Below are 136,751 nucleotides of genomic sequence, written 5' to 3'. Positions count from 1 at the left end.
ATGATCAATGAGGTGGGTTGAGTGACTAAGCCTGTATTTTGAGTCAGACCCTGTTCTAGTTGTGTTTTAGGGAGTTAAGGAAAAACAGAATGCGTCGTGCTATTTAGTCATTTACAGAATACTTGACAAGCACATGAGGGCTCAAGTGCCAGATTCTCTACAATTAGCAGCTGATGCTGCCAACAGAGTCTTCATGTGACTATGCAGAGCATTTTCAATAGGGTTTTCTGTAGGAGTGAAGAATGGTGCTCACAGCAATCACACATTTCCATTGCAGAATCCCATGCACAGGATTTATGCCTACCCTCTTTGTCCTATATAGACCTATAAATGCCATTATTCCCCAATAGGGAATGCAGGCTACCATGTGAAATGCACTGGCCTTACAGTCAGAAAGATGCTAACTCAAAATCTCTGGATTACTGATTGTATTGACAAAATTAATCAAATTAGGCCAAAAATATGGTGTAATTACTTAGTTTTTTAGTGACTAAGCTGACCACTTATTTTGAATCCCTATGGCACAGTTCTATGAAAATAAGAAAACCGAACAAAAACAAAAAGGAAACACTTTTACATGAAATATATTATGGACAGGCCATCCCTGTGAAAGTGCAAAAATAAAAAGTCAAAGAAAGCATTTAAAACAGAATTGTTATTAAGATTTTGGGTTATGATATTGTGAGTTAATAATTTGTGTTCTAAATAGTATGAAAGTCATTACTAATATTGGGATACTTAATTCACCTAATAAAAGTTTGTACACTCTGAATGATTAAAAATTCAGCAGTAGGGCTGAAAGTATAGCTCAGTGGGTGAGAGTTTGCCAAGCTTGTGCAAGGCCCTGAGTTCAATCCCAAGCAAAACACACCCACACCCACACACACACACACCAATGATTTGAAAAGAAACACATAATACTTTACATCAAAAAATTATTCTAGCTAGAAAACAAGTTGGCCTGATCTTTTAACATTTTATCTAGCAATTTATATTAGCAGTTTTCCACATTACTTCTCAAAGCTAAATAAATCGCATTTGGTAAAGAATCTGTATCTAATGGCTGGGTCATTGAAAGATTGTGTTCTTGTCTTATTACCAAAATCAAAGGTCAGCTTTTCACTTTAATTATGTATGCAACTTATCATTTTAAGGGAAATAATACTGTTGTTTTAAAAATATTCACTATGAAGTAAGAATTTGAAAATTGCAGAAAACTAAATATAAAATAAGCAGTCCAACCAGATACAGTGGTGCATATCTATTATCCTGTGATTTGGGAGGCTAAGGCAGGAGGACCTCAAGTTCAAGGTCAGCCTCTGCAACTTAGTGAGACCCTGTCTTAAAAACAACAACAACAATAAAAAAAAAATTAAAGGGCTAGGGATATAGCTCAGTAGTAAAGTACCTCTAGATTCAATCCTAGTACAAAGCAGGAAGGAAGAAAAGAAAAAATGAAGGAAGAATAGAAGGAAGGAAGGAAGGAAGGAAGGAAGGAAGGAAGGAAGGAAGGAAGGAAGGAAGGAAGGAAGGGGGAGGGAGGGAGGGAGTGCTTAGAGTGAGTAACTCTCTGGGAAGACTTTGATCTCCTTTGCCAGAGGAGTTTAAAATAATTCTTGCTATTTCTAAGATAGTTGTTAGTTTCACATTAAAAAAAATGCTTTTTCATCTCTGGGTTTGAATTTTCTGTGAATTTGTTCTGAAATGCCTCTTATTTGCTGTATATTGATCTTGCTTTTGAAAACAAAAGATTGATTTAAATGTGTATTTAACACCTTCACTGAAGTAGCATTTAATTGAACAAGTCACAGTTTTCTTTAATAATTTAACCATTAGATTCAAAAGATCTCAAATGGTATTAATCTTGTTCCAAACTAATAATTTTATTCAACGATTATCATAGTAATTGTATAATTTGTGAAAGTATTAGCCATTTATGTTTTTCTCTACTTTATTCAAAAACTTACTCATGTCATTTAACACCACTCTATTATATCTTACATTATATTAATTTTATTTTGACAATGTGAGTTTTAAATATAAGAGCATGCATAACTTATTAGAACAAATTGAAAAATAAAATAAAATTTAAAAAAAAACTCAGAGCATGAGCACATCAGAAAGGAAAAAAAAGAATGCATAACTATATATAATGCTTATATGAAAGGATAATGGTATGTGTTTGCCTCACAAAAGTCTTCAGACCTTTGAGAAGGTGTCAAATCCTTCTTGTTATACTTAGCTTTGAGAAATTAGATATCTACAGTCTCATCCTGCCCTCTAGTGTCAAATATTCTCAAATTACAAAATATTGCTGTCTAACAGGAAGAAAAATGAAATTCTCTTTTTCTGTAATGAAAAGATTCCAACAAGTAGGGAAGATGTCCAAAAAAACATTTCAAAGCATTTTATAGCTAGAGCAACACTAGATGGGTATTTATGGTAGACTATATAATTAAAACAACAGTTCATTTACAGTGAAAATAGGTACCTCATAAAATATTGCAAAGGCAAACAATAGTTAACTATTAAAACATGGTGTAAACAAAGACACAAATTAAAATGGCATCATATTTTTCAATGTATATGACAGCTGGTAGCTTCTAGCAGATAATTCTTCCAGGCAACTAGGAGTTAAGGGCATCTGATCAATTAAAGGGTATGTGGGAGGGGTACCCAGTCTCAAAGAAAGACTGATACAGGTAAACAAAACCTGTAAAAGTGCTGCATCTGAATATTTTATTCTGGAGTTTTGAGTCCATTAAGCAAGACAAGTGTTGCCACATGAAGGAGAGGACAAATAATGTTGGGCAAAAGTGAACTATTGTAAGGGATTTGTTTTACTTAGTGTCTGGGTCATATAATCTAAAGCATGTTTTAAAAGTATGCTTTATTCTGGTTGAGCTAGGTAGGATTAAGGTAAGGAAGCAAGTACAAAGAAATTTTCTGGAGAAATATTTTAATGTCTTATTATAATGTATTTTTGACGTTAATGTCCACATTTTAATCATAGTCCCTTATATGTGATATTCTTAAAATTAATTTCTAAAGGCACCTGTGGTTTTCCAGAAAATAAAAATACTACAGTCAGAAGACTTTCTTCTATTTGGATTAATTATATGGATGCACAAAACAAGAATTCAATTGTGTATTAGATTAATTCGTATATTTTAAGTATCTAATAATATCTAATAGCAATATTGGGTTTGTTATATTTTAAGGGAAGTTGAGGCAGAATACTAATAATGTTTATGACTGGCATTTTTTCAGAAATATGTTATATGATTTAGGTATTTTCTTTATTTAATCCTGTGAAAATTGTATTTTCACTTTTCAGGTGAGGGAACAGAATCTTAGAGCTTTTGACACAATTGGAAACTGGTAGAACTGACGCTTGTTTGTAAAGCATTGAGTTACTAAACCTCTCCTTTACAACATGCTCATATCCCATTACTTAAAAAAATATTTAAGGTGGCAAACTATTTCAGATACTTTAGAAGAAAATTATATAGACAATAAACCAGATAATAAGATTGTTTGGGCTTCCTGTACATAATTCCACATTGACAAAAGGAAAGTAGTCAGTATTAGCAAATCAGAAAACAGCACGATGATATTAAAATATCAACACTCACTTGACTAGTTTTCTATTTCGTATTGTGATTTCTTATACTATTCACACATGAACACAAAGATAAAGTTCAAAATATTTAGGGAAATAGCACAAGAAATAGAGGTCATTTTTCAAAATAAAATTCTTTTAGAGCTGGGCAACTTGGGAGTCTGAGGCAAGAGGATCATAAGGTTGAGGCTAGCTCCTGCAATTTAGTGAGACCCTGTTCCAAAAAAATAAAATAAAATAAAATAAAAAGGACTTGGGATGTAGCTCAGTGGTAAGACACCCCTAATTTCAATTCCCAGTTAAAAAAATATTTTAGAGACATGGAACACATTTAAATATTTTTAAATGAATTTTGCATAGGTTCATTAGAAAAATAAAAAGAACCATTCACTGATTTTTTTTTTTAGAGAGAGAGAGAGAGAGAGAGAATTTTAATATTTATTTTTTAGTTATTGTCAGACACAACATCTTTGTTTGTATGTGTTGCTGAGGATTGAACCAGGGCCGCACACATGCCAGGCGAGCATGCTACCACTTGAGCCACATCCCCAGCCCCCATTCACTGATTTTTACCCTTGTTAATTTTTTTTTATATTAAAAATGTTACTATTACCTGTTAGGCAATTATCTCAACAATAAATATATAAGTTTTAATTCTCTAAGTGTATATATTTTTTTTAACATTTTCTACTTTGGGCTGGGGATGTGGCTCAAGTGGTAATGCGCTTGCCTGGCATGTGCTGGGTTTGATCCTCAGCACCACATAAAAATAAAATAAAGATGTTGTGTCCACCGGAATCTGAAAAATAAATATTAAAAAAAATTCTCTCTCTCTCTTGAAAAAATAATTGCCAAATTTCCTTCTTTAACTTTTAATTGCCTAGATTATTTGAGTAATGGTTCTTATAGCTCAAAGAGACTATTCTAAAATTTTTAACCATTAAGCATTTAGTAACTTGTAATAGCAAGGGTTACCATTTCATGGAATGCCTGAGATGTAGTGGATAGCATTCTAAGCACTTTGCACCTGTGCTGCTGTTTTTATTTTCTCAGTCATTTTGCAGACAAAACAGTGAATATTTAAAAGATATCAAAGTGCATTCTCCGGTATTGCTGCAGTCTGGCTGGGCACAAAATCACGAGCCACTCAAGCAGGAACAAACTTTATTTCCAAAACTCCCGCGAATGCCATGCACAGGGCCTTCTCCCAGGACACACTACACCAACAGGAAGTCCCTCCTCCGGAATTCCCTCCTACCGCACTTCCCCAACCAATGGAAACTCTCTGGGAGTCCTGGAGAGCTCAAAAGTAGCAGGCCAAGGCGCACAGCAGGGGTCTAATCTCCAATTGAATGCACATCTTAACATAATCATTATCATCTCAATGGCTTGCTGGTGTCACCTTTCAACCAAAAATGCCATCCATGTGTCATTCCTACTTGGCTATGGCTCTCAGCACTGTATAACTAATTAAAACAATTTACAACATAATAAAAAGGTATACTGTTACTGCTCAAAAAACAAAAAATATAAAAGCCTATGTTATGGTTTGGATATTTAGCATCCCCCAAAAGCTCCTATGTGAGACAATGTGAGAACATTTAGAGGTGAAATAATTGCATGATAAGATCAGTAACACAATCAATGGATTAATCCATTCATGTAGATTAACTGCAGGGTAACTGAATTCAGGCAGATAGGAGGAGGCTGGAGGAGGTAGGTTGCTGGGCGCATACCTTTGGTATTGATATTTTGTCTCTGAGGTGCAGAGCTCTCTTTCTGCTTCTTGTCATGTCCTGAGCTGCTCCACACCCTTCTGCCATAGTGTTCTGCCTTACCTTGGGCCCAGAACTATGCAGTCAGCCTTCTGTGGACTGAAACCTCTGAAACTGTGAGCCAAACAAACTTGTCCTCCTTTAATGGTTCTTGACAGTTTCTTGCGTCACAGAGACAAAAATAAAAGCTAACTAAAACAGCTTGTATGCTCAAATTCAAGTTGATTTGAATCCAGATCCAGTATACTTTGTACATCTAATCTGGTGTTTGACTTTTTTCTCCCATTCTTCATTTGTGTCTGACAGTTTTTGGCAGGTAGTAGAAATGAGAGAAGCTGTGATGACTGGATTTTGAAGATTTTTCTCCCTAATTAAATGTCTGTATGTGTATAGCTTGTGAAAAAGTGAACAAAATAAACAGTTAAAAGTTTTGTAACTTATATTTAGCTTTACAATTATAAAGACTTTCTCATTGAACAGTGGCAGATATTTTCAGTAAAAAAAAATGTAATTGTTTATTTCTTCATCTCTGGAGTAGCAATTTCTTGGCAAAATGGATGATTTAGGTAGCTCACAGCTGTTCATATTTTGAAACTCTTTGGACATTTCCCTAGAGTGATTTACAAATTTTGTAGAACATTCTGTTGAGAGTGGGGATAATGTTAAAAATAAAATACTATTGGAAGGTCAAAGTTCTTAGCTTTCTGATTGAAGAACTTGACTAAGAAGAGGGAAGTAGGAGTTTCCTCTGGCTTCTAACTTGAGAGCTCCTGTCACTTAGAAGGAGATTTCAATATAACTGTATTACAGACTTTGCAAAAATACAGATTAAAATTGGATTGTAAGGGTCCCACGAAACGTCAGAGAAAGAGACCACCAAGTGACCACTCATGCAATTGGCAGAAGGGGGATTTATTGAACCAGCATGCTGGGGCTCCGTGCTCACTCAAGAAGGGAAAGCAGCCCAGAGCCCCGAGCAGGGGCTGAGCACTGCTTAAGTACACTTTTTGGGGAGGGCGGAGGGCTTTGTATACATCAGAACAAATCATCATGAGGCGCGGGAAAATTGAACAACAACTCCTAAACATGATTAGTTCATTCATTGGTGGGAACAGGTCAGGCTGGAGTGATAGGTCATTCCTAAGGAGGGGGTTACATTTAAACTGATTGGTCCAGGCCCTGCAATGCCTACGTGCGACCACACAGAGCCCTTATTAAACAACCAAATAGTCAGGGGAAATATTTACTGGGCAGTTCCATGCATTGTCTTAACAGCTACAGAAATTTCAGGTGGGCAGGTAGCATAGAAACCTAACAATACCTAATCCTTTACATTTTAACTCAGACCTTGCAGCTTAGAAACTTTACAACACCCGGTCTTTTACCCTTTAACTTTTATGCTTTAACTTCAATTTCTTTTACCCTTACAGGATTACAACCTCCAAGACATTGAGGCTCATAGCTGACTTGGTGATAATTAACAATTAATGAAGAACAATAATCCCTCATTAATGTTGGAAGAAATTGGCTAAATTTGTCTTCAAGTTCAGTTTGTTTAAAACTTATTAGGACAGGAGCTGGGGTTGTAGCTCAGCGGTAGAGTGCTTGCCTAACATGAGGCACTGGGATCAATTCTCAGCACCACATATAAATAAATAAGATAAAGGTCCATTGACAACTACAAATACACACACACACACACACAAAGTTATTAGGACAAATTATGGATCAAAATAAAATAGTTTCTACTAGAAAAGCCTGATTTACATTAATTTATTTTTAATTAAACTTGTTTAGTTTTTTAAAGAATGATTTAAAAATAGAAAGAGCTCTTTTAAATTTGTTTAAAAAGTTTTCATGAGCCTGAAAGGCTTTGATCAATTGGTGTAAATCAGCTGCACAGGAATTATTTTCTCCAGAATATATAATGTGGAGGTAGACATATTCACTGCTTCAGAAAATGCTTTTTGGTAGTAAACAAAGCCCCAATATTAAGGCATTTGGAATCTGTCAAAGTGAATTAAATAGTATCATGGGAGCTTCTCACATAATCTTTTGATGTTTGGGAATTAATTAGGGTCTAAAAAGAAAAATCACAAGTATAAACATTTTAGAGATGGCAAGCTGTATCACCCTAGGCTGCTTTTGAATATATACTGCTTAATGACTCCCTTACTCTAGGATGTGGAAAATCAACATTGTCCATTACAGAACATTTGGGGAATCGCCAAATATTGATATTAGATGCTTTAAAATAACATTCTCATAGAATTGTACAATATTCAAACTGTAAGGGGTTTTGTTTGTAGGCAATCTAGTCTAATACATGCATTCTAATATGAGTAAATGTGGGGACAGGAAAATTAGAACAATTTTATCCACCAAGTTAATCTCAGTATTTGTACAAGAAACAACTATCTCTTAGTTCACACTACAGAACTTTCCCCCAAAGCCTGAGGTGAAGTAAAGGCATTCAATACCTCTATATTTGATTAATTTTGTCTTTCAGCAAAGCACTCCATAAATATAATTGAAACACCAACTGGTATTAAAGCATTTCTCACAATGGCTTAGGACTATTAGCTAATGGAATTCTAACAATAGATTCTAACAGCTATTCCTTATACTTTAGAGTTCCTCATGGAATCATCTGTGGCTTCCTTCTATTCTTGCCATTGAGATGTAGAATTTATTTTTATTTCTACTTCTGTATATGAATTATTCCTCTATGTTCTTTTCCATTCTTTTAGGAATTTTCTCTTTGTTGTTAGTATTTGAAATTTGTGTGTGTGTGTGTGTGTGTGTGTGTGTTTATGATGGGGTGTGCTGTGGGGGAGTTCCTTTGCTGGCTATGATGACCATTTTAGTAAATGGAACAAATCAGTATCCTTTCCTTTTCTACCACTTTTCTTCTATTTTATCTCTTCTATTTTCCAAGAACTTTTGTAACTTCAGGGTGTGCTACTGAATTGATTGCCCACCTTTTTTTTTTCCATCTCTATGGCTTTTTTCATTCTTAGACGTTTTTAAAATTTTGTTTCACTACTGTATGTTAAAAAATGGCTTATTGTATCTGAAATACCAAGTTTCTTCATAATGTAGTTTTATTGATGTCTTATTTGGCTTTGAATACTAATTATAAAGATTATACTTATTAGGAAAATATTCATTTTTTATGTCTTTCAATAACATATGTGAATTTTCTCTATGGATTTTTTCTCTGAATATTTTAGAAATCATATTTTATGGGATTTATTTATTGTTAGGTAATTTATTGTTAGGTACCTTTGAGTTCTTTCTATTGTGACTGCAAAATATTTTCTATTTTTAAATTATATATAAACTGCTTTTGATTTCATAGGTTTTTTATATACAGCAATCTTGCTGAACACCAGAATTATTTTTATTTTTCTTTTATTAGTGCATTATAGTTATAAATAATAGTTGAGTTCATTTTGACAAAATCACACATGCATGAAATTTAATTTACTCCATTTCAGTCCCTGGTGCCAACCCTTTCTCTCTCTTGCTCCTTCTCCCTGGTCTCCTTCCTTTACTTTATGGGTCTTTCTCTCACTTATTTATTTTAGATTGGTGTTCCATGACATATATATTTATATATACAAAAGGTAGAACTTCTTGTGATTTTGTCCCCTTTCCTGTCCCTCCTCCCTCTCTTGCCATCCCCTTCATCTACTCTGCTGATCTATTCAATATCTTTATGATATCTGCTCCCACTTTCCTTATTTTGTGCTAGTTTCTGAATATGAGAGAAAACATTTAACCATTAATTTTATGAGTCTGGCTTATTTTGCTTAACATGTTTCTAGTTCCATTCTTTTGCAGGCAAATGTCATTGTTTTATTCTTCTTTATGGCTAAGAAGCCATTGCATGTGTTTATACACACGTGTGCACACAAACACAAACACACTTGTTACATTCATATGTATATAATTTATATATATAATATATGTTACATTTTTAATCAGTTTATCTATTGATAGGCATCTGAGTTGGTTATATAGCTTAGCTATATATTGCACTGCAATAATCATTAATATGACTGTATCACTATAGTATGCTCATTTACTTTGAACAAATAGCCAGGAGTGGGGTAGCTCGGTAGTATGGTTATTCCATTCCTAGTTTTTAAAGAAATCTCCATACTACTTTCCTGAGTAGTTGTATCAATTTCCAGTTCCATGAGTAACATATTAGTGTACCCTTTCCCCATGTCCTTGCCAGCATTTATTATTATTTGTATTGTTGATAATTGCTATTCTAACTAGAGTAAGATAAATTCTTTGTGTAGTTTTGATTTACACTTGTCCGATTGTTGAATCTTTCTTTCATGTTTGTTGGACATTTGCATTTCTTTTTTTTTGAGAGATGTCTGTTAAATTCTTTTGCCCGTTTATTTATTGGTTGATTTGGAATCTGAGGTGTTAAGTTTTTTGAGTTCTTTATATGTTCTAGATATTAATCCAGTCAATGGAATAGCTGGCAAAGATTTTCTCTAATTCTGTAGGCTCCCTTTTCATGCTCTTAATTTTTTTCCATTGCTGCACAGAAGTTTTTAATTTGATAGCATCCCACTTATTGATACTTGGTTTTATTTCTTGAGCTTTAGGTGTTTTGTCAGGGAAGTCAGTGCCTTCACCAATATTTTTGAGTGTTGACCCTTCATTTGTTTTTCTAGTAGTTTTTAAATTTATGATTTAATTCTTTAGTCTTCAATTAATGTTGATTTGACTTTTGTGCAGGTATGAATAGGTTACTAGTTTTATTCTTCTACATATAGATATTCAGTTTTTTCAGAACCATTTTTTAAAGAGGCATCTTTTTTTTCCCAATATATATTGTTGGCACCTTTTTCCAGTGTCAGATAACTGTATGTGGGTTTGTCTCTGTGTCTTGTATTCTATTCTACTGATTTTCATGTCTGTTTTGATGCCAATACCATGCTGGTTTTGGTAGTGTAATTTGAGATCAGGTATTGTGATGCCTCCAGCATTGCTCTTCTTGCTCAGTATTGCCTTGGCTATTCTGGGCCTTGTATTCTTCCAAATGAATTTTAGGACTGTTTTTTCTAGTTCTACCAAGAATGCCATTGGTATTTTGATGGGGATTTTTTGGAATCTATATAGCATTTTTTTTTTGTAATATGGCCATTATGACAATATAAATTATTCCTATCCAAGAATATGAGAGGTGTTTGAATCTTCTCTGGTCTCCTTCATTTTATTTTCTTCAGTGTTATCTAATTTTCATTGTAGAGATCTTGCACCTCTTTAATTAGATTAATTCCTGAGGTTCTTGTTCTGTTCTGTTTTGCTTTTTTGCCTTCAGATTACTGTAAGTGAAATAGATTTTGTGATTTCTTTCTCAGCAGAATCACTGTTGGAGGATAGAAAAACTATTGATTTACAAGTGTTGATCTTGTATTCTACTATTTTAATGAATTCACTATCTCTAACCAGTTTGGGGGGTCTTCTAGATATAGGATCACACCATTAACAGACAGATATAATTTTACTTATTTTCTCTTCATGACTGTTTAGTTTCCTTGTCTTGCCTGATTGTTTCAAAGACTGTGTTGAATAGGAGTGGAGAGAGTGGATATCTTTGTCTAGTTCATGATTTTAGAGAAAAAGCTTTCAGTTTTTCTTCATTCAGTTTGATATTAGCTTTGGGTTTGTCATATCTAGCCTTTAAAATGTTGAGATAAGTTCCTTCTATCACTACTTTCTCCAGGGTTTTTAACATGAAGAGGTTCTGGATTTCATCAAAGGCTTTTCTATATTGGTTGGAATGATCATATGATTCTTGTTCTTAATTCTATTTATGTTTTGAATTACCTTTATTGATTTGCATATGTTGAACAAAGCTTTGCAGCCCACTTGATAAGGCTACATTATATTCCTGATGTATTTTTTTAATATGGTTTACTAATATTTTATAAAGGATTTTTACATCTATGCCCATTGGGCTTATTGGTTTGTAGTTTTCTTGATGTATCTTTGTCTGTTTTTGGTATCAGAGTTACACTAACTTCATAGGATGTACTTGGGAATGTTCTCTTCATTTCTATTTTATGGAATAATTTGAGTGGTACTAGATTTAGTTTAACTTTAAAGGTCTGGTAGAACTCAGCTGAGAAACGCTCTGGTCCTGAACTTTTCTGTTGTTTTGATTCCGTTACTTGATATTGGCCTGTTTAGGTTTTCTCTGTCTTCCTGGTTTAATTTAGGCAGATTGTTAGAGTCTGTAAACAAGTCAAGGTGGTGCCTGGCATTTTGCAGAGGGAGTGGTTTGTGAAGTAATGCCAGCAAGCCATTAAGTGTGGAGATTCCTTATTGGTTGACTGCTGTATCTAGTTTATGTTAATTAAGAAAAGCTGTGTGTAATGTATATATACCCCTCCGGTCCTACAATAAATGGCTCCTACTCCTGCTGTATCAATCTATACAAGTTGCTCGTCACCCCCCCCCCCCCGGTTATTTTGCTGCAGCAGATTGTATGTGCTTAGAAATTAGTGATAGGGGTGCATTGAAATCACCCCTAGAAATTGGTTGATTTCTACTAGAATTTGCAGTTTCTTGGAGTATAATTTTCAAAGTAATTTCTAATAATCCTTTGGATCTCAGAAGTGTCTGTGGTGATATCTCCTTTTTTCAATCTCTCATTTTGTTGATTTGGGTCTTCTCTCTCTTTCTTTCAGTTATTTTGGCCAAGGGTTTATCATTCTTATTTATCTCTTCAAAGAACATTGATTTTTTTTGTATTGATTTTTAATTCTCAATTTTATTCATTTGGCTATGATTTTAATTATTTCCTGTCTTCTATTGATTTTTCTTAAACAAAAGTCTTGTGTTGGAGCATTAGATTATTTATTTGGAAACTCTGATTTTTTTTTTCAAATGTAGATACTCAATGCTATCAATTTTCCTCTTAGAACTGCCTTCATACCTCCTGTCTCAGAGATTTTGATATGTCATATTTCTGTTTTCATTTATTTGTAAGAATTTCTTCATTTTTTATTTCATTTATTCTATGATTCATTCCTCATTTAAAAGACTATTATTCAATATCCCTGTGTTTATGTGGATCATATAATTTTATTGCTGTTGATTTCTAGTTTCATTTCATTATGAACTCACAGGATTGAAGGAATAATATCAGTTTTTGGTATTTGGTCAGATCATATTGTGATCTAAAATGTAGTATATTTGGAAAAATTTCTATGAGCTGCTGAGAAAGTCAATTCAGCTGTTTTAGGGTAAAATGTTGTATTGATGTCTACTAGAACCATTTGATTTATAGTATTACTTAGGTCAGAAATATCCTTATTACTTTTATGTTTAAAAATGACCTCTCTATTGACAATGCTGGCTATTACCCAACATTATAGTATTGAGGTCTATCTGGGACTTAATGTCAAGAATAATTTTTTTAAAAATATAATATAGACAGGGTCTTGCTAAGTTGTTTAGGGCCTCACAAAGTTACTGGGTCTGGATTTGAATTTGCAATCCTCCTGCCTCAGCCTCCTGAGCCACTGGGATTACAGGAGTGCACCACTGTATCTGGCTGAGATATAGAAATCTTGACTGGCAATTGTTTTCTTTTAGAAATCAAAATATCTTATTGCAGGCCATTCTTGATTTTAGGGTCTGGATTGAGAAGTCACAAATGAGCCTCATTGATTTGACTTCAAATGTGTCCTGGTGATTTTTTCTTGTAGCTTTTAATATTTGGTTTTTATTTTCTATGTCAGGCATTTTTTTAATATCTTGGAGAGGTTCTTTTTTATCTTGTCTATCTAGAGTTGTATATGCTTCCTGTATGTGAACATCTATATTGTTTGTAAAGTAAGAAAATTTCTGCTATTATCTCACTGAAGATATTCTTAATATCTTTAGCATGCATTTCCATGTATCCTTCTATCTCAGTGACTCTTGGATTTGATCTCTTGATGCTGTCCTAGAGTTATTATATGTTCTGATTATTGTTTTTTATTTTATTTTTTCTCACATTGCATATTGAATATTCAAATTCCTATATCCTGTCTTCATAGCCTGAACTTCTGTCTTCAAGGTCTGGAATCCTATTTTCTACATGACCTAATCTGTTGCTGATACTTTCAAGTGAATTTTGAATTAGATTCATTAAGTCTTTCATGATCAGGAATTCTGAATGGTTTCTTTTCAATATCTCTATTTCTTTCTTAAGTAGGTCTTTCATCTCCTGTATTTGATCTCTTAATTTTCTCTTTGTATCTTTTCTTAGTTCACTGAACATTGAAGTAATTAGTTCTTCATAATCCATCTCTGAAATTTCATTCACTTTCACATCTCTAGATTCCTTTGTTGATGGATCGTGGATTTTGAGAGTACATTAATTTGCCTGTGTTCTCATATTTAAGAGGTCTTGAATTTGCACATCGCTGAAATGTATTCCTCTCCCTATTTTATACACATGTTTTTTTTGTGTGTAGTTATCTTCTCTTATTCTAGGGATTTCTCTTTGTTTTTGATACATGAGTAGATGTCCTGAATGGAACCTTGGGTTCTCCTGTGGTTGTTCCTACTTGGGTCCTGGTGGTTGGCTAGGGTTTGTGTCTCTCCAGTTCTATTTGTTGAAGTATTGAGGCTTCCAGTGGGGCTTGTTCGTGTGTGGAGTGAGCTTCTCTCATGTTTGGCTTAATTGTGCATGTTGCTCAGCAGCAGGATATCTGCTCTGTGAACTTGAAATGTTCAAATCACTTTCCACCCCCACCCCACCCCTGCCAGAGGAAGAGGGAGCCAAGAATAGCAATAATGTTAGAAACAGGTGTAAAGCCTTAAGATAAATGTTTGGTAGCTACTTTGACATCTATAACACTAAATGCTGCCTTTAAGAAATGGAGAGGTCAGCATTTTTAACAGTAAAAAACCTGAACTAGATCATGCATTAGACAACCAGAGTCTACTGTGTTGTTCACTGTATTAATAATAATAAAAAAAAATTCCTTGCTCTAAAAAAGCTCTGGATAATTTTAGCTAAGGCAATACTTATGTGGTGTGAGTAACTCAAAGCTTGGGCCTGACAAGAGCAAGGTGTCCTGTTCTGCGTAGCAGAAGGCAGAAAGCCAATCATGGTGTGTCCAAACTATAGTCCCTAAGCAAGCACTGACTGCCAAGAGTTGGAAAACCCAAGTACAAATGCTAATTTTACATAAGCATGATAGAGCAGGAAAAGTTCACTAGAAAATAAATAATCCTTCTAAATAGTCTGCAAATATTGTGTCACTTTCTTGCTTCTTTGGTCATGAAGGTGATCCAGATTAACTACAATAGTTAGGACTAGAAGTCATTTATATAATATACAATTGTATGATATTTATTTAGATACATTTGTTTATATTTATATGATTATATGTTAAATGACTGATGTAATACAAATGTAGCAGAGTAAACAGAATATATAGAAATTGTTAGGGGTAGTATTAATATATAATATTTCTATGACAAGTAAGAAATCATAATATATGGATATAATGAAATGGAGATTATTAGCTAATTGCAATTTAAAGAAGTAAAAGCAGAATGGAACTCTGGCAACAACTTTTTGATTTGTTTTGTTTTGTTTTAGGACTCTGTGTCTTTTCTTTGTGATAAAGCACACTATATTCGATTCCCAGCACCACAGAACAAAACAAAAACCCTGAAAACCACCAAATATTTTTAAAATAATAAAAAATTTCACAACAGTCAAGTTTATTGGTCAGGATAATAAATTTTAATTCTTATAATGAAAAAAATAAAATCATTTGAGCAATTAATTTTCAGCATGACCACTTAATTCTGACTACAGAGAACAAAGTAAGAAGATGCACATATGTGCTGTATAATGTAATTCTGTATAAAATTCACAGTTAGATGCATTTAATGATACAAAATAAAGGAAGACAATATCATGGTGGAAATTCTTATTTAAAATAAGTAAAAACAATATTCACATGCATTAAACACTGCAAACTATCTCAGTGTATGCTTTCTTGTTTAAGTAATAAACTAATGAATTGTCATTGCTATAAAAAAGAATGAGTTAAATCACCAACATGCTGTTTATATGTCCCTGGTGGTAACTATCCACTTGACCTAACAACACTTCTGTTATTTAACTATTGCTATCCAGGGACAAATGACAGCAAAGCATATTTCATGAGAAATTTTGATTTCCCGAAGTTTCAAATTCTATAGCAAAGACCCAGTTCATGACAATTATTTATGTACCAAACATTGAAAATAATGATATAAAATTTTCCTTCAACCAAACAAGTTGATATTATTCTGTGTTGATATTTTGTACATTGTATGTTAGAACTTTTCACATTTCTATCTTGAAACACAGTGACTCTGAAGATGGCATCAGCCAAACCCTGACTTTAGATGAAAATCCTGGAGAGTATCACATTTTAAAATACAAAATCAGCTTATAAGCTTAGTGATTAAATATATTGAAGTAGTTTTATTAGGTAAATTCAAAAGTATATATCAAAATTGTGGAGGTGAGATTGTGGTGTTAAGATATGGGATAGTGGAGAAATATACTAAATTTATACGAAATTAACTCAGTGCTGATGGGATAGGATAGAGTAGAGAGTAAAAAGGATGGAGTTTGGATGAACTTGATGGGAAAGGAAAGAAGTGGATTTGGAGAGGATTTGTGGTTTGGTATATGAGGAAAAATAAAAACTTTAAATTGAATTAAAATTTTCAGTGTGGAGGAAGAGAGAGAATGATAATTCAATAGCTTTAGGAAAAGTAATGAAACCAAACAGACAGAGTGTTTTGTTATTTCTAGATGACAGGTTCAAGTGCCCACGAGAGACTTCATGGAAAGCTATAGAAGGTGAATATACAGGAGGCTTTTGAGTGCCAAAGGGAGCATGCTCATTACAGTAGGAAAGACACAATAGGATTGGGGCTATAACTCCACAGAAATGTTAATAAAAACCCCGAGTGCATAGGACTTAGATTTTCTTCTTTGCCAATAATTTTCCTGCCACAAAAATAGCCTTTTTTGAGCATTAGTTATTGGTTGCACTGTGTGCAAAGCCTAATGACTAAATACAGGTTTCAAATTCTCGCTATTTTTGGTGAGAGAAAAGTTTATCAAGTTATAAGATTAGGAAGTACATACAAAAAATTCCTGTGTTAGTCATTAGAACTTTCCTTTTCCATAAATTTTTTTCATGTGAAGTGTATTTAACACATGATTATTCAACTATTTTACTGATAGAATGGGTCACAGACAAAAGAAACTTTAAGCCAATCAAAATCAGGCAGGCACATTATGCAGTGTACTGTTCTTTTTTCAAAGACAGCTTGGCTCACTATTGATGGAGGTACTATAGGTACAAAAGGTGAATAAAGCTATGCCAACGGATGGAAGCACAGGACAGAATTGTATTATTATTGGTGATTTCTCAATGCTCAGTTGAGTGATCTTTATTAGAATCAGGTGTTTTTAACTCATTTTATATGTGAAACCCAAAAGTTGCTTGTTCTTTAATAACTGCATTTCTGAATCTGGTCATAGACTATAAAAGATATCACTCATACATGATTGCTACAAATAAGTGCAAACATATTCTCAAATAGATGGTCACTAAACTGGGGGAAAAACTGAGTTTATGTGATTAGTAGTATGATAATTTGTAGTTAAATGAGGAATAGTTAGGGCTCAAGTTATAGAATAAATTCACATTAGCTAGTTAATAAATTGTACCTAGAATAAGCAATTCAACCAGATTAGAAGAGGAATTCTGATACAAAATGGATTAATAGCAGGTATAAGACTAGGAAATTACTTAATTAACAGGTTCATTAACAATATGTTAGCAAAGGGGAAAATAGAAGCCATAGTGAAATGCTTTGTATAAAATATTTAGTAGAATTAATGCTTTCATAGAATAATATTTATATATTTTTAACAAAAACTTCTTCAAATAGTATTTTTACTGGCTGCTTCTTTCTTTTTCTTTTTGTTTTAATTAGTCCTTCTTTTGATATTCTTTGGATGAAACCTGCAAAAGGAAAAACAACACATTTATGAATGATAAGGAACAAAATTTCTTCTAATATTGAACATAAAAATGTGATTAGTTTAGCTAGGCACACCTGTAATCCCAGCAATTCTGAGGAATGAGGATCCAAGTTTGAGGCTAGCCTGTAAAATTAGTGAAACCCTATCTCAAAATTAAAAAAAAAAAAAAATTTAAAAAGCTCAGAATGTAGCTCAGTTGTAGAGGACCCTGAGTTCAGTTCCTAGTAATTTAAAAAGAAAATAAAAGGTGATCAGATTAAAAGAAAGTGATTTTGCATACATATATGAAGACATGAATGGTGTGAATATACTTTGTGTACAACTAGAGATATGAAAAATTTTGCTCTATATGTGTAATACAAGTTGTAATGCATTCTGCTATCATATATAGCAAATTAGAATAAAAAATTTTTAAAAAAGTGTTAGCAAAAACGGATAACCATGTCCTTCACAAAGGATTCCATGCTCAACTTATTTAGCAGAGTAGAAATGTGGCTGTAAACGATTGGTGGAATTATGGATGATTCTTATCTTTTTTATATTTTCATAGTTTCTACTCCATTATAAACATCATTTTATATTCAGAAAAAATAGTATATATGTTAAAACTTTGTACTTTGCCAAAAAGCTTAAAGGAATTTTGGTATAATTCTTTAAAATAAATTCTTAGTACATAAGAAATTGACAAAGAAAATGAATAAAGTTAATGAATTTGTCTTAATTGCTTATTTTTCAATGATGACACATCAAGAGGAATTATGGTTAATGTATCATGTGACATTATCTAAATTTAGTTGAGAAGAGAATATTTATTAACTAAATCACCATAATTTGTTTTGTAAAATAAGGGGAACTAATTTCATATTTTGATAGATTAAAATTCATTTATAATTTCAATACAGTTGCTATTCTAAATACAATTGAAAGAATATTTTCTTACCTTTTTTACATGACCTAATACATGCTCTTTTAGAAGTAAAATTATTTTCATTTCCACCACATCCACTGTACTTAAATGGGCGGCATTTCCCAATGACTGAATTAAAGTAGTATCTCTTTTCACTGGCTTGACACAGTCCTCTGTCTGCTGGGGTGAGACACCATGAGGGACCATGAAATTCTAAAAACATTAAGAAAACATGGTAAGTATTTTGTATGTAATAGAGAATATTACATATGGTTTATAAATTATTTCTTTGTGGCATGTCTATATAAAGTGATAATCTTAATGAATAAATGTAATACATTAATAAAATTTATGATTTTAAGTTGCTAAAAATGCCTAACTGACTGCAGATATACATAATACTGAGGTCTTTCTCCAATGAATATTTGCTGAAGAGAAGTGTGTGACATATTTGGTGAATGGACAAAGTAGCCTTGCATGGTCAAAGTACTGGGCATAACCCAAACAACCACTATTTAATAACTTCTAAAATTTTTAAAATATGTGTGTAGTTATACATATATAAAACTATGAACATTTATATACACTTTGGTCATTTATGTTCAACTCAGAAAACAATTTTGATTAGCAAAGTCTCACTTGCCTCATTTACTGTATGACTCAAACACTGAAGCTGGAGAAAAGTTTTTTCTCTTAACTAAAAGCATTCTGAACATGGTAATGAAATAACAATTTCAAGTACAGCCATTTAGGTGTAGTAAATTTTACACTTCAAGGAAGGAGCCCAGAAGAGATGTTTGTCTCAATGACAACATTTTTCTCATGAATGGAAGCATCGGTTCTGAATAAGCTAAATGTATTTGAAAAGGAAGCAACATTGCTTCAATGATTAAAATATAACACAAGTTTATACCAGACAGTCAGGGTGATCTGTCAATGGGACTAATTAGTTTCAAAAACAGAAGAAAAAATGCAACTAGGGTAATGATAATAATAATTTAAAAAACCCACTCACTTCTGTAAAGCAATGAAGAGAATTAGTTTTAGCTTAATATGGTGTTTAGCTTCTTTGGGAATGTCTATCAGTAAATGGAAGCTGGCACTCTATATTAAACCAGCTAAACTGCTTGATATAAATAAGGCAGTGCATAGGTAAGTTGCCTAGTGGTGGTGAATCAATGTTAGAAAACTTTAGTGCCTTTGCCAAATGATGACATGTGATACAGCACATGTAGATGAAGATTTGCCATATGTCCATCATTGTCAGAAAACTGAACTTTGGGGAAGTAGTAACCAAGAAGATACATAGTTTGTGTTTAAAACAAGAAGCAGTCCTTTGGCAAATGAACCCCAGATGAATAGACTGTAAAAGCAGAGGAGTAAAATGAAGCAAAGTGAGCAAAAAAAAAAAAGAAAAGAAAAAGAAATCTGAATTCAATAAATACATTTTTTGTCATTTCTTGATTTCTAAATATTTAGTAGATTAGAGTGTTTTGATATAATAATTCAGGAAATAGAGAAAGAATTTGGAAAATACGTAAATGAGTAAATACTATGGGAAGAAAATATGCAAAAAAGTTTTAGAATGACAATATTTTTGAATGAAATTCAAGAACTATAATCCAATTTTCTTATTCAGGTCATTGACTAGGTATATAAATACCATTTTTGTTTATTTATTTATGGTACTCAGTTATACAGATTAATGGATTTCATTGTGGCATATTTGTGCATCCACATAACATAATTTGACCAATTTCATTTTCCAGTACTTCCCCTTGTCCTAACCTTCTTCACCTGACCCTTTTCCTGTACCCTGCAACTCTCTCTTCTGGTTTCATGAGACCCTTTTTCTCCTTTTTTTTTTTCTCTCAAGCATCCATATATGAGAGAAAACTAAAAACTCTTTACTTTCCAAATATGGCTTATTTTGCTTAACATGATGCTTTTCAGTTCCATTCATTTCCCTGAAAATAACATAAATTTGTTCTTCTTTATAGCTGAATAAAACTCTTGTATATATATGCAATTTCTTCACCCCTCAACTCTTGACAGACATTTAGGCCAGTTCCATAACTTGACTATTGTGAAGTTCACTGCTATAAACGTGTAAATGTGTATCTCTACAGTATGTTGACTTTCATTTTTTTGAGTATATACCAAATAAATAAACACTGCTTTTAAAAGAAACTTCTAGGATTAGTAGAATGAAAACATTCTTCATAATCCTGTAGTCTAGACTTATTCAAAATACATTATCTGTTATTTTAAATTATTGGACATCACATGTATCATCTTAAGTCAAAGTTAAGATGCACTTGGTGAAAATATGTTCTAAGTGTTCTATAAAATATTGACATTTCCTGTCATTAAGAATGGTTTATGTGAGAGAATTCTACCAGTCTGGGAGAGGTATGCTGTAATCAGGTCTAACTATCACATAAACTATTCCAGTGGACTATCAAATTTTCATATTATAGAATATAAAGTGGTTATCAAAAGTTAGCATTCAATGCCATCACCTACATTAAGAAAGAAAGCAAAGAGAGTAGAAGCAATTTCCATAATTAGATAAACATAGGAAATTGCTATTCTTGTTATTTTTTTTAGCAAGCACTCAGGTGGCTTATATGATTAAAATAATATGACTTATACATCAGTTTCACTTTAGCATTTTGTACATAAAATGTATCAGCCCACAGTAAGTTGCAGATAACATATGTGAATGTGCTTGTAAATTTGTTAAGAATATGCTTATCAACAAATATTATTAGCAGCAATACCTTCCTTAAAGTCCCTTATTTCAAGATAAAGAAAAATTTCTGGGAGAACACACCTTCTTCTTTCCCTCAATACAACAATGTGTAGTAAATAAATTGACCCCCCAAAAAAATCAAGGTAGGTTCCCAACTGTGGGCATGCTATCCTAGTACATATGGGCATGGACCTTAGGCTGGTGGTACTGCAAAAGGAGACTGCTATCAGAGAATAAGAGCCAGGAACACTAGTTGATAACTATAACTAGAAGAGACTGTTTCAGCAGTGGTGAATCCATGGAGGACATGTTGCAGGTATAGTGGGGACATTTATCATGGCTTCTGTTTTTTTTTTTTTAACCATTCAGCAATCTAACAATGTTTAGTAATGACTAAACCTACTGAGAAGTCAGAGGGAAAGTATTCCCCATAATACAGCACAGGGCAGGAGGAAGGCAGGCTTGTGGTTTGGGAACAATTGATTAACGGTATAGATACCATCAGAGAAAATTTCCCTACCAGTTAAAGTATCCAAGGTACCAGATACTTTTTGTGATTTCTGACTCTGAGAGTGTCCAGCTGTTGGCTCTAACAGCCCGGATCTGTTAGATCTGTGTGCAGATGTGCATTGCTCCTCTTGGAGGATGCCAGCCACTACCAACACAAAGACCCTAACAAAGGTACTTGGCTTGCTCTATTTGATTTCCATCACTGCATACACAGATAATCAAACACAACACAGTTTTGACTAAGTCAATAATTTAACCTTAGAATCTAAATTTCTAAGACTAGACATAAGAATATTTCCATAGTGGTTTAGAATTTGAAATTAATCACTGAGGATAATGTTTTAAAAGTTCAATACAATTATCATCCATTTGGGAGTTTTTATAAGGTAAATAATCTTCAGAACATGAATTATAACTGAAATGTATTTAAGATACATTTTAACTCTGACCCACTATCATTGGGTTAATATGGAATAAACCACAGTAGAATTAAAATAAGGAAGTGGATAATTTCTTAAGAACATCCTAGCCTCAGGAATTTTGAGTCCTTTGTTAGAATTTAGTTAAGTCTCCAAAGGTAAGGAAATTGAATTTTTTGCACCCTTCAAGGAGATAAGCTTGACTATTTTCAGTTAACAAAGTATTCTAGAAGTAATAAATCACCTATTCAAAACTCAGACTTTTATAAAATCTACAATAAAAGAAAATGTACAAGGATTGAAGTAATTGTGTAATGTGATTTCTTTGATATAGATCAAAATTATTCACAGAAATTTAAGATAAAATATGAAGCCATTAACCTCACCATTATTCATTTTCAAAAGATAATTTAGTAACCAAATGCATTCTGTCTTGATCCTACCATTATTATTAAGTTGAATAACTTCTGTGTAGAGGATTTTGATAGGTTTCAGAATTCAGATTTACCCCACATTTTTTTTTCCTGTCAGCAATAAGAGTGATCCAGTATGTTAGCTAAAATGTAAGGTGGTGTATCAGATTCAGTTTCACAGGTAAAGTGGTTTATGTAAATTTACTTTGAATTTTGTACAGGAAGCATTGAATCTTATATTCACTCTGAATGTTTATTGTAGGGTCTTATTTTTTTCCATTTTACATGCTCTTTAAGGTTTTATTTTTAAAGAATTGAATATTTTCATTCTTTTATGATTTTTCCCATATAATTTTTCAATAAAGAGAAAAATAAATTTAAACAATTATTATAAATTGCCTTTTTAAATTTTCAAATAATATAATAGTACAACAAATATAAAACAAAAGTTCCTTGTAATTTGATTCTTGCACTTCAACCATACTCAATGTTTGGGTAAACATTTTCTCCAAAATGTTTGCATATGCAAAACTATATTAATACACTATTTTACATCTCATTATTCTACGTGACAATATTTTGTGGATATGTTTACATATTTTATCTGTGCACAGTATTTCATGTTATGAATGGATTGAAGTTTATTTAGTCAATTCATTTCTCATGGATATATATAGATTATTTCTATTAATCTTTTATTTTCAGTTCCAGACAATAGCTCATGAATGTCTCTGTACTGGGCCAGATGCTTTTGGAGGATATATTTCTAAAAGTGCAATAGTATAAAAATTACGTTCAGCTTATAATCTGGCAAGTGTTGCTGAAATTTTCAATAAAATTTTACAGAAGTTTATATGCCTATGATGATGTTTAAAAGTATATAAACATTATTTAATGAAACAAAGACCTCACTTCTATGCCTTTATTAACTATGCACCACTTTTTATTTCCTCCCCACACCAATGAAAATAGAAGTGTACTAAATGGAACAGGTAATTGTTTACAGTTCTCTGAGGTTTGACAAAGGATCACTTACACAGAATCTAAGGTGACATTAAATTTAAAATGCATTATTTTATTTACAATTTACAAATAAACAAAAAAACACACTGTAATACATGATTGATTCAAAGCTTCATCATAATTACAACCATGTTAACATGTTGAAAAATATGCACCTTAGAAAGAATAAAATGACTTAGTTTTGTGTCAACACACCAAACACACACACATAAACACACACACACACATATAAAGCCACACATAAATGAGAATGAAAAATGTTATATGTTTTTCATGAAGCATAAAACTGAGATGGTGTCCCTCAATGGGAAAAATAATCATTCCAGAGTTTTAATAGGTAATGATCTTAGATGTTACAATTCTGCAAAATAAATTAATTTATGTTAATTTAGAATAGATTGATTTACTTTATATTGCTGGGGTTCCTTCAGCAACATCTTCTCATCTTTTACTTTACTTCATGGTGAGTTTAGTAAAAAAAAAAAAAGTAGAAGAGAGAATAAAATGAAATATTCTAGAATACTGACATTTTCTGTAATGTGAATATGGCCAATTTAGATAGATAGATGGATAGATAGATAGATAGTCCGAATTTACATTATTTGAGTTACATAATAAAGATAAGGCCTTAGAGGGAGTCCAGTGTCGCCAAATGGTAAATGAAAGGCTGGAGATCTGTACAAATCTGTTTCTGAGTAGGAATAAATAGTAAATCTGCCATTCTCTCTGTGCTAAAGAAAATAACTTATCACCATTCATTAGGCCAGCGATGTTAAACTGGCAGGAATTTAATTCCATATTATGCTCAAAAGAGGTCAGGAATTGAGAAACCAGTCACTTCAGGGATTATTTTTGTTTTCTGTGTGTGCTGCACCACGTAACTGAGGGTGAAATATAGAAGGTGACAGGGAATCTAAATTCAAAAGGTCACAGGGACTAAATTGTAAGAAATCTTGCACAGACAGGAAAGTCTCCACAGATGAAAAATGAAAAGAGAAATTGAGTAGAAAATTGCTAGGGTAGATTTCTTTTCCTAGATACTGCCTAATCCATGAACAGAGTTCACAAAGTCATGATCACTCAGGGATTTTTCTAAACAAACCATAAAAAGAGAAAACAATACTGAAATGATGAATTATCAAACAACTTTGAATATAATTTTTTCTAGGACAAGTATGTGTTAAATACATTAAAAATTTTGTGATATACAAAATTAAAAAAAAAACTCTGTAAGATTTTAGCAAAATGTGAAAATTAATGATCATTTTGTTCTTTGATTGTCTTTTAAGGAAGAATGGGATTTTAATAAGCAGAGGCGATACAGGGGTATATGAGTGAAAGAAAGTAATACCACAACGGTTGAAATTGTTTGTAGTTGTTTCAGATATGATGCAAACTCTAGGCTACTTCGCAAACAAAATAAATAGAAGAGGATAAGACTGGAAAAGTTGATCTGACTATATTAAGAAGGTCCTTTAATGTTAATATATTTGGACTTTATGAAATAAACCTTAATGAACCATTGAAATTATGGAATGATGAAAGTTCTGATCTTGCTTAATGAACACACTCATCTAGGCATGTGTTGGTTGAATCTAGTAACTTTCAATAGAGAAGACTATAAAGTGACCCTTGCTATTTTATCAGAAGGAGTAAAATAAAGCACCAGTCTCAATGTAGTTATAAAGAGAGCAACAAATAAGTCAAGTGTTTCTACACTGGGTGACTTAAAAGATGGATTATTTTTATAATATTATGAAACATCTTTATAAAATAAAGTATAATTGTTTCATAATTTATTATTTTATTGTGTCTTTCTTTCATTTTGGCTTTACTTAGAAAAATCCCTAAAGAAAGATAGAATTAACTATACCACAAATTAGCCAGGATCTTGGCAAAAAAAAAAAAAAAAAAAAAAAAAAAAAAAAAAATCCAAGATGGATCACTCAAGAGGTTCTGAGAAGACACAATTTTAATTTTGGCATTACTCAAAGAATGGGTAATATTTCTGTGACTCTAATCTCTTTTAACAGCTGTACAGTTAAATCATTTATTGATTTAAATCCTTCATCTATTCAACAGTTACACCTGTAGAGAACAAAACCACCTTGTACTTATTATTCTATGATTCCAGTCTTCATTATAATTTCTATGATGTAGAAGATGCACAACTCTTGTTGAACTGAACTGAAATTAGTATGCAGATGTGTAATTCAGGTCACAAAGTTGGAAAGACAAGTTTTACAAGTCTTCTAATCAGAAATGAAATCTAAATATGCAAAAATAAACTTGTATTTTTAATTTTGTTTGATGTTTATAAGTGGTATATGTTATTTCAGATAATAATACTTTGAAATATATTAAGATACTTCAGTTGGAGATTAAAGATTTTTTATATTAAAATTATAAATAACATTTTCAAGTAATACTGCTTCATTATGTTATTTCTTTTTCTGCTATAAACCTGAGATGGAACTAGGTCATGATTATCATTATCAATATCATCAAAGACAACCTCAAAAATTAATACTTCTAAGTTCCTTTTTTGTGTGAAACATGGGATTGAAATGTTTGTATTATTAAAATATTTACAAATATCCACTTATAACCAATGAGGAATTTGAGCCTGAGAGAAGTTTTATGATTTTTTTTTAAGGTCACAGAGCAAGTGGAGAAATAAGAACTGGAATTTAAAAACACATCTTTGTCTATAAAGTAAGTGTTCTTAACCACTTTATGTTATTCAGAGAACTAATCTGAAAATTAAAAAAAATAACTCAACAAACATGTTTTAATATTTTTTTTCAGCTAAAGAGAAAGCTGGCATAATTTCTGACTCATATCTGATCTGCAAATTGTCTCTTCACTGAAGAGTCCACAGTGTCCTAGATGTGTCTTATCCATAGTCACATGCCTGGATTGGAGGTTATCAAGTTTGAACAGGAGAAAGATAAACAATTAAAATAGATCTCCAAACAAGGAGGTGGGGAACAAGTCTTGGGGACGACTGCACTGAACCAGTTGGAGTGTTCCAGTGTTTGAAGGCAAGAACTTTATATGGCATGTTCAATCTGGACTAACTCTAGATAACAGACCAAAAGTTCCAGGCTTTTATGACCTCTTTGATCATATCTCCACCAGTCAGACTGATCCATTTTATGGCATTAGCTATGAATGAAAGCTAGAAACACCACTCCATGGTGTCCCTATAAAATGTAAAGTTGGGATTTTCCGAACGAACAGGTTTTATATCAGTGCTTCTCAAATTCACTCCTGCATTCAAGTAGAAAAATGGCATTCAGAGAATTACACACAACAGAGTCACATGAACTTTTCTAAACTATTCCTATCTCATTCATAACCTGCCCTGTTGCCACCAATACTATACTAAATTTATATTACAATGAGGATCTCTCTCTCTCTCTCTCTCTCTCTCTCTCTCTCTCACTCACTTTTTGGCAGAACATTTCTTATCAAATTAGTAGTAGTAATTTATTTTCTAGTAGTTTGGATTGTATTACTCTGTAAATAAAGTTTGGTTAATAAATAATAATAATAGTTGTATAATAGTTTATAACTTTAGGAGTTTACACTTTAGAAGCTGTAAAGTTCTTTCTTCTTTTCTTGTTTAAAAGTATATTCAGGTTGAGAAACTCTTTTCTGGAGGACTCTTATGACTGGGACAAAAACATATCTTTGGTTGGACTCAAGATGGTCCAGGAAGAAAGAGGTTAGAAAGACAGGCAGTGGTTACCTAGGGTGATAGCATTTGGATGGCTTCAATTTTGGCAGAGATGAAGTGCTACATTTTTGGGTTTTTTTTACCAGCCCTCCTGCCAGGAAGCATAAGTCCTGATGGATGCTCTCCAAAGGATTTTCTATTTTTGGGAAAGTTGTCTTGCCAGATTCAGCAGGAGGCACCAGATTTACTATCTACATATTGAGATTATGAGGGATGTTTTTATGCTTCTTGGTTTGAGAACGAATGCATTTGAAAAGCAGGATCCTCCTTTGGAATTGTAGGTGGGTTGTGGTGAAATGGGGTTTTTCTGAATTGTCCGCATGCTCATGATTGCTAGGGTATACAGATGAACGTGTAACTCTTTGGGGGTGTTTTCTTCCCAGAGAGTTTCCATGGTTGTGCATTCCTCTACAGGTAATCAATCACATCTTCACAAGACAAGGCCAAGTATGTGGGGATATTCTGTTGTAGATCTGTGAATCAACTCTATCAGTGCTGGTATTTGGCTTTTGATTAGGTCCTTTATCAGCATAATCTTCTTCCAGAAGGCCAATGATAATCAAAAACAATTTTAATGTATTTTTATATGTGAATATATTTATATGCTTTTATTTTCTTTCTATGCCATTTTTCCCCACACATATATGATATCTGGCCACTAGATCATACATTGAATACAGTCAGGTCAGAGAGGGAGTTTCAAGTAGCCAACATGATCTTCAAAATGACATCCACTCATTCTCCCTGGACTTGGTGGCTGGCATGGAGCAATGTGGCCCTGGATGAAGTATGTAGGTGTTCCTTTCCCCAGTCAGGGAGCAAGTGCCAGAGACTGGGTTGGCAGCAGGCTTTTGCAGTCTACCCAAAGATGATTTTTTCCAAAATATCATAAAGTTGATGTAGTCCCAAGGCAGCTGTTAAGAGTTGATGCATAGAAGCAAAGGGGGCTGTGAGTATTGGGAAAATAACTCACTTTTTCCATGAATGGTCAGGTCCACCCCAAAGGCCCAGAACGGATATGAATACTTGAGAATATTAGTTGTTCTTTGCTAGTTAGTAATTTACCAGTAAGATAGTGAGAGGACTATATTAACTATGCATGCAAATGTTAAAACTTTATTAATGGCATGCTATCATAGATACTATATAAATATTAATAAATGTCAAAAGCCCAAATATTAACATATTCATAAAATGCTATCCAATGCTAATAAGGACATGGATACATAAATGCAGAAGGTGATCAGAAAGACTTGGTAAGTATGATCAGCTTTCTTCCAACCATCATTTGTTCTTTCTTTTGTAACTGTGGATCACAAAATTAATAAACAAAAAAAAATGTAAGTTATCTGTTATGTGCTTAACACTGGGTTAAATGCTGGGGGGAGGGGTAGGCTATAAAATATATTATACATCATCTTTTCCTTCACAAAACTTGTAATATAGTCAATGAGGCAAAGCAAACACAACATCAAATAATACAAGCATTTAAAAGAACCACACTAGGAAACCAGAGGAAAGATGAAGAAGGCTTCTTTCTTTTTAAAGGTAGTGAAATTCAGCATAGATAAGAAGATGAGGAGGGCCAGTGAGTGTTAGGTGAGAGATACCACATAGAATATCACATGGACTGAAAAGTGGAAGACCATTTGTGTTTAATGATAATGAATAGACAGAAATTTCAATGGACAATTTTTATATTTAAGGGAGAAAATCTGGACTGGGTAGAGAGCTAATAGATAATACCGACAAATTTAAGCCAAGTATATAAGGTTAAATGAACACAGGAAGAATGCATCTGTAAAATTTTTTTCTTGTTTCTTTTGCTTTTTCTATAATGAAGCAAAAATATATAAACTTTATAATAGCCTTATCATAAAATCAAGGATGTGCAGAACAAAAAGAGTGATGTCCAAAAGATCATACATAATTCATCTTATATATTACTCTCTCTCCATATATATGTATACATAAATACATTTAATTGACTTATATCCGGTATCTGATTTTCTTACATATTATGCTCACATATAATATATCTCCATTACATATGAGCTTCGTGATAACTGTTTCTCTCATGTCTATATGACCTGGTTTGCCTGAGCCAGTATTATTTCATGGTTATTTTGGGGGCATATCACATCCCATTAAAATATACATATTTTAAATAATAAAACATTTCATAGATTTATCAAAATGACAGTTCAGCTTTGCTGCCAAAGCATGTATATTTAAAATAACCACATAACTTAAACTTTTTAGCATTCCCTTTTACTGTCCCTATTTTCCCAGTTTAGATTTATGTTGTTTGAGTAAACTAAGTAGAGTTTGGAGCAGATTCACAATCTGAACAAAATAGATCAGACTGAAAATGGAAAAAACAGAAATGAATGTCTCACTAGAAAAAGCAATAGAATTTAATGAATGATTACAAGAAAAAAAGTGATCAAATTAAATTTTCAAGTGTTCAAACTGGAATAATAGAAGTAAAAGCAATGGCAGAACTTGGAATATGTGGAAAGTTGGAAATATTAAAAAGGTGAACAAAAATGATACAAATACTCTGCTTTTGCTTTTGAAATCCCATGATATTTTTGCATGCCACTGATCTCAACTTGTTTTTAATTAACACATCTGAACTGGTTATTTCCATACATAGATTTATTTAGTTGTAGTGTGAAATCTTTTTTAAAAGTTAGTTGTGATTTTGAGACTGTATTTCTTGAGGTGTTAACCTGAATAATTAGAGATTTTTTTAAGTGTTTGAAATATCTATTTCTCCTACAGATGGGAACTTACAGAGTTGTTTTTACAGATGAGAAACCAAGGTCTGGGGAATTAAGTGTGTTTCTCTGAAATACAAGGGAGATAATAATACTTGGTAATAGTATTATTGTAATAGTTGACAAAGTATCAGGCATTGTCCTGAGAGATCTGTACATTGACCATTACTATGCCCATTTTACAGTGGGAAGGTAAGACTCCAAGTGGTTAGAGAAATATCTTAGGGCCACACAGCTATTAAGTGCAAGAGTAGGGATTAGAATATATATATATATATATATATATATATACACACACACATATATATATATATATTTGTAGATGAACATAAAACCTTTATTTATTTATTTTTATGTGGTATTGAGAATCAAAACCAGTGATTCACACATGCTAGGTAAGCGCTCTACCACTGAGCCACAACCCCAGACCTAGAACCCATATCTTCGAGCTGTAATATCATATGGTCAATCACAGGGACAAAGTGAAGAAGAACAAGTTGTGATATGTTTTCATTCAGAAGATTATGCATAAACTTCACTCATCTAGAGAAACTGCTTTAGAAATATTTCTCTCACACATATAGAGACACATTTGTTGTAGCTAAATATCCTCTTAATTCTGCTGATTAAATCAAATAATGCTCTCACTTGTACTCCAGGATATGCTTACAATCTTTCTTTTTCTTTTTGTACTGGGGATTGAATGTAGGGATGCTTTGCCACTGACCTACATCCCCAGCCATTTTTATTTTATTTATTTATTTATTTACTTGGAGACAGGGTCTTGCTAAATTGCCCAGGGAGGCCCTGGGTTTGGATCCTACTGCCTTAGCCTCCTGAGTTGCAGGGACTATACACATGCGCCACCACATTCCGTTTACAAATCATTTAAAAAATGGTCTCTAAGGAAGAATAAGGCACAGTCTTCAAAATGACCCATATAGTCTGGTAGCAAAATGGTGGAATAACTTGTAAGTAGAGGTGAAATGTAAAAATTAAAAAAAATTTGAAATATATAAATAAAAAAAATTAAACCTCAACTGTGCTTAACCTTGAGTTGAGCGATTACTTAAAAAATATATACTCAAACCAACATACAACAGTCTAGTAGTTACGAATAAGTAGAAATTTAAAAATAGTTTACCAAGCCATTTTCTAGTAACAATAAACACTAAACAAAATTTCTGAAACACTTTTCTAGTATCATGAAGAGAAACATTTGAAATTATAATTGCAAATATCCCACTTAAATGATTGATGATAATTACATTTTAGAATATTTAAATACTGTAAGGATTGTTATTTAATGGAAATATTTTTTAAAGAATGCTGTTTATGTTGTATAATTCCTTCACACTGAGTTGAAACTTGTAAGTTTTACATCTTTTCAAAAGAAACTGATACAAAGATCCTTACACATTTGTTAAAAACCTTAAATAACAAGGTTTCACCTAAGCCAAGAACTGAATTTCCTTAAATTATCATCTAATGTATTAAGATTATTGCAAGCAGTGATGAATGTAATTTTTTTTTTTGAGCTGAGAAATTAGGAGATCTTTATAGATGTCAGCACACCCCTTGGATGAAGCAGAGGAGGGATTATCTTGGTTTTGAATGGAGAGGAGGGATATCCCCACACTGCCTTCTGCATCCTGCACAAGGAAGCTCAGGGATCTTGCAGTCTTAGGAAGAATGCAGCCCTGACTTCATTGCTAAGCTCCCCATGCCAAGCCACCCTTACTATATAAAACTCTCAAAGTAGTTATTTTAATATTATTTCATGTTTTAGGTTAGGAAGATTGCAAAACAAAAGACAAAGAAAAGAATATGTCTTATGCTTCTAGAAAAAGAGGAAAAAGTATCATTACTATGATAAACAATAGAATATAGATTTTTTGAGGCAAATATATATAATCAAAATTTTAGAAGTTTTCTAAACAAATGAAGGAAGAATTTGCCTTAATTTTAAAGGCAATTACTATGAAAACATTTTAAATGCCTACTATTTTAAATAAAATCCTTATTTATAGTTTCTTTTCAATTTGTGCTTTCATTTTTTACTTCTTTCTTAGTTAATAATTTATTTTATAACCACTTATTTATTTATTACACTTCAATATGCTTCTTCATGAACATAGAATGGACACCTATCAGAGTATTTAAAGCCTGTTTAAATTACCTTCTCACCCCTTTCTTCATTTCCACTTTTTTTTCTTGGTAGTACATTTGCAAAAAAAATCATGAATTTTATACTTCATTAAACATGGAGGCAAAAGAAAACTATTTCCTAAACTACTCTACTTATTTTAATGATGACTGATTTAATATCTCCCCTTTAATTGGTGTTGGACTCAAACAGAAAATACTGAAGTATTGAAAAACTATTTCATATATTTATAGACCTATTGTATCACATGTATCTTTAAGCCTGTTAATTTTGTCATTATAAACTGTCACATCTTTTAAAACAATAAAATTTAAAATTCCTTTGAACATGTAATATTTAAGTGTCTAAAACAAAACATTTTTGAAAGATATAGAGCTGGTAGAAATAAACCATGCAAGAAACCACTTATTTTTACAGATAAAAAAATAAAGAAACATGAAGATACTCATTATAAGGAAAGCAATATTTAAAAAATAAAAAATAGGTCAATTTGGTGTTAAGGGCACTTCCCTGATTATAACATCAAAAATTCTGAAAACAGTTTGAATTTAGCACATCTTTCAACTCCCAGAGAACGTTTTCATTCCTTTTATGGCCTCTTATGTGTTAAGCAACTCCTGACTACCTATGATTTAAAGAATTTGCTAACCTGTGAGACAACCATTCTTTCTTGAAGATCTCACAACACAAACAAACATTTTGCAGGGAGATAGCTATGCTTTAGACTTCAAATAAATAAATGTCCTCATTAATCAGGAGGACAGGGAAGGGTGGGGATGCGGGTGTCGATTTGGAGGTCTAGATTGGGCAGGACTAAAGGGTGAGAAGTGTATAGACACAACCTGACTTAAGAGTATTTCAGGTTTTGAGAACATATGCAATGTTTCATCTTAGATCTGGAGTCTCCTTACACTTACCAATCATTCTTAAGCATGTTTCAAATTCTCTGTGACTCCCAAGGTGTGGTTCTCAGACTAAAGCAATAGTCACAGGTGATTGGGTAGCTGTGGGTCTAATCTGGATGTTGACAGACCTCATTCCAGACAACTCTCAAGCAACCTTTGCAGTGCTTTAAATTCATCTGGGCAGAAATTTTGTTTTCCTACTAATTTTTTTTTGTTATAAATAAATGATATTTTGATTGTGAATCCCATCTGATTCAAACACATGACCAGGGTAGTTAACTCCTGGACCAAACTCTTATTTATTTTTATACTAAGGTTATAATCTTAATAGCCACAGAAATACCTGCATCTCATGTGAAGTTTAGATTTGACATACTCAGAGGGACTGCTTCTAAGTGTAATCCCCAATTTCTGAATGAACTTGTGATTTTTAAAATTTAGGTAGAGCTTTATACTGTTAATTTTCTGCTTTTTAAGGGTGCTTCTAACTGTCCAGATATTTGTGTTTTCTGTTGTTTTCCAGTACTCTCACTATTTTCTGAGCTCTGTGTTTTGAGGGAACATTTCATTTATCCTTTTAAAAAATCTAATAAATATATGAACAGGGTAGAATCCAAATGGGAATCCTGAAGAAGTCCAAAAGAAGTTTCTGTCCAGAGTGACATGCCTTTTGGGGATGGTTACTAAAACACATTTTGTAATGTGCTCTCTGACTAATAACAGAGAACTTGCCCAGGGTCAATGCTCAATTTAGACCACTTTTGACATGCCACTTTCAATTCAATGATTTATCATCATATAGTAAAGCTAATCCCTAGTACTATCTTATACCATAAAATTGGCACCAAATTAAATATCATATGAAAGTTTCCATGTGGTACATAAAAGCCTACTTCAAAGCATACTTTAAAAGAGATTAGGAAAATTATCACTTTTATAGGATTAAAAGTCTTACACACTTAGAATCTTACTATTTTAACATGCCCATTATTAAATTAAAAAGTAGGATTTATGGACCAAACACAGAGCAGGCCCAGCGGCCTGCTGAGGGGCAGAGCCGCCCCCCACCCCCCTCGCCTGCCAGGTAGGGGAAGGGTGACCACAGACAGAAAAGGCCCAGTGGCCCAGGGCGGGACAGAGCTTCCAATCACTCCTGCAAGGTAGGCGGGCCTGCGACCCACCGGCAGAAGAGGAGCAGCCGCCTGATGAGAGGCTGAGCCGCCCCCTCCCCCTGCGCCGGCATAGTAGAGGGAACTGGGACCAAACACAGAGCAGGCCCAGCGGCCTGCTGAGGGGCAGAGCCGCCCCCCATCCCCCTCGCCTGCCAGGTAGGGGAAGGGTGACCACCGACAGAAAAGGCCCAGTGGCCCGCGGCGGGACAGAGCTTCCAATCACTCCTGCAAGGTAGGCGGGCCTGCGACCCACCGGCAGAAGAGGAGCAGCGGCCTGCTGAGAGGCAGAGCAGCCCCCTCCCCCCCGCGCCTGCAAGGTAGTCGGAACTGAGACCACCATCAGAACAGGTCAGACCTGCAACCGAGAGACAGAACAGGCCCAGTGGCCTGAGGAAGGGTAGAGCCACCCCCCCCCACGCCTGCAAAGTAGGCGGACCTGCGACCCACTGGCAGTACAGCCCCAGAGGCCTGCAGAGGGGCAGTGCCGCTGCCTGCGCCTGCAAAGTAGGCAGAACTGCGACCACCGACAGAACAAGCCTAGCGGCCCGCAGAGGGACAGAGCCGCCGCCCGCGCCTGCAAGGACGGCAGACCTGCTACCGACTGGCAGAGCAGGCCCAGCGGCCTGCCGGCGTGGTAGGCACATTGCCCCAATTGGCGGAGGGGCAGAGCCGCCGCCCGCGCCTGCGAGGGAGACTTTGCAACTATACAAGACCAATATAAATATATAGGGGGAAAATTCAATAGCACAACAGTTTCACCAAGAAGAAAGGAACGCGAACAGTATGAAGAGACAAGGAAAGAAAGGACCACAAGCATTGCAGGTCAACTCAACTTTAGAAGAGGTAATAGCTGCAGCTGATGGAATGTCAGATAAAGAATTCAGGATATACATGGTTCAGATGATCTGGAGTCTCAAGGAAGACATCAGACAGCAAAATCAGACAATGAAAGATCACTTCAACAATGAATTACATAAACAAATCCAAGACGCAAAAGATCAACTATACAGGGAAATAGAGGTTATAAAAAACAAACAAACAGAAATCCTAGAAATGCAGGAAGCAATAAGCCAACTTAAAAACTCAATTGAGAATACTACCAGCAGAGTAGAACACTTAGAAGACAGAACATCAGACAATGAAGATAAAGTATTTCAACTTGAAAAGAACATAGACAGCTCAGCAAGACTGTTAAGAAACCATGAGCAGAACATCCAAGAAATATGGGATAACATCAAGAGACCAAATTTAAGAGTCATTGGGATACAGGAAGGAACAGAGTTTCAAACCAAAGGAATGAGCAATCTATTCAATGAAATAATTCGAGAAAACTTCCCAGACTTGAAGAATGAGACAGAACCCCAAATCCTAGAAGCCTACAGGACGCCGAATGTGCAAAATCATAAGAGACCCACACCTAGACACATTATAATGAAGATGCCCAACATACAGAATAAGGAGAGAATTTTAAAAGCTACAAGAGAAAGGAAGCAGATCACATTTAGGGGTAAGCCAATCAGGATAACAGCTGATCTTTCAACACAGACTCTGAAAGCTAGAAGATCCTGGAATAACATATTTCAAACACTGAAAGAAAATGGGTTCCAACCAAGAATTGTGTTTCCAGCGAAATTAAGCTTCATGATGGAAGATGAAATTAAAACCTTCCACGATAAACAAAAGTTAAAAGAATTTGCAGCTAGAAAACCATCTCTTCAAAACATCCTTGGCAAAACATTACAGGAAGAGGAAATGGAAAATAACAATGAAAACCAACAGTGGGAGGTAGGACACTAAAGGGGGGAAAATAATCAAAGTGGAAAACAAACCATGTTTAGTAACATAAATAAACAAATATGGCTGGAAGAACAACCCATATCTCAATAATAACCCTAAATGTTAATGGCTTAAACTCACCAATCAAGAGACACAGGCTAGTAGAATGGATCACAAAACAAGACCCAACAATATGCTGCCTACAGGAGACGCATTTGATAGGAAAAGACATACATAGGCTGAAGGTGAAAGGTTGGGAAAAATCATATCACTCATATGGACTTCGGAAACAAGCAGGAGTATCCATACTCATATCAAATAAAATAGATTTTAAGCCAAAGTTAATCAAAAGGGATAAAGAGGGACACTATATACTGCTCAAGGGAACCATACACCAACAAGACATAACAATCATAAATATATATGCCCCAAACAATGGTGCAGCTATGTTCATCAAACAAACTCTTCTCAAGTTCAAGAGTCTAATAGACCACCATACAATAATCATGGGAGACTTCAACACACCTCTCTCACCACTGGACAGATCTTCCAAACAAAAGTTGAATAAGGAAACTATAGAACTCAATAACACAATTAATAACCTAGACTTAATTGACATATATAGAATATACCACCCAACATCAAACAGTTACACTTTTTTCTCAGCAGCACATGGATCCTTCTCAAAAATAGATCATATATTATGTCACAGGGAAACTCTTAGACAATACAAAGGAGTAGAGATAATACCATGCATCCTATCTGATCATAATGGAATGGAACTGAAAATCAACGATAAAAGAAGGAAGGAAAAAGAATATATCACTTGGAGAATGAACAATAGGTTACTGAATGATCAATGGGTTATAGAAGACATCAAGGAGGAAATTAAAAAATTCTTAGAGATTAATGAAAACACAGACACAACATATCGGAATCTATGGGACACATTGAAAGCAGTTCTAAGAGGAAAATTCATTGCTTGGAGTTCATTCCTTAAAAAAAGAAAAAACCAACAAATAAATGATCTCATACTTCATCTCAAAATCCTAGAAAAAGAAGAGCAAAACAACAGCAAAAGAAGTAGAAGGCAAGAAATAATTAAAATCAGAGCTGAAATCAATGAAATCGAAACAAAAGAAACAATTGAAAAAATTGACAAAACTAAAAGTTGGTTCTTTGAAAAAATAAACAAAATCGACAGACCCTTAGCCATGCTAGCGAAGAGAAGAAGAGAGAGAACTCAAATCACTAACATACGGGATGAAAGAGGCAATATCACAACAGACACTTCAGAAATACAGAAGATAATCAAAAATTATTTTGAATCCTTATACTCCAATAAATTAGAAGATAGTGAAGGCATAGATAAATTTCTTAAGTCATATGATCTGCCCAGATTGAGTCAGGAGGATATAGACAACCTAAACAGACCAATATCAATTGAGGAAATAGAAGAAACCATCAAAAGACTACCAACTAAGAAAAGCCCAGGACCGGATGGGTATACAGCAGAGTTTTACAAAACCTTTAAAGAGGAACTAATACCAATACTTTTCAAGCTACTTCGGGAAATAGAAAAAGAGGGAGAACTTCCAAATTCATTCTACGAGGCCAACATCACCCTGATACCTAAACCAGACAAAGACACTTCAAAGAAAGAAAACTACAGACCAATATCTCTAATGAACCTAGATGCAAAAATCCTCAATAAAATTCTGGCCACTCGGATACAAAGGCACATCAAAAAAATTGTGCACCATGATCAAGTAGGATTCATCCCTGGGATGCAAGGCTGGTTCAATATAAGGAAATCAATAAATGTTATTCACCACATCAATAGACTTAAAAATAAGAACCATATGATCATCTCGATAGATGCGGAAAAAGCATTCGACAAAGTACAGCATCCCTTTATGTTCAAAACTCTAGAAAAACTAGGGATAACAGGAACATACCTCAATATTGTAAAGGCAATCTATGCTAAGCCTCAGGCTAGCATCATTCTGAATGGAGAAAAATTGAAGGCATTCCCTCTAAAATCTGGAACAAGACAGGGATGCCCTCTCTCACCACTTCTGTTCAACATAGTTCTCGAAACACTGGCCAGAGCAATTAGACAGACGAAAGAAATTTAAGGCATAAAAATAGGAAAAGAAGAACTTAAATTATCACTATTTGCAGATGACATGATTCTATACCTAGCAGACCCAAAAGGCTCTACAAAGAAACTATTAGAGCTAATAAATGAATTCAGCAAAGTGGCAGGATATAAAATCAACACGCATAAATCAAAGGCATTCCTGTATATCAGCGACAAATCCTCTGAAATGGAAATGAGGACAACCACTCCATTCACAATATCTTCAAAAAAAATAAAATACTTGGGAATCAACCTAACAAAAGGGGTGAAAGACTTATACAATGAAAACTACAGAACCCTAAAGAGAGAAATAGAAGAAGATCTTAGAAGATGGAAAAATATACCCTGTTCATGGATAGGCAGAACTAACATCATCAAAATGGCGATATTACCAAAAGTTCTCTATAGGTTTAATGCAATGCCAATCAAAATCCCAACGGCATTTCTTGTAGAAATAGAGAAAGCAATCATGAAATTCATATGGAAAAATAAAAGACCCAGAATAGCAAAAACAATGCTAAGCAGGAAGTGTGAATCAGGCGGTATAGCGATACCAGACTTCAAACTATATTACAGAGCAATAGTAACAAAAACAGCATGGTACTGGTACCAAAACAGGCGGGTGGACCAATGTTACAGAATAGAGGACACAGAAACCAATCCACAAAACTACAACTATCTTATATTTGATAAAGGGGCTAAAAGCATGCAATGGAGGAAGGATAGCATCTTCAACAAATGGTGCTGGGAAAACTGGAAATCCATATGCAACAAAATGAAACTGAATCCCTTTCTCTCGCCATGCACAAAAGTTAATTCAAAATGGATCAAGGAGCTTGATATCAAATCAGAGACGCGCCGTCTGATAGAAGAAAAAGTTGGCTACGATCTACAGTCGGTGGGGTCGGGCTCCAAATTCCTCAATAGGACACCCATAGCACAAAAGTTAATAACTAGAATCAACAAATGGGACTTACTCAAACTAAAAAGTTTTTTCTCAGCAAAAGATACAATAAGAGAGGTAAATAGAGAGCCTACATCCTGGGAACAAATCTTTACTCCTTACACTTCAGATAGAGCCCTAATATCCAGAGTATACAAAGAGCTCAAAAAATTAGACAATAAGAGAACAAACAACCCAATCAACAAATGGGCCAAGGACCTGAACAGACACTTCTCAGAGGAGGACATACAGTCAATCAACAAGTACATGAAAAAATGCTCACCATCTCTAGCAGTCAGAGAAATGCAAATCAAAACCACCCTAAGATACCATCTCACTCCAGTTAGATTGGCAGCCATTATGAAGTCAAACAACAACAAGTGCTGGCGAGGATGTGGGGAAAAGGGTACACTTGTACATTGCTGGTGGGACTGCAAATTGGTGCAGCCAATTTGGAAAGCAGTATGGAGATTTCTTGGAAAGCTGGGAATGGAGCCACCATTTGACCCAGCTATTCCCCTTCTCGGTCTATTCCCTAAAGACCTAAAAAGAGCATGCTACAGGGACACTGCTACATCGATGTTCATAGCAGCACAATTCACAATAGCTAGACTGTGGAACCAACCTAGATGCCCTTCAATGGATGAATGGATAAAAAAAATGTGGCATTTATACACAATGAAGTATTACTCTGCATTAAAAAATGACAAAATCATAGAATTTACAGGGAAATGGATGGCATTAGAGCAGATTATGCTAAGTGAAGCTAGCCAATCCCTAAAAAACAAATGTCAAATGTCTTCTTTGATATAAGGAGAGTAACTAAGAACAGAGTAGGGTCGAAGAGCATGAGAAGAAGATTAACATTAAACAGGGATGAGAGGTGGAAGGGAAAGGGAGAGAGAAGGGAAAATGCATGGAAATGGAAGGAGACCCTCAGAGTTATACAAAAGTTCATACAAGAGGAAGTGAGGGGAAGGGGAAAAATAATACAAGGGGGACAAACGAATGTCAGTAAAGCGGGCAGAGAGAGAAGAGGGGAGGGGAGGGGAGGGGAAGGGAGGGGGGATAGTAGAGGATAGGAAAGACAGCAGAATACAACAGACACTAGTATGGCAATATGTAAATCAATGGATGTGTAACTGATGTGATTCTGCAATCTGTATATGGGGTAAAAATGGGAGCTCATAACCCACTTGAATCAAATTGTGAAATATGATATATCAAGAACTATGTAATGTTTTGAACAGCCAACAATAAAAAATTAAAAAAAAAAAAAAGTAGGATTTATTTTTTTAACAAAGAATACTTCTAATACACAATCCATTTTGACTATTACTATTTTGGTATTTTTCTGAAATAAAAAAATGAGACTCTTACCCCAAAGGCTGGGAATTTTGGTAGGTTGGGAAGTCACAGAGATATTGTTTATAGCATCAAGCTGCTTTCTATAATCATCCACCTGGAAATCATTCACTGGAAAAAGTACAGCCCAATATGAGAATATTGTAATATTTTTGTATTTGTACACATAAAGCAAAGCACAATTTTACTCACACTGTTATGTTAAATTAACAAATACTGAATAGGGAATGTAACATAAGGTAATGTTTCCATGTTCTTAGTTAAAAAAAAAAGTATAACAGTTAATGTGTAAGTCATCTCCTTAATAATCAGTAGATAAAACTTATTGATTTAAGGTGGCTGTTTCAAATTTACTATTTGCTTCTAAATTCTGATAATAATAAAGCATTTCACTAGGCCTACAATTATGCCAAAATTATACTATACTATTCTGTGTAAGGAAAATTAAATAATGTCATAAAGATAATATGAGATAAATGGAAACAATTTAAATGTCTTAATTCTCTATGCTTTGTTTAAAAAACAAAATCAATAATGAACTTCTTTCAGATCTAATCATTACAAGACTCTCTTCATTTACATGGCTAAAACAAACCCTAGATAAATCTGAATGTCTTCTATGATGCCTTATTTTTAAAGGGTGCCTATGGATGGTTTAAAATGAGATGGAAATGAACTTACAAACATCCTCACAGGTGTTCCTGCATTCTTCCAAGGATTCAAAGTTGTTTGGATTGCCCAGGCACCCACCGTACTTGAAACGCTCACATTGCTTTGACTGATTGCTATAAAAATACCTGGTAATATAACCTCTACAGATTCCAGCATCTTCCTCCAAAAAGCAGAAATCTGGCTTTTCTAGAAATTATAAAAAAATATCAGAAAGTAGTATTTTTTGGTAAATAATTTAGTTATATCCACTAAATTTATTAATAACTAACTGGTATTTAAAGAGTAAACTTGAAGAATAATAAGTACAAATCTGACTTTTCTGGAAACATTATATAATGTGCAAATTATTCAACATATCTATTGTGGTATTTAGAATAATCATTACACAACCATGTCACACACAGTTTTTAAATTAGCTTTTCAATCTCTACATTTCTCACAATAAATCAATAGAGAATTAACTAGTTTTTTTTCATGAATTCAGTGAATAAACTATGTGGGGTTATTTTATCATGTGCTGTCCTTGTTTTGGAATTACAAATTAGGATGGTAAATTTTGGTTTAATTATTTATATTTAACTTTGTGCATCAATATTTAGGAAAGATCTATGAATCTTTCATATTATTGAGGTGTAGGGTATCATTAGGGAATGCAGTACCATGTATTGCTTCATTAAGAATGGCTTAAATTTTAAAATTTGGAAAAGAAGATTTGAAGGGTACGGAAGCTTTCATGGTTATTCTTAGAAGTTCCTGAATTCTTAGGCTGAAATTGATATCTGTGGTAGGTATGACATCCTCCATTGCTGCAACTTTTCTTTTCTTCAAGCACTGGAATGATTCCAACAGTGCAGAGGCAGAAAGGAAATACATGTTCAGGGATTGAAGAGGCTTTTGCAAAATCTAATACCACTTCTTTGATAGTGTTCCAACCAGGCTAAACACAGCTGTCACAAAAGTTGTGATACAATGATCTACATTGCAAGCTCTTTGTACGTGCATACTCTGTAAAGAGAATCTAGCTGATTCTCAAATGTATTATAATCACCAAGCTCATTGGGCTTGAATATTTTGGACAAAGCTCCAGTTTCTCCACTTTTTCTTGTAACTCCAGTATTATAGTGGCTAAATGTTGCTTTTATTTCTTACAGTAACTTGTTCTTCTAGCTCAGGGAACCAATGCCCACCAGTATTATAGTATGAAAAAAGTAATTATTTTGTAATGTAAATGATATCTACAGCAGTTGCAGATCTGGAGAAGCAGCAATCCCCTATTAAAAAGTTGTTCTTTTAACATAAAATTTCCTATTTTAGTATAACTTAAAGCTATCATCTATGAATTCTAAATGTACCAATTTGAAGTCAATTTATGTTTATCACCTCTTTTTTTAAGAGTGAATCTTAGTATGATTTCCCTATTTTCTCCTGTTTTTCACAAGTATTTCTTTAAATGGACAGTTAAATTTGCATGTACTTAATACGTGCAACATGATGCCTTAAAGCATATATACATGCTGAAAATTAACATGCATGATTTCCCATGGTTATCATTTCTGTACTAAGAACACCTAATACCCATTTTACTAGCATTCCTGGAGATTATAATATGTGGTCACTAACCATAGCCACCATGCTGCATGATAGGTCTTTTCAAAGTTTTCTCCTATCCAACTGTAATTATGTGTTTTTTGACTAACATCTTCCCAATAACTCTTCCCCAATCACCTTGACCTCTACTGGTAACCACGACTGTACTCTGTTTTTAGGTCAGCATTTTAAAGTACCATATATGAGTGAGAAAACATAGTGTTTGTTTCTCTGTGTCTGGCTTATTTAATTGATATTCTTCAAGCCCATCTATGTTGTGGCAAATGACAGGATTTTATTCTTTTCTATGATTGAATAATATTGCATTTTTTAGAACATACCATGTTTTCTTTGTCTGTTTATCTGTGTATGACCATTTAGGTTCATTCTGTATCTTGGCTTGTTGTGAATAGTGCATCAGTGAGCACGGGGGTGTAGCCATCTATTCAACATATACATTTCATTTACCTTTATGTATGCCCAATAGTGGGACTTCTGAATTATGTGTTATTTTTATCTTTAATTTTAAACTTTTGAGGACTCTCCATGATGTTTGCCATAGTACCATACAAATTCACATTCCTGATAACAGTGTTATCTTTGTCTTTTTGATAATATCCTTTCTCATAGGAGCAAGGTAAAAACTCACTGTGGTTTGATTCGCATTTCCTTCATTATGCCTGCTGTTGATCTTTTTTTTTTTCCACATAATATACCTGTTTTTTGAAGTGAATGATATTATGACTTACAGTTAAGTGAAATATATGGGGGAAGGAAATACAAACAATTCTTTAATTTTTAAAAAAAAATATTTAGTTTTTAGTTGTATTTGGACACAATACCTTTATTTATTTATTTTTATATGTGGTGCTGAGGATCGAACCCAGAGCCTCGCATGTGCCAGGCGAGTGCTCTACCACTAAGCCACAATTCTTTTAATTTTTATAGTACTTTTTTATAAGGGAAAGGAAAGAGTACATTCAACTACTATTATTTTGATTTGTTTTAATCGGTATGTACTTATAAAATTTTATATAGCCTTAACAAGGATATAAAAGTTTTATGTTTAAGAGAAGTGCATAAAATATTGATTATAAAGAACAAAATATTAAATATAATTTATGCTGATATACAATTCACAAATTCTGCATCTGAAAGTTCTTATTGTTCATATGTGGCCCAATTGGAAGACATGAATTTATTTTAGTGCACAGTTGAAAATGCATACATGTAAAATGATTCTTCTTAGGCCTACAAATTAAAATATGATTATAAAGCAAGAAATTAGTTTCCCATGTCCGTAGATAAAAGAAGTACCATTCTTTCAAATTTGCATATACTTGTTTGCTATAACTTGAACTTAAAATTGTGTGTCACAGAAAGTACATTCCAAGCTATATACAAATTTTCATAAGCATAGAATTTCTAATGTGAACTTTTGTTTGGGCCTGCATATTTGGAAATTGCTTTCTAACAAACTTTTTCCAAGGCACTGAATGAATGTCTACTGTCTTTGCAACTATTTCAATGTTACGGAATCTTCAATTTCAAGTTGATTGAGGTCTTCCTTATATATTTGTTTTAGCATTTAATCATTTTTAATGTTCATGTAAATAGAGTTTTATTATCTAGTTTCCATGCTTCTTATTAATCAAGAATAATTAGCTTCTGAATTATTAAAGACATTATATAGAAAATTTTATACTAAAAAATTTACCTGCATATACTTTTTCTAATTTTGTTTTTGGGAAAAGTCAATGTTTCAATGTTGGTATTTCTTTTCATGAAAATAAACCAGGCACAGAAAAATAAGCACAACATGATCTCACTCATACTATGGAATACTAAAAAGTTGATATCATAGAAGTTGGAAAATATTTCGTAAATAAAACTCCCTTTCTAAATATACTGTGTTCTTTGAAATTACAGACAGTTAAAACTTCATTTACTTGAATTGATGGTCATTACTTCCCTACAAGTAGCAATTTTTAGAAATTATAAATAAATGCATATTCATGTTGCCTATAAAATTTTGCCATTGAATTTATACAGTTGGATTCAAATTTTGGTCAGTGAGTTATGTCTAAAGAATATCAATAAGTTATAAATTTTCAATTCTTTCCTCCACAATTAAATAAAAAAATGAACTTTAAATTTTGTATTTTTTCACATTCTGAGTTAATAACTTCTTCTCATTGTTTAAATGTAAAAAGCCATAAATAGTAACTGGAATAAATCAGTTTCTAAACCTTTATGAAGAGGGAATTGCTTTTTTTCCATCTGTTTATAATGTTGTTTCTTGTCCTGCTATGATATATTCACTAAAAATACTCAGTTCTTATAAATAATCATAAATAAATATTTAAAAAAAACCACAAAATCAAAGATGTTCATGCACAGAAAATAATGCTGACAAAGGTAATTATTAGTTGCTACATAGCACCACTGTTTTTTGCATATAAACCTATTAACAACTCAGAGACAAGCATCCATTCAGGTAGAGATTGAATGAAATTTGCTAAAGTCACACAATGCTGAGATTCACATGGAATAGGAGAGTAAATACCTAAACTGGAAAGGCAATTTACTGGAGAAGCAATACTTAAACTCATTATTGGAAGATGTTAAAATAGCATGTGTGGCTCTGGATTCTGAGTAATCTAACTCTAAATACCATGATGCTTTAGAATAAGAACAAATACAATGTTTGGAACCTCTTCCACCAAATATCATGTAAATTATTTCTTATTTTTCATCAGATCCATGGAAACAGAACACCATTTCAAACATCATATAAATGTATGATCAACCTTGTATCAGAGAAACCTAAGAACTGAATATCTAAATGCCTTTTGCACAAATTCTATTAACATGTATGTAAATGAATGTTCACCTTTTTTAAATGTCTTCTTTGATATCTTCTTTGGATAACCTGCAATAAAAACAATACATGTGTATCAATTGCAAGAGTTTATAATGTAATATTGTGACTTTGAATTTAACAAACTAGGATAATATATTCATTACCACTTACGTTATCCTTGTACAGAATACCTTAAGAATTAAAATTCTTTTCATTTCCTTCAAAGATTATTTTTACAATTATTGTAACCACAAATCCACCACATTTAAGAAATATACTTTAACAAATAAATAAAGACATAAAATTATACATAGTAATGGGTTTCCATGTGCTGTTTAGATACATGCATATGAGGTTTGAAGGAAGTTAAACATATCTTCTAAAAAAAATCATATCTTTAGAATGAAAACTTTAAATTTTTTTTCTTCTAGTTTTGTGAAACATATAGCACTTAGTGTCATCTATTGTCACCCTAGTGTGCAATAGCATATTAGAACTGCTTGCTCCTATTTAACTGTAACTTAAGACCCACTGATCAACCTCTCCCAGGATACCCTCCTCTACTTTGCTAGTGTCCCCTGCCTCTGGCAACACCTTTCTACTCTGAACTTCTATGATATCAACTTCTTAGTATTGCATATGTGAGAGATCATGTGGTGCTTGTCTTTCTGTGTCTGTCTTATTTCACTTAACACAGTGATCTCCAGTTCCATCCATGTTGCTGAAAATGACAAGGATTTCATCTTTTTTGTTTTTGTGTTTTGGAGGGGGTGGGGGAGTGGGTCACATGTGCTTCATTTTAACAGTTTCTTTCATTGTCCACTGATATTTTCTTCTGTGGACTTAAACTTTCTTACTTTATATATTATATTTTTCAGGTTTAGAATTTCCATTTAGTTTTTTTTTTTATATTTTTCAGTTTTTCCCATATTATGTTCATGCTTTCTTCAAATTCTATAACGTATTTGTAATAGCTATTTGAATATTCTTAGCTGCTACCTTTGTCACCTTTATTGTTTCTACCTATTTCATCGAGTCATTATTTTCTCCTAGTTATGGATCACAATTTGCATGTTTTGTTAAACATTTAACATTATTTGCAAGGACAGATGATAATTTTTTTAAACTATCATACTACTGATGAATGGATTTTATTGTCTTCATTTAAAGAATGTTGAAGTTTCTTTTGGTGGTTAGTTAAGTCACTTGAGGATCAGCTGGATGCCTCAGGTTTGTCTTGAAGATTTGCTGGGGCAAATCCAAAGTACTCTTCATTCTAGGTAGAATTTAGTTCTATTACAAAATTAAATTCTATATAGTTTTCAGTTATGGGGGGCTTCTGGAATTGTTCTATTAATATATCTATGATAATTATTTCCTCAAACTCATCAGATTTTTATTAAATAAGTGCAGAATTTTATTAAGAGACAAACTCAGAGGGAATTCTATCCAGATTTCTGAGTTTTATTTTCCCTCTGTGCAAATTCATTGTCTTCCATATATTGTTACTAAAGCTACATCTTCCCCAGCCTCCTAATCCCCAGTCTCCATCTTCTTCAGTCAAAGTATCTACAGTGCTGCTTTTGGGTTCCCTCCCCTTAACAGTGGTCTAGAATGATTTCATGCAGAAAGCAGGGCAGTCTGTGAGGCTCATCTCATGTATTTCCTTTCTCTCAGTGATTATAATCCTGTACTACCTTTTGATTAATGTTTAGAAACAGTTGCCTTGTATATTTTATGCAGTTTTTTTAAAGTTCTTTATGTTGGAAATGAATACCCAGCTCTACTTAATCCATCAAGGCTCAAGATAGAACTCTTTCCTTAGGTGTTTTTTTTTTTAAGTCTAGCAGCATTTTTTCTATACACCAGCTATATCCCAAATATTATCCTACTGTATAAAAAACACAGGGGTTCATACAACAATATTAAGTGGATTCTGAAGAGATAATGAATGAATGATGACAAGAGATTTACACTTATTTGTGTGCTTGTCCATTATGATGTTTTAAAAGATTAGAAGATGGGATGTTACTAATGACAAATGATTATATTTGATAATTTGTAAGTAAAAAATCTTCTGCACAATGTTGAATAATAAGACTTCTGAATTAGAAAAAAAAAAGGAAAAAGATGTGAGTGTCAGATAAAAGATCGGTTGATGAAAATAAATAGGCTCCAAGATAAAAAAGAATTAAAAAGAAATGGTCCAACCAGGCCTCTAACCAAGGTATCTGATGACCAAGAATGATTTTCAAATCAACACAGGATACTTGGCCCCAGCACTTACAAGAGAAAACAGTGTATAGAAATCTGTTATAGCTGAAAAAGGACCTAGCAATCACAAATCCCAATGGTACCACTGAGGACCACTGAGCTGCCTGATCTGTGCTAGTGACATTCCTATGGCGTCTATGGTGAGAGAATGTACAGCTGCTGCTTTGCACAAAACAAGGTATCTAGTGTTACTAACTGAAGATGCTGCCTCTCTCTATATATAGCATAACTGTTCTGGCAAATACGAAGAACATGCCATGGGGGAGCATTGTGGTAGAAGCTGGGGAAATAAAACACTCTGATTCTTCTGTATTTCAATTATCTTGCTATTCTGAATAATAAACTGAGATGAAAACATTCCAACTGTTTTTTTTTTCCTATTAACCAGTATTTTCTAGTTAGTACCTTGATAGTCTTAAACTGAATTTTCAGGTTCATTGTCAAAAGAGAAAACAGCTGTAAGATCATTGTGTACAACTAAGTCAGTATATATATATATATATATATATATATATATATATATATATATATAAATTCTTTGATAAAGTTAAAATAATATTCCATTACTTTTTTCTGAGATTATCAACTCTATGATTAGACTCAATAGTCACCAAGATTCTTGGGTCAGAAACCTACCAACTGCACATTTTTCTTTGCACTCTTCCAGACTTTCAAATCGATTCTGATTTCCTTCACAGCCCCCGTATACAAATTCTTCACATTGCTGAGTGAGAATATTGAAAAAAAATCTCTTCATCATCGCTTTGCATGGCCCATCATCCGCCTTCAATGCACAAAATGAATGCATCAATTTCAGTGGTGGCAACACAGTACCTAGAAGGTAAAAATGGAAAAATAAATAAATAAATAAATAAAACATGCAATGTAAAAAAAACATGTACTCCTCCACCAAAGCCATAATAATATTCTCTCTTTTCTTTTCATTTCTTTTTTTAATATGTTCCTATTTTAGAGAAAGTATGACAACAATAAAGCAGGCTCATTGGAAAAACATGACAAGTTATTTAGTTATCCAAAAGGTAAAGTTAATAAATAAGCCCACTAAATGAGATTCACCTTATCAATTGTTAAAGTTTATTTTTCATCAACTATTAAAGAAAATATAGTATATCTTTTCTAGACTCTTGATAATTATAATTAGTTAAATATTTACCAGTTGATAGACATGGAATTCAACAGTGACAATAAGGCAACTTAACTAAGAGAATGTGTTCACTCACTGGAATAGAGACCTCTGCTTTTGACTCAGGTTTTAGAGACAAATGCTAATGGGCAATTTTTTGAGTTTCTCTTCCTAATCCATACGTGTGTCACTTTTTACACATGAAACATCTTAATAAAAATGTTTAGTAATGTTGCAAAAGTTCAAACAAATCTTTCTGTTTTAAATGAAATGAAGAAATTTCTTGACCTTGAATTATAATTTTGATTCCTAAATATTTACTTATATTAGTCACAGAAAAAATTCCTATTATGGGAAGGATATTCACAAAAAAGAAAACAATGAAAGTTTTAAAATTAGATTTTTTTTATCAAGTTCAGTAATATTAATAAACACCTAGTTCTGTTTACAGAATTTTCCAGTGAGATAGCTTTAAAATTATAGTTGGTTGGGGATGGGTTGGGGATCTGGTGGTCAAATCATAAAAATTTTAGTTAGTCAGGAGGAGTGAATTCAGGAGCTCAATTGAACAGCGTGGTCATTCTAGCTAATAATGTAGTTTCTTATTGAAAAATGCTGAAAGTGGATGTAAAGTGTTCTCACCACAAAAAAAAATTGGTAACTATGTGAGGTAAGGCATGGGTTAATGAGCTAGATTTAATCCTTACATACTGCACATATAATGAGCTAGATTTAATCCTTCCACATTGCACATATACTTTAAACGTTATGTTTTTCAAGAATTTTTGTAGTTGTAGATAGACAGCATGGCTTTACTTTTATTTGTTTATTTTTATGTGGTGCTGAGGATTGAACCCAGTGCCTCACACGTGAAAGGCAAGTGCTCTGCCACTGAACTACAGCCCCAACCCTGAAACATCATGTTATACACAGAAAATACATATCATCTCATTTATCATTTTTAAAAACTGAAAAGAAATTAAAAAACAAATAAATAAAACTGTGATTGGTGCAACCGAATAATGACCAAAGAATGCTATAGAGTACTTTTCAGATATTGTCTATGTATTGAGTGTATGTACACACACACACACACACACACACACACAATTTCTATCAAAATTTTGTATTGTTGTGCTGTTTGATATATGTGACAATGATTATTCATGGACATGTAAATTTTCTCTCAACTACCAATACAACCTTGAAAACTTTTGATCACTATTTTGATCTATTTGATAACTGAATTGGCATTTTGTCTTCATATAAAATAAATTGAACAGGAATGATAGAATAATAAATTTTTCAGACACCAAATTTGATAAGATAGAACTAATATATGACAGAGGATTGTTATGACAGAGAAAAACTTTCAGCACCAAACACGATTGTTGTGGACTCCCTTATTAATAAGCTATAATATTGTTCAAACCTTTAACTAAATTTGATTTCTGTGTATTTGAGCATTTGCATTTCAGCTTTTCTGGGTTTCTGTTCAATTGGCCGAAAGAGTTTTGTGTTTGTGCTTTTTTTTTTTTTTTTTTTTTTTTGCTACTACAGGGGTGCTTAACCACTGAGTCGCAAATAGCCATTTTTACATTTATTATTATCATTTTTTAAATTTTGAGACAGTCTTGCTTCAGCCTCTTTCTTCAGCCTCTCAAGTCACAGATCACAGTAATAAGTCACCATACTCAGTGGCCAATATAGTTTTTGATTTTTTTTTACTTATAGCATGGTGTCATCAAATTTAATCAATACACATAGTATTTGCAAATAATTCCATCATAATGAATTAACCATTCATTAATGTATACAAGTTTTAATTTCATTTGCTTTTTTCTATTTCTTTATCTAATATTTTATGCTGATAAACTTGTCTGATAAATCAATATTGTCTCCCAAAGGTTTCTATGGCATATTAAGAGTTTCTGAGCAGGCAGGAAACTGAGGCAGGAGGATTGCAAGTTCAAGGCCAGCCTTGGCAACTTAAGAAGACCTTGCCTCAAAATAAAGAATAGAAGAAGCTAGGTATATATCTCACTGATAAAGCAACCCTGGGTTCAATCCCTAGTAACACACACACACACACACACACACACTTTCTGATACCTAATGCTGTGCACTAAAATTCATACTTCTCATTTTCTTTAAATACTTTGCCTATGATATACACAGGTAAACACATAATACCCACATTTCCAAATATATTCAGGAAAAACATTCTTATTACTCAAAGATTTAAATGAGATTCATTTGCATTAATAGTTACACTGCTTTCTCTCAATATTGTTGATAGTCTTTATCATCCAGCTAAATCTTTTATAGCTCTCATCTGGAATCACCTGCCCCAGATTCAGCCTGCTATTCAATAACTTCACCACAAGAGTGTGTCAGCGTACCACAAAGTAAAAGATTGCAAACCAAAGTGTCCTTATGTAGTTATTGTAACAACAATAGCTAGTATTACTGAGTAATTACTCAGCACAAAGAGGTACACACAAAAAGATATTATAATACAAAGATTTTTAAATAATTATATCATTTGATGATCCCACGTTTCTGAGATTGACATTATCTTCATTTTACAAATTATAAAATAACATTACATAAATTAAGCATATTTCTCAAAGTCACACTATAAGTGATGGATGTAGCATTAACTCCCAAGCAGTTTTACAGCAGATATCTCACTCATTCTTAATATCTGTGTGATATTGTCACATACCTCTATGACTGATTTATGGCATAGATTTAATTATAGATTTTTTGCTCAATAATTTACACTTTTCTTAAATTTATAAAAATAAAAATAGTTTCAATAATGAAAGGTAATAACTCCATAGCAAATGGCTAAAGAAACACTATCAACCTTAATTGACTGTATTTTATTAATATCATTCCTCTTATTATTCCTCACTGCCATGCACAGTTTAAGGCATTTCTTACAGAAGTTTTGTATTAGAATACCTTTTCATGCATTGACCTTGTGACCTATACTTAAGCACAGCATCCCTAAAATGGAGGAGTATTTCTGTGTGTTGTCTGACACACAGTGCTTCACCACTCCACTTGAAAGAGATGGCAGTCTTCCCTGTTTTCCATTGCTTACTCAGATAAATCTTTTGAATGTTAATAATCCTTTGCTGATCATGTATCTGTTAGGCATTGTGGCATCTCAGCAAGTGAACAGTAGATTGGATAGCAGCAACCCCTCTCATGGAGTATGTAAACCTTGTAGACTTACATAAATATTTGGGAGATTCAGAGTGCTTTGCAAGTCTGTAACTGGATACCTACCTGAGGGAATTAAGGCTAGCTTTCCTGAGAGTTGAAATTGAGACCTGAAGAAAATGTCTATCAGTCGGGATTATCTGCTTCTGATCAGAAGGGGCAATATCATAGTAATTGAATCCGGGGTAGCCACACAAATAAAATTATGGTTTGCATTCAACCATTTTTGTAGTTGATTCCAGGTATTTTGTGTTCCACAGTTGAGAATGTGTCCTGGGATGTTGGATCAAAGGCTCAGTAAACTATTTGGTGCCTGAGGAAATGTCATGTACTGTCTGTTAGAACTCTCATCCTTGGGTCACTCCTCTGGGAATCTAGAGCTCTCAGGTAACAGAGGCCACCTGCCATTTGGCTCTCTGACTAAAGAATTCAACTTCTATGAAAAGGAACAATACAGATAGGTTCTCTTTGCCAGGAAAGTGTGCCAGATGCCTTTATGCTGTTTCCAACCATGTGGAAGTAAGTTATGACAACACTTATTTACAATTTGGAACACTGGAATTCAGAGGGTTTAAATAACTTTTAATTTCACAAAGGTATGAATGGAAAACCACCTCTGTGAGCACAGGCCTGCTCAGTTCTGATTCTGCTGAAACATATCTGCCTTTCTCTAAATGTGTTCTGCTAATCTTGTGTCTCCTAGTCCAAAGGCTTAAAAAAATCAGTACTTTTATTTATTATGGTGTTTTCTTATCAAGAAGTTTATTCTACATCCTCATACCTGCTGTTTGGGCTGATTTTTTTTAAGTCTACAGTTGACTGTGAGAGAGGTAGAAAAATTCTGTATATTTTTCTGTAATTGATAGTACCTTATTTCAATGAAACAATATATTTCTATAAAGTGATGGTATGATCTTGGCATCATGTGACAAGTTGTATCTCCAAATTTGAACTCATTCAGATGTGGTATCATGGTGTTGCAAGATCAATGAAAAATAAAACAGAAAAAAAAAACAAACAAAAAACAAAACTAAGACTATGTAACAAGTAAGCCAGGAGGTCTTCAAGTCTATGCTATAATCAAAATCATTTCCTTTCCATCTAGGTCAGCAAGCTACCTTATAGTGACTTTAAGATTTGACTTAATTATTGACGGGCTAATTCTAGTTTCCTGGATGACTGTGGCATCAGAAACAATTTCCTGCCTGACTGTGGCAGTTCCTACATAACTGGCATAAATTTTCTCAGTCCTTCGAGGGAGACTGGACAGAGAGAACACTGGGACCCATTCTCTTTGTACCTCCCAAGATGAGCTTGCCTGTCTTTATCTTGTTGGGATATTGTCCTCAACATCCCTTGTCCCCCTAACTTTCAGCATGTCATTACTTATCTCATTCCCATTTGAGAAAAGAGTTAAATAAAGGACTAAAAATCATCTCATAAGGTCCACATTCCTATTGTCCAAAGAACAGAATGGTTTTTATTTTCTTGGATCTCTAGGAAATTTTTATAACTCTGTATTTCCAAGCCAAGTTCTCAGATCACCAAGTTTGGATGAGTTGCTTTCTCTTTGTATCAAGAGCAGCAGCTTCTGCATGCTCTTTCGCTCTGTGCACTATGTTATACTGAAATGGCCTGTCTACCCTCCAGGCTCCCCTCTGAAACTGTGAGATTCTTAAGTATCTGGCTTCAATCATTACTGTTTGCTTTGAACCAACCCATTTCAGGCACACACACACACACACACACACACACACACAATGTATTCATACATCTTTGTTAAAAGGGAATACACTGAAAATCATCAACTTAAAGTGGTTAGAGATGTGAAATTGAAATATGTATTTATGGAAATGTCTATCACAAACTACCAAATAAATGATAGAGGCTATCACAATGTTAATATTCTCTATTACCAATAGTTTGAGATGTCTGTCAATAATTTACTAATTTGCTACAAAATATAACTTTTTACATAAAGTATAAATCTAGATAACAAATGCTATGCAGCCTTTTCCTTGTTCTATTTTTCATTATAAGTATGTTCATTTTTATACTCAGAGCTTTTTGGGATTGGAACTAACTTCCATTACAAGATCCTGTGGAACTCTGCCTGACTAGATTCTTACATTAGCTTCATTTCTGAAATTCTCTTTTTGGAAATATGGGCAATAAGGAGAGAATGGCTGAAATCTCCAGTATCTGTAGTTTCCTTTTCCATCCCACACTACTTTCTCCCAGCTAAACGGTGGCATCGTGTTTCTTCAGCACTTTGCTCCCTGCAATATTTCAGAGAGACTTCAGTGTTTAATATTATAGCCCAAAGACTTTCTTGCTTTGGTAATTTGATTTAGGACTGAGTTTAAAAAATAATCATAAAACATATAAGAGGTGTCCAAAGGGAAATAAGACTTAAAAAAAAATTCCCTACATGAAGGGAAAAAAAAAAAAAACTTGAGAAGTTTGACCAACTAAACAAGATAAATGTTTGTAACATTTTACCTGTGATATTTGTATGTTCTTCATCTTCCTCAGGAACAGCATTAAGAGGCATAGGGGCAAGACTAAGCAGCAGACATACAGAAGCCCAAAACACGTGTTCTTTCTTCATTGCATAAATCATCTCTGAAATACAAAAATCAAACATACCTAGTAAATACAGAGCTGATGTGAGCCCATCTCTAACCTTGCTCTAATGCAAATTTCTGTAACTTTAAATACATACACGTATACATCTCTACGACTCATGTATGCCATGAATCATATTTAAAATGTGTAGGATACATTTAAATTTACTGAAAAAAAAACATTATTAGTAAATAAAGTTAATAATATTCAAGTATACAGGTCACATTTCAACATTGAAAATACAATTTCAAGGGGCAATGACTAAGAGCCATAGGTAACTGCTAATCTGTACAGCTGTGTGTATTAAGATCCATTTCATGTGAAATCATACTTTCCATAGTTCTTACAGCTATTCTTATTTTTCTTGAATTTTTCTGTTATGTTCTTAATGCAATTTTCAGTTGATAGTTCTTTCTCCCTTTGCTCTGATCCCTCTTTTAAAGAGGAAACACATTTTCAGAAATTCCAACTTTGTTTCCTTTGCAACATATTTGTTTATAACTCATTTCCTAACCAGGTTTTCTATGAGCTGCCAGACAGACAGAACTGTAGACCCCCCAAAACGATTAACATTTCAGCCAGTCCACTTTGCCTGTTCATCCTCCCCAATTTAGACTGATCTGTTTTAAGAGTCTCACAGAAAAGTGACTATAAGTAGTGAGCTAACCTTCTTACCCTTAAACGGAAACAGATTTCAGCAGGAGAGTGAGGCTTTTCCTGTTCCAGAATGATTTAAAGGTCCAGAGCAAAATAATAATGGGAAAATACAAGCAGCTCTTAAAAACAAAATGAATTCTCCTTTGAAACTAAAGGTGAAAGGAAATGTGTACTGTTCATGCAGCAGAAAAAGAGGAAAGAGGTAACACGTGCACATGTTCAGCCACTGACGCCTGCAGAGTCAGGAAGGAAAGCAGTAAACACAAGGACAGGGTCAGATATTCCACCCAAGCCAATTTAGAGACTTCTCTGGGTTTGTCGTAGTCACAGACACAGTATGCACCATTATGTGAAGGAAAGGTATACCATTGAATTTAAGCAGTCTTAAATAAAAGAGTAATAAATTCAATTTTACTTTAAGCTTCCTTAAACAATCACTGTGAAATGTATTATTTATTTTCTCATGACACATGGGAAAGTTTAGCATATATCTGATGTTTAGTCAGTGGCAGGATTATATATCTTGTCATAGCACATTAAGTGAATTCACAAAATATGTATGCTTGCATACATATACACACACATATATAATATATGCACATGTGATTGTGAAGGCTCTTTCTACTAAACTGCTCGGTATCATCTTATTTTTTATCATCTTATCTTTGAAGACATTTTTCAGTTTTTCTATTTCCATTTGATTCTATGATATGCAATCCTGCTATACCTTGAGTATAACATGAAGCTTTTTTTTTTTTTTCCATTACATGGCTCGAATTAGGTAGAGGTTGAGTGCTTGGTGAAGAATTCAAGAATTAGGACTCCAAATCTATGAAGTTAGTATCTCTAAAAAAGGAAGCCTAACGTCTTCACCAAGTTTAGTCATTAAGTTTTTGGTTTCAAAGATCCAAAGTAAACTTGGACAAATTTAAGTCAAAGGTAATTAGACTTTGTTCTAGAAAATGGGACCCATCTGGGACTAGAGGGTAGGTATATGTTGCATGACAGAAACAACCAGACTTAAGACACTACTGCTATCTCCTCTTGCTGCTAAACGATTTGCAAGGTTTTATTCTCCCACTGCAGCACAACTTTTTCTACAAAGTTGGAAATGTGGTCATTTACCATTTTTGAAATTTTAAACCACAAAGTTTCATCCATCCAAATAGTGTGAATACTCTTTATATCCACTAGGGTCAAACAATTCATAGTTTCAATTTGTAAAAAGTGCCACACTTTACCCTAATACATTTGAAGTGAAGCACTCGGGAGAACTTCATGGATTTAATGGGCCCTAAATAAAATTTAGTGGACCCTTAACCAGTCAGGAATATGGAACAAGAAAATGTAATACCTTGGCAAGTGTGTATGGAATTATGTTTTAGGGGTGGAGTGAATGAGCATAGTTCCCTGAAGGAGGGGATTGTTGCTTCCAGAAGGAAGAGTGTCAACAGGCAAAGCACTGTCTATATACTACAGCACATTATAGCTAAAATAATTGTGAGGATGATAATATAAACAATTTTGTTGAGCACAGGATCTATTGACAAAGAGTTTTAAAAATGGAGGTTTATGGTTGCAGAGTAAATATTTTGAGGATATGTCTTTACATGTAAAGAAATAATTTATCTAAAATTCAATTGAAAATGAGTTTTTTTCCTTTTAATAGACTTTTTTAAAAAAAAAAAAAACATTTACAGAAAATTGGACAAAGTTGGGTGGGAAGCTGGAAGATAGGCATTTGCTTTTTTATAACATTGGATCCAGGTGAGACAAGCTAGGAAAGGTATGTGAAATGCTTTTAACTAATAATCAGTACAACAGTTTCCTAGGTCTATCTGTCTAGTAGAGTTGATGTATAATAATACTAGATTTCAGTCTAAATCATTTCTAAGTGGGCTTCTGTTGGGCAACCATTTGATTGAAACAAAAGGGGTCTAGATGTCACATTTGGTAAAAAATGTTCTCTCTTCAAAGTCCTTGTATGCTTGTTCTCAATACTTTTGAAGGGGGAATATTAATTGTTTCCACTATCAACTTATGTATTACTATTATTATTTTATAATCACATTTACAAATGTGATCATCTATGCCATTTCTGTTACAGCATACTCATACTAACAGCAGAACTGTTTTATGTTTTTCTTCCACTAGTGTGCCAGCTTCAGTGTTTCTCAATGAATCCTGGACCACTGCCTTTTCTTTCACCACTGATAATTGCTCCACATTTCCCACTAAACTCTAGGCCAATATTCAACTGCCAGTTGGTGTCAGGTCCAGGACGCTATCCAACTCAGCAGTGTTTTTCTATTGACCTCATATCTTTGTTTTATTTTCTTTTGTTCAAATTAATTACCTTGAGCACTGTAGGGCTCTTTAGAGGATGTTCAAAACTCTGAATAAGTCTAAACAAAATGTGGTAGCGCCACATAGTTTCTCCCAGAACCTTTTATTCTTAGCATTTTCTTTGTAGTCACTTCTAATGCACAATGAAATCCAGATGCCTTGGTGAACTAAACGTCTTTTCTTCTACTATAAAGGAGCACACACCTTGGCTGGAGTTTCTACTTGACCAATGGTTTTCTCTAGAGGCAGTTGCTAGGCAAACTCAAATGTGGTTTCCTTCTCAGATTTCACTCCCTTGGACTACAAGGTGGTTGAAGGCCCAGTGAGCTCAAGATCAACCAGTTTCATCTTTCATTCTCCAAGGTATTCCATTACTATTACATTTTCCCAGCATGTTTAAACCCTGCTATGATATATCCCACACCAACATTTCATTTTAAATTCCTGGTATTATCTAACACAGTTTGCCTGCTTTAGATTTACAAAATAATAATAATAATAAAAAAAACTTGTAAAGAGAGTACAGAGACTTCATAAACCTGACATCATTATCATCATCATCATAATCATCATCAGCATCCTCATCATCACTTTGGACTGGGGATTAAACCCAGAGGCAATTAAACACTGAGCCATATCTCTAGTCCTTTAAAAAATTTATTTTATTCCCTGACATTCTTAACATCTTTCATTAATATGGTGCATTTGTCACCATTAGCATACCCAATGTTAATCCATTTTATTAATTGAAGTCCTTACTTGAAGCAGGTCTCCTTAGTTTCCACTATTCCTTTTTCTGTTCTAGCATCCCATCCAGAATACCACATTACTTTTAATTGTCATCTCTTCTAAGGAATCGCTGGCTGTGGCAGTTTCTCAGACTTTTCCTTGTTTTAAACGTTCTTGGCAATTCTGAAGAATGCAGAATTGGCATTTTGTAGGATGCGCCTACAAATTTGTCTGATATTTTTCTCATAATGAAACTATGATTGTAAGTTTGGGGGAAGAAGATCATAGAGTTAATATGTTATTTTTATGACATCAAGGGGCAGTGTTCCAACATGACTTTTGACTGTTGATACTGACTTTAATCACTTGGTTTGGGCAGTGCTTGTTAGTTTTCTCCAGTGTGAAGATATTTCTGACTCTCTCCTGTCCATATTATTCTCTGGAAAGAAATCACTACATACATCACACTTCAGGAGTAGGGAGTTATGTTCTCTCTCCTTGAGATCAGAGTATGTATTAAAATTGTCTGAGATTCTTCTGGAGCAGGTATTTGTTCTCTTCCACTTGTTAAATTATTAAAAGCTTTATTTTTATCTGTATGAATTAATAGATATTTGCTTTATATTTTATATCATCATCAAATACAATTTATATTCTTTTTCAAGTTGTCCCCCAGCTTTGGCCAATATGAAAGAGCATTGATCTGGCTCCTATACTTATTTGCCATAGCTTCATTAATGTGGGTTTTCAAATTTTTTAGTGTCTCTTTATTTTCTATTGCTATAAGATACTCTGGGCTCATATTGTTAGTTTCTGTCCCAGTCATAGAGGCAACCATTTATCTAAAGAGACCTAATTCCTATCATTGGAGATTGATGCTAAAAAAAAAAAAAAAAAAAAAAAAGTCTGTGCACTTGGTATGTTCATTGTTACTGGGGTGTCACTTCTTTTAGGCCCTCTCTTGGACAGTAAAAGAAATACCTTTGTATACCGCATTAGGTAGAAGGCGACGCTATTTTTAAATATATCTATGTCCTCTTCTGTGGCTGGATTTTTCACTAACATAAGGGCCTCAAGTTGCATCCACATTGCTGCAACAGCAGGATTTTCTTCATTATTAAAGCTGAATAATATTCCATTGTTTATGTAGTAGATGTTTTCTCCATTCATCTGTTGAGGAATACTTGAGTCGTTTTTGTCTTGGCTATTTTGAATAATGCCGTAATGAAAATTGGAATGCAGATATGATTCTAATATCAACTGTTTTTAGTATGTTCCCAGAAGTTGGATTGATAGATCATCTAATAATTCTACTTTCATTTTTAAATAACTTTTAAATCAGTTTTCATTGGTGCATTATAATTATACATAATAATGGGATTCATTGTGGCTTGCACATAATTAAATCCATCTCATTGTATATTATTTTCCTGTTCCTCCCCTCTTCCCTCCCTTGATCTGCTAGCTCTACTTCTGTTATTGCTGTTATTATTTTAATTAATGCATTATGTGTGTGTGAGAGAGAGAGAGAGAGAGAGTGTGTGTGTATGTGTTTGCTGGATGTGTTGTGGTGTATGGACGTAGAATAATTTGGTAGATTTAAATCTGTGATAGTTCCAAATGCTCTTCCCTCCTCCCTGCTTTTACTCTTTTGGCCTCCCTTCTATGTTTGTAACATCCCATTCTTATGTTTTGTTTTGTTTTTTGGTACTGGGGATTGAACTCAGGGGCACTCGATCACTGAGCCACATTCCCAGCCCTATTTTGTATTTTATTTAGAGACAGGGTCTCATTGAATTGCTTAGCACCTTGCTGTCTGCTGAGGTTGGCTTTGAACTTGCAATCCTCCTGCCTCAGCCTCCAGAGCCGCTGGTATTACAGGCATGCACCCACTGCGCCCAGCTGACATCTTTTTTTATTCCTTTCTTTTCTTTAACTTCCACTTATAAGAGAAAACATTTGACCTTTGACTTTCTAAGTCTTGTTTACTTCACTTAGCATGATGTTCTTTACTTTCATCTCACCAGCAAATGACATAATTTCTTTCTTCTTTATGGCTGAGTAAAACTACATTGTCTTCATCTAGTAAGTCATCTATTGATGGGCATCTGAGCTGGTTGCAGTTTGACTGTTGTGAATTCTACTGCTCCAAACATTGGTCTGCATGTATCACTATAGTATGTAGTATAGTATTTCAGTTTTTTTGAATAAATATCCAGGGGTGAGATACCTGGTTCATATGTTTTCTCTATTCCTTTTGGGAATCTCCATACTGCTTTCTAGAGTTGTATTAATTTGTGGTCCTACCCACAGTATATAAACGTACCTTTTCTCACACATCTTTACCAGCAGTCTTGATGATTGCCATTCTCTATGTAATGAGATGAAATCCATGTGGTTTTGATTTTATTTCCCTAAAGACTAAAGTCATTGATCATTCTTTTCACATATTTCTTGAACTTTTGCATTTCTTCTTTTGAATATCTATTTAGATATTTTTCCCATTTATTTATTTGGGTTATTTATTGTATTTTGTTGTCATTTTTTTTTTTGTTCTTTGTATGTTCTGGATATTAATTCCCTATTGGAAGAGTAGCTGGAAAAGGTTTTATTCTTTTGGTAGGCTCTCTCTCATGTTCTTGTTTCATTTTTTTGATGAGCTTCCACACCATTTTTCATAGCTGCTTCATCATTTTATATTTTCACTTAAAGTGTGCTAGGGCTCCAATTTCTCCATATCCTCATTAACCCACCTCATCTTTTGATCTTTTATGATAGTCATACAAACAAGTATAAGGCAGCACCTCACTATTGCTTTGATTTTCATTTCCCTGATAATTAATGTTATGGAGCATATTATCATATACCTGTTATCCATTTGTATGTTTTCTATTTTTATTGATTGTTCAAAACATTACAATGATCTTGACATATCATATATCATACATTTGATTCAAATGGGGTATGAATTCTTATTTTTACCATGTGTACAGATTGCAGGACCAATGTGATCCTGCAATCTGTATGTTTTCTTTGGAGGAATACATGTTCAATTTCTTTATACAATCTTCAATTTATTTATTATTGCTATTGAGTTGAAGGAGTTTCTTATGTATTTTGGAATTAATCCCTTATCAGGCATATAATCTAAAATATGCTCTCACTCTTTTATTTCTCAGCCATGAGGTTAATGATATTGCTCTGGCACACACCCTTGCAGTGATGTGCTACATTTCCCAAATCAATCTGGCCAACTGATCATGGACTGAAGCCTCTAAAACTCTCTGCTTATGATAATGACAACAAAGTTTGAGTAGGTATCAACAAATTCAGTGTTTTTGAGCACCAGACTTACTGCCAGAGACCTCTGAGCAAGATAAAAATCTTATTGCACCTCAGATATGAGAATACCATGGAATCAATGATAGTATTTGAATGCCAAATATCAAGCAAATAAAAGATATATATATATATATATATATATATATATATACACACACACATATATATTATAGAATCTCATAGAAACAGATCAGCAACAACTATATTTCCTGAGAGGATTAAAATATATCCTTTCAACTAATGCTTTGCACTGTGAGCTCAAACCTTCAAACCTGCTATTTATTAAATACCACGTTTGATTTCAAGGTCAGCCAGGTTATTTAGTCTTAGGATATATATATCATATATATATATATATATATAAAAGTTTATATATATATATATATATATATATATATATATATATATATATAAACTTTTACTAAGATATAGTTATATTTATTGTGATGCATGCATATTTGACATAAAAACAGACAAACATTAAAATTCTTTTATGGCAAAAACACATTGGTCCTAGCCCTCTTCATCTTCTTCATCCCATTACTTCTTCTTAGAGACAGTTAATCAAATTTGTACGTTTTCTTCCAGCATTTTTATATGCTTTCAAGTACATGTATACTTTTATATATTACACATAAAATTAGGATGATGAGCATTATGTAAGTTTCTATAAAAACTTTCAAGAGATAAGATCTTATAAGATCTGTAAGATCTCCTTTTTTTTTTTTCCTTCAGTAAGTTTTATTATACAAGAAACACTCAGAAATCAGGAGAAAACTTAATGTAACTTAGTGTATAATAAGTTATTCCAAATGAGGATGAAGATTCAACATCTTTTATAGCACTCAGAATTCTCCTGAAGAAATTCAGTGTCATTTCTCTTTCTTTTTTTTTTTTTTTTTTTTTTTTTTGTAATTGGTGATTTGGCCTAGGGACACTCAAATGCAGAGCCACATCCTCAGCCTTTTTTTTTTTTTTTACATTTTATTTAGAGACAGGGTCTTGCTAAGTTACTTAGGGCCTCACTAAGTTGCTAAGGCTGACTTTGAACTCATTATCCTTCTGCTCCACTCTCCAGAGCCCCTGGGTTTACAGGTATGCACCACTGTGCCTTGTCCATTTATTTCTGTTTTTATAGATAGCAGAGTTAAATGTAAAAGAAGACCTATACATGTCTGAGTTATGAAGGGATGTGGATTCAGTCTAGTAAAAATGCACATACAGACCTAAATGAACAGAAATATATCCCTTGTTCATGGATAAGAAGATTTAACATTAAGATGGCAGAATGCCACAATTTGATCCGCAGTTAGTGAAATCCCTTTTAAATCCCCAGCAGTTTTTGTTTTGCTTTTAAAGAAATTGACATGATAAAATTAAAATTCATGTGGAAATTCAAGAGATCAAGGATAATTAAGATAGTCTTCCAAACAAATGAAAGACTCACCTTGATTTCAGAACTTAACTAAAAGCTACAGTCATTAAGACAGTATGACAATGATATAGGATGCACATCTACATTAATGGAAAAGAATTGAGAGTCAATAAAAAAAAACCATATGCTTATGGTCATCTGAACTTTGACAAGGAGGGGGTCAAGACTATTCCAGGGCAGGGGGAAAAATAATCTTTGCCACAGATGATGCTGAGATACTTGAATAGGCTCATGTAAAAGGATGAGATCAGACCCCTCCCATTACCATATACAAAATTAACTCAAAATAGATCAATGACCTAAATTCAAGAATAAAACTTGTAATATGTTTCAAAAACATAGAAAACAATCTTTGTGATCTTGTGTTAGGCTAAGTCTTTTAAACATGACACCAAAAGCAAAATAGCAAAGGAAAAAAAAACAATTGGATTCAATCAAGTTTAGAAACATTTCCTACAAAATAATTTCTCTAGAAAGAAAAAAACAGAGGCTGAAGAAAAGCAAAGATAATTGAAAATGATATATCTGATCTACAATATATGATGAAAATATAGTCAAATGTTTCAATCAAAAATTAACAGTGAATAGAAAATATTTGAGATAAATCTCTCTATAATAATAACATTTACAGACTTTTATTTCTTGTCGTTATTTCCTAAGGAATCTGTATAAGAACTGATTACATAGCATTTATATCATGTTAGATGCTATAAATAATATAGAGCTTATTTAAAGTACATGGAAGGAGATATAGAGATTATATGCAAACACTATGCCATTTTATATGAGGGATTTGAGCATTTATAGATTTTGGTATCCTAAGAGGTCCTGGAACTAATCCCTCACATATATACAGATATTATTATATATGTGGAATTCTTATTACAACTCAATGGTATTTAAAGATACGTAGCCCAATTTTAAAAATGGGGAAATGGTATGAACAGACATTTCCTTATAGAAGATATTCAAATAAACTATAAAAATATATAAAGATGCTTGACATAATTAGTAGGGAAGTCAAAATCAAAATTATGAGAACCCACTTCACACACACTACAATGTCTGTGATCAAAAAATCACATAACAAGCTTTGGAAAAGATTCCACTTTTAAGTAGTGAAATGATATTATGTGTCCACATCAAAACATGCACACAAAAGTTCAGGACAATAATATTCATTAGCCAAAAAATGAAATCAATCCAAATATCCTGCTGATAATTAATAAGTAAAATGGGCTATATCCATACCATGAAATACTAAGGAGTTATGTCCTGATGATACAACATGGATGAATCCAGTGAATATTATGTAAGTGAAAAAAACTAGTAATTTATGAGGTGTCAATGATAAGCAAATCTTGTTTATTTATTGCTGAGGGATGATGGTATTGGGTGAGAGAAGCAGAGCGAATGTTATTTCATCTAGTTTCTTTTCGTGGGTTTAAAAAATGTTCTCAACTTGGATGGTATTTCACATTGAGAGATTGGATAATGTTCCCAAACCCTGTAATTATACTGCTAAAACCATTAAATTGAACTCTTTAAATGGGTGAATTATATGTTTTACATGAATTATATCTCAAAAAAGCCATTTAAAAAGTAACAAAAAAGGAAAGAAAGAATATATGTTCCCCCCTCTAATAGCTTGTCTTCTCATTCTATTGATTATGGATTGCTTCCTTTGTAAAAAATTTTGGTGTAAGTAGTTTCTCTTCTCTATTTTTGCTTTTGTAGCACATGCTTTTTAATCTTACATCTAAGAAACCATTGTCAGGATCAAGGTCAAGAAGATTTTTCTTTAATTTTTTTTCCATAAATTCTTCAGTTTCACTTACTTTCTATAATAACCAAATTCATAGAAGCACAGAGTACAATAGTGGTTCCAGAGTCTGCAGTTTGGGGAAAAAATAGAAGTTTTTCAATGGCTACAAAATTACAGTTAGGCAAGAGGAATAAATTCTAGAGATCTGCTGTACAAGTGATCACTATAAACAACAGTGTTTAATATTTCAAAATGTAAGGTTATATATCAAATTAATTATTCTCACAATAAACAGAACAGAAACTAGGGGACACACACACACACACACACACACACACCTTTGAGAGGTGTTGGATGTCTATTACCTTGATTGGGGTGAATGGTTATCTTGGGTTTTTCCATGTATTCAAACTCATTGTTATGGTTTGTATATAAAATGTCTCATAAAGATTCAAGTGTTGAAGTCTGGTCCTCAATGCAGCAATATTCAAAGGTGGGGATTTGGCAAGTAATTGGATCATGAGGGTTCTCACCTCATCAATGGCTTAATCTATTGAGGGATTCATAGCTAAATGAACTATAAGGAGTTGGTATGAAGTGTAGGACATGGAACTTATTTGGAAGGGGTGGGTCCTTGGGGTTGGTCCTTGGGAGTACCCTTAGGGGTGATACCTTATCCTGAACCCTTTTCTCTTTCTCTGTTTCCTGGCAGCCATGAGGTGAGCAGCTTTCCACTGCCACATCCTTCTTCCATAATGTTCTGCCTCATCTCAGTCCCAAAACAGTGGAGCTGGTCAACCATGGACTGAAACCCTGAAACTGTGAGCTAAAATAAAATTTTCCCCAGTTTAGTCTTTTTGCTCAGGTATTTTGTCACAGCAATGAGAAACTAACACACTCACCAAAATATTTATATTAAATATGGGCAATTATTTATACATCACTTAGATCTCAATAATATTATTTCAAAACACAACAAATTATATAAATAAATCTACATGGAAACATATTCATCTATATTAAGCAAAGCATGACTTCTTATGTATATCTCTAACTCTATTCTATAACCACATAAATCATTCTAACCTACCTTTTTGATTAATCTATAAATTCCTACTTCAACAGTGAGAAAACAGACTATCAGTATCAACTCAGCCACTTAATTGTTCATTTCTCATACATATGTATGCCAGTATTAGAATTATTAATCCATATCTTCATAAGAAAAAATTTTGTTAATAGCAGTGCAGTGTTTATGTGCAGTTCCTTTTCCCTTTCCATTTGCATATTCCACTCATTTCTAAATTATTTGAGCTACACTAACCCCCATAACTACTTCAGTAAGGTAGTTTCATACATTTGTAATATAGTATGATTTTCTTGTCACAGTGTGTATTCTTCCTGGTTGTCCTGATCCAGGAATGCACAATGTCATTGATTCATCTATGTAGTATCATAGAATAGCTGACTATATAAAATTCCTCGACTTCCCCCATTCACACATCCTTTTCTCTAATCTCTGGTGATCTTTTTATTTTATCTATAGTTTTGCCTTTTTCAGAATGTCAAAGAATTGTAAGCACATAGTATGAAGTCTATTCAGATGGTGTTCTAGTATCAGTGATATTCATTTGAGGATTTTCGATATCTTTCTATACCTTTACAGCTCTTTATTATTTTTATACTACTAAGTAATATTCCATTGTGTTATTTTACCACAGTTTGCTTACTTATATATAGATGGCCATCTTGGATTCTTCCAGTTTTTCTTAATTATGACTAAAACTTCTATAAATACGTGTTTAGTGTGTATGTGTGGACATAAGTTTTCAAATCAGTCAGACCAATATCTAGGAGAGTGATTGTTAGATCATATGTTAAAACTATGCTTACCTTTATAAGAAATTGATGAACTGCCTTTCAAAATAGCAAAGCCATTTTGTATTTTCATCTGCAATAAGAGGACTTTGTTACCTACATCATTGCCAGTGTTTGGGCTGCTGATTTCTTAAGGTTTAGCTATTCTAATAGGTTTCTTCTTCTACTTGATTATTGTTTCAAGTCCCAATTCCCTGATAATAGTGATAAACATCTTTTCATGTGCTTATTTGCCACCTTATATCTTCTTTGTTCAGGTGTCTGTTCAAATCTCTTTTACATTTGTAAACTGTATGTCTTCTTATTGTTGAATTTCAAGAATTCTTTTACTCTTTTGGATATATTCCTTTTATCAGATATGAGGTTTGCAAATTTTTTATGGGGGGAGTCACATATTATATTGTTTTCAGTGACTGTCAGGATGCAACACTCAGTATACTTGGTTTTGTGGGATTTTTGTCTTTTTATTTATTTATTTTTTCTGGTTGTGCATCACATCACACTAGTCTACTTGGAAATTCACTGATTTCGAAAAACATTTACTAGATGTCACAAATAGTTCTATATCTCAGAGTCCATCTGTTAGAAAGTACAATTGCAATATTTTCCTTTATGTTTCTTGACTTAACATTTACGTTTTTCTGCAGATGCATAAAATTTTTACTTTATTTTTTTCATTTGGTTTATATTGCTCTGTCCAGGAAACTATAGCATCATTTTAAAACTATGGTTTATCAATTTAAATTATTTTTTCCCAAATTTTGTAACTCTTAAACAATCTAATCTGTATTATTTTAAGTTTCTCAGTATGGATGCTGCTTTAATGCTGCTTATGAACCCAACACTGATGATCAATCAGTGGCTGGTCTTGTTCAGAACAACAGTATTCTCAGTTAAAGATCTCATAAGTGCAAAAGTTTTTAAAAACTTTGTCAAATATCATTTGTTACACCTGATTTATCAAAATTTGTCAAAAATGCTTCAGGAATTTATTTATGTTTATCAACTGCAAAGAACTGATCTATTACAAGGAAAGTTTAACAGATGAGAGTTGACTTAGTATCTTTAAAAACTGAAGGAAATATAAGAAATTTTTTCATAACCTTTAAAATTAAGTATAATTATCATACTACCATAATTAATGCTTAGTCTGATTACCTCTTTCTGATGTATTGACTTCAGAATTTCTTGGTAAAGTCCCTTTAAATTTTTATTTGCCTCAGAAGTTACTTGAACCAGACTAGATTATATAACTGTGCTAGTGAGTAGTTGCATGTGATACCAGGAGAGGTTTGAAAATACAGGCAAAGCCTGGTTTCTTGAGGAATTTATACTCTAACTTTCTGAAGGATATTCCTACAGAACCACAAAACATAAAACATACCATATGATATGTGCTCTTATAAAACCCAAGATATATGTAGAGACACCAGAAAACAATACTATAAATGGAATAACAGCATAATTCAGAGGATCAGATTGAAGCTATGAATAGGGAATTATCGGTAAAACTACACAGTATGGAACAGTATGAAAGACTTTTGAGTTAAATATTGATTAAATCAAGTAACCAAGCTGATAAAATATATGAAGGACAGAGAATTCAAGGTTATCCTGAGTTTGTGCTAGTTATACAATAAGGAACATTTGAATAAGTCCTATTTGGTGTGCATATTAGGGATACATTTACTTCTGGACACATTACATAGTTATAGCTTTTCCACGAGGACCTATCTGAGGGCCATTAGAGACATAATGGGAGCTTGGAGATGTTTTGCTGTATCATCATTGTCATCATCATGAGGCAGAATCATTTCACAATGGGAAAGGTGGACAGCTTATTGAATAATACGTCATTCCCAGTTACCTGTTGAAGTTTATTTCCTATCATTCTTTTTACCTTTGGCTTTATGGACACAAAACTTTGGCTCCATTGGAGCTGCTGATTCTTAAATAAACCAAACTCATGCTAGATTTAGTATTTTGAAATGGCTACTTCCTGTTCTGGAAACACTCTTCTACAAAATAATGGAATGGCAGACTCTGTCTTTCATTCAGGACTCTGGTCAGATATTCCCTTCTCCCCAAAATTTCCAAAAGATCTTTAAGTACAATATTTAAAAGGAAAACCATCCCAAGTTTCTCTGTCACTATCTTCATAATCTGCTTTTTTTAGATTCTTTGTCATTTCATGAGTGAGTTGTAGGAGTACTTTATATCTTACATATTATAGATATAAATTCCTAGTCAAATAAACATATATATATATATATATATATATATATATATATATATATATATATGTATATATATATATATATACACACACACACACACACACACATACACACACACATTTGTAAATATATAAGATATATACATTCATACACATGTAATATTTCCACATCAGTAGGAAACTATCATTCTACTACATTCTGTCTCTATGAACTGCCTGAAAATTTCATATAAATAAAATTATAAATTTTTTATGACTTCTTTCACTTAGCCTATATTTTCAAGTTTCACTAAAGTTGTGATATATATATATATATTCATTTCTTTTTACTGCTGAAAATATTGTTATATTGATATGCCACAATATTTTTGTCCATTCCTCAGTTAATGAAAATTGTGCTGTTACCACTTAGTGGATATTATGAATGATGCTTGCATAGATTTTGGTGTGAACATATGTTTATATTTCTCTTGGGTATTAAGAGTAGAATTGTTGGATTAATGGTATATGTGTCCCTTTTTCATTACTGTAATGAGATTACTAAGGCAAAATAAATTTACAAGGAAAATATTTTTGTTTGTTTAGTTTTTTCCTCACATATTTGATCTTGGAAAGTCCAAGAGCAGGCAGTCTCATTCACTTGGTCTTTGGTGAGGGCCTAGTGATTGATTGCATCCTGTTAGGAGCTCATGCAGCAGTGAAAGACTATGTTGCCAAATAAAGCCAGAGGGTATTTCAGGAGTTGGTCTTAGTCACAACAACTTGCTCTCACAAAAGCTCAGGATCCCATGAGAGCTATCTTAATCTATTTCACCTGGTTCTTCTAATTACCAGGGACCTTCTACTGGATGACCTCTTAGAGGTTCCATATAATCTATCCCAACCATTACCCTAGGGACCAAGCTCTCAACACATGAAGTCTTTGGAGACAAGCCACATACAAATCATTGCACACTATAAATCTACATTTAACAATCTTATGAACTGTCAGACTGTTTTCCAAAGCTGCACCATGGTGCATTCTTATCAATAATGTCTTTCTTTATTTCTTTCTTTCCCTCTTCCCTCTCTCCCTTCCTTCCTTCCCTCCCTCCCTCCCTCCCTCCTTCCTTCCTTCCTTCCTTCCTTCCTTCCTTCCTTCCTTCCTTCCTTCCTTCCTTCCTTCTATTCTTGGTACTAGGGATCGAACCTGGAGCACTTTACCACAGAGCAACATCTTCAGCTATTTTTATTTTGAGACAGAGCATCACTAAGTTGTCCAGGCTGGCCTAACACTTGAGATGCTCCTCCCTCAGCCTCCCCAGTTACTGGTATTAAAAATGTATGCCACAGAGTTCAACTCTTGCTTTATTTTTTAAATAAAATTACCACTACTCATATATTTGCTTACATTTTTAGCTTCCACCACTAAAATGTTTTCTATTCTTATATGCATGTAGCTTTATTATTCCTGTCAGTTTTACCAAAAAGTAAGGAAATAAGAAACAAGTAAGGGAATAAAGCTATCAATAATTTTTTTCAATTTTATTCTTTTATGTTTGTATCTATTCCAATTTTCTCAATGTATGAAATATTTAAATTAAAAATTTAAATATTTGTGAACGTAATTTTGAAAGAAAACAGTACCCAAATGTAGTACACTTAATATATGTGTAAAAGTTTACTTGAGTGATACATTTTTTTTTTTCAAGTCAAATAAGGAAAATAATGATTGTTGAAATTCAAGCAATAGAGATATGGTAAGTATGTGGAGAGATTACTAAGGAAAGGTATGCTTAGAAGAGAGGCAGTCGGTCAAAAGAAATGCATTATTTGCTTCATCAGAATTTATGCTCTGAATTTGCTTAATGAGAAAGAAAAAAAATGGCCTTTAATAAAACTAAGCAAGGAGCTGAAAATGGAAAGGAAAAAGGAAGACTTTGATATTTTTCACTTGTTCATATGAGCTCTTTTATGGGAAGGCAACTCATACCAAAATATACTCCTATCCTAAAAGAAACAGGATACACATCTTAGAAAACTGACACTCAGAAACAGAGTGTAAATTCACTAAATAGGACTAGAGATTAATGTTTGAACCCACATCTCTATGACTTCAGAGTTCATGCTCAGTTTCCCATACAAGGCTACCTTCACAGAAATTGGCTCAACTTTTCCTTCAGTTGCCTACAGGGTAATTGTGGTTTGCTGGTACATCACTGCACTGGAGATGGCTATCACCCATGTGGAAATCAAGTGCCATTGCCTCAGTCCAAGTAATCTCCCAAGCTGTGTTCCAAGTAGCCTCTTTCTTTCTCCTTTTCTATCTTCTTTCTCCCTTTTCTCTCCCTCTTTGTTTTCTTTCCCTTTTTATGTTTGTCTATTGATTTAGAGGAGTGGTCTGGAGTACAGGCAGAATTGTGTTACACTCCAAATTTATATTAAAGTCCTAATCTCCAGGAGCTTAGAAAGTGGCTATATTTGGAAGAAATAACTTCAGAGAGCTAATTATGAATACTTCAAGTGACTGAAGGTGGAAACAGATGCACAAACAGAGGAAAGGATCATCTATAAATCGAGAGGGCTCAGGAGAAATCAACCCTACTGATCCCTTGATCTCAACTTCTAACTTCCATAATTTAGGAAATAAATTCTGTTGGTTGTTTTATCTGTATGTGGTACCTGTCTTGCAGCTCTAACAAACTAATACAAGCTAACCACATAGAACTTCAGATGATCAGTTCTGTGACTTATTAGTTATACAAATTTGATGAAGTATGTTTCTCTCTCTCTCTCTCTCTCCTCTCTCTCTCTCTCTGTCACTATTTATTCATCTATAAAATGAATATTTATGAGATTCTACCTCACAGTGTTTTGTGAGCATTAAAGGAAAATGAATTAGAAAGATAACTAACTCAATAAATATTAGCAACAATTTAATAAATGCTAGCATAATTTTATAAGTAATTCTTATTTCCTTGTGTTTTATTTGTTTGTTTTGTGCTGAAAATTAAACTCAGAACCTCATGCATGCTAAACACCTGCTTTACGACTAGGCTACATCTCCAGCTCCCATGTAGTTCTTGATACCATTTTGGGTACACTGTAAATGCAGAAGATCATAGTTAATTTAATGATGAGAATATCACCTCAAACTCTTAGAAGGACTAAAAAATATGAAAAATAACACTGATTTAGAAAGAATTTACAGCCAAATTGAGATTTATTTTCCTTTTAAATTAACCAATTTAATTTAATTGATGTAATCCAGGATCTTGTTCTGCCTCTAGAGTTTGCCACTTAAACATTATATTTATATTTATAATATAAATATGCACAATAAGGAGTCTGAAAATTGATTTTTTTGTTAAAAATATTTCTTAGTAGACTTTTAAGTCATGATCCTGAATGGAGAACATGCAAAATCTCAAGTATGGGAATCAAGAATTGGCAGACTATAAAGGAATAAGGTGAAACAATATACATCCCAATGTAAAATGAATGTTCTTCTAAGGGTTCAAATCCATTGGAATGAAAATATTTTGGAATTTTGCTTTAGTGCCTAGAAGAGAAAAACTCAAAGGGAATGGCAATGGATATTTATGTGAATGAGAATTTATGGGATGGTCCAAAGAGCAAGAAAGTCATATAGACTGAAAAAGACCAGCAGTATATTGATATTATGGTATGTTGGAATTAATCTAACCATTATATTTATGGTCCATTATTTTGGGAAAGGCACAACACAACTGATAAGCAGTTATAGATTTATCATTATTTCTGGGATACATATGTTATTTTGTCATCTTTGAATTTATTTAGAAAAATCACATATGTATTATAAACATGGTACTAATATACTTTAAATTTTCTGTTTCAGATTATCTTTATTTATTATATACTTTTAAACATAAAATTTTATGATTAATCTCAGTGTTCAATAAGTACTTTGCTTATGTCTAAAAGAAAGAAATTTTATTGTTGGCTGTTTTGTTGTGGTCTACCAATAAAAGACAGAAAAAGAAAAGGAAAAAAAAAAACTAAAAACAAATCAACAATGATGAAAAACATAACATGAAGAATCCTTCCATTTTCTCCTCAGCAGTTCTATACTATGATCCTGGTTGTGTTTATTACTTCCATCTACTCAATTTGGCAGGTCTCCAGGGGGCTATGCTTCTGCCCAGGAAAACTCAGCAGTCTGTCTTTACTGTTAACCTCTGTACCTTTTTTTCCCTGTATTCATTTTTCATTTTGGGTGAGTTTGTGGTACATGAATATCAAGGAATATGAATGAAGAAAATGACTGTGGTATGGAGAGAAAGATAGCAAAGTAAGTGGTAATTCTCATAATTTCTTACTCTCTTTTAATGGTTTTGAAAATACTTTGTAGAAATAGTATTTTTAACTGAAAATTCAAAAATATGCACAATAAGGAGTCTGAAAATTGATTTTTTTGTTAAAAATATTTCTTAGTAGACTTATAAGTCATGATCCTGAATGGAGAACATGCAAAATCTCAAGAAGAGATCTGAGAGCCAGATTTTTCTCAGGAAAAGAGTATATTCTTAAAAAAAATACATTGTGGGAATGCAAATGTTTGTGTAGTTTCCCAGGAGAGGTCTGAGACTGTAACTGCACATTTACCACATACCAGTCTAACAAGTCAGCACAGAGAGCCTTATTTATCTCTGTCAGCGTTCCCCCTGGATCCCACATTCCTTGGGCCTAGAGTCAGCACCATAAGCATTATTTTGGCATCAAGCTTATTTATCCAAGATAAATTAAGATAAAATTGTAAATTTAATTTTAATTGATAAAATTAAGATAAAATTGTAGTTCTGGAAATATGGTATAAATGTCACATTTATTTTAAAAATGATACTGGGAGTATAAAAATATATCATCACAAAACATTATACATTTTTTTATAAGGATTTACTGTGTTTTTCAGAGTGGATTCTTATCTGCTAGGCTACTGCGTCATGACAATAAAACAGTGTAACCAAATGGGCAGGGATATTGAATTTATTTGAGAGGTACACACTCTATTTTTTTATAATGTTTAAGTGGCAAACTCTAGAGGCAGAACAAGATCCTGGATTACATCAACCCAGAGCATCCTTAATTAATTAAAAAAAAATAAGATTTATGGAGTAGAGGCCAAAGTCCAATTTAGGAAAATATAGTTAGCAAATATATTACTTATATCACTCAATACTTTTTTCTCTTGAAATATTACTTTAATTGTGGCTTAAAACAGATAGTTAGGCAATATCACCAAGGGAAATACAGAATAAAAATCAGTTTCTCTTATCACTAATCTTAAAAGTACAATTGATTAAGTGATAGAAGTTTTATTGAGATTATTAATATAAGCTTAAATTTAGTGAGTTTCTTAACTTAATCTCTATACTCCATAGTGATTATATTTTTTACTGTAAAAGTAGTTCTACACAAACTTTTCGTCTACATGTATATAGAGAATTGAGTTTGAGCCCAAATCTTAACATTAGTGAAGCATGTAGGTCATAAAACTAAGAAAACATGGAATTTGCCTCTTGCACCTGGGAATAGGGTACAGAAGTTCACCTAGTAGTCCAAGACTGAACGAATAAACTAGAACATGACTCTGCAAAGGAATGTCTAAACAAGGAACTTGAAAATCTGTGAAGTATCATATTTTTTCTCCCACAAACTTAGAAGAAATAGAAACCATTTATACACACATTAGAATAATCTTGGCTGAAAACAACAGTTGTAAAGAGCAAATTCTATTTTATTTGAGATCACTTTTAAGCACATAATTATATACTCTTGAATTTTCTGGGATCAATTTTCATATTGTATATTAATGCCTTATTTGGGTTTTCTCTCCAGATGCCTTTCATACCATTTGGTAGGTAAATTACAGTTAGTCAATATATTTATAATAATTGTAATGCAAATGGCAGTTTCCATTAGTTTTATTATTATTTAGTTTTTCTCCTTTGTTTCCTGTAGTTATGTTAAGGAAATTTTATCTTATCCTAATTTTATAAAGGAAAGAGACAGTGTGGTTCAAAATTGCAAAATAAATTCTCCAAAAAGAAAAGAACCTTGAAAATGGCAGTGGAGGTATATCTCACTGAAGCAAAAGCCTTTAATTCTTATCCTATACTAACTATATCTGTGAAAAAAATTAAGTATTAGTGTAGTTTATATTTACACATTGACGGAATTAGTATGATTTGTTTTGATAAAAATGGCAAGTAAGAATTGGAAAAAGGCACCAAAGCCTTGATAAAGAAAGTTATCATTTTACAATGGACTCATTCCAACCCATGTTGCAGGAACAGTGTTTGGAACTCTGGACATACAGTATTATGGAAGAAGTTTATGTTGATAAGTAAGTTGGTAAAAAAAAATTAATAAAATCCCCACATACTTAAGGTAGGCAAACCTATGTAAAATATTCCAGATTAGAGGTTCACAAGAATGCTGAATCAGACCCTGTTGAAGGTGGATTTCCTTTGCTATCATCTCCAAACCAACCAGCAGAAGGACACAAGGGACCTTGTGTAGAAAGCACACAGAAGCTGTCTTGTTCTACTGAGACTGCTATAACAAAATATCACAGACTGGGTGGCTTAAACAACTGATTTTTTTTTCTCATACTCTAAAGGCTAGTAAATCTTATATCAAAGTGCTGGCCAATTTGGTTTCCTGTAAAGGTTTTCTTCCTAGATTGCAAATGGTTGTCATCTTCTCAATAAGTCATCCCATGCCCTCTCCTTTGCATGTGCATGGAAAGAGAAAGCTCTTTTCTCTCTTCCATTTTTAATAAAACCATTAATTCCACTGGATTTAGACCACAATCTATCATCTCATTTAACCCGGTTACCTTCTGAAAGTCTTATCTCCAAACACAGTTACACTGTGAATTAGGGTTATAATGTACAAATGTCAAGGAAGATAATTCAATTCAGAACTGGAATCTTCCTGGTCTTTCATTTGTAAATGTGTCTCAAACAATATCCCTCTAACTTTCCAGGATCATGCCCTCATTGACTGTCATGAATGAAATGGAAATACTGCTACTGTGTCACATCTCAGCTCAAATGATGTCTCCTTAAAGTACTTCTTTGGAGACCAGAGACAAAATTGCTCTATGGTTAGATTCTATTACCTTTTATGCTTTTAAAAAATCACTGCACTTGTAGTATGCTGAGCATCATAAGCCAATCCCCCAAAACCAAAGGCTGAATGTTTTCTCTGATATGCAGATGCTAATTCACAGTAAGGGTTATGAGGGTTAGGAAAGAATAGAGTTTCTTTGAATTAGGTCAAGGAGACTGAGGGAGGGGAGTAGGAAAGAGGGGCATGGAGATATGGTGGTAGGAAGGATAGTAGAATGAAACAGACATTATTACCCTATGTACATATATGACTATATGACCGGACATGTACAACCAGAAGAATGAAAAAATCTACTCCATTTATGTATCATATGTCAAAACACATTCTCCTATCATGTATAACTAATTAGAACAAATTTTTAAAAGTCATCACTGCACGTATTCCTATCACATTATGTAACTATTTGTATACCCTCTGTCTTTTTTTTAAATCAACTATATGATTTTTACATGCAGAATTTGTATCTGTTTTCTCTGGTACATAATAAACTTAATGAATACTTGTGAAAAAAATCAATGAATTAAAGGATCAGTTAAAAATTTTTCTACAGAAAGTAAAAAGTCACTGGCAACATATTTTCAAAAATATATAAGTTAAAATTATCTTAAACTGTATGAATAAATGAGAACATATGGATCTTGGTTATAAATTAATCCTCTATTAGAGAAGATAATAATTATTCAACTAAATATTTATTCCTTTCCTCTGCCCTCACTGCCTATATTCTGCGTTCATAAAGTCTGATTATTGTCATTCGTACTGAATGGACAATAAAAGAGTCACACCAACATCTGGCCACAGCTGATTTGCCAAAGGGGCAATATCTATACAGAGTCAGCTCAACTGCTGGTCTATAGAGAGAACAGTTACACAGACACCCACAGAGGGCTGAATAGTGAGAGTATTTTAGAGAGGCTGTCACAATTTGAAAGTGTCATGATACATACATTAAAGTATGGAGAATTTCTTTTTATATTTATTATAAAATGTGTCAATAGCAGCATAATAAATGCATTTATAGGGTTTTTTTCTATGTGTATTTTGCAACCATTTTAGTATATATAATTTTCAGAGCATTTTACATTTAAAAATCTATAATTGGGGCTGGGGATGTGGCTCAAGTGGTAGCCCGCTCGCCTGGCATGCGTGCGGCCCTGGTTCGATCCTCAGCACCACATACAAAGATGGTGTGTCCCCTGAAAACTAAAAAAAATAAATAAATATTTAAATTCTCTCTCTCTCTCTCTCTCTCTCTCTCTCTCTCTCTCTCTCTAAAAAAAAAATCTATGGTATATTCCCCTTGTGATATAATTTCTATGATTCTATTATGCTTATAAATCTGAAGTCAATCATAAGTTTTATTTTTTTCCAATCTCTGCAATGGGAAGAAATTAAAAATTCTTCCCGATGCAGTTATCTAGAACTTGTCTATTTTGTTTGTGTTTCATGCCACTTAGAAAAAAAAGTAGTTAACTTTTTACTGGTATATATATATATATATATATATATATATATATATATATATATGTAAATTTATATATATTTATATCTATATATATAAATCTAAAGTAAGAATTCTATTTAATATTGTTGAAATGGCATTCTTTATAGTTTAGTAATATGTTACTGTTTACCTATTACTAATTCTAGTACACTTAAATATGTATCTTAGTCCAAAAGTAGAGATGAAAATTGAAAGGATAAAGATTTTCTTACTACTTTTTAAAAAATAAATTAAATTTCAAAGATGCTTTATTATATTTATTTCTAAGCTATATATGTAACTATTATTTTAATATATTCAAAATTAAAGCAGTGTTCTTAAATTGTAAGAGTAATACATGCTTCTTTCCAAGTACCATAAAATATAAAGCATAATAAAGGAAAATATAGAAGATCTATCAATGTATCCATTCAGAAATAATTGCTTTTCCCTGATTTTTTATGCATGTGAATATCTTTATGTATTAACAAGTGTATGTGTTTAATATACTTATATGAACATGCTTGAATGAGCACAGCACTCTGCTCTTGCAACAGGATGACACTGATCTCTTTCCAAACTGACCTGCATAACCTCATTTAATGGCTTAGTATTTTTGCTGGATAATTACAAATTAATTTTTCCAATCTCGTATTACTGGGCAATTAAATGATTTCTATTTTTGCAATTACAAACATTAATGTAATAAACATATTTGTATTTTAATTTTTCACCATTTTCTTAATTGCTTTTTGCGGGAAATTCACAGTAGAATAGTATTGGGCCTAAGGTTTATAGCTAAGATTATTAATATGTATTGAAAATTACCTTTCAGAGATGTAATGCCAATATACACTTTTTCATGAGCATATAAAGTGTTTATTTCTTTTTACTTTTGCCTCATGGTTGGTATGTCTATTCTTTTAAAATTTATCAATCGTTCATCTGGCTTTCAACAAACGTTAAGTAGCTACTATTGTGGAGAATACTATGTGAGCAGATTACAGGAAGATTTTTACAAAGCAGGAGGGTGCAATATGAAGACTGACAATACTACAGTTTTGTATTTGCTCTTGTATGTTTCTTTTTTTTCTTTGAATATAACTTAAGAATAAAGAAAATAAGATAGAGCAAATAAACACAGTGATGCTTTTTCATATGTAAGGCAAGCCAACATGATAAAATTAAATGAAAGGAATTTAAAAGAACCAAGTATGATGATCACTTTTTTTTTAAGGAAAACTTTCAAATATCTGCAAGATTTGAGTTTTTCTGTCTGTATCCTAATATACCCTACTTGTGTACATAATGAGTAAAGATAATATGTGTAAATCATATAGCAGATAATGAATAACATAAGTGGGTTTTTTTTTCTCAGCAAAGTTTCACCCATGTCTGAGAACTCCAACATCTGTGATTTTTTACAGAAGAAGAAAATGCTTCCAGATAAAGTTTGATGAGAGAAGAGAGAAAATTTCAAAAAATTGCCCCATTTGAATAAGTGAGATTTATCTCATGTCAGGTGATGAGATAAAGGATATACAATGGAGAGGGGTGAGGCATAGTGAAAACAAAGTCAAGTTCATCTTCAAATTAAATAAGCATACTTTGTTCATTAGATTTATTCAGAGAATTCTGATATCTTTAACATCACCTAGCACCATTCACTAGCATCCTCATTTATGACCCTTAACTATTTGAGTTTAGTTTGACAATAAACAGAAAGTGTTTGGTGCAGACCCTTCTCTCTAAAATATTTCACAATTAAATGAAAAAACTCAGCCTTTTCAATAAATCATATTATACTGCCATCAAAATTAGAGGTTGAACTACATGAGCAGTATAAGAGAAATACTGCTTTTAATAACATAAACTTGAAGGGATTCATATCTGGATGACAGATCCTAAAGTAAAATCTTTGAAATCATGAAAGAAAATTTGATAAATACAAATGTGAGTGAAGTATGTGGAAAAAAATTTTGAATAGAATAAATTGAATATTTTTTGAGCAAAAATAAACTTTTAATGAATAATTGCGGGAATTTCAGGGACAGGATCAAATAATGACATTCTCAGGGCATGGTGGCACATGCCTATAATCCCAGCGGCTTGGGAGGCTGAGTCAGGAGGATCAAGAGTTCAAAGCCAGCCTCAGCAATGGCAAGGCACTTAGCAAATCAGGGAGACCTTGTCTCTAAATAAAATACAAAATAGGGCTGGGGATGTGGCTCAGAAGATGCTTCAGATTCTGAAACATGATAAGGCATTTTAGGTAGAGAATAGAATCAAGAACTAGCACAGTTTCTGAAGAGATTCTAGGCACTGAACCTGAAAGATAAAACACATTGCTTTAGAAAGGCGATGAATTCAAAATAAATTGAGTTGAAAGTATTTGTGAGACTTCCAGTGCACCCATAAAATAAGGAGCCCAATATGTAGACATGAAGTTCAGGATAGATGTCGCTATTGGATATAAAACTATGAAGATCAGTATATAAATGATGATTGACTAGGTAGAGATGAGATTTGTTTGTTTAACAAGTTTTGCATAGATATGGAGGCAGACAGTTTTCCAAATGCTTTTATAAATAGTAATTATGTAACACAGTGAGTCTACTAAGTGACTCTGAAGATTAGTAAAGAAAATTCTAGAAGTGAATTCTGAAGAACAAGTCTGAGGAAAATAGGTTGAAGAAAACTTACAGGAAATGGCAAGAGAGGTTGCAAGAAACCTGAGAGGATGTAGTGCCACAGATACACAGGGCTTGAATATTTTCAGGAATAGTCACAATTCACAATCTTCAAGCATAGAAATCTCTAGAAGACAAGGGCTAAACTATATGCATCCCCTTGAAAAAGGTGCATTAGAGTGATGTGGCAGTAGCAGCCCAGGTGGGGAAGGAACAGGAATCAAATGCTGTGAAGATAGCCATTTAGGACACTGTTATAGATCTATGCTGAAAAACAAGGGCCAGTATTTGAAGGAAAACTTCCTGGGGAGAATATGGTTTTCTTTGTTGTTGTTTTTGCTGTCTGGGGATGAAAGATGGGTCCTTGTGCACACTAGGCAAGTGCTGTACACTGAACTACATCCCCAGCCCAGGGAACAGTGTTTTATGGCTCTGCCATTTGAGAGCAGAGACAAAAGCTAAACGAAAAATATAATGAATAGAGGATGAAATCCTAAGTACAAGTGAAGAAGATTGAACTTTGACCTGGAAAAATGTACGAGGCATGAAGTGAGAGGTTTTCTTGGTGAGGGTTAGGGTATACAAATAAATTTGCAATATGTGATATGTGTGTGCTTAAGCGACAAGCGAGTTTTGAGGTACAGATTGAAAGTTGGAGATTTTCTTGCTGAGATTCATTTTTCTGTATGAATAAAGAATGAAATTGTCTTCTCAAAATAACAAGTAATAGATTTTTAAAATCTGAACATTTGATTTTTGTCTTGACAAAATAAAATATGGGGTATTAATAATTTCTCATTAAATCATTTCTGAACTGTTGGAATCCCAAATCATCAATTGATAGTAATCTCTGCTCTCAGAATTCAATAGTTCTTCCTTCTAGATATAGATATTAGACATTTGAATGATTCATTGTTGGATTATAACAATTGAACAGAGATAATGATAAAAGGACAAAAATGGACAGGATTTTAAGATCTGAGAAAACTTAAATGGTTCATAATTTAATCAGTGAGTGAAAATTTTCCCTACATGGATATGTATTTTGTTTAGAATTATGTATGATCCTTTAACCTAGTAAAATCACACTGATAAATAATTATAAAGCTATGCAACATGCATTCACATTTATTTAAGCAGAGAAAATTATATTTTTAAGCCATGTGTAAAGTCATCAGGGCAACATAAATTCTGAAAGCTGTACACAAAAATGAATGTGTACTTTCAGATCAATGAAAACGATCTTCATAGAGGAAAAGTGGTCTTCATAGAGAAAAAAAAGATAGATTTATAAGGCACTGTATTAGTTATGTGAAGTCGTAGATACATTTTGGACAGTTTTCTTCAACTTTTTAAAATGTCTTGGTCATCTTGTGTTTTGGTTTATGAAGCACCCAAATTCAACTCAGGCAAGAATAGTTTGTGCCCCCTAAGGAATAAATCTTTAATCTACATTAATCATTATCCATTTCTCGGAAGTTGGTTTAGATATTTCTACATGGTAAATCTGTGGTCAATGAGATGTGAAGAGAAATATGCAATCTTCCAGGGTTCTAGATTAGGCCCCTTTGAGAATGATCTTTGATGTAAGTGTGGCTACAGGGGACATGGTTTCTCTTTTGACTTGTTCTGTCTCATGTTATGCCTGTGACTGAAGTGGCCATCATGTAACATTGAGCAAGGCTGCCCTAAAGTAAAACAGATTTGCTATGAATGATGGAAAGAAGAAGATGGAAAGAACCTGAATTCTATATGAGTTAACCACTCTTGAAGCATTCTAGTTCTGTATGTTATATAAAGTGGGATAATAAGTGCCACATTATTTAAGCTGTGTGTCCTGTAGTTTTCTTTATTTTTTTCCTACCAGCAGTCAAATGTAACCTTACAATTATCTTGTTTGCTTTTAAGAACAAGCTATTAAATAACTTGCTAAATATATATATATATATATACATATATATATATATATATATATTTTTTTTTTTTTAATTTGAAGGTGCTTGAAGGAATGAGAAAATTAGTACTACAAACCCCTGGCCAGAGTTCATTTTTCTTGTCTTTAAATTTGTTTTGACATTAAAATATTGCCAAATACTGATTTAAAAAAATTTTCAGGTTAATTTTTGAAAGTTCGACTAAAGATAAAATACGGGAAACATGAAGCAAAAATCTGCAACTGATAAGTAAATTAATATTAGAAACATAGTGTTATTTACAAATAAAATAAAAAACAAATTCCCAAACTAACTGCAGACTTTATTGATCATTTACATATACCAAAAAATTGGTTAGTCAAGTAGGAAAACTGCTTTTGGATCTGACTTTTTTTTTTTTAACAAGAAGTCATAATTTTCTGGAGAATTGCTTAATGTAAAATTTCCTAGGAATGAAAACACAACAGTTTATATTTTAAATTATGATCATCTCACTGATTAAAAAAAAGCTTATCCTCTCTTTCTTTTAGATATACAAGTAGTTGTCAAGTTTGGTTTTATAAAGCAAGGAAGTTTCTCATAAGAATGAATATGTTAAAAGTTGTTCAGTATGAATATACAACTTCTTGTTATTCATAATATAAGACTAGAAATAAACATAATCTCTTTGAAGGAAACAACAATATCAGGCAGAGTGAATATCTTGATGTTATAGTAAAATGGCATACAGCATGAATCAACAATTTTTTTTTTAATCAAAAACTAAAACAAAGGCAGGTCATGCAGTTATATACTACTAGAGCTGAAAGAAAAGATAAAGATAAGTGTCAGAAATATCCTGGTATTTTTAATGAGGAAACTGATACTCAGAGATTAATTTTCTTTTCAAAGTCTTGCATTTGCATACTGGCAGAGCTTCAACTCAAAACTCCAAAGTTAGGCAACTGCAAGCTTCACAAACATCTTTCTTCCCGACTCCTCATAAGGAATTTCAGATTACCTACAATCTAGAAATGAGCATTTAGTCAAACCATAACTAGGGGATTTTAATTTTCTGTTTTGGGGGCCAATGTTCTACTAGTAAATATCTAAGTCACAAAACTTATCGATTACAACATTCATTTTTATTATTTTGGGGATGCATATTTTTGATGAAGAAAAAATAAATTTTCATATATAGTAGTAGGGAACATTGATTCTTTTGGCCAGTTTAAAAGAGATGAGTGATAGCCCTGCATGTGGAGAAGGAAAATAGAAGTAGTAAAGGAGGTAGGTGTGTCGTGGGTGTGTCAGGTGTAAAGAGAATGAGAAGAACTGAGGAAATGTAAACTTGTAAACATGTTTTTTAAAATTTGTGACTGAGGTCTGAAGAGACATACTATCCATGGTTTACTACTAAAACACAATGAACATGAAATAAAATAAAAACACGTGATAAAGGAAATAAAGCTAAACTTTCTTTATGGTAATGAATACTATTTTATTATACCTGAGTTGTCCATAAGTACTACGACTCTAATGGAAAAAAAAATATGGAATTATTTTGCCTGGATATTATACTTAAATGCATAAGACTCATTTTTAAAGAAGGTAGTATTCCTTTTTAAAAATTAATTCATCTTTATTCATCATGATGACTCTAATTTTGAAATTAACTCAATATGTTTCAATTCAGAGTTCTTTGTACTATGCTGCTTTGTTGTATTCATTGAGAAAGTAAACAAATAAACCAAATGAAGATTTGTGAAAAATACAGTTCTGTTTGACTACTAACGCTGGTAGCTTCAAATTGAAGGAAATTAGAAATGTTCAAATGTATAAAATAAATTTTGGTTTAAAGGGAGGAAGAAAAGAATTAAATATATTAAATGTGCTTTTCTGCTATACATGCTAAGAATGAAAATAATATAGAGAGACCTTTGACTGCCTATGGCTATCTTTCCTGCCTTTTGATTAGCTCTTTTAGTTATCTTATTGTTCAGTAAGATAGGCATAGGACATATCAGGATCAAATTATCTATCTCTTAGTTAATTAATATGTTAATTTAAATTAATCTACTAATTCACATAGAGTTAACATCTATTTTTAAGAGGTATACATATTTGTAAAGACATAGAAAGATAGTGTGGACTTTTATGTGAGTGTTCACATTAGACCTTTGAGTTATGGCTTAAGTCAGGTTGATATTACCTTTTTAATTACAAGGATCAATAGCTAAAGCCAGGCCAAGTTTTTCATTTTCCTGTAAAGTCTGTTTTCATCCCCATTTTTGTTTCTGCTTAGACAGATACATTGGAGACTTCTCCACTTTCTACTTCTTATTATCTCAGCTTGTGGTGTGAGAAATGGAAAACAAAACATTAGCTCGTATTCCTGGAGTTATAGAGAATACATATGAAGTTGCTGGACTTAAAAACAAAACAAAACAAAGAAACAAACAAAAAAGCTCATATATAGAAATTTTCTACAAAATATTACTGTATTATATCTGTTAGGGAAAAAGGAGAAAAATGTATACACAATATATATGAGGCTATATTCTGTAGAACATTTGGTTATAGATAAATGGTAAATCAGGTAATTTACTAGAAAATTGTTATGTCTTCAAATATTAACTACAGTTTTTATCCTTAAGAATACTAGACATAGCAAACCAATAGTAATCCAGTTTTTCAATCCTATGAGAGCATTTCTCATAATAAAAATCAAGGTCAATGTAGAAAGAAAAAAAAAAAAAAACAGAATTCTAATTGTCCTCTAAAGGAAAGTATTTGGGAGGGATCTGTCTGAGTATGGTTCAAGATTGGAACTACAGCTAGTAGTGACTACACCCATTTGTTCAGATGACATCCTGAGGTCAACTTCTCTGAATCATCCCTCTAAAGGAACAGGGAGCTCTAGCCAGCTGAGTCATGCTCTTCCAAGAGCTGTTAATAAGTTGATCTTCAGCCACTTCCATTCAGACAGTAAAATGTCAGACTCATGAAAGAATAAGAACCAGAATCATTAGCTGCCCTGAGAATGATAAGCAATCGGTACTACTTTCTTTTTAATTCACAAGATTCAATAGTTTTGTTTTTCTCTACATTCCTAATTCTGAATGTTCTTTATTTTATGTTTTTATAAAGGTTAGAGTTTAAAATTAGAATTTCTTTTTTTTTGCTATTCAAATCCTACCTAGCATATAACCATATAATCAGATGAAATTTCTTGTTAAATACCCTGCTTAACTTCTTTGATTGTAATTTTCTAGGGTTGTAGACCAGAGATTTGATTTTTTATAAACTACCTCAAATTCTAATAAGTAATTTATAAGTGAATAAAAATTTATCACATTGTAAAGTTTTTTTATCCTGCAAAGGATCTAATGTATTTAATATACTAAAATATTATTAAAGCATATAATTAGCTGGGCATAGTAGCTTACACCTGTAATCCCAGGGCTCAGGAGGCTGAAGCAGGAGAATCCCTATTTCAAAGCCTGCCTCAGCAAGAGGGAGGCACTAAGCAACTCAGTGAGACCCTGTCTCTAAATAAAATACAAAATAGGGCTGGGGATGTGGCTCCGTGGTTGAGTGCCTCTGAGTTCAATCCCTGGAACCCATACCCCCCCAAAAAAAATCATATAATTAATGTTCAGCTTTGCAGATATTAAAAATGGAATCTGTTTATTAAAATGAAATCAAAACTGACAGAGATTTTAAAATGATATAATATTTTTCCTTGGCTTTCAAAAGCATAGTCTCTTCTCTTCTTGAAGATTTCTTATCTCTAGGGTATCTTATCCCACACCTACCTGAACTCGTGTCAGTTTTATCTACCTTTGAAATGTTTATCTTGCCTTCTTCAGTATATTATTGTTTGACACTTTCATTGAATATAACTATATATACTCTTTTGTAGAGACATTGACACACATTTCAGATACATGTTTAATGCAGGTGTACAAACTCCCAGGGGATTTTAAGAAAGCTGTGAACTCCCTTTTAAAGTACAAATAAATACATGCACATATATTTTTTTCACAAATGTTCTTGAAGACCTCCCATGGACCACCACTCACTTCTGTCCTTTACAGGTGAGGTTTTCAGAACCTATTAGGAAGGATAAGAAGTCACTTGTATCTCTCTATCCTCGAAATAAGTAGATAAAAAAATACAATGCACGTAATTGGTGGCAGGAACATAAGTGTGATACAGAAAATCTTGGTGCCTCAGTATTATTTTCACTTTTTTGAGATAGCTAACTAATGATTGCAAACTTAAAAAGGTTTGAAAAATAGTTTCACTCAGAGTTGACCACATATAAAAACATATCTCCCTTGCTATGTGACTTTGAGACTAATCTAAACAACCTATGATTAAATGTCTTTCCTCAGTTGGTGTGTTCTTTAACAATTCCTTAATAAAACACATATAAAAATAAGTTAATTCTGGGAAGTCTGAAACTAGAATAAAATTAACAGCACTGATAGGAAGGCCTGCATACTTCTAAGATTATCTTAAAAAAATTAGAATCCAGCTTAGTTCCACAACAAAGTTGCCATCTTTGTTATGTACCTGTTTTCTTTCTCATCAGTCAAATAGACTTGCTCAATAAGATTAAAACTACAGAACTTTGGGCCTACTTTTTCTTCTCTTAGGTGCAGGGTCTCTGGTCTAATTCTTAGGTCCTTGATCCACTTTGAGTTGAATTTTGTGCATGATGAGAGATAGTGGTCTACACCCAAATGACTTAAAATAAGCATACTACAGTGATGCAGCCACACCAATGTTTATAGCAGCTAAATTCACAATAGCTAAACTGTGGAACCAAGTTAGATGCCCATCAATAGAAGAATGGATAAAGAAACTGTGGTATATAAACATAACACAATGAAATAATTACTCAGCATTAGAAGAGAATAAGATTATGGCATTTGCAGGTAAATGGATGGAGTTGGAGAATATGATGCTAAGCAAAGAAAGCCAATCCCAGAAAACTAAAGGCCAAATCTTGTCTCTGATTAGTGGATGTTAATCTATGATTGGGGGTGGGGGGTGAATTGGTTAAAGGGAGGGTAAGAGGGGTAATGAGGAATGGGTGGAATGAGATGGACATTATTACCCTAGGTATGTGTACGACTGCACAAATGGTGCATCTCTATACCATGTACAACCAGAGAATTGAAATGTTACACTGCATTTGTAATTATGATGAATTAAAATGCATTCTGCTTTCATGTATAAATAATTAGAACAAATGTAAAATTTAAAAAAATACAAAACTTAAGTGAGATACATAAGAAATTGAATAAGGTACACATTCTTACATAACTAACATAACCAAGTTCCAACATTAATACAAATTATGCATATAATTTTGTTATTCAGGTTTATTTTACTTGTCTCAATTGTTATTTATAATAACAAGCCCAAACTGTACTCCTTTTGAGTAATAAGCCAAAACTGTAGCTCCTTTTAAAGAAAAGAACCTTTTAATTTGTATTTTCTCTCCCTAGATTTCTATAGATAGAAATAGCTGAGAAGCAGGGGAGAGGTAATAATTAGGAGAAATGGTGACAGGAAACTATCAGAAACAGCAATCTGCAGTTCCTGATAAAACTTTTAGGCTCCAAGGAATTAACATTGAGCACACGTAGTTTGGGTACCTATTGAAGAAGTGACAGCTTGATTGATTTTAAGCATGTAGAACTCATTTGTCATCTAAAACAGGAAAAAAAATCAAATAAAATAGCTCTCCAAATAGCAATTATCAAGCCAGTCATGGTGGCATGCACTTGTAATCCCAGCAGCTCAGGAGGGTGAGGCAGGAGGATTGCAAGTTCAGAGCCAGCCTCAGCAATTTAGCAAGGCCCTAAGCAACTCAGTGAGACCCTATCACAAAATAAAAAATAAAAAGTGCTGGTGATATGGCTCACTGGTTAAGTATCCCTGGGTACAAAAAACAAAACAACAGCAAGGACAAAAAACCTAGTAACTATTATCATAAAAACACAATGAGTAAATAAACTAGTTATTTCAGATGAAATAACCGTTTCATAGAAACAGAAAATTTATTTCCTTATATAAGCACACGATATATATAGTCACTTGAAGTAGTTCTTGTGATATAGCAGGCAATAAATATTGTTTTTTTTTTATACAGGCAAACACATATATCATAATACCTGTGCTCTTAAAATGTTTCATTTCATTTTATTCCTTTCTTGTTGTTGATTAAAGGTATCATTAAAATACAACTAAAAAAAATAGTCCTACTACTTCCATCCCAAATGGATGAACATGAACTAGACTCATCCTGCCATCTGAAAACAAAAAGGAAAACAAAAGCAAAATATATAAAATAATATTGGTCAGTGGAGTGAACAGATCCAACAGAGGGGAGGGACCAAGTTTATCCCTATGTTCCTTTATCTCTGGTGTAAGGCCTGAGGAGAGGTTTCACACTAAATTTCAGGGGGCTCAAACTCTGAGAGAACCCAGTGGTCTCCTTGAGTTTAGGAGACAAAGTCTAAGGAGTCCACAGCAACTACGGCATGAGATCTTCAGGGAGGCCTCAAGCATTCAGCCACATACTCATTACAGCATTCATGACAGAGAATCATTCAAGTCTGGATGACGAATCACTTCATCCTTGTGGGGACAACATGGGGAGCACACATATAACTGGAAAAAGTTCTTGTTCACAAGTTGCAAAAAAAACACAATTATTAAAGCATCAAGTTGAGAGTTCAGAAGGTTGTTTGCCTCAGTAGTAGAAAAAAATTAACCACAGAATAAACATTGCTTTATTCCTGCATAACAAAGATTAAAAACAAGAGAGCAAAATACTAAACTGTTTTCCAACAATTTTAGTAAAACCCAGAAACAGAGCTCAAGTATATTATAAAAATACATAATATATAGTACCCAATAAGGTAAAATTCACAGTATCAGTTATCTACATTCAAATTGCTATCTATATAAAGTACACTAAGATATACTCCACAATGAGAAGAGTCAAAATGCATAGAAATAACATAGAAACTAGAGTTAGTAGAGAAGGATGAAAACTGCAATGTTAACTGTATTCCACATGTTCAAGAAGCTAAAGAAAATACTGAGTGCATTAAGTAGAAGTTTAGAATGTAGAGACCAAATCAAATTTCTAGAGACGGAAACAATAATATGTGAGATGAAAAATGCATTAGATGGTGTCTACAAAACAAGTAAGCATGGAAGAAGAAAGGACTAGTGAACTTGAAGAAATAGAGACTGTGCAAATTAAAATGCAAAAAGACACAGACTGAAAGTCATGAACAGAGCTTTTGTGAACCATGAGGTAACTTAAAGCATTTTAATTAGTTTATATGTAACTAGATTCCTGAAAGAGGAGAGAATATTTAAAGAAATAAAATAGCAGTATTGAAAATGAAGATCTATATAAATGAAAAAGGAGACTGTAAATCTAAATATATTCTGAATAAAAACTTTAATAGCCAAATTATGGAACTAACAAAGATGCCCTTCAATGGATAAAGAAAATGGATGCATAAATAAAGAAAATGTGGTATATATACACAATGGAATATTACTCAACCTTAAAGAAGAATGAAACTATGGCATTTGCAGGTAAATGGATAGAGCTGGAGAATATTATGAGAAGCAAAATAAGCCTATCCTCAAAACCCCAAAGTCAAATGTTTTTTTTGTGATATGCAGATGCTAATTCACAATAAGGGGGTAGGAATAGATGTAGTTTGGATTAGGTAGAGAAAAGTGAAGGGAGGGAAAAGGGTAGGGAGGTAGGGAAGATAATAGAATGAATCAGACATCATTACCCTACGTAAATATATGATTATATGACTGTTGTGTTTCATGTGCAACCAGAAGAATGAGAAGTTATAGTCCATTTATGTATGATGTGTCAAATGCATTCTACTGCCATGTATAACTAGAACAAATAAAAATATGTGTTTGAAATCAATATAACAACATTGTGGTGCATTGGTTATAAGGTATGTGGAAACAAAATGTTTGACAACAATAACACAGAGGCCAGGGAGGGAAAATATAGGTAGACTGTGTGAAATTTCTCAAACTATAAGAGAAGGAACTTAATATCATTTAAAGGTAGACCATAGTAAATTGAAGCATCCATTAAAATTAAATAATTACAGAAAGTACAGCACCATTAAAGATCAAACAACATCATATATAACTCTCAGTCTAAAAGAAGGCAATACACACACTCATGAAGTGAAGCAGGAAATGAAAACAGAATCAACAGTATAATGATAACAATGTTGAGATTTAAAACCAGGCATGACACTTATCTCATCAAAGGAAAATGGTGCAAACATTCCCACTTAAAGGCAAATTTTGCTTGAGAGATGGAAATAGCAAGAACTAACTACATGTTGCCTAAAAAAAACCCCAAATTTTTATGTGAAAACACAAGTTAAAAATACAAAATATTTTACCATGTTGACACCAATCAAAAGAATCTTAGGTTAGGTATGTTAAAATAAAATAAAATTTAGACCAAGGGATAATAAAGAGAGCTGTTTTACAGTGATGGGAAAACTCATCAAGAGGACAAAACAATCCTAAATGTCTAGATACCTAATATCAGAGCTTCAAATCACATGAAGCAAAAACTGACAATATAAAGAAGAATAGATAAATACAGAATTACATTCAGATATTTAAGTAACTCTGTCTCAATATTCAGAAGGAAAAGTAGGCAAAAATATTTCATGAAGACATTGAATATTTGGTTTGCACTATGAAATAACTTGATCTCATGGACCTTTATAAAATATAAAAATATTCCACAATGGCATAATACATGTACTTCTCAAGTGCATACAACCATTTGTCAAATTATATACTATTCAGGGCCATAAAATGAGTCTCAATAAACTAGGTATCATTCAAATTGTATATACTCTTAAACTAATATAATTAAATTGGAAAAAAAATACAAGAAAGCTATCTGAAATCTTTGTGGAAATACCAAAGTACTTCAAAATAATAATTTTCTTAATAACTTATGGGGTCTATACTGAAATCACAGGTAACTTATAGAATATTTTGAACTGAATACAAACATAGCATATTAAAACATTGCTAAAGAAATATTTAGGGAGAAATATTCAGTAATAAAATAACAAAAATCAGCATGAAAATCAGTGAAATAAAAATAAAAATAAAGTCAATGAAACTAAAGATTGGCTTTTTGGCAAAATATACAAACTTGATAAACCTTTAGGTAGACTGATAAGAAAAAAAAAACAACAAAAACAAAAGGCTCAAGATAATAAAGTAGGCAACTAGAGGTTTGCATTACGACATTAATACATATTATTAACTTTATACCAATAAATTTGGCAAACCAGATGAAAGATACAAATTCCTGGAAATACACAAAACATGATTTAAAAAGCTTACTCAAAAAGAAATAGATGATCTGAACAGTCCTGTAATTACTTTTTTAAATTAAATTATGTACTTTCCCAAATTTCCCACAAATAAAACTCCAACCTCAGATGTCTTCATTAGTGAATTTTACCAAAAATTTAAAGGAGAAATAATTCCAATTTTATAGGAACTCCTCCAGAAAATTTAAGAGATTGGAGGGAATTCTTGCCAAGCCTTCCATTAGGGCAGATACTGTTACCAGAAAAAAAGACATTATGAATGTAACAATGTGATGTAAAAATGTTCCAAATTCCAGCAAGAAGACCTTGCTTTCATCTTTATTCAGGCAATCAACATTAAAATAATTCTACTTTATTAATATGTTAATTAAGAAAATATGAAGAGATTTATTGTCAATCTAGAATTCTCAATTCTAATTAATATAATTTTTAATAGTCTTTTATTCTGGTAAGAGAGATATAACATGAATTCTGCCATTTTAACAATTTGTAAGTATACCCAGTTACATTCACAATGCTATGAAATCATCACCAATATCTGTTTCCAAAATTTTCCATCTCACCAAATAGAATCTCTGTACCTGCTAAGCAATTATTCACCATTCATTGTGTCCCTGGTAACTTCTAATCTACTTTCTATTTTTATGAATTTCCCAATTTTACATATTCATGTATGTGAAATCATACACTATTTGTCCTACTGTATCAGGTTTATTTCACTGATCCTAATATTTTCAAGGTTCAGTCATGTCTCATGTATCAGAAATTCATTCCTTTGCATTGGGCATATTTGAAATCAGTAGCACAAGAAAGGGTGATAACAAACACATGACATTTTTATATAAAACCATTTATCTGGGATGAAACTTATCTGGGACTTTAAGGCATCCTAAATGGACTTCAAAAATATTATCAAAATATTTTCAACAAACACCATTACTCTGGAGAACCATGCTATTTCTCAGATTCACTCCATTTTTAAACATTGGGAAATGAGGAATGAGGTGATGTTGTTAGGCAAATTATTTTGGAGTTCAAGGTTTCAATGGTAAAAAAGCATTGGAGGGAAGCTCAAATGAGGTTGGACACAGAGTATGGTGGCACCAAGGGTGTAGTATAGTACAGAGCTGCTAGTGACACTACATATGGTAATAAAAACATACATTTTTATCAATGCCTACTGATGGATGTATTCACATTCTCAGTGTTGAAATCAACTTCTCATGCTCTGATAAAAAATACACAATATTTTTTTCAATCACGTATGGATTGATTGAGAAATTGTTGGCAGCAAATTCAAGTCTCTACAGAGATCTGTATTCCACCAGATAAAACAACTGAGATAGAATTACTGCAACATTGGGACTTTTTCTATGGTTCATGGTATCATCTTATTTGTTTTAAAACAATTTTAAAATATAATTATTCCAACTAACAGAGGATGTAGGATCCCAAAGGAAAGTCAGAGAGATCTGAAAACAGTGAATTTGACATGGGACCACTTCTTTCTGCAATTGATGGGTTTGAAGAAGGAGGAAAGTGGCTATGACCATGTTGCCCTCAGGCTTTTGGCAACTGAATCCTAGGTTCTAGTTCTGCATGACATGTCACTTGGAGATGTGAAGATAAGACAAGAATAATGAGTCTCTGGAGTAGACACATGTAACACCAAGAAAGCTTCAAGAATGCTCTAATCTGAAAAGAACTTACTGGGAAAATGTGCACTTTTTCATTTTTGTGATATGGGACACCCAGAAACAAGGGCTTTGATACAAACTTCATGACAATAGAATTCATATTTCTTCCAGTACATAAAGCAACAACAATATAAAAACAATGTAGTGTTCGGATATTTCTATAAAAGGTAGCAGAATCTACTTTTGATGCTGAGTATTCAAAAATATCTTTTTTATATGAAAAGGCAACCCATCGATTTAATTTACCTAAATGAGTTAAATGAGGAAGACAATAAACAAAAAAGGGGAGGTTAGTTGGTTGGGGAAGGTGTTTATTAGAAAACTAGATGAGTTGGATTATAGTACAACTCTTAAACCTTGTCTATATAGAAAAAAAATTATAATGACCTAATTAAGCCATCTTAATCTATATATTATAATTTAATTTTTAAAATATACTAACAAATTAATATAAAATGTTTTTATTCCTAAGAGTGTTTGAAAATTTTATTTTGAATACTTCCCTTCACTTTTCACTTTTGATCATGTTATTGGCAGTAAAGCAAATGCTTACAGATAAGAGAAACAAAGTGAACCAAAATAAGCGTGTCTGGTTCATCATATCTGATAGAGGACACATGTGTCACCAAAGTGTCCCAACAATGTTCTACAGTCATCTGAAGAAGACAAATTTGGTTTTCCAACGTAATACTCAAATTATTTAAAGTACTTAAATGTTTACTCTTGCTTTAAGACTTCGTGTTATTATGTTAGCTATCTGTGTTTGCAATAATATTTGCAAGGCTCTATTGATTCTGTTAATAATATTTTATATCATTTTGTTAATCCATAGACCCCAAATTTGCATTTCATTTAATTTTTCAGCGCCAAAAGTTAGGGAAGATACAAATAATATGACTTCCAACAATCATGCACTGGAATGATATGTTTGAAAGAATCCTTCAAATGATTTATGAAATGATTTTGTCAAGTCTAAAAACTTTGTAATATCTTAACACTGTCACAATTTTTCCTCTCTGACATAAACATTATGCCTTTACATATAAAATATGACTCTCTGGGCTGTGTTTCCTGCTTGGGTTCTGCTCCTTGGGTTTATGTTATCTCATATTGTACAAAGTCATTTTGTGACCAATTTCCAGAGTACTGAGTCACAGTCTGGCTGTTGCTTATCTTTTCTTTTTTCCCCAAAGAGACTGTTCTTGTTTCTCATTTTCTGATAATTCTTTTATACAAATAAGCTTTTTCCATAATTAAATAACTATTTGTCACATTGTAGTCCTGAGGATGTGTGCTGTTATATTTTGGGCTTTTCTTTACTACCAGAAGCAAAATTTAATATCATTTTATAACCAAAAGGAATAGACAATACTCATGAAAACATGTAATCTGTTGCTTCAATTGAAAAAATTTCATGATATTTAGGTTTTATATGATATATATAGATTTGATCATAAATATTCTTATTTAAGTATCTTAGAATATGAGGGAGCCTTAGATAATTAAGTATCTTAGAAACCAAATAAAAATATTTCCATAGTGATTAGTTAATGAAAGCAAAAATATTTGATTTAGGTTTTAAGAACTGTAATGTTTATACTTCCTTTTAAAAAACACCAACTAATAGCAATATAAAAAATATTCTTTAAACAGAAGATGATAGATGGTTGATATTATAGTTTTTTATATGTTACTAAATAAAATTTTATAACCAGATACAATTACTAAAGAATTCATTTACAGTTTTAAAATAATAGAGAAACTGCATCTCATCAACTGCTCACAACAGTGTTCATGATCTGATACACATAAACAATCGTTGCTCACATATTTGCTTAAGAACTAAAGGCAAATGCTAAAGTCTGAATTTTGCATTGTAACATGAGTCTGCTTTATTTCTGAGGAAAAGCTGATTTTCCTTAAAGGAAGAGATGGTAGTTCTCCTTTCCCAGTCCTTCTCGCCTGCTTTTCCCCCAAGAAAAAGAATTAAAAGTTATTTCTCATGGGCTAGACAGCATATTCCCAGGTACTCACGAGTAAAATCTCTGACGAAAGTTCTTGGAAAGATTTTTTCAAAACGGACTTGAGGCTATTTTGTTTTCCCTTCCAGGTATTGAAAAGAGGACTTAACTTCTTCACTTCTTTTAAACAGATCAAGAAAGTGGGAAGTGGAGAATACTGAAAGAAATGCAATCTGATCCTGCTAGCAGGGAAAGGGTGAGGTAAATTGGAGGATTATCCAGCCCAAAGTCGCTGTGTGTTTAGGAAGAGAGAGGGAGCCTTGGAGTCTGTTTCAGAGATCACCAGCTGGGAGTAGCCTGGCTTCCTGTTAGGTCATGCTAGCTCTGACTCTATTTAGTCTCATTTTGCCAAACTCTTCAAAAGCCTGCTGTCCCCCCACCCCCGCCCCCATTATGAAGAAACAAATGAAGGAAACAGTTTGCACTGTTTCAGATGTTACTAGAATTTTTAAATAACTTTTTTTCCCGCTTTCCAGGATTTTTTTTTTACTTTATATATTTATCATTACATTGTTAATAAATGAGCTTTCTTTTTGCAGCTAATTTCTTATCTTCTTCAAATAATTTCACCCACACTGTCAATACAGTTCTGAAAAAAAAAAAAAAAAAAAAAAATATATATATATATATATATATATATATATATATATGGATTATCTGAGGTCACTTGGATACTGTGTTGTCAAATCAAAATGTCAGGCTGTGAACCCTCTTTGGCTACTTGCTTACTTTGCAACTTTGGCCAAGTTATTTAAATTCTCTCTGCCTCAGTTTCTTTTGGTCTAAAATGGTAATGATAATAATTCCTAGGCTTGATAAACATACTAAATGGATTAAAATGTGGAAAGGACTTAAAAGGCAGGCCTCAGCAGATAGCAAACCTCCAATAAGTACTATAATTATTGCTGTTGTTCATATTATTGTTTTACAGAATATGTAAATATTTAGAGAAGTTACTCAGCCTTGTGCTGTTGTAAATCTCTATCATTGAGGTTAATGCTTGGTATTTCTTTAATGGAACTATGGTCATAACAAGCTGGAGATTTGATAAGATGGCAAAATCTAATTTCATTTTGAATGCTGAAGTCATTTGAGCCCCTAATCCCCCAGTTCCTTGTTTTCTCCATCTCAGATTCTCTTTGCACTTTTCAACTTTCTCACTTATTTCCTTTCACCTTTGAGCCAGAGGTAATCTTCCCCTTTGTGTGTAATTTAATTGCTTTATTTAATTCTTGCAATTAGCCCCTGAAGATCTGTTCTGTATGCTCACTGCACAGGTCTAAGAAGCTAGGTCCTGTGTAAGGGGTTGTGATTCAAATCATGCAGCCTGAATTCAAAGCACAGGGGTTAAATCCTTCCCATGATGCTTCCTCTCCTATGTTCTGAATTTCATAACATTAACACAGACCATATTGTTGCCTCATGTCCAGCCCCTCAGCCATGACTCATGCTCCCTTCTCACTCATGTAGTTGCAGATAGAGGCTTTGTAGGCTCTCCTGAGGAAGACATAAACTGTACCCATCAGATTTCCTTTCTTGAAAACTTGAAATAAGATGAAAAAAAGTAGACATGACGGCTAGACTCAATGAAAGAGTGTGTAGGGAAGGCCTGGACGCCATAATGGTTGTGTTCAAGATAATGATGTGAAGAAAGCTAGTTCAAGGTGAATGATGAAGAGAATAGAGGTGAGAGAACATGTAGCCTCTGAGAGAGAGAATTAGGGAGGGATGAAGGCAAGAGTAGTAGTGAGAAGCCAGTATTAAGAGTTTGAAGTCAAAGACATACATGAATAACTTATCTTCAGTTTTTGAAACCATTAAGTATCTCATTTTTTTTCAATTTCTAAATGAAGATTTTTTGTTTTTAATCCATCTCCTAGGGAAGCAGGAACAATTAGATATATGCTAGGGATAAGGGGAAATACTTGACTTGTCTTCCTATCCTTTCTATGGTATATTATATCATTTATTTGAGTGTGTTTGCTGCCCTGCTCTCTGGTCTCTCCTTGGTTTCCAGTGAGAAGAATGTATTTCCTTCCCCATTAGCACCAGATTTTGCTACCTTAGCAACTTGGGCAAATAGAATTAATAGAAGAAAATATAAGTGACAGCTGAGTAAAAGTTTTATGGACTTCATGGACAGTTATTCAGTTTTATATTCTATAATTCTTGTCCAGTTTTTCTGCTAGATGATTATTTAGTTTGCAATAAGGGCTGTTCTTTCAAACCTGGATCACAAGATGATTAAATGGAGCACCAATACATTAAGGGGATTGAGATGCTCCCTTTGCTGGTAAAAGCTCTGCAGATTTAGGGGTGATTTGCTATCAAGCATAATTTAGGAAGAAATGAATAATGCACATCTTGCTTCCATACTTTTTCCCCTGGAAGATGTAGTAGGTTGACTGTACCCATGGGACCACTAGAACTCCTCTCCTTGGAACCCCATTTTCTTTCTTCTTCCTACATTCTTCATTGCAGGATATGAAGTAATTTGGGGAGAATGCTTTCTGGAAATTGATTTATGGAAAGTCCCAGATTTAAACAGAGATTAATCAAACAGTAACATTAAACAGCAACAAACTTGAAATATGTTGCAGATTAAAATAAATTTGTGTTTAGCAATGTAGTAACAACAAAAGGGTTTTCAGGAATTTAATAGTCATAAGCAAGCTGACTCCATCTGTAGGAAAATTCCGTTCTTTCAAATGGTTGGATTTTCATATGAATATCAGAATAAATATACTCTTACAAGCTTGAGTACCAGAATCATTATGTTACTTATTTTATCTAGCTCATTTTTCTTACTAATAAGATACATGCTTAGATAATTTTTAGTAGAATGGTTATTTAGAAGTGGCTGTAACATGGGGGACCATGAAGATTTCATCATGGTTGGAAGGGTTTTTTTTTTTTTTTTTTTCAGTCTCACAGAATGCTTTCTGAAGTCTTAATCATAGCTTGCATTATTTAAAGGTCAACATCTTGATCAAGTGACCTTTCATCAGACAAAACATATTCACTAGAAAAACAGAGAAGGCTAATATTTATATGACCTATGTCTAAGCATTCAGTTTCTCAATAAATATTACTACATATTGAATTTTTAAAAAATCTTATTTTTCACATAGAGGGAGACTAAAGCAAGCTGATTTTTTTTTTCTAGTTTTCTAGAATCGGATTTTCTATTTTAAAGAGCAGGTATTCTTTTCTTTTATAAAATGATGCTGTTGTCTTCTATAAGTTTTCAATGTCAATGTGCATGGAAGGTAAAAAAAAAAAAGTGTGTTTTCTGGTAACAAATAAGCTGCTAATATATTACCTATGTCAAACTGAAAACATTCCTATTTTAAATATAATGATTTTTCTTTTCAATAGCCTTTACCACAAAGCGGGTGAGCATTCTTGGCAAGATGTGTGAATTTTAATACACAGCTCTCTCTGGTTGCCATGCATGGCAAAAAAAAAAAAAAAAAAAAAAATGCCTTCTGAATTTCCCTCTCAGAGGAGGCTTCTTTTTGCCTCCATTTCTTTTTCTCTTGAGGAAAGCAAGGAAACAAACTTTATTTGTGCTGGAGCTGCATTCCTCTTTATGATAGCATTCTCAGTGTGTAATGTTCACATCAATTTAAGTATTGCAACATTAAGTATAAATCTTGCAACAATTTTCTTGTGGTATAGGAGAAAACACACAAGAACAATTTAGCATTTCCCTTTTTGTTTATAGTTTTTTTTCTGTTCTGTGAGGAATTGATATGTGTTAGGAGTGTCTAGCAGACAAAAATGTCCTGTTTCTTTCTGTCTTTTTTCAACTCTGTGGAAGATAGGAGGGGAAAAAAAATCAGGACTCAGGCTTCTTGCTCAGTTTGCTTTTTTATCCTTTTTGAGAATTTTGCTAACAGAGAAAAAAAGTCCAGATGGAAAAGGAAGCCTCCTGTGAGCATTCGATAAGCAGTAGAAAAAGTGCTCAAACAAAACAGAAGAGAGATCAGTGGACTAGAGGAAGGGGATTCAGAGGGAAGGAGGAAGAATGGGAAAGGGAAGAACAGCAGAATGAATCTGACCCAACTTTCCTATGTACCTATGTACCTATGTGAGTATACCCCTGTGAATCTCACCTTCATCCACAAGGCACTAATTAAAAAAAACAAAAACAAAAACAAAACCCCAAAACAACAAAACAACAACAACAAAAAAAACTGTAAAAATAACATAAATATCATTAAAGTAGAGGGAAGGGAAGGGGGGGGGGAGGAGAAAGGAAAGGAAAAGGCAAGGACTAGGGACTGAATTAGAACAAATTATATTCCATGCTTGTAATAATTATGTCAAAATAAGCTCTAGTACTATATATAACTAAAAGGAACTAATAAAAAGGAAAACTTTTTTTAAAAAAGTGATCAAACATGGTCCAAGTCTCCTGTCCCAGGTTCTGCCATGAGTGATGAAGATAGCATTGTTCTGCTAAGGGTATTCTCTTAAAGTTCACATTTCATTAGAAGTGACATTTTATTTAACAGAGAATCATCATGCCATTAGGTACCAAAAACTATTCTAAGTTAATTAGCAATCTGAGCTAAGTGAACTTGAACTCATTTGATTTTAACCACTCTGTAAGATAACACATAGAATGCTTAAATGCCTTGCAAGTATTAAATCCGAGTCTAGAATCCTTGAGCTTAACCATTTAAACCATTTTTTTTATTATTGCTAGTTTTATTTATCTCTCATTTTCACGGCATCTTTCTTGAGCATTGTTATTGGTACTATATTAGTATATATGTAATGTTTGGCACTCATTTATATAAATTTAGTATGATCTAACTCAGGAAAGTTGGGTCTATATTTCCTTCCAATTGGTATAGCAGCAAGCTCTTTATCCTTCTAGAATAGACTATCCTTTCATTTCCAAAAGGATTCTCAATAACTTTAAGGTCACCACACTGTGTGGTTTAATAGCCTTATAGATAAAACATTATTTCCAATCCCAGGTTCATCTGTCTTTTCAGGACAGACTCTGGCACATTGCTTGAAAAATCTATATTTTAATTGCATGAAAAATGTATATGTACATACTGGGTTTGAGAGACAATTTAATTGACACCGTAGATTGTCTTATTGATTAAGAATGCTAAGGTAAACGTGGCCTCAGAAAGAATTATCCCTACATCCCCATTCCTGTTGTTTCAGGCTGTTGGTAGAGAGCTAATCTTGTATCCTGGTCTCAAAGATGCTGGCTGATTAGATAATGTGATGCTGTCCAGGATTTCAAAGCACTCAAGATCCAACAACCATCCTCATTGTTTTCTTGATTATAATCTCAATGTTTCACTGAGGATCAACTGAATTAAAAAAGAATCAGTTTCTAGACTCTTCTCCTTAATTGAGAACAGAATTTCATTTTAGAGATGTTCCAGTTTCTGCAGGTAATAATGTAGTGATATAGACTCATTACAACTTTTCCTGATTTATTGACCTTCTCAGTAGTTAAGTTTTGTATTTGCTCCAGATTCATCAATGTAACATATCAACACTCTGGGAGAGCTAATTCCTTGTTGCAGTGGGTTGTCTGTGCATTGTAGGTTATTTGGCTGCAGCACTAGCTTCTGGACACCAGATGCCTAACAACTGTCCTTCAGTGTTGATAACTAAACATGCCTACAGCATTGCCTTTCACACTGCTGGAGGACAATATCCTCCCCAATTGAGAATAGTTGTTTTACTTTGAACCCAACTCTTGCAAACCTTGTCCCATTTGGGAGTTTTAACTAACTGATCCTCTACAGACTAACTAGATGTCCCTCTTCTCTGGAACCATTCCTCCAGGAATTTTCTTTTGTGAGCTTTGGGGCTCTCTGGTGTTTTCCTACCAAAGTTCATCTGGGCATAGAATGGGGCTGTGCAACAGATGTTCATTCCAAATAAAGCATAATACTAGTAAGTTTCCATTTTAAAAATTAGTTAGTTACAGAAAATAAGCTAAGTATAAAGAAGACAAAATTCAAATAATACACATTATTCATATGTATTTTCCAACCATAGGCATTATGAATAAATTGTTCTCAGTCATGGATCATTCTGAAAATAGAAATATATTTCTTTTCCAAAAAGGGAATATATCTTGTCTATCAGAATGTGATCTATTTTTATTCAATTAACTTTTTTATGTTTTATGGTTCTCTAACATTATTTTAAATAGTTTCATGTTCTTTAATTGCAAAAATATTTGATTATTTATTAAAACAATCTCTTGTTGTTAGAAAGATCCATGTTTTAAATGATTACCAAAGACATGAAGTCCAGTGGCAAAGTATTCTAGAAAGCCTGTTAGTTATCACACTGGTACCAACTATGGATTTTTACTTCCGAGAAATTCAGTAAGCCCCATTACAAGAAAATAGCAGGTTGTTGCTACAGATCCATGGATTTCTACATTTTGTTATGCAAACGAACTCATCTTCAATAGTATAGTCTGATACTAATAAAAGATTTATCACTCAGGACTAAGATTCTTCCCTGGGAATATGGAAGGACAGAATTTGAAAGAATAGAGATGCTTATCTGATAATATTTTTCTAGATTTGAAGCATCAGAAGAAGTTTAAAGCAAGAGTAAAATTGGTTGAGCATTGAGTAGAGGAGAAAGTGTGCTAGGAGTTTATTGAGTTTATTAAAAAATAAGGCTTAGATCAGAATACAAATTCACCTAAGTGAAGGTTAGGACAAATTATATGTAATGTGTACACAGGTACATGAAAATGTATCTGTATTTCACTAGAGTCAAAGGTTATGTTCATAACCATATATAATCAAAAATGTTTTTTTTCCATTTATTTTTCAGTTTTCAGTGGACATAACATCTTTATTTTATTTTTATGTGGTGCTGAAGATCGAACCCAGCACCTCGCGCATGCCGGGCGAGCGCACTACCGCTTAAGCCACATCCCCAGCCCCCAAAATGTTTTTAAATGACACTGGACTATTAAAAAATTGAATGTACTCTGTCTTTTTAATCTATCCTCATCAATTATATTTCTAAGGGCTATGTAATAACTGAGTTTGGATAATAATTTTTAATTCAAAATATAATTCTACTTTTCTCTCTTAGTATGTTTGTGTTTTCACTAATCATTTTAAGATGAAACAGAAAAAACTGATATTGGCCCATGTCATTTGGAACTTTGAAGAGAAAGGGCTCATTAATGTGATGGTTTTGTAATTACCTATTTCAATTGGTGCCATGAGACACAGTCTATAAAAGCAAAAATGAATGGCAGACAGAGTTTGATTTTTGGTAAGAATCATAATGGTATTGCAAACAGATAATCTTTGTTGTAGACACATTTAAAAAGTTATTTTCTCTAAGAGTGTGAATTTTTATTAAACTATTTTTATTAAAAAATTTGTTAGAAAAAATTCAAAGTAAAAAAGTATAAAATAACTTAGTGAATAAATATACCTTCTGGGCATATTTATTGAGCATCAGCTGTGTGACAATGATTGGTCTAGGATTTTTAAAAACCAGCAAGAATGACCAAGATAAATCACCTTGCTTTGGCAAATTTTATTTTACTTCAATAAAATGACTCTTATTAATGATCACAATTCTAACTTAGTGAATGATGCTACAGCAAACTGAAGAATGTCTCATCTTTTAATATGTCTCTCTTTGAAAATCCTTAGGAAGAAGTTATTTCAAAACTTCATGTAAACTTGTCTTCTTTCTAATGTCTACAAAATTGTGTTAGTGTATCTTGTGAAAGTTTTTGAGGGATTATCCAATACCCAAAATGTGAAGACAAATTTTTATTCATTGCTTATTCTGATATATTTTTAAATTTTGAAGTAGAATCCAATGTTTGAATATAATATTTTATATAAATGTCTAGTCTAACTAACTGTGTGATATTATCCATGACAACTCTCTCAATGACACTGCATAAATTTCTTTTTAGTCTTATAGACAAAAGATGTCAGGCTATAATTTTAAATATGCAATTCATTGAGTAAAAGCAATGTAATTTTCCTTTAAATATTAAATATTTTATTTTTGTTCCATTGGGACTTTTTAATTAATTATGTTAATTATGTTATTTGACCATTTTTAATTATGTTATTTGACCATTTTTCCATTATGGTATGAGTACATTTTATTGATTTATGACTTTTCGTTTAGTATCCTAGACTTTTCTCTTTTGAGAAGCTAAAAATTGAGATGAAAACTAATCTGTTTTTTGCTTTTAATGAGTTAAAATGTATACCAAATTTCCAAAATTTGGTTCTAGAAATTGAAATCAGTCATTATTTGCTAAAGGAATAGGGACATACTATGTATGCATATTATTTGTATCTCTGTACAGATATATGTTTAAGGATATACAGATGAATGTTTAAGGATATAATGAAATATTTTCTCTATTATTATTTTCAATTGTCCTAAAACAGAGAAATCTATATAATGATAGTAGCAGTAATATAATAACAATGATACACATTACTAAGTACCTATTACTTGTCTAGTATTCTGTTGTACATTTTACAAATAACTACTTTAACCCTTAAACAATCCTTTGAAGTGGTTATTATTATCTTAAATTTAATGGAGTCTGAGAATTGAAAACCTTCATTAAGTTGAATCAAGTTTTCACACTTTGAGAAAATATGTAGCCATGCATAGTTTAAATCTGTTGCTATCCCTTGCTTAGAAAGCTTTCCTGTGGGCACTGCTGCATTCACACCCACCACACAAGCAATAAGAGGCAGAGTGAATGAAATTCTGAATTCCATTTATCAGCCCTCTTTCATCATAATGAAAAGATTTTTTATACTCTTCCTTCTTTTATCATGTTTTATTTTCCCAACACAAAGAACTTAAATTTTTTGAGAAAGATGGGTGCTTGATTGAGGTCTTCGAATGGGAGAAAATTGGAATGTGATCAAATATTTTAAGAATAGAGAGGAAGATGGTGGGACTTCATATTCTGTGAAAATGATTCATTCTTGCTGATAGAGAGCATGGGACCATTTGTGGTTAATTACTGCCCTCTGTTGACAGCACGGCATAGAAATTTTTATTTATGTTAAAGAGTAAGTAAAGTTAGAGTTACAAGGCCATTTATTAAATCCCAAAACATTGTAATGCCTTGCCCAACACCCATAGCTAGTTACTGTCAGGGACAGGATGATACTCAATGGGTCACCACTGATGGCCAGTTTTGTGTCAACTAAGTTAAAAACAGTAATTGCCTAACAACAGTATTTTGCGCCTGGCAACATTTTTCCATTTTCTGAGCCTCAAACACAAAGTTTACAATAGTAAAAACAATTAAAGAAATTATGTTATTTTTTTAAATCTTTAAATTAAATGTTTATTCACTTTAAAATAAATGTTAAATTAAATCAGTACAGAAAAGTGGAAAGTGGAAAATAAATATCTTTTGGTCTCCACCTGCTTCCAGGGATAGCAACGATTATCTCTTTCTACATTGTTCCATCAAGTACTTACTTATACTTGTCTATATTTTTTTTCAATGTTGACAAACTATGCTCTGTATTTATTTATTTATTTATTTTAAAGCTTAAAACATGTCTTAGAGAGTGAGGTTGGATGTTCTAAATTTATTCCATCAGGGGCGCTCGATTTAGGTTTGTCTCACCATTGATGAATTTTCATTTTGATGACCCAATGAAGGTGCTGTCTGAAGGCTTTTTCATTAAACGTTACCCCTTTTTTCTGCTCTTGTGTACAAGACAGATTTGAACAACAGAATTTCTCCACTAAAATTTAAAACATCAAAGTAATTATCCTTTTACATTCTTTCAGAAAGCAAGAATTGATTTTGGAATGCTAAATATTATTTTCTCCAAATTGCTGAATGTCATGGCCTGATTCACATTCATAGAGGACTACACAAATTATTCACATTAGTTTTCAACAGTTGCACTTGGAAGGCAAGGAAACTTGCTATACTAAACAATTTATGCCACTCAAATTTATTATATGTAGATCTATATGTAACATAATAAATGTTAAAATATTCTTCCTGTTGGTAACTGGATGAACACGGACTACTCAAACTGATAATATCATGACTTACGCAGAATTTTAAAAGTTGTATTAAAATTTTAGTTTCATGTTTTTTTTTAATTTTAAATTTTGATAGTCATTATAATTTATATGTTGAATTTGTGTCTTACTGAATGATTTCCCATGCTTTGGAAAAAAAACACTTTTTGAAACACGAAATTTTAAATTATTTAGATTTAATTTAACATAATTTTGATAAGAATTTCAAATTGCATATACTTAAATAGAATTGAACACAATGACATGACAATCTTGATTATGGTATTAACTTGATTTAAATGAATGCAAGGCATTAATGGTATGGAATGAATATATAAATACTTATGAATTATATATGTAATATTTTATTAATCATCTCAGCATAACATTCCAATTAACCTAATATCCAAATATATACCAAAAATTCAATTGAGATATCTTAATATTTCTTCAGCTTTCAGTCATATAAAAATTATAGTTTTACAACATATTTTGTCCTTAAGACAAGTATTTGGCGAAGTAAGATAGAAAATACTTTATGTAATAATTTCATAACTTGATTAACATATGGTTACCATAATGCATTGCTGGCTCTCATCTCACTGGAAGACCAACAGAGCATTTATAGAATCGCCTATTCATCAACTTTTTTGGAGGAGGGTACTGGGGATTGAACCCAGGGGCACTTAATCACTGAGCCACATTCCCAGCCCCACTTTGTTTATTTTTTTAAATTTTGAGATAGGGTCTCCCTAATTTGCTGAGAGCCTTGCTAAGTAGCTGAGGCTGGTCTCAAAAGTGCAATCTTCCTGCCTCAGCCTCTCAAGCCACTGGAATTACAAGCATACACCACAGTGCTCAACATTTACCAACTATTTATTGGTTTCCTTTTATGTGCCACTACTAACACTATCACAGCAAATAAACCAAATAAATATTTCTGAATTTTTGAAACTTATAATTTAAACTTATAATTTTTCACCAAAGAGGTAAGAAAACATTCAGGCACATAACATAGCTTTTGCCCACTTAATGTGACACATAAAATTTCTCAATTTTTCTTCATTGGTATGATGAATTTTGACTGACTTGACATCTGGTTTTAATATAATGTAGTCATAATTAAAAATGCATTTACCAGAAGACAGGAGGAAAAGTCTGGCTTTAATTTAGGGAACAAATGAAAGCAGAGAAATAACAGGAAATTTTCAATGTGCCCATTAATATCCTCAGTACTTACAATTAAAATTGAAAGTGGAAAGAAACAAGGAAAATATAAATTTTAATTAAGTTTGTTTTTCAGCTTAGATTAGAAAAGATAAGCAGACTATGCATGATCAATTGATACCATACATGTAATAAGCTACACAAAACCACATCTGGATATCCCCATGGAGTCCTCATGATAAGCAGCTATTATTCACATTGCAGGTTCAGGAAAGGAAAGCTAGTTAGAAATATTGTACATACAAATTCAGTTCCACTAACAGCAAAACCAATTCAGGAAAGAGTATTTTCAAGTCACGATTTTTTTCTGAGTTCTATTGGTATTGTTCAGATCCATATACTGGAAATTAATTAGACAGTTTAGAAAATTGGGTGCCTGCCAAATCCCACTTGAACTGGAAAGAATATAATTTCTATTGCTCTGACAATAGTCATTTTTTTTCGTTCAATTATCCAAGTCATTCAAAATCCAGGTGAAATTCATTTTCACCAAAAGTCAATCTAAACAATGGGGAAAGACAATACCTGGTTTTCAATCCCTTAGGAAAAAATTAAGCACGTAATCTAACATTAGTTTGCTATTTTGTTTAGGAAAAAAAAGTAATAACTGAATTAGTAAGTTAATTTGGGGAGAAAAATCTTGAGTAATTAAGAGGAACTACAATTCAGCAACCAGTTAGAGGAACTCACTTTAGCTGGAAGACAGGTAGCTCATTTCTAAAAGTAGAAGTGAAGGCTGAGCTAAAGATGGGCTTCATAGAGGTGATTTGTGCAACCTCACAAGATACTGTTCTCAGAAGTGTTCCCTGTTGGTTCAATGCTCTATTACTATATTGAAATTTAGTGAAGGGGTTCACATTACCATTTTGCACTGGGCCCCCATTTACAAAGCCAGTCCTGGTGAGTATATTTATGCACAACAAGATGCAAAACAAGAGCAGATAGAGTGGTGGGTGTATGTGGGTATACTTTTATGTTAGCTTTTAATTTACAAATGAAGTAGGAAGTGATTTGTCTTCCTGTGCTGCATTCTGGGTTATTTCCCTAAGACTCATAATCAATCTATTAACTCTTTCAGTTAACATAGTTATTGAACTTACTGAATTTAATCTTAGAAGTTCTGATTTCAAATCTATTCTTTCAAATCTGCTGTTTATCATAATTTGCTGACTTTGGCTTTATGTTTTTCGTTTATTCTTTTTGTCTTTGATAACTTTATGCCTACTTATTTTCTGGTCTTTTTTCTTTTGTGTTTTTATTCTATTTTTGAAGATTTTAGGACTCCAATCATCCTGTTATCTTTGCTAATTATCACTTATAATGCCAATAATTGTGGAAATGAACTCATCTTCACAATGCAATCATTTGTGAGAAATCTGTCTTGGAATGTGTTATCTTTCCAGAGAGGTTGTGCATTTTCATGTATCAGGTTTCCCAAATGACTTCCTAGCTCATGTGGGAACCTTCTGTTATCATATCTGACAGGCATTTTAATTTATAAAATTGGTATGATTCATGAGGTTTATAAGAATAACTGTCATGATAGGAAAGTTGTGATAGAAAATATACAATCTATGATATCAAAGATATGACAATTTCCTCTTGAAAATGGTACTAATGTGCAGGAAAAAAAAAACCTGCACAAAACTCTATGAAGATGTTTGCTGTAAGCTTAAAATAATTTTTAAAAAATTTCTATTAATATTTGTATATTATTAAAGCTGTGCAAGTTTGACCTCAAATTTATTAAAAACTTACTGCTTTAAGTTATTAGGGAAAATGAAGAAACTACTAAATTATAACATTTGGGGTTTACATATGATGTGTCCCCAAAAAAACTCATGTATAAGACCATGCAAGAATATTCCCAATTGTAGTGATTAGATTGTGAGGGTTGTTGATTAATACACTCATATGAATTAACTGGGTGGTAACTATAGGCAGGTAGGTTGTGGCTGTAGAAAGTAGATTACTGGGGACATGACTTAGAAGTTTATATTTTGTCCTTGGTGAGCAGAACTCTCTCTCTGCTTCCTGGTGCCATGTCCTGAGCTGCTTTCCTCCAACATGCCCTTCTACCATAATGTTCTGCCTCACCTGGAGCCCATAGCTATGAAATGGCTGAACATGAGCTGAACTTCTCAAATTGTGAGTCAACATAAATTTTTCATCCTCTATGTTGTTCCTGTCAAGTCTTTTGTTCACATAGATGAAAAAGCTGGCTAAACAATAACTGTTGTAGTATTTTATTTTCTTGACCTGTTATTTTTTTTCTTCAGTTTTCCTATAATCAATTAGCAGTTTAAAAGAGGAATGAATTTTACTTTTAAATATATTATGTAAATTTAGCCAGGAGTGTTAGCACATACCTATATTATCATCTCTGAGAAAGGCCAAAGCTGGAGGATTGCACGTTTGAGGCCACCGTGGGCAATTTAGTACGATGCTATTTCAAAAATGATATTTTTAAAAGGATTTGGGTAGAGTATATAGGTAGCATGTGCAAGACCTTGAGTTCAATCCCCAGTACTACAAAAAAAAATTATTTAGATTTATAGACTTTTTTCATACAAGATAAATTTGCACTTAACAAAATACATTATTATTTCTACTTGGAATCTATTTTGAAGTTTTACATTTGAAATGAATATACACAAATTCTAAGTAGTCACATGATATAATAAAATTGAAATAATATAAATTGTGTTTCTTCCTTATAATATGATTGTTGGTTTTGAATGTGTTCTTTAAAGGTAGGGATGTGTTCCTAGTGATCAGAAAACCAAGAAACACAGAAAGCTAATTAAAGTGGTTCTGGAAGGTTGTGAGCTGGGTTTTAGGCATTAACTCCCATGTAGAAATCAATATTTATTAAAGGGTAATTAGCAAGATTGGATTAATTTGATGCTTACAATTCTCATTGTCTATTGATACATAATGAACTATAGATAGTGGCTTAAAATAATGCCAAATACATACTTAGCTTGCAAAGCCACAATATGGTAAGCTCAGTGAAAACATCTTGTGTGTTTTCCATAAGCACCACCTAGAAAGACAACTAGGTGCTTGCATCTGACTCTTTTATTACTCTTTAAATCCTGGCCCAAAGCAGAAGACCTGAGTACCAGGGAATGAGGAGCATTACTGGTGTTAAGTTTTAGAGTCTGAGGGCCCAAGAAACATGTGTTCTGTTGTAAAGGCAGGAGAAAATGGATGTTTCAGGTCAAGAAGAGAGGAAAATTTATCATATTTCCATCTTTTTGTTCTGTTTGGTCCTTCTACATATTGAGTGATAACTACCCATATAGGTAAGAGCACATCTGCTTTGTCAACTCATTCATATGCTAATATCTTCAAAAAACATCCCCACAGACATACCTGGAAATTATGTTTACCAACTATTGGACATCCCTTAGCCTAGTCGAGTTGATATATAAAACCATCGCAGTACCCCAAATCAGTTTATGTCATCAAAGAGGCAACACTCAATAGAATAGACATGCAAAAGATTCACATAGGGAAACATCAGTGAAGAATAAGTAAAAGGGAACAGGAAGAGGCAAGGAAAGCATTCAGATTATGAGGGTTCTATTGTCTGTGCAAGGAGGGAAAAATATTAAGACTGCACAGGCCAGCTTATCTCTGGGGAATCCACTTGACTTACAAGGCAATGACGAGCAGAGGATGCCTGGTTGAAAAATCCTGCCCTGGGCCAGTTTTTCTTTCTTATCTTCAAAGAGACATGGAAGTAATTCCATGTTTGTCAGATCCAACCGACTGATACAATACTTCAGTTTCTCAAGTATACAAATGGTTTGAAATAAATGATATATTGTTCCAAAAGGAAAATTTAATATTTTCTCAAGATTAGAAGACTCATTGGCCATATTCTCTGATTGAATTTTTTAGAAACAAAGAATTAAGACTCATAAAATAGATTTAATAAGAAACATTAAGAGAATTCTTTTCTTAATGTTTTTATATAATTTAGTAATTAAAAATCACATAGCCATACATACTTCATTTTGTCCAATATACATTACTCCTTGTTATCAATAATAATATCTGGTAATGCCTTGAAATATCTGGGTTACAATCCATAATTCCTCAATTCAGTGAAAGAATAATCCTTGAAACATGATCAATGTTTTGACAATTTTTTTTCCAAATTAAGAAACACATTTTAGAATTTATGTTTCCAAAAAAAATGGGAGAGAGGTAGAGTTTTCAAGTTACACCTTTGTCCCCTCCACACACAATTTCTAATTCTTTTTATTTTTTAATTTGTTCTAGTTAGTTATACATGACAGTAGAATGCATTTGACACAAGAAGAGTGAAGCAGAAGGCATTGGAATATCAGACCTTAAAATATACTACAGAGCAATAGTAACAAAAACAGCATGGTATTGGCACCAAAATAGACATGTAGACAAATGGTATAGAAATAGAAGACACAGAAATAACCCACACAAATATGGTCATCTCATACTAGACAAAGGTGCCAAAAACATACATTGGAGAAAAAAATTGCATATTCATAAAATGGTGCTGGGAAAACTGGAAATCCATATGTAGCAAAATCAATTTCTGATGTTTTTAACATAATGTATTAGTGTGGTACATTAGTTACAATTGATGAAACAGTATTGAGCCACTACTGTTAATTAAAGTCTGTAGTTTACATTAAAGTTTACATTTTTTTACAGTACTGTGGGTTTTGACAGATACATAACATCACATATCAAAACTATGGTATTGCAGGAAATGGTTTTACTTACTGCCTTAAAAATCATCTGTGCTTCAACTATTCATCTCTCCCTTCCCCATCAACCCTAGGATCAAACCACTGGTTTTTTAAATATTTTATTAGTTTTGCCTTTTTCAGAATGTCATATAATTAGTATCATATAGTACTTTAGACTTCCTTTTTTTCTTAGAAATATGTACTAGAATTCCTCCATACATTTTTGTAACTTAACAGCTCATTTGCTTTCAGGGCTGGATAATATTCTGTTCATGAGGATGTACACTGCATTTGCGTATCTGCTCACCTATAGAAGTGCTTTTAGATTGCTTCCAATTTGATATAATTATGAATAAAACTCCTCTAAACATTTCTGTACAGGTTTTTGCATGTTTTTTTTATTGGTGCATTATAGTTGTACATAATGGGGAGATTTGTTCTACATATTTGTACATGCACAAAATATAGCAATATAATTTGGCCAATATCACTCCCCATCTGTACAGGTTTTTGTGTAGAGATGTCTCACCTTATTTGATATATACATAGGGGTATGATTTCCTAATCATAAGGATATATTTAGCTTTTTAAGAAATTGCAAAATTGTTTTCCAAAGTGGTTTTAACATTTTGTGTTCCCATTAACCATGAATAAGATTTTCTACTGCTTTATATCCTTGCCAGTATTTGGCACTATACATTTTTTTTTATTTTAGCCATTCTAATAAGTGTTTAGTAGTATTTCAATATTGTTTTAATTGGCAATTCCATATAATATTGAATTTTAAGATTTCTTTATATATTTAGAATACAAATTCTTTATTAAACATATGTTTTGGTAATGTTTTCTCACAATCTGTGATCTGTGTTTTCATTTCATCCATGACTGTTTATTTCCAGCCAGAGTTGTTTTATGGAAACACTCTTAGAATATTAGAAAACAGAATAAAGAGTACACATCATTATTCATTAACTCATTTTCCTTTGCTTGAATGGAAAATCTAAATAATATTCCTTGAACTAATCTGAGTGGTCACTGGATGTCACTGTTGTATTACCAAATATGACTGTTTTGTTAACATGGACAATGATTTGGGATATTTTATAAATAAGCACTTTATTAAAAGAAACAAATCCACATCTTAGGTGCTTTTCAATAAGATTCAGGTCAAAGCTATAAGGTATATCAAGAATTAGAAAAAATAAATTTACATGCTAAAAATTTCTTTTTTACACTTACAGACATGTTTCAAATATAATTCATTGAGAAAACTGTACAGAAGTATAAAAAATATTTGAATAAAGACTTTTTTTTCAAAATATAGGAGTGAATTTTAGCCTACATATACTATATACTAAGATTTAAACTTTTTTGTTATTTTGCTCACAAAACATTTTAAATCATATGTGCATATAAAATATTTATATACACTCGAGTACTAAACATTTATATATTTAATATAAAATCAGATTAAGTTCATCCTGTATACATTGTCCATTGCAATCTGATACATTCACTGAAAATTTTACAGTTAAGATTTCTTAGGAAGAATCTATCTGAAGAAAAGCAGTTTTACTCCATCAGCATATGACCAAAGATATCATAACCAACAGAGAAATCTGTTTCTTTAGATAAGGTTATTTTGCAAAATAATCTTTTAGCCTACATGTACTACATGCATTATACTATTTAATTATATTCATATAATAGTATAATGCATATTTAAAATATGCTTAAACTGGTCAGGCACATTGACAATGGCTCATGCCTATAATCCAAGCACCTCAGGAGGCTGAGGTGGGAGGATGGCAAATTTGAGGTCAACTTCAGCAATTCAGTAAGACTCCCAACATGAGGTGCTGTCTCAAAAATTTTAAGAAATTAGAGACTGTCTCAAAATTTAAACAAAAAAGGATTGGTAATGTAGATATATGGTAAAGCACCCTAAGTCCAGCTACTAGTCATATAAATATATATGACCAGTAACTATATATATACATGTGTGTGTATATATATATATATATATATATATATATATATATATATATATATATGGTTATATATAGTAACTTCATATTACTTATGACATTATGTCATAACCGATCATTCCTAATTTTTATGAAACACAGTCACTTACCCTAACAGCTAAATATTTTTTAGCAAGAGATAAACTTCTGTCTTTTTAAAAATGCTGCTATCTGTGTCTCCTATTTGTAATTTAACATCATCAGGAACTGACCATGCATACTAAATATTACAATTGTACAGTAAAATATTTCAGAATACTGGAAATAGTAACATATATTTCTTTAGAAATATGTTGATTGATATCTTTTTATCTTTTGTTTTTTGCCGCAGTTCGTTCGGCTGCAGCAAAATAACCGGGGGGTGACGAATAACTTGTGTACGTTGATACAGCAGGAGTAGGAGCCGTTTATTGCAGGACAGGAGCAGTATTTATACATTCCACACAGCTTATCTAATTAGCATAAACTAGATACATCAGTCAACCAATAAGGAATCTCCACAGTTAATGGCTTGTTTTTGTTACTTCTCAAACCACTCCCTCTGACATTTTGCCAGGCACCATCCAGACTTGTTTACGAACTCTAACATTCCCCTGGCAAAATGCCAGGTGTTATTTTGACTTATTTACAGACTCTAACATTTCCCCCTTTTGTTTAATTTAAATAAGGACCATAGTGGTTTTTACAGAAACACCATAAATAACCTGCTACAAACAGAAAGGGAGGATACAAAATGCCACAATACCAAGCCAATTGATGGCTCCATGCAAGAAGCCCTTGGAAAAATTATACCAGCAATGACACTGTTAGCAAAGATACCGAGTTACAATTTGTTATAGATTACAGTTTGTTATCTCAGTCCAGGTAAAGCAGTGTCTCAATAGATTAACTCACAGTCCAGGTAAGTTCACAGTCCAGGTAAGTTCTGCAGGCAGCTAGCTTAAATCACAGTCCAGGTAAGTTCTGCAGGCAGCTAGCTTGATCCGAAGTCTCGTCCATTTCTCAGCTGAAGTCTCGTCCGGTTTTCAGCAACACTGAAAATTCTTCCACCTTGGTCTTTACCGGCACTGGGACGAAGGCAGGAACTCCGGATGGCTAAAGAAAATCCTGTAGCATTCTACTAAGAAAACAACCTTCTGAACAATTTAGTACATTTTGTCAAGGTTTTTTACATTTGAAATAAGCATTAATAGTGCTCATTACTCATCAGCTTCCAGGTGTGGGAGAACCATTGTAGCTTAGTTATTGGCATTGAAAATGACCACACATCAGGGACACCAGTAGTGTCTTCTGCTGGCTGTAGCATCCGGGTAGCCCCAGATCGCCCTGGGGAGGGTCCCGGACTCAAACTGCTACTGGGCACAGGGAGCAAGAGCCTGTGAGACTGTGCCTCCAGGTCAGGTCTAGATTTGGGCTCGCAGCAGTGGAAGAGCCAGCTCCCCGGCCAGGAGGCCGGGAAGAGCCAGTTGCCGCCGCCTCTTGGAAAATCCTTGCTGCACTGTGACTGGCTTGCACACTCGGCAGCCGCCTCTCCGCTTCACGCACCCTCCGGTAATGAAAAGTATTTAGTAATAGCCTTTTGCTGCAACTTTTTTCCTGATAATCCTTCCTCCTCTGATAATCTTTCTTCTTCTGAACTTTCTGTTTCTTTCTGACTAGAGTTCCTGGGCTTCTATCAACACATGCCCTAACTATTCTTGGTTCCACTGGGGTGCCTTCTTCCCTTAGTAATTTACTTCTCACCCCCTCCATATTTTCATCATAAAGACAATACAATACACTGAGACAAAACAAGACACAAACATACTGTATCAATCTTCTCCATTTTCTTGAAATGACCATTTTTCCTCTCGCCCTATCTGCCTAGGGATGAGCAGATTTGCTCCCGTCCTATCTATGGACGGGCAGCTTTTTTTCGTCACTTACCCCCGAGTGTCCCGGGGCTCCCCGTAACGGGCCACCATCTGCCGCAGTCCGGCTGCAGCAGAATAATCAGGGGGGTGACGAATAACTTGTGTACGTTGATACAGCAGGAGTAGGAGCCGTTTATTGCAGGACAGGAGCAGTATTTATACATTCCACACAGCTTATCTAATTAGCATAAACTAGATACATCAGTCAACCAATAAGGAATCTCCACAGTTAATGGCTTGTTTTTGTTACTTCTCAAACCACTCCCTCTGACATTTTGCCAGGCACCATCCAGACTTGTTTACGAACTCTAACATTCCCCTGGCAAAATGCCAGGTGTTATTTTGACTTATTTACAGACTCTAACAGTTTTTCTCTTTTCTTTTTATTTATTTGCAATGCTGGAGATCAAGCCTACAGCCTTGCACATGTCAGGTAAGTGCTTAATCACTGATTCACAAACCCAGCCTGATTGAATTATTTAGAATTATAGCCCAGGACAACATAAGTAGAAATTGTGTACATAGGATTCCAAAAAATAATAATGATAAATTAAGGATTATTAAATAGTATAATACATTAGTTTTAGGAAAATTATGGTAACCAAAGAGTAACTAATCTATCATCTATCTATCTATTCATCCATGTGGGACCAAAATGTTGTTAAAGGAAATTTTCATACTCACTCAACATTGACTAGAATAAATTAAGCAAAATTAATATAATTTAGTACATATGTGCATTAAACTGATATAAGCAATTATTACCCCTGTTAATTCTTTACTGTGCATTATGAAGTGGGAAAACAGTATAAATATGTTTATCATTAAAATGTGCTGTTGTCAGGCCTTTTGATCACAGCAGTAAAAAAAAAAGCTGCCTACAACAAAGAGTATGTGCACATGATAGGCATAATTATAATAACTATTTATAAATGATATGTCACATTTTTAAGATCAAAAGCTTGGTTATTTTTAATGTCTACTGCCAATAAGTTTTCCTGTAAAGGAATCATATGAACAACTAAACTGGAATCCTAGTTAAGTAATTTTCAATAAGAGTCATGTCTGCCAAGTTATCCAGGATAATTGTGCCAATCAAAATAATAGTTTTCTCTCCACAAGCAATCAAAAATAAAGGCAGGGTTTTTCCCTTGAATTTCGCTTTTTAGGAAGAAAAATGGATTGTGTTTGACATGGAAGATAGGAAGTATGCATGGTGTATTATTCAGCTTCATCACTGTGACTAAAAGACCTGACAAGAACTTTTTAGAGGAGAAAAAGTTTATTTGGCTCACTGTGTCAGAGATTCAGTCCACAGTCAGACAACTCCATAAAAGGTTTTGGCACCCAAACTAAACTATAAATTCACTAATATTGAAAATAACATTCCAGAAGTGGTGTTGTAGAATTTGATCATGTGTTTAAATGTTTTTATGTAAAAGTTAATGTCCACTGATAGCTAAAAGACTTCTGAAACAAAAAGAAGAAGACATTTACTTGGATATTAAGAAAATTATGAAGATATAGTTATAGAAACCTCATGACATTTGCATTTGAACAGAAAACTAAAGTAATATAACCAAGTATCCCATATAGATGTCCTATGAGTATAAGGGAACTCAGTGTGTAATTGTTGTGGCTTAACAAATTTGTAAAGAATAGATGGATTTTATAGAAGGTGGAATTGACAATATGTAGAAAAAATGAGATTTTTCCGGACCTCTTGCTTTATAAAAGTGAACATTAGATGAATAGAAGACCTCAGTGTGCTAATAGAAAAGAGTAAAAGGCACTATATTTGTTATTTTAATGTGAAGAAGTATCTTGCGTAAGTCCATAAGAATGAAATAGATTTATTTGCACTTTGCTTTAGTGAAGGACACATTAGAGGAAATATTTTTAAATAATTACAGATTTAGAAAAGATGACTAACATCAAGGGATTAGAACCTAAAATACTACAGAATTCTTGTCCATTAATTTTAAAAATATAGGAAACTAGAAGAACATTGTGAAAAGTATTTATGGATTTATTGGAATTATCCAGTGAACTTCATGAAGAGATGTTCAAATTCACTAATGATCAGATAACTACAAATAACTAAAGAAAGGCTATAGAATGAATGTTCATTCTGATCTAAAATAATACCTTTTATTTTAATATCTCTTTATAATTTTCTTTCATCTTAACTACCCAAAACGCCCAGGTTTGGATAGACAAAAACTATTTTCTTCATTGCTACCATGTTATATGCATCTGATATGAAAGAAATAGAAACCCAAACAATATTAAGTTTTGGAGAAATCATAGAAAGTTGAGAACAGACTTATCTTGTGATGCAAATATAAAGTAGAAGAGGAATTTTGGAGGGCAAATCCCTTTAGTAAAATCATGACTGTGTATTTCCTATGATACTGCAGTCCTATTACTGAGCATATGCCAAGAGGGCATTTTCATGATCCATTATTACTTGTCTATTTGTGACAGCAGGATATTGGAGTACATAAGTGTCCTTATGCAGACAAATGGAAATATGAATGATAATGGAACACTGTACAGACATTAGAAAAAAGAACTTGATAAACATGTGACAAAGACTTTAAAATATAATGTTGAATGAAAAAAATAAGTATACAAATATTTATAGAAAAATATTCTTTGTAAAACTTAAAAGCATATATACTAAACAACATTTCTTTTTAAAAATAAGCATATATGCATATTAAAATTATACCATGCCTGGTGATGTGGAAGCCAGGGGAGGATGATAAGAAAAGTTAGAAAAAAATAAAAAGAAAAGAAAAGAAAGGGGAAACACCTAAATAAAAGTCAAGGAAAAGGCTTGTATAGATGGTAACACTGGCAGAAGATAAAGGGTACATTTAATTAACTTCTTCCCCTTACATGATAATAAGTCATCTACATATAGTGTATATATGTAATATATATATATATATACAAAATGTGACATTCATATGTACATGTATGTATTCTTTAACTGTTCAATATTACACTGTTGGAGAAATTAACAATTTGTTACAAAATAAAATAAATTTGTTATACATTTATTTACTTTCTGCATGACTTGATAATTGTTTTCTATTTTTCACTGTATTGACACTTCATCTCAGAATAGTGGTACTGTATAAACGTTTATTTATTCTTTATCCTCCAATTATTGAAACTACTTCTTTAATCTGTAATTCTTTAGTGGATGCCTAGAAATAGTCAAACAAAATTGTTTTAAATTTTTTTTTCTGAAACTTAATTACAAAGTTTAAAGGAAAAAAGTATAGATATAATAGTGAAATAAACTAATTACAGCAACAATATTGATCAGTTATAAGAAGAGACTACTTTTCAATTTATCTTTTGATAATGTAAATTGATTGCTGACACCTCCAGCAATGACTCACAGACTAATTCTTCAATATTTAAATTGGCTTAACTGTGTTTGCCAAAACAGAACATGATAGAAAAAAAATAACCCAAGTAAAAGTAAAAGTAAGTTAGACATTGAAAAATACTTTTAACTAAAATTCTAGCAAAACATACAAATTATGACTGATTTTACTTGATCAAAAAAACAGGTAACTTACAAACAAAATACCATATATTCCTTAAGGGAATTCTGTACTAATTTTTCTAACATTTACTGTTGGCCCAGCACTTGCTTTGTATTCATCACCTAATTTAATCCTCAGAAGAGCCCCATGAGCTAATGTGTTTGAAGTTCATTTGAGAATTATGATTAACTGCATCTAAAGTAAGCAGAGATATTTATTTAATACAGGAAATGAGTGCTTACAAAATTATTGAAAGGGCTGGAGGTAATTCATAATAGGGTCCCTAAGAATAACTTCCAGCCAAACACCAGAGAAGAACCAAAATACTAGGGGTTCTGTCTGAGAAAATCAACAACATGGAGTATCTGGTCACTGATTCTAGAAATTACCTTCACCACAATTGTAGAGCAAATTAGCATTCAACAGAAAGGAAAGCTCTAGGAACCCACTGCCTGGGCCAGAAAGCAGGAAACAGGAAAATGCTGTTGGAGTGTAAGCATCTACTTAGTCTACAGAAGGAAAGCAGTTACCTTGGGCTTAGCCTCCTGTCTATAGTGATTTAGATGTTAACTCCGAGTCTCAGGCAAAGAATCACTTTACAAAAATTTAAATCACCTCCACAGCTGTAGTTGCAAGTAATCTAGGAACCTTACCTTTTTAGTTTCCTCTCTGGGTGCTGGAATGCGTGCTGAGTACATCAGTACACTTCTCAGGAGCACACATTTAGGTAATGTCTCATGAGTTAAAACAAATTCCTCTTATAGAAATAACCCAAAGAGTTTTTTCAATGTAGAAAACTTGAATAAAATGCATGTTTTCCAAGACATGAAGAAGTTTTAAGATAAACTATGAAAACTATAAAAATTGACCCAAAAGTTTGTAAATGATCAAATAATATGAAACCAGTAGTTCAACCTTCTACTTTGTCAATGGGGTAGCATGGGAAACATTCTCAAAAATACCACAATGAATAATAGTATTTATATATAAAATAGGTGATTGCTTAGATTTTAAAAATGCAAGATCATACTTTAGAAAATAATTCTGATTGTAATTACATCACAATTGCCTGGCAATTAAAATCAGGAAGATAGGGGTATTTAGTCCTCTCTGTTCTGACACCTACTTGGACGCACCCTGAAGTTTTTACCTCAATTTGTCTTCTCCATTTAATTTTCTATATTAATCCCTCTAAGTAATTTCAGTGTACACCAAACTACAACCTAAGTTTGGCTTGAGAATTTGAATCTTGTATTTTATTTAATAATAATACTTTATCAATACTTGCATAAAACTTTTATTTTAATGAAGTCATCAAATTATTGTTTGTCTATTTCCATTCACATCTGAAGCCATAATTATGTATTTATACTTATACATTTAGAAATAAAATGACAAAGATTTGCGCCTTGACTTGTGAGCTCCTATTACATCAAGAAGGGGCTAAAATTAAATATTATGTATCTATATCCTAATCTATGGCAATATTCCTATATATCTTTTTATTTACCTATCATGATTTCCACTACTACTTATAGCTCAAAGGATACCCAACTTTTTCAGTGCCAGAGTATTGTTTTACTCTCATTTATTAGATGTATGTAGAAAATAGTGTAATAAATGAGCTATTGTAGAGTTCAATCATTTTTAGGGAGTTATTTTCAATTTAAAAAACCTATTGTATAATAGAACTAACTTTAAATTTTTATGCCATAAAAGCAGTCTTATAGCTATTTTAAAGATTTTAGAGAGCAAAACATTTTATTCAAGCTAAATAAATTCATAACATCTTGTTTAAGAAGGAAAAATTTAATTTAAAGGGAAAGAAAATATACTTTGACTTAAAAATGCTTCATATTAATAAATAGAATTGCACTACATAACTTGTTTCATGTTATTGTTTTCTGTAACCAGAAAGGCAAAGAATGAAATGGAATGGAAAATGAATATGATAAGGAACTATTAGTACAGTATCAGGTATAAATACTAAAGGTAAAATGATTCTTTGTTATTTGGCAGAGTAATAGTATCTTGTTTGATTTTTCATAAATAAGCTATTTACTATTTATGAGGAAGCTGGAGCATGCCTATATATTTGCAAAAAGTCTTTTTAAAGAAAATGCTATCAGTTCCCTCTCCAACTCCATTCTGGAATGTAATATCTTGAAAGCAAAATACAGTGCAGTCAGGACCACCCAATTCAGATCACAAATCTATTAAGCTGTCTGCTATTTACTAACCTGACTGGTGTTAACTTTCCCATGTTAAATGATAAATCTATCAAACATGACTACTATTTACATCCATTTTCTTACCCATCACTATATCTGAGGTTTGTTTTTTCCAACCTAGGACATTTTGAAAGCAAATTTAAAAGATATTCAAACTCACAACATACTCAATGATATTTAACTGCACATTAAATATGAATTTTGTCAGTAACAGTGCTTTTTCATTGAATCTTGAATTCAGGGGTTCTTAACCACTGAGCCATATCAACAGCTGACTATATCTATCTATCTATCTATCTATCTATATCTATATCTATCTATATCTATATCTATATCTATATCTATATCTATCTATATCTATATCTATCTATATCTATATCTATATCTATATATATATATATATATATATATATATATAATTTTAAGACAAGTTCTCACTAAGTTGCTTAGGGCATTGCTAAGTTGCTGTGGATGGCTTTGAAGTTGCGATCCTCCTGCCTCAGCCTTAATAATATTTTATCTTTCACAAATCTTCACATTAAGAGAAACTTAAATACCTTTAGTCAAGTCTGATTACATGAATGGTCTTACACTGCCCTTATGGGTTGCCCTTTGCTTCCAAAATTAAGAAAGTGCTGTTCATTTGTGTTTTTTTAAATGTATATTGTTCTTTTACATACTGATTTGTGATATGTTTCTTACTTGAGCAATTAATTTCAGCAGAAAATTCCAATCATTTATATTGTACTTTATTTTAAAAAATGATTGTATTTCTATGGTTTCAATGCACTTTTCTTGCATACAGATACTCTTAACCAAAAATATATGCTTTACTAATTTCTACATAACAATTTAGTATAGTTTTAGATTTTATGTTTAAATGATAGTTTTTTAAAAGTTAGGTGTTTCACAAATATCAAATTTTAATTTTCCTGAAATGGATAAAAGGAAAGTTTATATTTAAAAAATAAGTTTTTCATTCACTTTAGCCACTTGAAAGAAAGAATATTTTGACATCCAAAAAGAAGGCAAGCAAAATCTCAGAACAAAAAATGATGATTTAAAAGGAATAATTTTAATGAATAACTTTCTACGGTGTCATCAGGTTCCTGATTTTGATGTGAAATGTTTTAAAAAATTTCACCACCTGACTTATTAGAACCACTGATCTGTAACATTAATTAAGATCATTAAATTGCCCCATTGTCTCATCACACTTCCTGGAGAGCAGAAGGTAAGACTGGTGAATTCCGTGGGCTGGATTCATTGCTATGCTTCCTTCATCATGAAAGTGCCTTCCAGGAACTGATAGTTCAGGGATGTTCTGATTAACAAATGTATAATTGTGTCCTGTGATAAAAGAAAAAGTTTTAAGGAGATACCAAAGCCTGTTAAAGAATCTCAAGTACCATGGCAATGGCTTCATATCAATCTGTGTCTCCTGGTTATACACTCTCATGGTGGAAGAATGTAAGGGAATATCATGGTCCTATTACACTTCCCCTTTTCCTGCCAAGTTACACAAAATGTTCAAATGTCTATGCACACTTTGGGAAATAGTTTAATAGAAATATCCATATTTCACACTGACTGTATTCTGACCCCATTATAGTATATTAAGATAAATTTGGAGTACATTAGCTTTTTCATTTGTGCTAGGAGGGGACATAACCAATTTTTCTTAATTTATAGATGCAATACTGTTTAAAGGAAGAGGATGTTCTATGTAGAATTGTAGTTATGAAATGAACAATTTTTTGAATTCTAAAGGCATGTTTAAACAAACAAAACTTGGCCATATCTTCAAAGAATAGGTTACTTATACTAATAATAGGTTATTATTTGAAACTCAGAAAATATTAGAAAGAAAATCAATATGAATCTTTTAGTTTCAAACTTTTAAAGGCTCTATAACATCACAGTTAGGAAACTATTGCAAATAAGAGAGAGAAAGTTAGCTGATTTAAAACGTATCGAAACCAAACATCGTTTTCCTGCCCTTGGAAAATAGCAATAACATCTTTGAAATTGACTTTACTTACTTCAGGGTCCATACTAACTCTTATTCTTAAGAGTCTTTGATCAAAAACAATGAAAATCTGAAAAGATATTCAATATCGTGTGCTAGAATTCTTCACAAGTTGGCATCAAAAACTTAGTGGAGACAGTATGGACTTCAGAGTTTCACACATCTGGGTTTTAATCTTGCCTCTGCTGCTCAATAATTCTGAAACCTATGGCAAGTTATATAAAGTAGTTGAGACTGAGATTTCTCATCTGTAAAATGAAAACAGTGTCAAGTTGAGACTGAAGCATGGCCTTCAGATTCTAGGAAAACATTTTGCAATAAATACTACATTTGCAAACCCAAGACTGACTGGATGTTGTATAATCAGAAAGCAAATCTTTGTAACTGCTTTTGATGAGCATGAATAATAATAACAGCTATAAAAGACAGTATAATCATAAATCATGTGGTGTAAAAGGTAGTAGAAAGTGAGGCTCCTGTGAAAATTATTTTTGTTAAAATCATGTTGATTTAAAAAGTTAGCTTGTAGGATGTTGCTCAGTGCTAGAGTATTTGTCTAACATGTGAGGCCATGGTTTTGAAACCCAGCACTGCAAAAATCACCGCCATCACCACCACCACCATCATCATCATCAATCTTGAATGAAAGAAAAGTATCATGAGATTTTTTTTAAGTCAAATAATATGAAACTAAGGTATTTAAATAGGTTCTAATCAGGAAGTAAAAACCATCTTATATTGAAGTGATGCCACAGCATCACACTGCTGTTTAGTGAAATGTTGGTGCCTTTGGTTTCCAAACTTTCAGGATAGTGTACAGCACCAAACGTCTGCAATAATCTTTGACAAATGATATGATCTACTGGAAATGTTTAGAATATAAGAGAACATTTCTCCTAGTAATCATAGAGAATAGTAATGTTAGGTCTGGCTGATGTTAATGAGCAGTGAAAGGATCTTAATGAAACTGTATGATGTGTGAGCTTTGTAATTGCTGCAAGTCTTGGAAAGGAAGATCTGAATTCCCTTGATTAAAGGAGGCATGCTTCAGCAAGTATGCATGGACCATCTTATTGTGTAACATTCCAAGACACTCATAGGTTAGCTGCCCTAGGGGAAAAAAAAATAGATATGGAATTTCAGATCCAAAGGGGGATTTTATTTGGTAGCAAATAATGCTAAATTCTGGAAAGGGATAGCACTTTTTTCTCTTTTTTACACGCCCCAATGAATTTTTGCAATAAGTTTCTTCAGATTTTGTTGAGTAAAGAAAATATTTTTTTTTCCTTTTCATGTACAACAACCAGATTGCTGCTCTACACTATGCTTCCCTGGTCTTTAATGATCTGGAGAAGGTTCCGAAGGGAATGATAAACATAGTGCTTTGTGCATCCCTGCCAATGGTCAATAGGCCTGATGGAATAGACGGAGTAGGCATGTAAAATACCAGGAAAATTGCTTCTAAGTGGAAAGAGAAAATCTATATGATGTATGGCCTGAAATACTTCCTGGGGCATTGGCCATCACACTCTGCTTTTGTAAATGGTATTCTAGAAACTGCTGGAGAGATGAGGCACACTGAGCAGAATAAAGATCAAGTACAAAAATCAAAGATCATCAATATTGTTTTATTTTCAAAGTTGTCTAAAAATAACCTGTAATTTATATTAACTTTTTTGAGCTCTTTCTTTATAATGCAAAAGTATATGAGCTATATATTTAGTGGGCATTCTGAGTATGTAAGTATAATGGATCAAGTTTGCAGATTATACATGTTCATGAATTTTTTTCATGGTAATAAATGGCGTGAGATGAGTCCTCCGAGGAAATGTTATCTCTTCCTATTATTATATATCTATTAACACCAAAGCAATATTAATATCATCATATAGGTATTTCTTTAAACATATTATAACAAAAAAGGTATTTGAAATTTGAAAATACTATTTTGTTTAGCAATGCCTTGAATAGGAATTTATTTTGTAAGTCTTAATAAATACAACACAGAAATCATTCAAGATGCAATATCTTGAATTTATTGCTTATATTGTTAGTATCCTTCAGTTGCTCAGTTGTCCTATACTAAGATTTGTAGATGACCATCACATCTCTTTTTGTCAAGAGGTCTTTGAAGAATTCTCCTTTCTATAGGTATAATGTCAGTGTTAAGCCTTCTCACATGGTAAATGTTCTAAAAGTAAAAGAAAATCATGTAACTCCTCTGAGAAGATAAATATAGCCTGTATGCATCATTGTGAAAGAGAAGAGATTAAGTTGTTCCCCGGAAGTTGCAGGTATGAACCGAGAACACTAAGTTATAAGGCTATGTTAGAGATTTACTTTTTATTTAGTCAGTAAAATTCCTGTCGAATGGTCCCTGAAAGTTATATGATTCAGGGTTTAATTCCTCAATAGTGTAGACTCCTCCAGGATTACAAAAGAGATTAAATAAGCAATGATTCTTCACACAATTGGGTAGACAACCAATTTATCTTTCTAATGTTAACTTGTCTAAAAGACACTCTCATATATTTATGTCTTTCTAGGAAGCAAGCTATCAATATCTCAAAATAGGATTAAAAACAGACTAGATAAACTCTTTAAATTAATATGCAGAAGTGAGAAAAACTTTTTATATTATAAGGGACAACAGTGTGAAGCTGGAAAGTTTTAGCACTATTTACACACATCATCTATAACACATAATCAAAGAATAATAACTTTCATCAGTATGATCTCTGTAGCTGCCTGATGCAACTCACCAGGATAAATAAATTATCTCCTAGTTTTGAACTGTAGTAAACACAAATACAGCATTGCATTGTAAATTGCTGGGTATATAATGAGGTAACGGGATATTTATAAAAATAAGTGTCAAGAGTTGCTCTTGTGTTACCACCAATGATTATTAAGTCCATAATTCTTTTCTCTTTGTCAAGTATTCCCTAAGAATTTAGTACTTTTGTTTTTTTCCTAAACACATCAAAGAAGAACTTTTTTAAAATTAAATTTACATATGTTGTTGGTAACCTTCCTTAAACTAGAATTGAAAAATACCGGGCTTTCAAAATTTTAGCAATATTTTTCCAACAGTCAGATTTTATTGGGCAGGGGCAGGGGATAAACTCTTAAAAATTTGTGTAGGCAAATTGAGGAGTTATTTAGTTGTTCTCTGAATATTTATATCTGAAATGATCTGGTGAGAGTACTTTAGGGATTTAGAAAGCTATAATGACTTGAAGTCCAGAGATGTGTCTGCTCTTCCTCACAATTGACTCCTAGTATCTTCCACAGCACCTGGCACTTACCAGGTGTGAGTTGGTATTGTCATCCATACCCTCCACAGTACAAAAGAGAATGTTTCCATCATTGTAGAGATAGTTTTCCATAGCAGTTTCTTATTCCCTTTCCAAAAGCTAGAACCTTCTAATATTCTTAGAAGCACCACTCAGAGAAAAAAAAAAGTTATTTTATGTTTCCATTTAATTTATTTATTTTTCCTTGTAGTATTACACACACTAAAGAATTTTTTTTTTTTGCAAAAAACAAAGACAAAAAAATCTTCAAAGCAATCTTAATTTCTAACTTAGGGACAGGATACTATGGGAAATGTGATCTCATAACTGTGAGTTCATGCACCAGAAAAAGAAGGAAACATACTTTTGGAGAAGTAAGACTTTTTCATTGAATAATGAAATTATTGTTTTTGGAAGTCCAATTGAAAACCAACATACTGAGTAAGGCATTCCTATGGTGTCATCCAATGAGAATGTCACATTTTACTAAAATTGTCAAAGCAAAACTAAAATATCTGCTTTGTGACATTTGTACTAAAGATATGTGATGGATGGGTGAGATTCTGACATAGTCAATTTAATCAAAAACTAAAACATTAGCAAGTTGTGGTCATCAGCTACAAGATATTTTCTTATTGCTGCTTTTAATTTAGATGCTCATTGAATACTGTTTAATCAATAATTAATATCCTGTCACTTTCATCTATGAAGAATGTACCTTGCCATTAAAAGTGTTTGATGAAGCCTAAACTGTTCCCATGCACTTAAGTTCCTAATCACTGATTAAGACACTAGAATTTCATGAGTGGATTCTTTTCTTTCTAGTCCCCAATATTACTCTTTATTGGATTTATAAGTGCAGTATATTGACTAAGTCAGGCAGGTAGCTGCTGGAAGCAATGCCTTCCTTGCCAAAGTAAATAGCTATTAACCAAGCATAACAAAGATAACTGAGCAGTCCAAATGACAAGAACAACAAAAATAAAGGCAATAAAGTGTGAAATTAAAAGTTAAGCTGGGTAACTAAGATGGGCAAAAATTGACTTTTTAAAAAATCAAATCTTTTAAAAACCAATTAAGGCCATCAATTTGTTAACAACAGGCACAGTTTGTATTTCTCTAGAAATGTATTCCACACTGTCCGCCTAAAACCGGAGGATGCATCTGCAATAAATTTGCCAAAGTAAATTTTTTATAATGTAAAGTAAATCATCATTTTCCTCATTGTTAAGGGAAAGTAAATTTCCACAAAATCACTCCCCAAATCATGGAGGCAAGGTGACACCCACTTCTCTGAGCTAGGAAGCCCGAGAGTCCCACACTCATTAGGCCAGGAGGGCAGAGTTGGAAGATGCAGTGAAGTGAACAAGTGATAAAAAGTGTGGCAGCCGATGTCCTGTGAGGCTGCTGCTGGTGGGGATGGCAGTGTGCTTCCAATGAGAATTCTGCCATTCATGGTCCAAGTTTGTCCAGTGTACAACGGTGACTTTACAGAAATCTCTAGTAACTAAAGCACATAGTAAAACATGGTGTTTATAAGCACAATAGCTACATAGCTTTCCTGATTAATTACTTTACAGTCTCATTTTCCTTCTTTTAAAAAATGAAGTTTATACTAATCAACTCTCAGAAATTTGTATGGGTTAAATAAAATGAGATATAAATATGATATTTGGAATTTAGGGTCTTTGGGAAAATATGTTTGGGATCCACCCAATTTATTTACATTACAGGTGGAGCCTGTTCATAGGTATACTGAAAGGAGTTCTGGGATATTCAAGGTGAAGGGGTCACAGAGGGAACACTTTTCCCTGGAGTGTCACACAGAACTTCATTAGGACTTTTACAGCCTAAGGGACACCATTGACTTTTGTCACTAAGCCTTTTTATCTGGCACTCTTTCATCTCCTTGCATTCTGTTGCCTGCACCACAGTCCTTCTGACTTTGTAGCATTGCTCTTCATGACTCTCAATTAGCCACCATCTGTCAATTTGATGGTTGTTTGTTTATAACTATTGGCTGTTTTTTCTCTCTCTCATTTTAGCATTGCCCCTAACTCCTTCTGTGTTTTAACATTCACCTAGTAGAAGTATATGCTATGTGACATCAAAATCAGCAGTCAATACCAATTCACAGACCAGCAAAGAATTCTGATTTTCAAATTTATCCATAAAGAATAAGTAAATAGCCATTAAATATTGGGTTTCAACAGTTTAAAGGAAACAGAATTGTTGAACATTCTAAGTGCCCTTCAACAAATGAATGGATAAAGAAAATGTGGTATACATACACAATGGAATATTACTCAGCCATAAGGAAGAATGACTTCATGACATTTGCCAGCAAATGGATGGCTTTGGAGATTTCATGAATGAAATAAGCCAATCCAAAAAGGCTAAAGGTTTAATGTTTTCTCTGTTGTGTGGAAGCTAACCCACAATAAGGAGGAAGTGAGGGAAAGAATAGAAGTTCAATAGATTAGACAATGGGGAATGAAGGGAAGGGAAGAGGATAGGAGAAGGAAAGATAGTGGAATGATTCTGACATAATTTCTCATATACATATATGAAAACAACACAGTGAATACCACCATCATGTACAATAATAAGAATGGGACTCTAACTAGAATAAGATATATTCCATGCTTGTATAATTATATTAAAATGGATTCTGCTGTCATGTATAACTAAAAAGAACCAATACACTAAAAAAATTATATGTACAAATAGTCTAAGGAAAGAATAGATAAGATTTTAAGAGGTAAGTTTCAAAGGGAAATTTATGTGTTATGGTTTTATTTTATGGTTCTAGTTCTACTTATTAAAATATGAAGAAGTTATACATTTCAGTTGTAATATTTGATGATTATGAGCATTATAACTTTCTCTCAAAATATTCTTTTGAATAATGTGAGTTACAAAGAGACATTAAAATCACAGTAAATAACAGCAGCAGGGAAATTTGAGTATCTTAATGGTGGATATGTTATAAAACCCAAAGTTATCCAAGAGTGAAGCCATAAAAGGTACAAAACAATGCTGAGAAAAATTAAATAAAGAATCTCAACATTGTTAAAGATGTCAGATCTCCCCCCAATTTATCTATTGATGCAATTTTACACAATTAAAATTCTAGCAGGATCTTTTGTACAAAATGGACAGGCTAATTACAAAATTTTACAGAAATATTAAGGATCTAGTATACCCCCCAAAAAATCATTGAAAAGAAGCAAAGTTGGAGAACTTACCCTGCCAAATTGAACTTAAGAAAGGACAAAGTAATCCAGACTGCTAGGTACTGGCCAGGGTAGATCAACACAACAAATTAGAGACTCAAGATCTAGACACATATTAGACATATTAGAAATAGATAGACGTTAAAGATGCCACAGTGATTGGGAAAAGAAAATTCCCATCAGCAAGTGATGGTGAGGACATAAGAACATTCTGTAAAAGTACATTCTTACACACTGTGGATGTATTACTCACTATTGTTGTGCAATAAATTACTCCAAAATTTAGCAACCTACACACAAAAAAACATTCTTTTACACAATTGTTGAGGGTTAGAGATCTAGGACTGCTTAGGTGGGTCCTCTGATGCAGAGTTGCTCACAAAGTTATAATCAGGTTGTCAGCCTGGGCTACAATCACATCATGGCTCAACTAGGGCTGGAGAACCTAGGTTCAACCTCACTCTCCTGATTGTTGGGAGCCCTCAGTTTCTTTTGCTCTTGACTGCTTGAATGGAGGTTTTTGTTCTTTTCATTGTGGGTCTTTTCATAGGTATGTGCACACATCTCCACTTGCATACCCCAGAATGAGGTAAAATAAAGACAAAGAGACAGAGAGGGCCCAAAATACAAGAATCAGCTTTTAAAATAATCTAATTATGGAAATGACTTATCATCGTGTTATCTGGGTGCTACTGTCCACATGGAACAAAAGTGGTAAAATGTGGGAGGTAATACACAGAAGTATGAATGCCAGGAAGTATTCACCATCTTAAATACTGGCTACCATATAGAAATTAAGAAAAAAAATAAATGTATAAAGCACTCAGAACAGTTCCTGATACAGCAGACGCACTGTATGTTATCTATTTCTATTATGACTACACCGATTATTTTTATAATTGAAAACAGTAACACAATTGAAATATTATTTTCTTAGACTTATATTTTTTTTCATCTTACATCTATCCCAGCATGTTTGGTAGTTAGTTCTGTGAAATTGATATTTTGAATGCAAATAAATCAATTTAGTGTTTACTTCAAAGTTCTTAGAGTTCAGTCTTTGCATGAATACAAGGACTGTCATTTTACTGTCAATGCAAATTTAGAGAACTACTCTCATAATTACAGGCTGACCTGATTCCATTATGTTCTGTGTTGGAACTTTATCCTTGCAGACTTTGATAGATAATACCATGTGTCAATTTCCAGTTTCAGTGTCAGCAAGTAGAGCCGAGGTGCCAGGTACAAACTGAGATGATTTTTCAATGCATAACAATTTGGATGCCAGTGTTAGTGATTTGCTTCCTCTGGGTCAGCTCATCTTCCTGACATTGAGCTCTTACTGGCTCAGTGTTCTGGTTATATGAGGTCAAAATAAATGGAAGCAATTGTGTATGAATCTTACAGGACACACATCTTTGTACAAAAAGTTGTTAATTTTATTGCAGCTTAATATGTTCCTTTCAAAGTCAGAATCATAACCTCTTGGAATTTTCATAGGTTCAATGAGTGGATTTATAGCATCTCTGAATTTAATAGGTCTACTTGTAAAGTAAGGAATCATAAAACTTTAGATTAGAAATAGGTAACTGGTACAAAATTAGGTGTAGAGTATTTTTCAGAACCATTGTTCCATAGGATATTAATACCTGTCACATGACGTCATTGGCATTTGTAAAATCTTGACCATCTATCATCCATTTGCCTTTCACAGTAATCCCCCAATTTGTTTTTTGGTAAATTATTTTTCTCCCAGAATGAATCAGCTTAGACCAATTATAAAATAGACTGAAGTAAACTTTTATGCTAAAATTGTACTGGTAAGTGTAATTCAAATGAAAACATGGGAACAGAAAATGAGACAGAAGGAAGAACTGAAAATACAATTCAGTACATCATCAACTCCTAATAATTAAAATTCAGATATTGATTCAGTCATGAAGAATATATCCCAAAAGTCAGTTTAAAACCACTGCTAAATTTGTGCAATCACTATGAAAAGCAGTATTGAGGTTCCTCAGAAAACTTGGAATGGAACCATCATACCATCGTTTGACCTAGTTAACCCACTCCTTGCTTTATACTCAAAGGACATAAAATCAGCATACTACAGTAAGGCAGCCATGTAAATGTTTATAGTATCTCAAGTCATAATAGCTTAACTATGGAACCAACTTAGATGCCCTTCAACAGATGAATGGATAAAGAAGATGTGATTGGGAGCTGGGGTTGTGGCTCAGTGGTAGAGCACTTGCCTGGCATGTGTGAGGCACTGGATTCGATTCTCAGCACCACATAAAAAACAAATAAACAAAATAAAGATATTGTGTCCATCTACAACTAAAATATTTTTAAAAAGAAGATGTGATATATATACACAATGGAATATTACTCAGCCTTAAAAGAAGAATGAAATTATGGCATTTGCAGGTAAATGGATGGAGCTGGAGAATATCATACTAAGTGAAATGAGCCAAACCAGAAAATCAAAGGCCTAATGTTTCCTCTGATAAGCAGATGCTGATCCATAATGTGAGGGTTGGAGGAGGGGATGAAGGGACTTGGGATTGTGCAGAGGGGAGTGAGGGGAGAGGAGGGAGTGTGAGGATGGGAAGAATGGTGGAATGATATGGACATTATTACCCTATATATATTCATGATTACACTACTGGTGTGACTGTGCATCATGTTCAGCCAGAGGAAGGAGAAATTGTGTTCCATTTGTGCACAAGGTATCAAGATACATTCTACTGTCAAGTATAACTAATTAGAACAAATTAAAAAAAAAAAAAAACACTGCTAGTTCTATTTCCTGTCTCTCATTAAAGTCTGTCCTATGCAACATTAAATCTTCCACTCTTTTTAGTTATGTTGACCAGCTCTTCTTTATCATTTAGGGGAAGATGGAAGCTCCCTTGCTATGGTATTTTTGGCATTGCTGCTACTATCGCTTTTAATGGAGAACATGGAAATCTGTTCATCATCCAATATAGGTTGAAACAACTGTCTGAATTATAAGATTGTTGCTTTCTCCCTTTGGGAATTACAAAACAATGGGAAGTATGGAGACTGTGAGAACTATAAAATGAAGCTGCTGTCTGAGAACAGGTCAGTCAGAAGAACCCTGAAAGGTCCATACACAAGAAGTGTGTTTGGGGGAGAGGTAGTTCCTGAATTCAAAGACAATAAATGATTCCATTTTCTATCCTCATTCATCCAATAATAGAAAAATAAATGAGGTATTTATCCATTTATCCAAAAAGTTTTTAAAACCAAGTTTGCAACATTTGGATTCTCAACCACTTGTGGATATAATAAAAACTGTCAAGTTGAAAGGACTTATTTTTGATATAATGATAAAAACTTACATAAGACTATTTGGAAATTTTGATAGGTGTTGCTCAAGTTGGAAGTTTTGAGGACATGTGAACTGGTGACTCCTTGTGGAGGAAAAAATACAAGTCAGTGTGTAACAGTAAGGTAAGATCTGAGTAGCTTGCAAAAGGACTTTGAATGTCTGGTCCAAGGGTTGGATTTACCTAGGGATAATAGAAAGAGGGGAAGAATGAGAAAGAGAAGAGCCCAGATGAGAGCCTATTTGGTCCGGAAGTGGAAAGGGGAGTTGTATATGTGCAGTAGATATTGTATTCCCTCTGCTTTGGAGCTGCATGTGAGAGAGTTTCCTGAAGACCATTTTCCTTTCTCCCTTCACATTTCTCTAATCCTGGAATTGTATGGGTAGGAAGAGAAGATAGTCTATCTGGACATGGAAGAACTTTAACTTTTGAATTATTTGACAGTTCTGATTATTACACCTGCTTGAGGAAATTAATTATAAAGTAAGGCTGTTCCAGCACTCAAATAGTCAGGGAAATTTTTTTTTAACTAAGCATGAACAGCTGTGAGATCAGCTCAGATTTTATCTTAGACAAAGACAAAATGGTCTCCAGAAATAAATTTTCAGGGGCTGTCTTTGACAAAAAACTAAAATTGTAAAGTTTTTTGAATGTCACCTATATCCCCTGTTCTCTCAATATGCTGATACTGTAATATTCATTTTTTTATTTTCTATTTTTAGAAATGAGTTAAGGAGATTTCCTTCTTGTCAATAATAAGCTGTCATTCCCAGCATGGGCTAACTTTTGCTCTGCTATTTCCTTGAAAGTGTCCTTTAAAATATTTATTTTTGATCACTGCATAATTTATTATTTGTAATAATAAATTTGCTGCATAAATTATTATTATTATTAAAATTATTATTTTAACTTGCAAGAGAAGTTTAAAAAAAGAAAATGCCTATTAAAAATAAACTTAAAAATGCACTACACAGGGACAATCACAATTATAATCTTATTTTATCTTTCAATAAATATGTTTATACATAAAATACAGATTTTATATACATTGTTTTAAAAATTTTATGGGAAAATTATATACATAATAGTGGGATTCATTGTAATATATTCATACATACATAGCATAAATGGGTAGATTTAATCTGTATATATCTTCTCTTTTCCTCCTATCCTTCCTTTCCCAAGCCCCTTCCGCTGTCTCTCTTCTATTCCCTTGAGGTTCTTTTTCTTTCCTTTTTCTCTTAACTTCCACATATGAAAGAAAACATATGACAGATGAATTTTCAGAGCCTGGATTATGTCACTCAACATGATGTTCTCCAGTTTCATTCATTTTCCTGCAAATGACATAATTTCATTCTTTGTTATAGCTGAGTAAAACTCCACTGTGTGTATATACCACATATTCTTTACCACTTTGTCTGTTGATAGACACTTAGGATGGTTCTATAACTTGGCTTTTGTGAATTGTGCTGCTATAACCATAGGTATGCACATATTGCTAGAGTATACTTACTTTAATTCTTTTGGAGAAATACTGAGGAGTGGTATAGTTGGGTCATATGGTAGTTATGTTCCTAGTCTTTTGTGAAACCTCCATACTGGTTTCCATGGTTGATGTATGAATTGGCAATCCTACCAACAATGTATAATTGTACCTTTTTGCCTATATCCTCATCAGCATTTTGGATAATTGCCATTTTAACTGAAGTGAGGTAAAAATCTCTGTGGAGTTTTGATTTGCATTTCCCTAATTGCTAGAGTTGTTGAACATTGTTTCATAAATTTATTGATATTTGTGTTTCTTATTTTAAGAATGTCTATTTAGGGAGCTGGGGATGTGGCTCAAGCGGTAGCGCGCTAGCCTGGCATGTGTGGGGTGCTGGGTTCGATCCTCAGCACCACATAAAAATAAAATAAAGATGTTGTGTCCACAGAAAATTAAAAAGTAAATATTTAAAAAATTCTTTCTCTCTCTCTCTTCTCTCTCTCTCTCTCTCTCTCTCTCTCTCTCTCTCTCTATCTCTCTCTCTCTCTCTCAAAAAAAAAAAAAAAAGAATGTCTATTTAGATCATTTACCCATTTATTGATTAAAGGTTTTTTTGGTGTTAAAATTTTTAAGTTCTTTAAGTGTTCTGGTATTAATCCTCTATCAGAAGAATAGCTGGCAAAGATTTCCCCTACTCTGTAAGTTTTCTCTTCATGCCCTTGTTTCTTTTGCTGTATAGAAGATTTATAATTTTATATCATCCCATTTATTAATCCTTGGTTTTATTTCTTAAGCTTTAGCAGTCTAATGGAGGAAGTCAATGCCTGTTCCTCTATGCTGGAGGGTTGACTCTATGTTCTCTTCTGGCAGTTGCAGCATTTCTAGTCTAATTCCTACATCTTTGATGCACTTTAGGTTGACCTTTGTGCAAGGTGAAAGATAGGAATATAGTTTATTCTTCTACATATGAATATCCAGTTTTCCCAGTACCATTTGTTAAAAAGACTATCTTTCTCCAACATGTGTTTTGAACATCTTTGTCACTTATCATATGACTGTATTTGTGTGGATTTGTCTCTTGTCTTCTATTTGGTTTCATTGGTCTTTATGTCTATTTTTGTGTCAGTATCATGCTCCTTTGTTACTATAGCTCTGGAGTATAATTTGAAGTTGCAAATTGTGATGGCTCCAGCAATGCTTTTTTTTTGCTCAGAATTGCTTTGAGTATTTTGGGCTTTTTAATTCTTCTATATGAATTTTAGGATTTTTTTTATGTTCTGTGTAGAACTAAAAGATCTTGATGGGGATCACATTGAATCTGATTATCACTTTTGGCAATATGGACATTTTAAAAATACTAATTCTCCCTTTCCATGAATATAGGAAGTCTTTCCAGCCTCTACTGTCTTCTTTATTTCTTCAGTGTTCAATAATTTTTATTATAGAGTTTTTCACTTCCTTAGATTTATTCCTAGGTATTTATTTATTTATTTATTTGAGGATATTTTTAATGTAACTATTTTCCTGATTTCTTTTCTCAGTGAATTAATTATTGGTCTATATAAAAGCTTTTGATTGTTTTATGTTGATTGTGTATATTGCTACTTTGCTAAATTTGTTTATTAGCTCTAGAAATCTTCTGGTGAAGTTTTCTGTTTTTTTTTTAATATAGGATCACATCATCTGCATAGTGATAATTTGTTTTTTTTTTTTATTTTCCTTTTATGTCCCTTGTATTTCCTTCTCTTGCCAAATTGCTATGGTTAAATTTTCAAATACTATATTGAATAAGAATGGTGGGAGTAAACATCATTGTCCAGTTTCTGATTTCTGAGGAAATTCAGTTTTTCCCATTCAGT

The 136,751-nt window shown here is 33.0% G+C and overlaps 1 protein-coding gene across 3 annotated transcripts; it reads right to left on the bottom strand.

The window, feature by feature from the left end:
• Positions 1-15,155: 15,155 nt before the first annotated feature.
• Positions 15,156-95,979, bottom strand: Tfpi (tissue factor pathway inhibitor). 3 transcript variants are annotated; one of them, XM_027943940.2, is made up of 8 exons: positions 95,726-95,979; positions 54,791-54,913; positions 48,547-48,744; positions 45,667-45,705; positions 41,196-41,372; positions 40,530-40,625; positions 18,432-18,611; positions 15,156-17,471 (listed from the first exon to the last, which is right to left on the bottom strand). In XM_027943940.2, the coding sequence occupies exons 2-8, from the start codon at positions 54,909-54,911 to the stop codon at positions 17,365-17,367; spliced, it is 918 nt and encodes a 305-aa protein (XP_027799741.1). In that variant the 5' UTR covers positions 54,912-54,913; positions 95,726-95,979; the 3' UTR covers positions 15,156-17,364. The 3 variants fall into 3 exon arrangements, with proteins under 3 accessions (XP_027799741.1, XP_071475102.1, XP_071475103.1); XM_071619001.1 differs by lacking the exon at positions 95,726-95,979 and adding an exon at positions 55,592-55,707; XM_071619002.1 differs by lacking the exons at positions 15,156-17,471; positions 18,432-18,611 and adding an exon at positions 25,431-28,566.
• Positions 95,980-136,751: the final 40,772 nt, after the last annotated feature.

This window comes from Marmota flaviventris, chromosome 11, assembly GCF_047511675.1.
Source record: "Marmota flaviventris isolate mMarFla1 chromosome 11, mMarFla1.hap1, whole genome shotgun sequence".
Taxonomy (NCBI): domain Eukaryota; kingdom Metazoa; phylum Chordata; class Mammalia; order Rodentia; family Sciuridae; genus Marmota; species Marmota flaviventris.
The sequence above is the reverse complement of the archived record's forward strand: the minus strand, read 5'-3'. Positions and strand labels throughout refer to the sequence as shown.

Bases quoted from the DNA above. Each gene is read 5' to 3' on its own strand.
- Tfpi (XM_027943940.2), bottom strand. From the start codon at position 54,911: ATGATTTATGCAATGAAGAAAGAACACGTGTTTTGGGCTTCTGTATGT. The intron at 41,373-45,666 runs GTGAACATTCAT...TATAATTTCTAG, and splicing joins AAAGAAGACATTTAAAAAAG to AAAAGCCAGATTTCTGCTTT. The intron at 17,472-18,431 runs GTAAGAAAATAT...TTCCTTTTGCAG, and splicing joins TATTAGGTCATGTAAAAAAG to GTTTCATCCAAAGAATATCA.